At 39.0% G+C, this 144,179-nt stretch overlaps 2 protein-coding genes, 1 non-coding gene and 1 pseudogene across 3 annotated transcripts in view; 1 reads left to right on the top strand and 3 right to left on the bottom strand.

Annotated features, from left to right (window-relative positions):
• Rnf128 (ring finger protein 128) overlaps positions 1-32,358 on the bottom strand; it is an 86,417-nt gene extending 54,059 nt beyond the window's left edge. Inside the window, exon 1 of the mRNA XM_059250511.1 lies at positions 31,950-32,358. Coding sequence (XP_059106494.1) covers positions 31,950-32,358 — 409 coding nt within the window. The remainder of the gene's footprint in view (positions 1-31,949) is intronic.
• A 6,075-nt stretch (positions 32,359-38,433) lies between these two features.
• Radx (RPA1 related single stranded DNA binding protein, X-linked) lies at positions 38,434-108,513 on the bottom strand. Its single transcript, XM_059250824.1, has 14 exons — positions 107,688-108,513; positions 97,740-97,882; positions 94,512-94,704; positions 87,309-87,417; positions 87,021-87,112; positions 86,793-86,915; positions 81,194-81,298; positions 79,572-79,733; positions 78,424-78,584; positions 77,549-77,715; positions 64,495-64,562; positions 46,435-46,725; positions 44,536-44,703; positions 38,434-39,692 (listed from the first exon to the last, which is right to left on the bottom strand). The coding sequence occupies exons 1-14, from the start codon at positions 108,328-108,330 to the stop codon at positions 39,571-39,573; spliced, it is 2,547 nt and encodes an 848-aa protein (XP_059106807.1). The 5' UTR covers positions 108,331-108,513; the 3' UTR covers positions 38,434-39,570.
• On the top strand, positions 104,419-104,760 carry LOC131899387 (eukaryotic translation initiation factor 1-like; annotated as a pseudogene).
• A 16,215-nt stretch (positions 108,514-124,728) lies between the features above and the next one.
• On the bottom strand, positions 124,729-124,892 carry LOC131900326 (U1 spliceosomal RNA). Its single transcript, XR_009376223.1, has one exon. It is a non-coding gene; the product is annotated as a U1 spliceosomal RNA (small nuclear RNA).
• Positions 124,893-144,179: the final 19,287 nt, after the last annotated feature.

The raw sequence follows: 144,179 nt of genomic DNA, 5'->3' as shown, positions 1-144,179 counted from the left end.
TCGCTGTCCTATAGGTACATGCTAGAAAGTGTATCTGTGGAAAGAGAATCCAACAGTTGCCCAAAGTTAGTTCACTGCATTCATTTGTGTTCTCAGTATCTTTGCCATCATGCAATCAGAAAGGCAACCATTGTTCCTGGATTCTGCCTTCTTAGTCCTCCATAGAAACATCTTCACTGGGGTAAGAGTCAACATCTCACTGTAGAAACCCCAGTGAACAGCATTCCTTTCCTTGGTAAAGACACGTTATCTCCCGATCCGACTCAAATCCCTTATGTACTAAGAATCCATTCCTGTTTTGGATGAGTTTTCAGATTACTCTTAAACAGGTGTTTCAGCCTAGAGGATGTGCTGATATCCAATAAGCACATGGAAAACTGTCCAATATCATTAGCCATAGGAAATGCCAACTAAAACCACAGTGTGAGGGCTACAGAGATAGGCTCAGCAGTTAATAGCACTTGTTGCTCCTTCGGAGGACCTAAGTTTGGTTCCCAGTACTCACGTGGCAGCTCACAATTGCCTATAACTCCAGTTCCAGGGGATCCAACATTCCCTTCTGACCTTCATGGGGCTCCTGCACACATGTGGTGCTCATTCATACACACAGGCACCACACATACACATAAAATAAAATAAATATATTTTTAAACCCCTCAATTTGAGACAGCTGTATACATAGCAAAATGGCCAAAATGAATAATAACGACAACAAAAATATTAACAACAATTAACGGTGAGGATGTGATAAAACTGGCACACACCAACATTTGTGTTGGGAGTGTAAAGTGGCACATCTAGTATGTAAGTTAGTCTGAGTTTCTTATAAAACTCATTATGAAATGAACCTATGACTCACCAGTTTTAGTCTTGGACCTCTGTCTCAGATAAATGATTCATCTTAATAAAAACATTCATAAAATTTCATTTCTTATTAACATTTCGTTAATGTACAAAATCATATTTTCATATATGTGCAACATTGTACTTTGTTCGTATTCCTCCATTGTACTTTCTTGTCTTTCGCTCATATTTTCACAGTTTCTTATGCATAATCCCCAAATTCTGGAAACAGCTTAGTTACCTTATAATAAAATAAGTAACGGTAAGCAAATTATGGTACTATGGAGTATCACTCAGCAATGAAAAAGGAAGGGTCTGTTAATCACATACAGCATCTGGATGAATCTCCAGATAATTGTTTTAACTGCAAAAAGGCAATTCTCAAAGGTTACGTACTATGATTCTGTTTATACAACTTCATTTGTGAGGCAGGGTGACCTTTAAGAAGTGATCCTCTTACCTCAGCCTCCAGAGTGTTGAGGTTACAGATGGTGTGCCACCTTTCCCATTTTCTTTTCTTTTTCTTTTTTTCATTTGGGTTTTTGAGACAGGGTTTCTCTGTGTAGCTTTGCGCCTTTCCTGAACTCACTCTGTAGCCCAGGCTGGCCTCGAACTCACAGAGATGCCTGGCTCTGCCTCCTGAGTGTTGGGATTAAAGGCGTGCGCCACCACCGCCCGGCACCTTTCCCATTTTCTATAAACCTTTGATTTATAAGGGCATACTAATGGAAAACAGATACATTTACTCAGAAACCACAAAAAGTGGTTTTCCCCCTGTTGAAGGGGTTGTGAAGTAGAAGAACATGCGGCTAGAAAAGTATTACACAAGGAAGCCTGTGACACTAAGATTGCTCTGCATCTGGACTGTGCTGTTGATCACATGAACCTCCATATCTGATAACATTTCATGGTGCATCCAAATGAGTTCATGTAAAACTGGAGAAATTGAAGTAAGGTGCATTGATTGTATCACTGCCAATTTCCTGGTTAGATACTGTATTAGAGTTATGCAAGGGAGAAATTAGGTGAAGAGTACACAGGACCTCTCTATTTCTGAAAATTGCGCATGAACCTGCAATTTCTCAAAATAGAAAGTAAACAAGAAAAAAATGGGGGGCGGGGTAGATGCTGCCAATAAAGCATATTATTTGAACTTAATTTCAGGTACTCCTATTGCTATTTTTAGGTGAGGAACTTGAATGCTTTCCTATCATACAATGACTGGAAAGCAATGAAATCACTGTTTCTGGTTTTAACTTTGTTATTGGGAAAGTAGGACCCAAACAGGCAACTTGTACTTTTGCTATGGCAGTTTTTTTTACCCATATTGAGATCAGAATTGCCTCCGAACATTTGAGGAAACTTAGGCACAGAGTAATGGAACTCCATGTAGGCTTTTACACAGCTTCTAGTAGTTCTGTGGATCTCTTAAGCTTATTCACTGATCCTGTGCTAACAATCCCACTCCACAACTGCTGCGTTCTTGAATATGGCAGCCAATGGCCTCATTTTAGCTATATAAATAAAAATAAAATAAAAATACATCTATTTATTGATGTTAGTCACATTGCAATCACTCAATACTAGAGACAGAATTTTATATGCAACAAAATCTAATGATCAGTTTGGGTTGATAATATCTGGATAATAATTACTTAAAAAATTGACTCCATGTATTCATGATGTAAGATACTTCAGCTGTTTAATCCCAGCACTCGGGAGCAGAGGCAGGTGGATCTCTGTGAGTTCGAGACCAGCCTGGTCTACAGAGCGAGATCCAGGACAGGCTCAAAAGCTACACAGAGAAAACCCTGTCTCGAAACCGCCCCCCACCCCCCAAAAAAAGAATACTTCAATTGTACAAAGATTCCATATGGCCCATGGGTAGACCCCCAAGGATACCTGCTTATGACCTATTCTATTTTAATCTATAAATGTCTATTTTTATTACATTCATTTATGTGTGTGCATGCACATGTGCCCGTGTGTGCCCGTGTGTGCCCGTGTGTGTGTGTGTGTGTGTGTGTGTGTGTGTGTGTGTGTGTGTGTGAATGCCAGGGCACATGTGTGGAGGTCAGAAGACAATTGGTGAGAGTAGGTTCTCTTTTTAGTTACTAGAATGAGTTTAACCGATGGACTAACTTAAACCCTCTTTCACTAAAGGAGACTGTAGATCCCCCATTGTTTGTTACGCCGTGCTTAGGCTGAAACCCAGAGCCTCCTGTATGCTAGGCAAATTCTCAACCACTGAGCTACATCCTCCACCCCGAACTCCACATTTTAAAAAGTAACTAATTCTATATGACTGAAGAGCACAGGTCTGACACTTGCAAATGGAAAATATTTTTGGAGGAAGCCTAGATTCGGAAAAGTTATTGGGAAATACTCAAGCACCAGCTCTTTTACAGAACTCCGAAACAACTGGTTACCACGGAACACTAGATTTCTTGGTTCAACTAGTATGTCTTACTTTGTATGAGGTAAACATGTATGATATTAATGGTGGAAAGGGGTTATTAAAATAGAACAGGGAGGAAGGGCCAGACTGTGAAGGCTGTGACAGGAAAACAAGTAAGTTCAGAAATGGAGACAGAACAACATGGAAGAAATGGAAGCAAAGCTGTGTCTTGCCTTTAGCTCCTTTCTAATTCGCTGCAACTTATCAAGGGTTAAGACTAGAAAGTATTCGTCGTTAAAGAAGTGATCGCTTTCTAGCACGACAATTAGGGTGTTTGGCCATCCTATCACCAGAGTAGATCAGTTTGGGCTTTCTCTCAACCATTGCCAGTAGTCTGTTGTGGGGGTATCTTTGTGGATTTCTGTGGGCCTCTCTAGCACTTTGCTTCTTCCTATTCCCATGGGGGTCTTCATTTATCATGGTCTCTTTTTCCTTGTTCTCCTTCTCTGTTCTTGACTCAGCTGGGATCTTTCCCCTAAGCTCTCTTTCCCTCAACCCCTGCCCTTCATTACCCCTACCTCATGTCCAGTTTGCTCATGTAGATCTCATCCATTTCTCTGTCTTTGGGCGATCCCTGTGTCTTTCTTGAGGTCCTGTTTTCTAGGTAGCCTCCCTGGAGTTGTGAGTAGCAGTCTAGTCATCCTTTGTTTTACATCTAGTATCCTCCTATGAGTGAGTACATACCATGTTTGTCTTTCTGAGTCTGGGTTACCTCACTCAGGATGATTTTTTCTAGATCCATCCATTTGCCTGCAAACCTCATGCTGTCATTGTTTTTCTCTGCTGAGTAGTACTCCATCGTGTATATGTACCACATTTTGTTTATCCATTCTTCAGTTGAAGGGCATCTAGGTTGTTTTCAGGTTCAGGCTATTACAAACAATGCTGCACAGCCAGGCCCCGGGTGGAGCTCCAGGAATCCAATCGGTGAGAAAGAGGAGGGATTGTATGAGTGAGAATTGTTGAGACCATGATTGGAAAAAGCACAGGGACAAATAGCCAAACTAGTGGAAGTGCATGAACTATGAACCAGTAGCTGAGGAGCCCCCATGGAACTGGACCAGGCTCTCTGGATAAGTGAGACAGTTGATTAGCTTGAACTGTTTGGGAGGCCCCCAGGCAGTAGGACTGTGACCTGTCATTAGTGCATGAGCTGGCTGTTTGGAACCTGGGGCTTATGCAGGGACACTTTGCTCAGCCTGGGAGGAGGGGACTGGACCTGCCTGAACTGAGTCTACCAGGTTGAGCTGAATCACCAGGGGAGTCCTTGTCCTGGAGGAGATGGGAATGGGGGGTGGGCTGGGGTGAGTCCAGGGGGGCGGGAGGAGGGAGGACAGGGGAATCCATGGCTGATACGTAAAATTAAATCAAATTATAAAATTAAAAAATAAAAATAAAAAAATAAACATAAAAAAGAAAAAAAAAGAAGTAATCGCTTATAAAAGTTCTGATGGGTTTTCTCTTAGGAGAACAGTACTCTTAAATTATAAACAACCTTACCTTCCTGGGGTTTTCCTTTGGTTTTGAAATCAGCTTTTATTGTTTTGTGAACCTTATTTTCTACGTAAAACAAGGTATAGTTTCCTTAGAGCCACTGTTTATTTATCCCTTTAAAAAAGTGAGCAAGGGACCTGTGAGATGGCTTAGCAGATAAAGGCAGTTGCCACTAAGTCTGATGACCTGAGTTTGCTCCCTGGGACTGACTCACAACTGAAAGTTGTCCTCTGATCTGCATGACATTTGTGCTGTGACTCCAGCATGAGTATGTATGAGTGAATGCGTGCCGGCACGCACAGACACACACGCACGCACAGACACACACGCACGCACAGGCACACACGCACACAGGCACACAGGCACGCAGCACTCTAAACAAAAGGAATTGGACCAAATTTCAACTTTGAATACCAGTTTATAGGAAGCAGTCAAGTGATAATAGATTATATGAAAAAATACACAACTAAAAAGATACTTGGACCGGGCAGTAGTTGGCGCACGCCTTTAATCCCAGCACTCGGGAGGCAGAGGCAGGCGGATCTCTGTGAGTTTGAGGCAGCCTGGTCTACAGAGCGAGATCCAGGACAAGCACCAAAACTACACAGAGAAACCCTATCTCAAAAAACCAAAACCAAAAACAAAACAACAACAACAACAAGATACTTGGAATTGGCATTTAAATGATTTTTCAGTATAATTTCATATTTTATCCTACACAGGCATTGTCTTCAATCCTGTGAGAGGTAACTTTAAAGTATGGTGAGTGACTGGAGTTGGACAGAGTTTTAAAGACACAAAATAATGTCTCATTTAGCACAATTATGTTTTATATACCACCTTAGTCCCATGGGCATGTAGACACAAAAGAGATTCTATTCACTCACTGCTTTTATTCTGGCAAATTATTCATAAGCATTTAGATCGATTTTTGTTGTGTTCAAATCCATTTGGCTGACCTTGCCTAACTGAGTATCTTGGTGTTCTCTTTCCTTTTTATTTCTTCTTGGTGTTCTCTTAATTGAAAGAGTTGCCATATGGTGTCAGAAGACAGTGGAAATTTCACTTCAGATGCCAGTGTGACAAGTTACCATTTAAATATGCTTGAGATAAGGATGAAAGTGTTTGCACTGGCCAAAAATGTTTAACATGCTCTCTGCTCAGCCTGTCTTTCTAAGATCGGAACGAAACAAAATATAAGAAATCTGCTGTGTCATCCAGTTGTACAATGGCTTGAGAAAGGGAATGTCACTGGAACTACAATGTGTGATAAATAAATCTGGTTTACTTAGCTAGTTTCAAAAGCGAAATTTAAGACATTTAAAACACAACCCTTCACCTAAGGCCAAAAGATCACAGAAGAGATGGTGAAAAGATTTTTTTCCAGGTCATTTTCTTTCTTTTTTTTAATTTTATAATTTAATTTAATTTTACATATCAGCCACAGATTCCCCTGTCTTCTTTCCTCCCGCCCTCCTCCCAGCCCACCCCCCATTCCCATCTCCTCCAGGGCAAGGACTCCCCTGGGGATTCAGCTCAGCCTGGTAGATTCAGCTGAGGCAGGTCCAGTCCCCTCCTCCCAGGCTGAGCAAAGGGTCCCTGCATAAGCCCCAGGTTCCAAACAGCCAGCTCATGCACTCAGGACAGGTCCCGGTCCCACTGCCTGGGGGCCTCCCAAACAGTTCAAGTTAATCAACTGTCTCACTTATCCCTAGGGCCTGATCCAGTTGGAGGCTCCTCAGCTACTGGTTCATAGTTCATGTGTTTCCACTAGTTTGGCTATTTGTCCCTGTGCTTTTTCCATTCATGGTCTCAACAATTCTCGCTCATACAATCCCTCCTCTTTCTCGACGATTGGACTCCCGGAGCTCCACCTGGGGCCTGGTAGTGAATCTCTGCATCCATGTACTCACTCATAGGAGGATACTAGATGTAAAACAAAGGATGACTAGACTGTTACTCACAACTCCAGGGAGGCTACCTAGTAAAGAGGACCCTAAGAAAGACACAGGGATCGCCCAAAGACAGAGAAACTGAACGTCGCGGGGGGGGGGGGGGGGGGGGGGGGGAGCAAGTGTCAGGGGGAAAGAGAGCTAAGGGGAGCAGGAGATCCCAGCTGGATCAAGAACACAGAGAGAGAGAGAACAAGGAAAAAGAGACCATGATAAATGAAGACCTCATGGGAATAGGAAGAAGCAAAGGGCTAGAGAGGTCCCCAGAAACCCACAAAGATACCTCCACTATAGACTACTGGCAATGGTTGAGAGAAAGCCCGAACTGATCTACTCTGATGATCAGATGGCTGAATCTCCTAACTGTAGTGATAGAACTCTCATCCAATGACTGATTGAAGCAGATGCAGAGATCCATGGCCAGGCCCCTAACTGTCGTGGAAAAGATTTTAAGAGTTAGAGGACTAGGACATTTAGGGACCAGGACATTTGCTGTAAGATGATGTCTCCTTTAAAAAAAAAACTGAAGTGGAGGAGATAGGGAGGACAGAGTGCATCTGGGAGGAGTTGTGGGGATGAGTGAGCGGTGATCATGATCAAAATATGTTGTATGAAATTCTCAAAGAATTAATAAAAATACTATGTTATTAAAAATGATACCATCTGCGTGCCTTAGGGGAATATTCATAAGGAGAATTTGCTTCTTCTGAAGCTATAAATAGGAATGTATGATAAACTTAAATAAGATCTATTTCCACTGCCACACCCTCCTCTCCAAATGGGAGGGAATCCAAGGCCTATTCTATAAATAAACACATATTACTATGACATTAGTGGGCATTTTAAAGTCTCATTTAATTAAGTGTGTGTGTGTGTGTGTGTGTGTGTGTGTGTGTGTGTGTGTGTGTGTGTGTGACATTGCACATGGCATGTGGATGTTTCAGGACAACTTTGGAGAGTTGGCTCTTTTCTCATAGGTTATATGTGAGTCCCAGGTAATGGACTTGGGCAGTCAGGTTTGGCCTCAGGTGCCTTTTCCCATAAGCCATCTCACAGGCCCATAAGTGAGAATTTATATTATGTAGGATAGCAGGAAATTAAGCTCAGAATTTCTTTACAGAAATTATTCAAATATTTGTCATGGATTAAAATATCATATTGAGTCCTGTATGGTAAGGCAACAAATGAGTGTCTTCCCAAAAGCCTTTCTTCCCAATAAAATGGGGTTGTGTAGAGCTCACACATCATATTTAGGTTTACCATACACTCCTGCTTATATCTTCTGAAGAGGCAAATCACAAAGCCAGACTAAACTTACAGAAGCTACTATTTCTCTACTCCAACTGACACTCAGAAATCACAACTGATGAGAACACAATTGGTATTCTCTTTATGAATTCTCCCTAGGGCACCCAGACAGGCTTTCCACACCCCCAAGAGTCAAAGGCTTTTCATTTTAGCACACTGACAAATCTTCTGTACTCTCTTAAGTCAATTTCCTCAATTAGACCATAGTTCCCTGCGTTTCCAAGAAGAGCATTATCAATTGCTTAGGCCATGTTAACAGTGAATAAGAACAGATGGAGATTCAGTGCTTAGGTCTGTAGAAACTTGCTTTTTGGTTTGTGTTGATTTTCACTTCTTTCTTTTGGCTATTAATGTTAGCACTATGTTAACACTAGGGTCGAATTGATTCAAGGATGGCAGAAATTACTAGACTGAAGAACTGGGTTTATATGATAGTTTTATATTCTTTATATTCTCAAAATTCATATTACAGTTTCTGAAGTAATTAAATGCATGTAAAAGTACATTTGTGAGCGTGATTTTTTTTTTTTTTTTGGTCTTGCCATTTCGTTTGGTCAAAAGCAAGAGGCTCAAATGATCTTTGATTCTGAATAGTCACTTATCTAAAGGGCAAGTACTGTCTGTTGCAGTTTAGGTGTTCAATGTCTTCCATGGGTCATGTGTTACATAGGCTTGCTTCTCTGGCACTATTGAGAAGTAGAAAATCTTTTAAAAGGAAGGGCTTACTGGGACACCTTTCAGTCCATTTCATTCGTCCTCCTTCCTTGCACATTTGGTTCTGAGATGAGCAGCTTTGCTCGTGTGCTTACTGCTCCGATGTGCTGGCCTGCCCTAGGCCCAGAGGCAATGGAATCGAACTGCCATGAACCAGAAGCTCTGAAAACATTGATCCAAGCCAGCTGTTTCTCTGTGTAAGCTGATGATCTCAGCTGTTTGGCATAGTGATGAAAAAAATAACACGGGATATATAACCTGGTAAGGACAATTTTTCAAAAGTTCTCTAAGCTCCTTACACTATGAAAATACAAACGTTTTCACAAAAAAATTAAGAAAGGAAACGACGCAAATGAATACAAAACAAAACATAATGAGATCACCATTACATTGTGTTTTCTTCATTGGTGTTTGGTTCTGTATATATGTATGTCATGTAGTATATGTATATATATGGTCACATGAGTATGAGTGTGTGTGTGTGCTCCTTGAAGCCTGAGGAGGTTGACACTATATTCTCAATCACTCTGTACCTTCCATATTGAAATAGGGCATCTCACTGAGCCCAAAGCTCACTGTTTTGGGTAGTCTGGCCAGCCAACTTGTCCCAAGGATGTACTGCCCCCACTTCCCATCCTCTCATTCACTGGGTTAAAAGGTGAGCCACAATGCCTACTCAGCTTTCCTGTGGGTCCTGAGGAGCCTGTCCTCAGGCTTTTCCTCTGTACTTTACATATTGCACTGTCTCCCCAGCATAACTTTGTGTTGTAAAATGTAATTGCATGCCTGGCATGTAGTTCAGTGGTAAAGCAATTGCCTACAAAGTGCAAGGTCCTGTGTTCAATCCTAGTATCAATAATAATAAGTAATCATAGATCAAGGCATAGTTTGGCTAAAGTAGCAAATTTATAAGATATTATCACTAAGAGAGACATTTTTATTAATATTTGTACTTCGCTTTTTTTGAAGATTCAGAATAATGACTGATGGGCTGTGGCTTTCTTACATCTTTAGAGTCGTATTAGTGGGCTATCCAGCTAATATGTATTGTTACAAGTGAATGAGGGCGGTGTTCATGTAAATTTCACTTTTTCCAATGTACAAGAATGAAGAAAGTACAACTGTATTTTCATTAGGAAATTATTTTCAAATATAGTAAGATCTTATGAAAACAGAATTGCTTGGATAGCTCTATACTGGGGATTTTAGAATATAATAATATTTCACTATTGGGGAATAGGCTAGTATTCATTCCACGATGAGAAGAAATTTATATTATATCTAAGTAGCAAACTGGAAGAAGTAATCTTGTACAGGAAACATATTTTCCTGGCATTTCAGGAAGTATTCATGTTCAAAAGACAAACTGTATCCATAATTCAAATGATTTGCATAGCTTTTTCAGATTTCTGTATTTTATTAGCTTTGGTGATCTTACTGAGTATGTCTGTGAATATCTATCTGTCTGTATGTCTATCTCTCTATAGTTCAGACATATTCTGTCACACAGGCCTTCTTCTTAAACTCTTTTTGTTTGTTTGTTTGTTTGTTTGTTTTTGTTTGTTTGTTTTTTGTTTTTTGAGACAGGGTTTCTCTGTGTAGCTTTGCGCCTCTCCTGGAACTCACTTGGTAGCCCAGGCTGGCCTCGAACTCACAGAGATCCGCCTGGCTCTGCCTCCCGAGTGCTGGGATTAAAGGCGTGCACCACCACCGCCCGGCCTTAAACTCTTTTTAAAAGATCTATTTTTATATTTTATTCATATTTGTGTATGTGTGCCTGTGCAGGTTTGTGAATGTGCCTGGGGAGGCCACAAGAGTGCCTTGAATCCCCTTCACCTGGAATCACGGGCTGTTGTGAACTGCTTGATGTGGGTGCTGGGAAACTTGGGTCCTTTGGAAGAACAGCAAATGCTCTTAACTGCTGAGCCATCTCTCCATCCTCCTTAAATGTTTAACAAAATGCAAATGCAGCTTTACTATTTTCAATCAATACAAGAACACAAATGACTTGCCACTAAAATAAATCCAAGGAGACGCACTGCTGGATCTACAGTTTTCAGGAAAGCAGTCACTTTTATCTACTGCTCAGAATGGCTTCTATTCTCTGAAGGTTCTTAATCATCTCCTCACTACGTCTTGTTCATCTATGTGCTAATCTCCCATTTTAAGCGTGAATAGTAATAAGAATGAATGAAGTTTTGAATGCTCTACCCAATTTCCCATAGGGTGGTGCAGATCGCTACACTGACAATAGCTTATTGTGGAAGAGTAACATTAACTCCATAATAAGTGCAGTGGAACGAGAGCTGCACTGCACTCGGCTTCCCTCACTCTGTGACCCTGTGTGGGTGCAGCACTCTATGCAGCTATGTGGCTCACTGGTGGCAATCTATGCAGTTCCTCTTGCCAGAGCTTTATATAGAAGCAGCCTAACAAAGAAGTCATGTCCCTGACTGCCAGCTAAAGATGAGGCACCAAATAGTTTCAGGGGGAGCAGTCAGAGATAAAAATGAACACTGTTAGTAGCTAGTCAAGCATCAGTAAGCGGAGGAACCTAAAAATGTTGGATATTATCGCACTCACATCACTATAGATAAAATCATGAAGGAGGTAATATTTAGTTTTTGTCAAGGAGAGAACTTCACTTTCTGCCTTATTTGTCCTTTGTGGTGCTAGGGACAGAACCCAGAGCCTTACAATGCTATGTAAGTACTCTTATCATTGAATAATGTCTGTCCTTTATTTACTCATTTTCATAGTCTAATTTACTCACTTGCATTTATTCAGGGATCAGTGAGATTGTACTCAATCTGTTGGTAGCCTAAGAGCTAGATTGACTGAGATAAATGATCAGATTTCTTTCAGTGAATTAATCCCTGCTATGGTGTTAGCCAAGTTATGAAGGTGTTTTTTTTTTCTAGAAATATATGCTGTTTAAATAGAAACATAAAGATTCATTTTATTATGTGTGTCTGTGTGTTTGTGGGAAGTGGGTTGTGAATGTGAGTGCAGTGCCCGTGGAGGCCAGGAGAGGGCACTGGACTTCCTGGAACTGGTGTTACAGTTGGTTATGGGTTTCTCAACGTATGTTCTGGGAACCAAACTCCAGTAATCTGCAAGAGCAGCATGTAATCTTAGCCACTTAGCCATTTCTTCAGCCCCAAACCTATAGCTTTTAAGATCCAAAAGAATGCTACTTTAAGGATACATGACTTGTGGCTCAGCAGTTAAGAGCACTGGTTACTCTTACACAAACCAGGATTCAATTTCCAGCCCCCACTTGTTGACTCACAGCTGTCTCAACTCCAGTTCCAGAAGAACTGTCGCCCTCTTCTGGCTAGTGCAGGTACTGCATGCGCATAGTGTTCAGACATACATGTAGCCAAAACACCCATACACACAATAAAATATTTTTTTAAATGTTGTTTAAGAATAGGTGGAATTTAAATATCATTTTTAGTAGAGAGAGAAATCTTGTTGGATAGATTCCTGTCCACCTTCCCTGGCCAATCATTATTTAAGTGACTGGCCCCCAAATTCTTCTCCAATACACAAAATGTGAACGCTCTCATGGGCCGTGACTGTGTATCAGCGGTGAGCATTTGCCCAGTATTGCAAGGCTTTGTACTTGTTCTCCACCATCTTACACAAAAGCTAAAGTTATTTTTAAAAGGCAGAAGGCCTGGCTCCTATTCTATCAATAGAAGAAAATGGCCTAAACATTGAAATTCGCATTCTACTATTGATTAGAAAACAGCTATGTCAATTCTATTGATCAGAAACTGACTGGATACTAAAGTAAGGAGAAAAAAATAGAAAACAACTTCAAGTTCTTCTACTTTGTTCAAGGAAGCATAACAATAGAAAAGCATTGGAAAGTTAGCGGCAGAGTGTTTGGAAAATGACTTTGGAGAAACTTGAGCTATTCACGGAAGAAAATGAGTGCCTTGGCTCTGAAAGAGCGGAGGCAGGAAAGAACTCCCCACTAGGCAGGGCTCTCACAGAAGGGATTGCTGAAGGAGGAGGCTGAGAGCCTGGTATCCTTTGAAGTTTAGCCCATGAGCCGACGATCATTAGCAATCCAAGAATAATTAATATACTTATGAGAATACCTAAAAACTGGGCTGGAAAGACGGGCTCAGTTGTTAACAGAAATTCAGCAAAGTTAAGTAACTTGTCTGAGATCACACAGCATGGATAACAAAAACAAAAACAAAAACAAAACAACAACAACAACAAAAAACCCTAAAACAACGAGAAAGCCATAGCAGGTTTGAGATTCAAATCTAAGTCTGTGTTTCACTAGAAAACTCTTGCCCCGAGTTACACTATGTCCTATATTTGGTAGAAAGCATATTTGAGGCCTCAGAGATAGCACTGTGGAATGAGAACTTAAGATACCACTGTCTGACAAAGAGTCAGCTCTCAGAAATATTTGTTGACTAAATAAGTAAACCATTGCATTTTAGCTTTATTTATTTATTTATTTAGTTATGTTTGTTTGAAATTATGTTTTTTTATTTTTCATTATTATTTTTACATGATTTTATTTTTATTTTTTCTGTGGGTTTTGTATGTGTATGAGAGAGAGAGAGAGAGAGAGAGAGAGAGAGAGAGAGAGAGAGAGAGAGAGAGAGAGAAAAGAGAGAGAGAGAGTGAGATGGATTCCCTGGAAGTGGACATACAGACAGTTGTGAGCTGTGTGTGCCCGGAATTGAACCAGGTTCCTCTGGAAGGGCAGCCAGTACTCGTAACCTCTGACCATCTCTGCAGCTCCTCTTTATTTTGAAACAGGTTCTCATATAGCCAAGGCTGTGTAGCCAACAGTGTCTGTGAACTCCACATCCTCCTGAGTGGTAGAATTACAGGCCTGTATTTTTATTACACTCGGCACAGCATTGTCGATTTTAAAAAATGATGTATGTTTCTTCTTTTTTTTAAAAAAGCCATATTAAAAACCCTATTGTCAGCCAGCACTTGCTCTCCCCATGAGATTTCCTCCTAGCAGCTCGCTGCAGAGCTAGCCAGTGTTACCCAGTCTGTAGATAAGTAAACAAGAACATGCCTCCCCAGAGCCTCTACCCTAGGGCTTCTCTTCACCTGCTAAGCCTCCCAGGAGGCATAGGTATCTGTGGTGATACGAGTCGGGTTAGAGCCTAGGATTTCTCTTTATGTTTTCTCTACTTGGCACTTAGGGAGGCACTTTTCAAGGGACCAAAGATGAAATGGTCAAACTATAGATCTTTCTTCAGCCAAAATGCATTTGCTAGTCTCTTGTCTAGGTTCACTTTCCAAAAGTTCTCACACGTCACATGTGTCCTATTGTCCTCCCCGCTCTTGTCCTCTCATGAGTCCTTTTCTAGTTTCTTGGCCTCTACACACTTCCATATACATACATGTGCTAGGAAAGTGCAAGAAAGGGCACTGAAGTGGAAGGGTTCAAGTGGGCATGGGGAGCAGCCACTCAGAGGGGGAGAGGCGAGGGAGGGCAACCAAGTGTGCGTGAGAATGCCATAAGGAAACTTGCTCCTTGGTAAGCTAACTTTAAACACAACGACTACAGAAGACAAGAACGTCGTAGAAAGCATTTTGGTAAATGTGGCCTTTTGTCACATTCCTGGCTTTTCAGACAAGATTAATTTTCTAAGAATAATATTTGCCTGTCTGTTTGTATAAATTCATCATGGTGGCCTCTAGCTGCAGCAGATGTTTCTGTCTATAAGTTATTGAGCATTAAGTACTGGCTATTAACACCAGTTGAAAAGCCATTTCTGAAGAATAGTTAATTGACCCATGCTGACATTTTTAGGGTTGAAATAATGTCAAGCATCCTCCTTGATTGTACACTACTCCTCAGCTGAACCCACGGCTTAAGGAAAAGAACTCAATTTACATTTCCATTTAAAAGCTAAAAATACACATAAGGAAATGTAGATTGGTTTGAAAACAATAATGGAATGCAAGCATTTAATGACAGCAATTTTGACATCTGAAGGTCGTAACTAAATTTCTCCTTTTCCTAAAAATTCTAATCTTCTCCATGCAAAGATAGGTAATTACCACTAGTCACAATAAATATTATTTCTAAGAATGTGTCATTTATTAAAATGGTTCTAGAAAGCTCTATCATCAGCTCAGTCTTTATAATGATTTCCTACTGCTATGCAACATCCTTCCAGATACCCAGGTAGCACCCAAGTCAAGGACTGACTTGAACCTGGATTACAGCTTTATAGCAGCTCCATCAAATCCTCTTGTGGGTTCCTTCCATATTCAGGCCACTCCGCTGCTTCCCACTGTGCTCCCATCCATACCCACCTCTGTCCTTGCTCTGCCATCAACATGCTTCTCTTGCATCCTTGTGACATGCAATCTGCCAGCTGCATTCCAGGTAGGCACGAAGCCTTCTGGATTGTGTTCTTTTATTAATCTTAGAGATACTCAGCTCTTCTCCTTCTCAGCATCTTCAAAAGTGCCTGCTGTTTCTCATCTTTCTTTTCTTTTTAAAAATTAAAAGTGTGTGTGTGTGTGTGTGTGTGTGTGTGTGTGACTCACACACGCCACTGTGCTCCCATGGAGGTCAGAGGACAAACTGTGGGTGTCAGTTCTTTACTTCCTTCGTGTAGGTCCGAAGGATCAAACTCAGGTTGGCAGCAAGTGCCTGTTGGGGATAATCTGTTTGTACACTATGAAGATGTGTCTCTGCCAAGGTGCCTTCTAGGCAGGGAGAGGTTAGGCATGATTTCTGGGGACAGAAAGGTCTTGGAGAAGAAGAAAAGAGGAGTTGCTAGTCAGTCATAGAGGAAGCAGGACATGCAGAAGGAGAGGTAAAAGTTACCAACCATACAACAGCACGTAGATTAATAGAAATGGGTTAATTTAAGTTATAAGAGCTAGTTAGAAACAAGTCTAAGCTAAGGCCGAGCTTTCATAATTAATAATAAGTTCCTGTGTCATGATTTGGGGGCTGGTGGTCCAAAAAGCCTGCTACACATGGTGCCCAACTCAGTCGGTAGAGCATGAGACTCTTAACCCCAGGGTTGTGGGTTCGAGTCCCACATTGGACACCATGTGTAAATGGATTTTTTGTGTGTGTGGGGGCTGGCAGCCCACAAAAAAAAACCAACATGGAGACTTATTAATTATGAAACTCAGCCTATAGCTTAGTCTTGTCCCACTAGCTCTTATAACTTAAATTAATCCGTTTATATTAATCTACATTTTGCCTTGTAGCTTTTTACCTCTCTTCCATCTTGCACCTCTTGTTTTCTCTCCATGTCCTCTGGTGTCCCTCCCATGTCTAGATTCATCTCCACTTCTCTCATTCTGCCCAGAAGTCCTGTCTAGTCTCTTCCTGCCTAGCTATAGGCCATTCAGCTCTTTATTAAACCAATCAGAAGGCACCTTGGCAGAAACACATCTTCATGGTGTGCAAAAAAGATTATTCCACAAGTGCCTTTCCCCAGTGAACCTTTTTACTGGTCCAATCTCATGTAAATAATTCTTTTTTTACACATACTGGTAGCCTTTTACACCGGTAAACCAAGTCTCAAACTTGTGTGAGACAAATTTGTTCCAGAGTGTCATTTGAAATTTTTACCCTGGAGCCACCCTATCCTCACATTCATTTTGTTCTTAGTTACTGCTCCAAACTGAAACTAATTTGGCTAATTTTCTAGAATGTTCCCTTTACACACTGCTTTTTCTTTTCTACTTTTACTGTTTTCCCTCACCCTAATGAATAAGATCTCTATTTCTTGAAGACTCATTTTATTTGAGTTCATCACTCTCTCTTGCTTTCCATCCTGGTTAGCCATGGACCACTACATGCCTTCCATTTCACTTTTATTCACAACATTGTCAATGGTATCACAATGAGTCCCTCACCTTGAGTCTACCATAAGACAGCACTACAGCCTCCATTGACTCACCTTCAAGGTTTTTGTCTCTGTTCTATCTTCTTTACCTCATTGCCGTGCATACTCTCAACTTTATGATTGCCCTGTCTAGCCAACCTCTGCAATCTTTCTCATTGTCTACTAAAACTCTTTCATTTTCAAATCCCCAGCACTGATCTTGAGTTAACCATTGCCATCTTTATTTATTATTATTATTATTGTGTGTGTGTGTTTATGTATGTTATACATACTTATATGCGAGTATGGGTACACATGTGCTACAGTACTCATGTGGAGGTCAGACCACAACTTTCGGGAGTTGATTCTCTCCTTCCATCATGGGATCTGAGAATCAAACTCATGTTATCAGCCTTGCATAGCTGAGCTATCTTACCAGCTCACGCTACCATCATTTATAACCTGAACTCCCATATTTATAACCCTTCCAACACTCTCAATTCACAATCTCTTAACCTCTTCAACTTTAATAATCAATATTCAATGTTCTGCTTTCTAGCAGTTTGTATAATTATCATTTCCTCTTGCTACACTTCCCCTTTTGAAGGCCATAACGTTTCTGTACCAATTTGCAGTGCTTTGCATGGTATATGCTATATAATAATTAAGTATGGTATATGGAGTCAGGATATCAGGTTTAAACCTTGTATTTGAAACCTACTAGCTCCGTTTCCATGGGAGAAGTCTATCAGCTTGTCTGTATCTTAGTTCTGTTCTGTATAAAATGGACATGCTGATACTAGGACTTCAAATTGTTCTTGAGATTATCACACTTAGAATACTTGACACACAACTTACAGAGTACTTAATATTAACAATTGTCCTCACAAAGTGGAAAAACAGGTATTTTTCTTTTCTTATTGTTTGTGGTACGGGGAATTGCATCTTAGGGCTTTGTAAGTGCTGCACAAGCACTCTATCATTGGGCCATCTCTCCATCCTTCAGATAGATTTTTTTTTCCACAGGTGCAATACTGAAAGAACTTAAGAGCTTCAATTATTATGAGTGACAATAATGAGAAATGAAAATAAGAATTAGAATGGGCAGAAAGTGAATTTTAAAGCAAGGATTCATTTCCCTGTGCCTTGTTTTCCTCTCAAAGATGTCAATGAATTAGTTCTTTGGGCATGAAGTTTTTTATTGCATTGTGAAATTATTACATAAGTCATGTTAAGAAGACATAATATTGAATATTTGGATTAACATATGATATAAATCTAAAAAGTTACTGACCACTTTATTATTCATCATTTATGTACTTAAAGCAGGACATGAAAATAAGTGAACTACTTTATTGCTAACATGCTCTGAAAAGGGATGCTTTGAAACATGATTCCCCAATGCTCTCTTCCACAGTTATTTCAAAAGCCCTGTTGTTCTCACCTGTTACATTTGTTCCCTTTGAAGATGCATTGTTTTGAGGTGCCACAATTAAAATGGCTGCTTATAGGAAAATGAGAACTGCCAACTATTAAACAAATTAACTCAAGACTCAGAAAGACAAAAATTGCATACTCTATCCTCATATACAGATCTTAGCTTATAACATTTATATGTATGTACCTGAGTGGGAGGGCGTATAGGTATAGGCTTGCAACTGGGAGGGAGACTGTGGTAGTCTGAGTGTAATTGGCCCCCACAGGCTCATAGGGAATGGTATCATTAGGAAGTGTGGCCTTGTTGGAGTAGGTGTGGCCTTGTTGGAGGAAGTATGACACAGTCTCCTTTTGCTGTCTATGGATCCAGATATAGACCTCTCAGCCCCTTCTTCAGCACCATGTCTGTCTGCATGCTGCCATGCTTCCTGCCATGATGATAATGGACTAAACCTCTGAAACTATAAGGCAGCCCCAGTTAAATGTTTTTCTTTATAATAGTTGCAGTGGTCGTGGTGTCTCTATACAGCAATAAAACCCCAACTAAGACAGACGTTGATACCAGGGACTGGGGGATTTCTGTGACAGGCATGTCTGTATTTTTGTTTGGAGGAATGTAGATTTTGGTACTTTGGATTAGGAAAGCAGTGGAATGCTTTAATGTGCCATATCTGTAGGAGCATGGAAGACAGTGGTGCTGAGGGTGATTTGAACTGTGGGCGTCTGGCTCAAGAAGTTTCAGAGGACAAGAATTTTAATGTGTGGCCTAGAAACTGGTTTTGTGATATTTTGGAAAAGAGTGTGGCTGCTTTTTGCCTTTGTCTGAAAAGTTTGCCTGAGGCTAAATGGAAGCATTTTATATTAATTCTGTTGGTAGAGGAAATCTCAAAACAGCCTAGTATTGACTCTGTTGTGTGGTTATTAGTGTTCATTCTTATGAAGATCTATAATGAAAAGGAGCAAGATGAGAAAGGAAAGAATATAAAATGTACAATTTGAGGAGAAAAGGGGCACCAGGAAGTGGAATGGAGCTAAGTCCTGTGTTCAAGGAGATAAACAGATGAAAGATATTAAATGGAATAAAGGGAGTGGTGACCTCAGGGCAAGACTCCACTCGCTAAGCTTCCAACTTGTGAAAAGGAATTAAAGAACTTAAGTCCAGGCATGGTGGTACACACCTTTAATCCCAGCACTCAGGAAACAGAGGCAAGCAGATCTCTGAGTTTAAGGCTATTTTGATCTACAGAGCAAGTTCCAGGACAGCCAAGCTTAGGTAATGAAGGAAATCATCAAAAACATAAAGCTGAAGATGTAATTGAACATGGGGGACATGTTCTAGCTCCAACAAGCAGCAGAACTTGGCAGCTTTGGCCACATGGTTCTGGATTTAGAGTCAAGGACATAAAGAAGGCATTATGGAATCTCCCTCCATGACTAATGAAAGCCACTGAGACCAGGTGTTTGCCAGGGGTGTCCCTGCATGGAAGCCCAGATGTCATGTGTGAAGCTCAGAGGGTGAAGCCTGGATTGTCTTGGAGACACTAAGATGTTGCAGATTCCAGAACTATGGTGTACTTGTCAAGGAGAGCTGCTAACAGAAAGTGGAACTAGCTCCAAAGAGAGAAGTGTGTTGTGGTCAACAAAGATAAAACGAGTTAAAGATCTTAAGGGTGCTTTGACATCAGACATGGAGATACAGAGTTTGAAGTTTGCCCAGCTGGTTTTCAGTCTTGCTATATTCCAGTATTTCCTCACTATGCTCCCTTTCCTTCAATTTAGAATGGTAATGTATATCCTGTGCCATTACATGTTGGAAGTATGTGATCTGATTTTTTATTTGATTACAGTTAAGAGATTCCCATGAGTCTCAGAAGAGACTTTGGATTTTTATAGACTATTTTAAAGGGACTTTTGAAGTTGGACTAAATGCATTTTGCATTATGATGTTGTTGCAAGCTTATGGGGGCCACAGATGAGAATGTACTAGTTTGAATGTAATTGGCTCCCATAGACTCATAAGGAGTGGCACTATTAGGAGGTGTGGCTTTGCTGGAGTAGGTTTGGTATTGTTATAGGAAGTGTGTCACTGTGGGGGCAGGATTTGAGGTCTCATAAACTCAAGCAATGTCCAGTGTGGTACACAGTCTCTTACTGCTGCCTGTAGATCAAGATGTAGAACTCTGAGCTACTTCTCTAGCACCATGTCTGCCTGCATGCCACCATGTTTCCTGCCATGCCAATAATGGACTAAATCTGTGAAACTGTAAGCCACCCCAATTAAATGTTTCCCTTTATAAGAGTTGCCGTGATCATAATGTCTCTTCACAGCAATAAAACAGTAACTAAGACAGAGACTAAGAATGGCGGGTATTAAGGAAGAGAGGAGAGCAATAGGGCACATGAGATATAAAACTGGAAAGAAACTTTTGGAGGATGGAAGAGTACAAGGTGGAGCTGGGGATGGAGAAGTACATGGAGAAGAAGAATCAATGAAAAACTGAAAATTCCCCTGTGAGAGAACACACCCCACAAAATCAACTAAGCAGGGCTCATATGGGCTCACAGAGAATGAAACAGTAAACACAGGGCCTGCAAGGGTCTGCACCAGGTCCTCTGTGTATATATTATGGCTGTTAGCTTGGTGTTTTTGTGGGTGTGTCTCTGAGTCTGTTGGGTGCTCCTGGGACTCTTTTCCTCCTATTGTGTTGCCTAGTCCAGCCTTGATATGAGGCTTTTGCCTTGTCTTATTGTATCTTGTTTTGTTGTGTTTGGTTGTTGTTTCTTGGAGGCTTGCTCTTTTTTGATGGGAGACAGAGGGGGAGTGGATCCAGGGAAGAGGGGAACAGGGGGAGCTGGGAGGAGTAGAGGGAGTGGAAACTGTGGTCAGGATGCATTGTATGAGAGAAGAATCTATCTTCAGTAAAAAAAAAATGCCCCTGTGAAATATAATACTGTGTATGCTAATTTAAAATTAATAACTAAATAAAAAGCCTCGGGCTGCCTTATCAACATGACCTATGAATATATTAGCAATTCCCAGAATGAGTAAGTCATAGAGCTTGCAAATAGAGTTTGATGCAATACAATCTAGTCAGAGTCCTTGGTGCCTAGGATAGGAATATTTGACTCATAAAGGAAGGAAGGATGGGTGGGTGAAAGGATGTAGGAAGCAAAGGCCGCTGAAAAGAGAGTGAAGGAACACTTAAGAAGCATTAAACTAGTTAGTATAGTCTTCCTGACGCATTTACTCTGTATATGTGCACTCATATACACACTCTTCTCTAATTATCAGTAATTATGAGGAAAACTAATAGGCTAAGAGATGGCAATAATACAATAAATAAAACATTAATTTAGGTGGAATATGCCAAAAGTTAAGCAAAGACTATGTTAAAGAATAAAAATAAAACACATCTTGCTTGGTGTTGGTGGTGGTGGTGGGCAGCACACGCCTTCAGTCCCAGCACTTGGGAGGCAGAGGCAGGAGGATCTGAGTCTGAGGGCAGCCTGGTCTACAAAGTGAGTTCCAGGCAAGCCAGGACTACACAGTGAGATCATGTCTCAAAAATAACAAGAAACAAAGCAAAACAAAACACATATTTAGGCCCTGACAAAATATTCTTCATCCTTCAATTTTAAAATGAAGAAAATGTATGCTTTGAAGAACTCACAGTAGAAAGCAGGGTCCACAAACACTATATCTTTATGTCTTTATAAATAAATAATAGTTATATAGCTTTGGTCCAGCTACCTAAAAACAAAGCTATATAAACAATTATTATTTTATAAAGACATAAAGATATAGTGTTTTTGGACATAAGTATGTAGAAAAAAATGGGAAAAGTCTAAAAAGTTACATACTGAATTGATAACAGAGTTGGTAGTCACAGGAGCAATCTAATCAGATATCATTTTCATGCAGAAAAATTGCTCATTTACAGTTTATATCTGTAAAAATGACAATGATTGCAAGCACAATAGTCTGTTAAATTTACCTAATCAGCTTCCCTTAACTAGGTTCATCCTTTCTTCTATAGAGGGGAATTCCCCTCCAAGCTCTTAAACCAGTGGTTCTCAATCTTCCTAATGCTGTGACCCTTTAATTCAGTTTCTTACTCATGTTGTGGTGACCCCCAATCATAAAATTATTTACATTGCAAATTCATAACTGCAATTTTACTGTTATGAATTATAATGTAAATATATGTGTTTTCCGATGGTTTTAGGTGACCCCTGTGAAAAGGTCATTCGATGCCCAGAGGGGTTGCAACCCAGAGGTTGAGAAGCGCCGACTTAAACTTTTGTTCTTCAAGTAGTGAAGCTGATGTTGCAGCCTGAGCCCAAAGAAATGCAAAGACATTTGTGGTCTATATTGTCTTAGAACTCACAGTCTGAGTGGGTAGACAGGCAATCAGCAAGTGACAATTAATTGTACATTTTAAGACATGTAAAAAGGAGTGGGAAATGTGCACACAGTAAAGGAGAACCTCTTAGGAGAGATTTAAACTGGGATTTCACAGACAGAAAGAAAAGCAAGCAAAAGGAGCGCATGAAGCAGAGCTTCCTAATTTGGACAAATCCTTAGATGGTTATTGTGGTCAATGTGTGGTTAGAGAGGGCAGAGTGGTTTGCCGTGTCAGTGGAGTAGCTAAAGTAAACGAGGCCAATCCTTTCAGGTGTGGGAACACTTAGATTTCATTTGAAGAATAAAAAAAATCACCTGGGCATCTGGGGGAGCTGAATGGTGAAGCCGACCCATAGATGTAGACAATAACTCTGGCTATGGTGCAGAGAATAACAAGATGAGAAATAAGGAACCCAGTTTGGAAGCTCTTGCAATTGTCCTTTTGGGGGATGATAGTAACTAACATGCACTAGATTGGTAGTAATAGACATTTTGGAGTCAACATTATGGTAGAAAAACCATAAGAAATTACTCAAGCAGAGGGAAAGGTAAGTGACAAGCAGAGCTCACTGAGGAAAGTGCTTGTTGCACAATAATGAGGACCCGAGACTGGATTCCTAGCACCCATGTCATAAGCCATGTGTCATGGGCTATGTGGATAACTTCAGCACTATGGGGGAGCTAAAACAGGCAGATCCTGGGGATTGCTGGCCAGCCAGTCTATTGGAATGGGCAAGGTCCAGGTTCAATGAGCCCTTGTCTCAAAAAGTAAGAAGGAGGGGAAGGAAAGGGGAAGGAAAGGAAAAAAAACCACAACCAAGCAACAATATCAAAACAAAAGAATAAAACCAACCAAGGTGGAGAGAAACAGGAGAAGGTACCCAAGCTCAACCTCTGGCCTCCACATATGCACGCACAGGAGAGTATACCTGCAAACATGCATGCACAAAGCACACACACACACACACACACACACACACACACACTCACACACGGCAGAAAGAATACCACAGTGTCTGAAGCTCAACAATGTAGGACTTTATCTCATGCATAAAGAAATCTTGGATATTAATAAGATTGGGCTTAAGTATATTCTTTACAGGCCACTTTCCCAGACATTGTAATGAGAGTCACATGGAGACCAGCTGGGAGGCTAGCAGTGATTCCTGTGAGACATGATGCTAGCCTAGACTTGGCTAAAAGCAGCAGAGATGGGAAAAGAAAAAGGGTGGAAGGAAGGGTGTTGGAGGTAGAATGAGCAGGGTTTCATGCTGATTGAGATGTAAGAGAGAAGGTCAAGGAGTGTCAAAGGTTAACTTCCGGTTCTAAGGCAGGAAAGAGTTTAAAGGACATAGGGAAGTGAAAACAACCCACTGTGGCTAGTACTCAGAGTGTAGAAATGGAGCAGTGTGAGGAGGCGAGGTCAGAATGGCCGGCGACAGTCGGATGCTTTCTGGATGAATAATGGCTTGGAAAGATGGTTCCCACACAGCTGGGAAGGGATCTTAGGTGCTTGCATGCTTGCCTGCCATGGGTTCAATCCCCAGCACCACACAAACTGGAATAGTGGCACACAGACTTGGAATCTCAGCATTCCAGAAGGGGAAGCAGAAGGATCATGAGTTCCAAGTGCTCCTCAGCTACAAAGATTCTGAAATCAGTGTGGGTGACACGAAACCCTGCCCCCACAAAGCGACTTTGGTTGCAGGGTAGGTATGGATTGAGATGAAGGAGATCAGTTAGACTCTCTTGTGGTGGCCTGAGAATGAGGATGATGTCATAAAGTTCATGTGGGGCAGAACTGGTCAGTTCATTTGGATTACCCTCTTATTTATATACATAGTGAAGTCCAGCTCTTCTTGGGGAGTTTATTGTCCTCTCAATTCATCTGTATAGTATGGTTTTTATTTCCCACTTCATTTCTATAAAAATCATTTTCATACAGTGGGTAAGTTTGCCACTCTGATTAAACCCTCCTTTCCACACACTTTGTTGCTCTAAAATTGGTGAGTGTTGGGGATTTTGAAATTCTGTGAACCTTACCCAGCAATTCACTTCATTAGACACAGTCAAAAAGATAAGAAGGACTAGTTTATCCTTCCCAAATTATTAACTTTGCTGACATAAACTACATTCAAATGTAAGCATTTCTTAAGGCATTTTATCCATACATAGCTTATTTACCTTAAAAAAAACTTGTCTGTTCAGCAAGTGAGTACTTACATGTCCTAAAATTTCAGTTTAAATAGCTCAAGAGTCGTGACTTTTCCTGTATATCTAGGATAGAATTTGGTGTCTGTCTGTGGAGTGTTTAGAACGCATTGTTAGACGTCATGGGCTGGTAAGGTGGCTCAGTGGGTAAAGGTATCTGCTGCCAAGCATAATAACCCGAATTCAATCCCTGGAACCTACATGGGGGGAAGGAGGGAACCAACTCCCACAAGTGTCCTTTGACTTCCACACACATGATGATCAGGAGTTCAAGGTCATCCTTGGCTACATAGTAAGTTCGAGGGCAGCCTGTAATATGTGTGACTCTGTCTCAAAAACAGGGGGATGAGGTATGGTGAGAGCTTGTTTGGTATGAAGAACAGAATAAAACATTTGAAAGTTATAACTTGAACCAAGGGCTAATATTCAAAATATGAAAAGAATTCAACAAGAAAATAAATTACTCTGTTAAAATTGATAATAGAAGTGAACAGATATTTCTAAAAGGAAGACCTATAAATTGCAAATAGATATATAAGAAATTCTTAAAATCTCTAATTGTCATAGAAATGCAAATCAAAACTCTGAGGAACTACGTTCCATACCTGTTAGATTGTAGTATATACACATAATAAATGCAAGCAATTTTTAAAAGGAAGTTGTGCCCTCCAATTGCTTATCAAATACAAAATGGCTAGCCCTGAAAACATACATACAAATAACATTATACAAACTGAGCAGGTTAGTTAGGAATATACACACATGTACATACACATATATGCACACAATAAAAACTAGTGAGAGAAAAAAGGAGGCAAAGAATTTGAAAATGAACAAGGAGGTACCCCTCCTTGGGAGGTTTTAGAGGGAGGAAAGGGAAGAGAAATTTTGTTAATTATATTTGTGATAGATTGTGTCCTCCAATATACTGTGTCTCCCAGTAAAACTTGCCTGGAGATCACAGGAAAAAGTCAGCCACTATATAGAAGTCAGGCAATGGTAGCACACGCCTTTAATCCTATCACTTGGCAGGCACCGATCTGTCTGGATCTCTGTGAGTCCAAGGTCACACTGGGAACAGAGCCAGGCGTGGTGGAACACGCCTTAAATTCTAACACTAGTTAACCATGGAGGTCCAGAGGTCTGTACAGACAGACAGGAAGTGACAGAGCTGGGCAGGAAGAGGAAGTGATGTAGCTGGACAGAGAGAGCAAATCAGATGGCAGAACAGCAAGGCATATAGGCGTGGGTAGACGGGAAGTATCTTGCCTTTTGGAAGCTGCAGAGTTGGTGAGGTGAGCATAGCATGTGGCTGTTCCTATTTCTCTGATCTCTCTCAGGTTTTCACCCCTATATCTGGCTCTGTGTTTAAGATCATTTAGAAATTCGTCCACATATATTATAATCTCAAAAAAAAAGTTGAAACAAAATTTGGGCCCTTACTCTATGGCTAGGTAAGCTTATTTCTAATGTCATGAAAATGTGTTCCATCAATGACAAGAAGTTGCACCTATGAAGACAGTATAGTTTCCTAAATAAGACCTGCACAATAACAACACCAACTGATGTGCCAACATGGATGACAAAAATCTTACAAGGCTCAACCCCTAGATGAAGAGTTATATGCAATTAATGGCTACCAAGAAAGGGAGAATCAGTCTTTTCTAGGGACGAGCTCCCTGATAGGTTATCCAACTCCAAGTAGTCGTCCCTAGGAGCTAATACATGTGAGCACACTAAATGGACTCAGCAGATTGTTTTTTATATGCATGTGTATATAGATATGTAAAAATTATAATTGAAGGGGAGACCTTAAAGTTGAGGGGGAATAGAGGGAGGATTGGGAGGAGTTATGGGACAGTGTGGGGTGAAAATGATATGAGTACAGTGCTCATGTATGACATTCTCAAAATGTTTAAAATAAAAGAAAAAATGCCAAGTCAAATACACAGTGACTTGAGGGAATGCATTAGATGTTTATCTCCAAGAATGAGGACATACATTATTTATTATTATTATTGTTGTTATTATTAGTATTAGTATTAGTATTATTTATCTCTCTCCTCTAGCTGTAGTTATCACTTATAGAAAAATACCAAATGAAGAACATAAATAGCCAGGGCAAAGGAGTAAGGATATTTGGTTCCTGTGTCACAAAACTATGATGAGCAAAGAGTGCAGAAAAATCCTGTAGGTTTATTGCATCCATGGAGGCAGCCTCTATGGGTCATGGAGGCACAGAAATGTACAAGGACACTGGGGGGATAGAACACATTTATACAACTGTATGGGCATGCACAAAGTGGATTGTCACTGGGAAGAAATAAGTGCCCCCTGTTGTCCACAGTTTAGCATGGCACTAGCAGTTTGGCCTTGCTTTTTCTTGTTGCTGATAAATTATTTTATAGAGTATCAGCAACAGAGAAGGTCATTCTTTGACCATGATGCATTAAGGCAGTAGCAATAAATTGTGATCATGTATGAATATGGACTAAATATGAACGATGTCAAAGCCACAAAAAAATGACTAAGTAGTCCCCTATCTAGCTAATGTGAATGGCTATTGCTTTTTCATGAATGATGGTTTTAGCCTCTGACTGGTCTTTGCCATTTATAAAAGAACTTATTTAGAAACCATCAACAACTTTTCCTGACTTTCTGATAGCATACAACTCCAAAATAAACCTAGATATCATGGTCAATGTGTCCTGCTTTGCTCTGGAGCTTACTGGTTTTAGAACTGAAAGCCCAACATTCTGGGAATTGCCATAATTTCAAACCAAATAAGATGGTTGGCCAATGTCCTGCTTCTTTAAATTCCCTAAAGCATGCCTAGTCTTACTGAGATGCTCTATGGTTTCTAAAAGTGCACATTTGGTTTTTGCTGTACAAAAAAGAGTGATAAGCCCTACATCTTATCTAAACTACAAGGCTTCTTAAATTTTATTTCTAAGATTATAATATAATTACATCATTTCCCCATTTATTTTCCTCCCTCTAAACCCTCCCATATACTATTCAAGATGTAGGACTTGGCAGTCCTAGTGGGAAACGAGCTGAAGGAAAGGGAGGAGGAACCAAAGAGGAGTGAGTGGTCAGGTGCATGGGTTGCAGGGACTAGATTGGTTTTCTAAAATGGTAGTCTCCAGCTTTGATGAAGCACGAGGTGGTGGAAGGTCAATCTATATGCTTTTGTGGTAGGGTGAATTGTTCCTCCATCCTTTGTGGCAAAGCAAATAGAACAAAACACTAAGGAAAAATGGCAAGTACAAACTCACTTTTCCTTATGTTGTGAAATAACCACTCTGTGTTATATTTATCAACAGCATCACAAGCAGTGTCTGTATGAGGGCCATTTCTAGGAAGGGAGAAATCCAAGGCTAGACCAGTTAACAGTGACAACACTAGTAAAGGCAAAGCTGAAGTTACAGGTTTAATCATTCACAGCTGACACGGTTCATTGTTAAAAGTACAATATTCGTTGAATGAAGTACAGGTGTATTGTTATAGGCCAATAAATGTTAATTACTACAGTTAAGATTTTGCTACCTTTTCTTGTTTAGGTTGTTATTTAAATTGACATATAAAAGCATAAAAGTTGTACATATGAATGTGGTGATTTATGATGTTTCGATGTACATACATACATACATACATAAGTATGGGTAAATCTCTAACTCCTTAAACACTGATCATGTCTTTATGGTGAAACCATAAACATATCCTTCTTTTGCTTTTAATACAGCTTACAGCATCTTGCTATCTAAAGTCCCCACTGTGCAATAAACAGAAATGCAGAGCTTCTTACATCTAGCTGCAGTAGTGTTTCTCTGTCCTGCCTCACTTCACTCATTGTTTTTTTTTTCTATTTTATCATTCTCAATTTCTTTCTCCTCCTCCCCTTCATTCCTTCTTCCTTTCTTTTCTCTTTTTCCTCTCCTCTTTCCCTCATTTTTGAGACAGGATCTCACTGTGTAGTTCAGGCTGGCTCTGAACTTATGATCCTCCTGCCTCAGCCTTGCAAGTGTTGGAAGTATAGCCATGTATCACTGCCACCTGGGTTCTATGCTATCTTTATAAAGTGTGCTTATTTTATTTTATATGTGTTTTGAGATGGGGATCTCACTTTATTTCCTATATTGCCCTCAAATTTTCCATTCTTGAGCCTCAGCTTCCTGAGCAGTTCTGATATCAGGGGTGTATCATAGTACTTGGCTTGCTGTGCTTAATTTCCAAACAGGGCTAATGGTGGACCTTTAAGAAATTATTGTCGCTCATATATGTATCATATAAGTATGGCTGCTTCCTGTTAAAAAGTCTGTTCAGCAAAGATGACTGGACTGCTACTCACATCACCAGGGAGGCTCTGGACTGCTACTCACATCACCAGGGAGGCTACCTGGAAAACAGGACCCCAAGAAAGACATGGGGATCGCCCAATGATGGAGAAATGGAAGAGATCTACATGAACAGCCTGGACATGAGTTGGGGTAATGAAGGGCGAGGGTCCAGGGAAAGAGAGCTTGGAGGAGCGAGAGATCCCAGCTGGATCAACAACAGAGAGGGAGAACAAGGAATAGGAGACCATGGTAAATGAAGACCACATGAGAATAGGAAGAAGCAAAGTGCTAGAGAGGCCCACAGAAATCCACAAAGATACACCCACAACAGACTGCTGGCAATGGTCGAGAGACAGCCCGAACTGACCTACTCTGGTGACGGGATGGCCAAACACCCTAATTGTTGTGCTAGAAACCCCATCCAACGACTGAGGGATCTGGATGCAGAGATCCATGGCTAGGCCCCAGGTGGAGCTCTGGGAGTCCAACTAGCGAGAAAGAGGAGGGTTTATATGAGTGAGAATTGTTGAGACCAAGGTTGGATAAAGCACAGGGACAAATAGCCAAACGAATGGAAACATATGAACTATGAACCAATGGCTGAGGGGTCCCCAACTGGATCAGGCCCTCTGAATGGGTGAGACAGTTGATTGGCTTGATCTGTTTGGGAGGCATCCAGGCTGTGGGACCGGGTCCTGTGGTCATTGCATGAGTTGGCTGTTTGAAACCTGGGGCCTATGCAGGGTCGCTTGGCTCGGCCTGGGAGGAGGGGACTGGACCTGCCTGGACTGAGTCCACCAGGTTGATCTCAGTCCGTGGGAGAGGCTTTGCCTTGGAGGAAGTGGGAATAGGGGGTGGGCTGGGGGGAAGTTGAGGGGGGCCGGAGGGGAGAGAACAAGGGAATCCGTGGCTGATATGTAGAACTGAATTGTGTTGCAAAATAAAAATAATAATAAAAAAAGTCTGTTCAGAGCCACATATTGACATGATGGTCCACGGGCCTTTTGAAGAGACTTACCATGAGTAACCCTTGGTAAATATTTTAAATTCAACAATGGGGTACTCACATTTCACCCAATGTTAGTCCCTACTGTACACTTGCAAAGAAAGTTTTGAGAATAGGACTACTGTTTTTTTTTTTTTTTTTTGGTTTTTCGAGACAGGGTTTCTCTGTGTAGCTTTGCGCCTTTCCTGGAACTCACTTGGTAGCCCAGGCTGGCCTCGAACTCACAGAGATCCGCCTGGCTCTGCCTCCCGAGTGCTGGGATTAAAGGCGTGCGCCACCGCCGCCCGGCCGAGAATAGGACTACTGTTTAACTAGATACTGTTTGTATTTTAAAAATAGGAGGAGAGTCAATAGTAGAATATGGTTGTGCACAGCCGAAGAAACCCAGAGTGCCCTGATCTTGAAGCTTGAATAAAAAGGAAGTAATTTTTTGTTTGTTTGTTTGTTTCAGACTATGTTTAATCTCCAATCTTTACCAGAAAGCTGCATTAATTTATTTCTATAAGATCAAAGGATTTATAAAAGTATAAGAACATTCAGGGGAGGCTAATGAGATTGTTTTAGCTTGAAAAAGAAATGTGCTCAGCTGAACCCCTAGCAATGCCTAGGGCATGTTACACAAGACAGCAAATAGAGTCCTGGTGTAATTTTAAACATTTTGTACTGCTGAAATGCTTCTTCACCTGAGTTTCCTATAGTCAGAGGAAGAAGCAGCTCAATTTCCTAATAGTGTTAGTAAACTACCATGTTTTAAGCCAGGTTTTATTGTTTTCTTTTTATGGTTCTGAAGTCTGCTTAAATCGGATTGCATTAATTTTCTTACAGACAATTCTTGCCCATGATAAACAACAAAATACTGTATTCATTTGCTTACAGCTCTTTCTCTGAAATAATAATCCTCTCTCACAGGCCCTCTGGCTAAGTCTGGGGTAAATAAATACATATACCCACCCACAGTATAGATGACTGGGTTCTGAAGTCTACTTCTTCATAGCTTTAGAAAATCATTGACTTTTTTGTTATGTTTTAAGTTTTTTAATTAATTTATTTTTATTTTATGTTCATTGGTGATTTGCCTGCAGGTATGTCTGTGTGAGGGCAACAGATCCTCTGTAACTGGAATTATAGACAGTTGTGAGCTGTCATGTTCTGGGAATTGAACCTGGGTACTCTTAACCACTGAGCCATCTCTCCAGGCCCTGAAAACCATTTACTTTTAAAGTGTCATTCTTTTTTTCAAAATGAAAATATGAAGTCCCAGAAGTACCTTCCCTTACATAGTTGATAAAATAGATGATTTGGTTTACTGAGGAACTCATGAGGACACCTTTCCAAGGGAAATCTTTAGTTTTGGTAAGAACTCTTCTGCTGTGGACTTTTTCATGGGAAACATTTCTTAGGGAGTCATTTGCATGTATTCATCCCTTAGATAGATTCAGATCTCCGTGCACACATCAGGGTCAGAGACTCCTGTCAGTTTTACCAGCTTACAATTTGTTAGTCTCTAATAGTACAAATGGATCAGTTTTACAGTTTTATGGAAACACATACAACCAATTGTCCAGAGATAATGAATCCAATGGAAACATTTTAAATAACCCCGAAATGAAAATGTTATTTTAATGTCGACAGAGGTAAAGGCACAGCATATTAAAAAGCAGTTACACAATGCATGCTGAAGAAACTAATTAAAGCTATGCAAACCTGAAAATAGGAATCCTTTCATTAGTTGTTCCTGGCATTGGAACAAATTAAAAAATATTGATTAAGAATAAAATAATTTCAGGTTGTGTTGGGCCAGGAAACTTAATGTAAAATTGTAAGACTTAATTTCTTTGCCAGATCATACATGAATTCTAGATGGGGAATACAGTTTTAAAGCCAACGGAAACATTAATTCTCTTAGGGAATCAGTCGTTACTTACCAAAATTTGCCATCTCTATTGTCTGGTTGCCAGCCTCTGGAGCATTGTAAATCACAACGGCATCAGCATTCTTTCTACCCGCTGTTCGAATTTTTTCAGAAAATGTGCAATTACCTCTTTCTATCAGCGCGATCCAGGGCTTATCAGTGTTAGTAAATTCGGTGTGGTAGTCGCAAGCTTGGTAGTTATTGTTGTTCTTAGGGATGCCCACCACTCCCATAGCATTAGCCACTGGTGAGGCTAATCCGTAGACACCACACTCACATGTTTCTGTCTTGGTATAGTTGTTGGTTTCATTGAAGTAAGTCACAGTCACATAGGCATTCATTGAATACGATGCTGTACTTTGAAGTAAAAAGGTAAAAACTGCCAGGCAATGAAAAAAACTGTTCTTAGTCTTCCAATTCATTTCTTGTTCATTTGGTCATAAAAACTTAAGATGTCTGCAGATATTTCCAACTATCAGTCACCATTGTCCACTAATGTCCCTTCTAAACAGAAGTTTGAAATTTCAGTTGCAGGCAGGTAACTGATCTCACCTCTAGCAACATAAGCTCTGAATACATCAGCTCTTTTTCACTTTATCTACGTCCCCTTCTGCTTGTCCCTCCTCCAACTGTACACACACACACACACACAACCTTTAACCAGACTATCTTAGTAATTAACACTATCAATTTTATTCTACATATCGTCAGGATAGGATGACTTCTTGCAGTGAATTTTTCCCTTCTTACTGTTCCAGCTAATGCACTTTGATAAACACGGAGTGGATTGGAATGAGGAACTGGACTCTCGGGAATCCCACGTGACAAGTCTGAAAGTCACCTCTCCTGGAATATTTAAAACACAAAACTGGTTTTCCAAGCCCTGCTGAAATATGCTATCAACAGTTGAGCTGGGAATAAGTTAAAATCCCTAATTTTAATTGCTATGGCTCTAGTAGAAAGGATTTTATTACCTTTTCCTCTCCAATTTTGTGAATTATTTTCTAAGGAGGTTCCCCAAGGAATAGCCTCTGTTACCTCGTTTACTCGTTAGAAGTAAACATACTTTAGTAGTTCACAATCTCTTTGAGTACAGTGCCTTGCCCATGGTAGACAATCAAATATTTGTTCATTGTTATCTGAAGGCTGCTGGGTTCCATTATTTCTCCTCAGGTTTTACACTCTGTAAAGGAGTGTTCAAGCCTTCATTTTAAACACTGAGAGCTTTTACATTTTCCCCCAAATGTATAGAAAGCTTTATTTCACTGCCTTCGTTTCAAGCAAGGTTTTAAATTGGGATTACAATAGACACTGGCAGCAGTTGCACACATATTGCCAGAACATCACAGGGTCTGGGCAATTTTCTGGGATGGGGAGATTACAATGTGTGCTAAGGGCTGCTGAAGGAATAGATGAACAGGCAAGACAAACAAATATCTGGAGTCTCATTGGGCCAAGAGTTAGCAATCTATACAAACAGGTATCAGGCTGTTGGAGGAAGCAGAAAGCTACCAGGTCAAAAGGAAACTAGTTACACTGGCGGTCCAAAGTCCAAGGTAAGTAGTCAGGAGGACAGGGGAAATCCAGCAAACAGCCCAACAGAAAATAGGAAATACTGTTGACAGACAGGAGTAATGGAAGTGCTTCTTTTTGTCTTTTCTTGTATGTCTAAGATACTAATGTTGTAAACATATTCATACTATAATTAATAACTACAATTGAATTGAAAAATGTCAAGGTCTCAGGTCTTATGTTCTATTCAAAAGTAAACACAAGCTGTTCACAGTTTTTCTTTGAACACTACCATTTTGGTGTGTTAAATACAACAGAAATGATAAGACTGAAAAGCTATTACTATTAATGTCATTATCCCAAGTGAATTTTCTGATGGCCAATTATTAGTGGTAAATTTCACATCAGCATTCAATATGCAACATAATGAATTTCCAGAAAGTTAATTCTAACTTTTCTATCAGGAAAACTCATGAAATCATTTAAACATAGATTCATGACAAGCTAGTGAAATATGATAGGTTCCAATGATCCTAAAACACTCCTTTCAACCCGCATTTTGCTTCTGGACAAGTCACATTATTATGTGCCTTCCAAACAACCACTCTCCCATAACATTTTGTGGCAGTGCTGCTGTACTGAGGACAATGTCACTAAACTCTTAGGCTAAATCAATCTGGAGGTTGAAATGCATGACTTTATATATTATCAGAACTGTATAACTTGTATATGAGAGCTTTTATGCTTTCCTTTTTATGGTTTTTACAGTCACAAATTTGATAATTTTAAATTTCTCTTAAAGCTTTTTAGTTGAGTAAGATTCATGGCATAAAAACACTTAATTTTCACTTTAACTTTTAAAGTAATTTGTGGGGGAGGCATCAGTAGTTTCAACACTTGTTTAGTGTTTTTATAGTTTTGTTTGTGGAACACCTGGAATAGAAACTTTTAGAAAGTTACTAGAATGATGATTCATAGCCCCCTCACTCCAGCATCCTGCATCAGGACCTGGGGGGATGGAGGAAGAAAAAAATATTGATTTTATGTTACTTTGCTTTGTGGTGCTGGGAATTAAGCCTACAGTACGTGTCAGACAGACACTGACTGGGCTATACTTCTAGTGCAGATTTCTCTGTTGAATTAACACTTCCAGGTAATTCCTATGCACAGAGCCTTGTGTTTCATCTCCAGCACCACACAGAATCCAGTACGGTGGTCCATTTCCTGTAATCCAGCACTTGGGAGGTAGAGGCTGGAAGATCAAAGTTCAAGGTCATCCTTGACTATGTGTTGAATTTGAGGCCAACCTAACATACATGAGACCTTGCTTTGCACAACACTTTGATGCTTATTTGTATTAAGCATGATATTCTAAGTATTTATGAAGTATCCAACACACTACACTTTTCACAAATGCCAATTCTTCAACTAATATCACATTTTTGTGCAAATACAAATCTGGGACCCTTTGTCTTCATTTGTACACAAAAGCAGGTCGAACTAAGATCTACCTATAATACTTTGAAAATATTTAACAAGATAAACCTATGATAATGAAAGTTACATGAAGTTGAGAGGGAAACATGTTGTGGAGAAGGTCAAGAAGAAGCTGTAATGATCAAAATACATTGTATATGTGTATGAAACTTTCAAAGAATACAAAAATATTATTTAAAAATAGCAAAAATAGTGTTGTTTGTGTCATTACCTGCACAAGACTGGGCCTTTCAATATTTCATGTGTTGGGGCATTAGGTTCTATCCTTTCCCAGTAGTTGGGCACTGAAAAGTAGCCCATGTTCCAGTAAAAAACCTCCCATCCATGCTCATAGGAGCAACTTTAATTCAGTGTGTCACATCCAAAATAAGATGTGGAAGTTGAAGGGGGACTTCTTAGAAAGGAGGGCTTCAGTAGAAGAGGTAGAAAGGGTGAGAGTCAATCATAGGGTTGGGAATTACTAAAAAGTACTATATATGTCTGAAACTAGAAAAAAAAGTATTTGCTTGATATTTTTACCAAAATTATGTATGTATATATGTATGTATGTATATACTACTGCAATAAAAACAAGTTATATTAAGCGATTTTAATGCTTATTTTTGGTTATAGTGAGCTATTACAGCTGGTATTTTAATACTTGTAAGATGTTCTTAACAGAAAACCACATTTTTAGAAACATATAGCTATAATTAAAAAACCTTTTCAGTGTTCTAATAATCATACTAACAAGCCAAAGGACTCATAGAACTTGATGAGTCCATTAGTTTGCAACTTGTTTAAGTAGATTTCCTCAAGCTCCCACAAAGGATTTAGGAACAGAGTGGTGGCTGGATTTAAAGATGCTTACACACACACACACACACACACACACACACACACACACACACACACAGAGTGGTGGCTGGATTTAAAGATGCTTACACACACACACACACACACACACACACACACACACGAGAGAGAGAGAGAGAGAGAGAGAGAGAGAGACAGACAGACAGAGAGACAGACAGAGAGACAGACAGAGAGACAGACAGACAGAGAGACAGACAGAGAGAGAGACAGAGAGAGAATATAAAGGCAAGTAAAAAGTTCAGGCAGTATTAATATAAGAATAAATGGCACAGGTTTTTTATCAAGTGGTTTTTTTTGTGTATGTGTAGACTTGACACAAACTCAAATATAATCTTAAGTCAATAAAACCATCACATAATCCCCAAATCTCATTTTTACCTATTTTCAAACATTTTCTCCTAAATGTGTTGTACTAAAAACAGCTGATCACTGAAACAAGACAGTCTAGTTGATATGCATTTCACCTCTCATTGATTTACCTACATAATCTTTGGTACTCATGCTTATGAGAGAAAGAAGAAGATACTCAATGCACCTGAAAAGACAACCAGTGAAACAGCAAACTACAAATCACAAAATGACCTCAGTAAAATAAACATTAAAGAAAGAGACAATCTAATGATGGGAGAATGTCTTTGCCAACTATACAGCTAACAAAAGATTAATATTCAAGATAAATAAAGAATTTCAAATTAAACACCAAAAAAATAACCCCCGCCAAATCAACCAACCCATGCATGATCAAATGACCTGAATAGATAGTTCTCAAAATAAGAAACAGAAATGGCAAATGAATACTTAAAATTGCTGGCTGACCATAGCCATCAAGAAAACGTAAATTAAAACTACTGTGAGATTCCATTTTTCCCAGCCACACTGGCTACCATCAAGAAGAGAGATGGCAATGAACATGAAATTTATTTACTTATTTACTATTGGTAAGAATATAAAACTTGTGCAGCCCATATGGAAATCTGTATAGAGCCTTCCCAAAGCAATAAAAATAGAACAATCATGACCAAGATATAGACCACTCTAGGGCATATACCCCAAAGTATTTTAAGTCCACAAACCAAGATATTTTGTACTGTGACTATGACTCCAGTCTAGGGAATCTGGTATTCTCTTCTGGACTCTACAGATACAGGTTCCCTTACTAACATGTGCCCATACCTATCCCCATCCCCACACAATTAATAAACATAATGAATTAAATATATATTTGTCAGAGAACATGTTTTCAAGTTACCTCTTCACTATCTTACCCAAATTATTATTATTATTATTATTATTATTATTATTATTATTATGTTGAGAAATATGGATTTTATTTTATTTTTTTATTAAGAGATTTTTCTATTCATTTTACAAACCAACCACAGATTCCCCTGTCCTCCCTCCTCCTGCTCCCCAGCCTTCCCCCCGAACTCAACCCCCATTCCCACCTCCTCCAAGGCAAGGTCTTCCATGGGGAGTCGGCAGAGTCTGGTACATTGTTGAGGCAGGTCCAAGCCCCTCCTCCTTGCACCAAAGCTGTGCAAAGTGTCTCACCATAGGCACTAGGCTCCAAAAAGCCGGCTCATGCACTAGGGACAGGTCCCGATCCCACTGCCTAGGGGCCCCCTAAACAGTTTAAGCTAAACAACTGTCTTGCTTATCCAGAGGGGCTAGTCCAGTACCATGCTGGCTCCTCAGCTATTGGTCCACAGTTCATGTGTTTCCACTAGTTTGGCTAGTTGTCTCTTTACTTTTTCCAATCATGGTTACCCAAATATTTTAATGTCTATCTCTCACGTGTTATTCAAAATTAGAAATTCTAGTGAAAGACTATGGTCCTTAAGTACACAGCATTTTGTCATTTACCAACTGACTTGTTTCTTGGAAGATGGCCTCACACTAGTGTATTTGAAATTAATATTCTTCTGATGGTAGTTTGCTACTTTCCTTTGGAAATGCCATAGTAAATATGTACCTTCTGCAACAACCAAAAGTATGGACACAGATGTTTAATTCTGAATTTGGATAGATACATTAGTAGAATATAAATTTCAAAAACATTTATGCTATGTGTACGAGTGTTTGCCTACATATATTTATATGTACCGCATGCATGCCTAGTACCTAAAGAGGTCAGAAGAATGGGGGGTCAGTTGCTCTGGAACTGGATTTATATATGGTTGTGAATCAACATATAGGTCCTGGGAACCAAACCCAGGTCATCTTGCAAAAGCAACAAGTGCTTTTAACCCTAGAGCCAACTCTCCAGCCCTAGCCCCTGGCATATAAATTTTTAGGAGGAGTTGTTTTTAAAACTCCAAAAACTTAAGAATATTTATTTTCCATTCAATATAAGAACAGAAATCATGTCTCTTTAGCATTTTTATATCTTTGTCTGTTGCTTTCAATGAACAGCTATTTCAATTCCCCCTTATGGATGTGGTTCTAAAATCAAATTGCCCTTTAAAAATTGTAATAGGTTAATCCCAATTCCCTAATTCAACTTGAAAAACAACAGTCTTCAAACCTGCATGGGAAAATCACCTTGGATCACTTACAAGCAAATATATACCCGTTCAGTATGGAAAACACACATGAACTATGTTCAAAATGAGACAAGAGACCAAAAAAGTTACTGCATTTTAACTTATTTAATACCACTCTGAAACTAGTAACACAAGGATTCACAGTTTTAATTAACCATTCAATACAGTTATAAAGAAGACTGAACACCTTTATGAACAAAATACAGTATGCCTTTAAGTTTGTAGGCTGCCTACCACATTAAAACTGTATAGCACACGACATCACAAAATTACAGGGCTCTAAGGAAATCTTGTGAGTTTATATCTCAACTACAATCAGATTCATCTTGATATAGAAATATTTAATCTCATTTGACAGTTGTTTAGGCTCATTTATTTAGCCACATGGGTGTCAGACACAGGTCTTTACAAAGGTAGAGTGACCATTTACCTTTAAAACACAGTATAGTAGAGAATCAGACTGAAAAAAATTCCCTTAGCTACTGTCCTTTTACTTTCAATACAAGCACTTCAGATATTAATGTGAGATGAAATTTCACTGTCTAAAATCACATCACATATACTGAAATTACAAATGAACACAGTAGGAATGTATACATACTGTAGCCTCTGGCTTTAACATTATATACTGGTCAAAATACTTAAAACTTCAAGGCATTGGAAATCACAATAAAAGGTTGAAAATTTTTATGACAACTTAATTCAACATACTCATTTTATAGCAAATATAGAGATGGGGGCCAAGTGGATCATTACAATCTCTGTGTGGGTTTCTGGACACGGTAAAAACTACCTTGCTTATAATAAATTTGGTGATCACTTTAGGAGAATTGATCATTCAGTCCTTGAATTTGTAAAGCAAGATTTATCACCATATGTGAATAAAATCAGGAAGATGTTAAATTGTGTTAGCCAAGATGCACTGTACTGAGATGTTGGAATAAAAATACACTTTGCAAAAGGAACAGTAAAACATAAATTGTTACAAATTAAGATAATAGTCACATACAAGTGAAGTAATTCTGACATAAAACTGTCTTGATGTTTTTTTTTCAATAATGAATCTAATATGAAGTGAGAGTACCAAATACAAGATGAACTGAAAACCACTTAACTTTAGAGGTCATGTAATATTCTGATGAAAATACCAAGAAAATAATAGATTCTCTTTAAAGCAGTATTCTATATATACCCTGTAATTATTTCGTCTGCTAATCTTTAAGGAGCCTATTCTGGAGTATAAATTCTCTGCAAACAGACTTCCACTTTATTGTTACCCAAATTACAGATATCCAAGATACAGATGATGTGGACTCTATCCAGTTCAGCTGCTGCTTTTACAATATCATCTAGAAGTGAAAAACAGATGGTAAGTATTGTAAAATAGTTAAATATTTACTTGGATTTATAATCACACAAACTGATGATCTACTTGGATTTATAATCACACAAACTGATGATCTTTTTCTTACAATATTAATGATGTCGGGTTGGGGATTTAGCTCAGTGGTAGAGCACTTGCCTAGCAAGTGCAAAGCCCTGAGTTCGGTCCTCAGCTCCAGGGGGGAAAATATTAATGATGTCTCTAATCTTCTTTGTAATTCATCATATGCATTTACCAAACTTCTCCAGACAGAAAGCACATCTATCAATAGATGCAGTCAATAAGGTTCTTACATGCATTTCCTAGAATATTTGGTTTTCTTTCTTTTTCCTTTTCTTTTTTATTGAGTAAAACAAATCTACATATTTTCAAGATCACAAACAAATATCTTAGATTTTAAAGAAGTACAGTGATTAGTTATTTTATTTTTATATGTAATTAATTACTATTAATTATTCAATCTATCTTTTTATCCTATCATCTTTAGGGAATATGAGTTGGAGTGATACATTATTTCTTGTCCAATGTAAATAAAAACAAACTTGTCTTCCATCTCTACCTTAACAACTCTAGAAGTTACTTTCTCCTGTTGGATTAGCAACAAGAAAGAAACAAGCTAGGTTCAGGAGAAGGGAGTTGCTGACTGATTACATTACACTTGAGCAAGAAAGAAACTGTAATTGTGTTCAGCCACGGTGACTTTAGGGCTGCTTTATAACTATAGCACAGTTCAACCTACTGTATAATACAGTACAGTAATTCTTGTCTCTAAAATCAATATGGGAAACCCTCATTACATAGAGAATAAAGTGTTTTCCAAATATGTGAAAATTCTTCTGTATTATACTACAGTTATGAACTGCTGTTCAATGCTGCTGTCCAATGGAAACATTAACATAATACTTTCATGTATATATACACATATATATGTACATATGTATATCCTTCTACTTCATGATTAAAATGATACCAAGAAGGCTTTCATATTAGTGAGATTTGTTAAATGGTTTTTGATAAATGGCTAATCATTTGTAAAATATAAAGCTAGATCCCCATCTCACCCTCCACATGAATTAATTCTAAATGGATTAAAAATTTAAACTGTAAAAATGAAGCCACATTGATGATCGTTCATAGCTGAATTATTTACAATATCCAAAGTTATATAAGCTAAATTTCTAGAAATTTAACAGATGAATGGATAAACAAAATGTGATATATAATACAATGAGCAATCATTCAGCCATGAAAAGAAATGAAATTCTGATACGTATTCTAACATGGATGAACCCTGACAATGTTATGCTAAGTTAAACCAGCCAAAAACAATAGGGCAAATATTGTATGAATTCATTTGAATGAAATTAACAGGAAAATTCATAGAGAAAGTGGAATGGTTACCAAGGAGTTGGGAGAAGAGGAAATGAGAATTACTGCTTAACTTAAGTTTCTGGCATTTGATCACAATAAAAATATATGTGTGAGGAAAAAGAAAACTATAAAAATACCTCCCAAACAATGATTTGGGTATAAGTAAATACACATGCATGTATGTGCATGTGTGTGTGGAGGCTAGAGGTCAACCTTAGGTGGCATTCATCTAGAGACAAAGTGTCTTGTGAGGGTCTCTCACTGGGGCCAGGTACTTGCTAAACATTTCCCCTGGCTGGCCTCCAAGCACCCAGGGATCTGCCTGCCTGTCTCTGCCTCTGTCACCAAACTTAGATTTTACCTGGATTCTAGGGATCTGAACTCAGGTCCTCGTGCTTGTATAGCCAGCACTTTACTGACTGGGCCATCTCCCTGGGACAAGAGTGCATTTTTATAGTTTTAAACTAGTGATGCCTTTGAATATGACATAAGATGAGGAGCCAGAAAGGAATCATGATATAGTTGAGCACTTAAGAATAAAATTACTAAAATACCAAGGCATGCCTCCCTCTCGATCAATGTCAAACTGGGTTAAAGTATTTTTAATATACAATGAAGGGTAATTTTTCAATGTGAAAAGACAACCCACAAGTTAATAATAAGATAAATAATATTTGTAGGAAACTGTAAAAAATGCTAGCAGTAAAAGCTTCTAGAAAAGACAAAAATAAACAAATGACTTCTATACACATATGAAGCTCTTAGAATCGTGGCTAATATAAAGAAAACACTAATACATTAGTATTATTTTCTATTTAAGAAAACCCTTCTATTATAAAATTAAATTAATAATTATGTCACAGAAATCTTGGAAAAGGAACCAGTCTTAAACACTCTTCAATAGGGGACCATTAAAACAAATTTTGTTACAGTTACACAGTAGAATATTTTGTTGTTTCTGAAAAGAATGAGGTAGCTCTAAGGCTCACAAGGAATTTCAAGCTCTAAGATACTAGAGAAATATTGGTCTAGAGAGATGGCTCAGTGGACAAATGCGCTTGCTGTCAAATCTGATGACTTGTGTTTCATCCCTGGAATCCACAAGGTGGAAGGAGAGAGAACTAACTAGCCTCCACCTACATGCCATACAAATAAATAAACGTAACAAAAATAATTAAGAAACATAAAACAAAATAATATTACTTTTGGCCTAAGGGTTGGCAAAATATCAACAAAACCATACCTAGATGTCACAAGGGTGTAAGTGAAATATCACCCTTGTTTGGGAGCCAGTATTAAATTAATATAGCCATATGGAAGAAAATTTTACAATATTCACTATGATTTTCAAAGGATATATCTTTTGAGTCACTGACTTCTAGAAATTGATGTTATAGATGCATTTGTATAAGTATATAAAAATTTCATTTCTACACACATATACACATGCATATATAATACATGCATACTAAGTGCAGTATTAATTGGTAAAGGAAAAATCATTTGAAAACTTTGTTTAGACAAGGTTGTTAGCACTGGATGGCCTAAAATTTGCTATGTAGACATGCTTGCCTCAAACCCACAGAATTCCTCTGGCCTTAGCTTTCTGAGTTTTGGTGTAAAATGCATTAGCCAACATGCCTGGCCTGGAACTAGTCTTAAACAACCTTCAATAGGGGAATCATTAAAGCAATTTTGGTACAGTCACACAGTAGAATATTTTGTTGTTTCTGAAAAGAATGAGGTAGCTCTTGCTATGCAGGTATGAATGTTGTCCAAGGTGTACTTGGGGCAGGAGGTGGTGCTGGTTATAAAACTATGTCTATAGATTTCAACTTATATGCATTTATTTGATAGAAAATTATAATTAGTAAACATATCGTAAATAATGAGAGAGGCTGGACCTGAGAAGACAAGAAGGGGAATTTTCACTTTTACATAGGATTTTTCTGCAACTGTTAGGAATTTTAAATTACTTATGTGAATAGATTTTGTGATTAAAAAGAGAGTAGCTTACGGTGTTTAAAAGATGACCCATGAGCTTTACCCCACGAGCCACTGTTTTATATCTCCAAGCCTATTTTGATCTTGTGTTCTAGAATTGTGAAAGGAATAGAAAAGTTTGGAATCAGGCAAACTTTCAGAATCCTAGCTCTGGTGAGACACTGAATTTCAGTGTAGTTACCTATAAATAGAGTGTAGCAGTGTTCACTTTGACAGGCTCTCTATGATGCTTAGCTGAAAGGCCAGGCACACTGATCAGCACAGAATTACATCAACACTAACATTAATACTGCTGTATCATAAAAAAATGTGATATTCCACTCACAATGAATCACTTTGCTTTTAGTTACTGCTTCACTTTTCTCCTCTAGTGATCTGTGTCCTTCATGTCCAAATATTAACTACTTAGCAGACTGGTACCAGGTATTTTTCATGTGACCATGCTAATGATGACTGGAAGAATACTGGCACTAGCAATGAGCAGATAAGTGGGAACTCTGACCTACAATTGTACATCAGTAACTGTATATGTATATACCAGCAAGCATATGACAGAGTAGATATGATATGAAAGAAGAATATGAATACAGTGAGTAAGGAGATTTAGAACCACTGAAAGCCAAAGAGGTTGTGATATAGGAAATGATATTGCAAGCTAAAATAGGAAAAAATCTTGAATCTCATAAATTTAGATACTCAAACTCAGTTTGCACAACCAGGAGTGTCAAGTAACATCATCATCAGGTAAAGTTCATAAGACATGCTCCAAATCAACAGAGATTCTAGAGTTTCATCAGCTTGGAGAGACCCACCAGAACCTTGTAATAAATGGCTTTCTTAAATGCTCTTTCAAATACATTATCTTGTTGAGCTCAATGAAAATGACTAGAAGCTTTACCATGTGCTCAAGAAATAGAAACAACACCAGAATGAACAAGACAACTTCAATTGCAGAGTTAAGTTTATAAGTATAGAATGGAAAACTTGGTATTGTATGAAGCAACATAAATAGCTGAAGAGTTTCACTATTGGGATCACATATAGTCTTAGCAGCTTGAAGGAGTAGAATGGGTAGCACTTGAATAACCAAACATTTATGGGAAAACAATTATACTGTAGTGCATTACTAACATATTATAATTTGAGGCAATTATACAGCAAAAGTATAAAGGACAAAAGGGAAGATTTACACTACCTCATGTACATACCCTGTCAGTCTGATTAAGTAATTATAAGCATAAAATGTTCTTTATGGCTCACTGGAATGAAAACAAGCTATATAATTTATTTAAAAGACTCACTCACATTTAATTTTTATGGGGTACACTTAGCAAATGAGTTAAGACTACAGTAGTTTAAATAATAAAAATTCTACCATTGAGAAAAGGTTAGGATCATTTATAGTATTTTTTTCTGAACAAAGGAACAGTCACCTGCAATTGCCTTGGGATCTGGCACTCTTTCATTGCCAGGTGCTTCTGGTGGGTACACACAACTGTAATTCATGCAGGTCAAAAATGTGTCTATTTGAGATGTCTGGACATCTTCCGGAGAATACATAGGTAGGAATGCAACATCAATTGCAATCTCATGGTTCAAACCTGTGAGTGAAAGATCACACATTATTAAATGTTCAGTAGCTTAGCATAGTTTGCTACTTTCAGTTTCCTTGTTTGATCCTAATGTGTGCCTAATACTTTGAGACCTGTAAAAACCAGTTTACACACTGGGAACTAAACTCAAATTGATTTTGATAGGCTGCACCTTCTCACCAAGGTTGTCTAACAATCAAAAGACCCATTACCATATCTTAGCTCTATACATTTTATCTCTGTATTAAGTTAACCATTAAAGAGCAGCATTTATGGGTTATAAAATAACATGTTAAAATATACTCATTTGTGAGATTTGTTTAGATAAAGCCTCATTGTTATAGGTTATTATGTATATTATAAGGTTAAGGTAGGAATCAAGTATCTCAGACATACTTTCATACCTTTGCAAATCAAAACTAGTTGAAGGTAAAGCTCATTTGTAACTGTGTTAATAGTATAATAACTTTACATAGTATATTTAGACTTCAATTTTGTTTGAATTAAAAAATATTCTAATATTGAATATTTGTTTTCTCCAAAATAAAAGTGGTCAAGAGTCAGAAAATCTGATTTTTAATCATGGCCTGCTTTCTGCCCAGCCGGAGTGTGAGACTTGAAGCCATATAAGTTCTCTTTAGCTCTAAAATTGAATATGCAATCAAATAAATAAAAGAATGTCCTTTCTCCACGCCGGAAAGCTCAGAGAAAATTACTGCCAAATTTTGTAAATTGGTTATCTTTACGGACCTACTGACACCTACATTCTATCTTTCCTTTAAAATTCATAAATGCCTCATCTTTCAACTCTAAACCATCCTTGAAAACAGGTAAGATAACATTTATATAAAAATAGCACACTTCTAACATCGATTCAATCTGGTGAGCAGAATGACAAATTTGTGTTCCTCATACCCTATTCTTGCTTTTATCTGACTCATAGCCAAAGCTAGTAAAAAGTGACAATTACATATGAGTCAGCTGAGACGTACAGTCAATCTGTTCCAATCAATCTGGAGCATGCTAAAGGAAGAAAAACATTTAGTCTCTGTGTTTCTTTATGACTCTTTGTTTCTATGGTTACTTTATGTGACGTATGGGAAATCTTAGCTTGAGTTTTGTTTCCTAGATATGAAAACTAAGTTATGAAACTAAGTTTGATAAAATACCTGACAAGATCAAGCACCATGGTCTACTGAAGACCATCTGAAAGTTAGATCTCTCATTATCCACGGATATTTATACCTTGTACTGCAAGTATGCATATTTACATGTGAGGAAACAGGAAAGAAGGGGCAGAAGGTAATAATGGTGGAAAATAGCACTGGTAAAAGTTAGGGCCATTAGCACTAATACTCTATATGGAAAGATCAACAAACAATAGTTGTATAGTTGACTATTGTCAACAAACAATAGTCGTCGATAAAGGAAAGCTCCATTAGTTCCCATTCTCATCTCCCCCAAATTTTCCAAGGACTTTCTGGTTTTGAGAAGCCAACAATCTTGAGCTTTATTTCAGAATTAGTGCTCTCCTCATTTTAGTTTGAGTCAAACAGAAATTCCCCCTTTGGACTTACGTATAGGAGAGGGTGCTTATATTTTTTAAGTCTAACTTCTAACTCTATTTAATAAATATATTAAATTACAAATAGATAAACAGATAAATAAATAAATAAATAAATACAAGTAAATACATTAAACTAATAGTATTCAAGAATAATAGAAGAGCAGTTCACCTACCTAGGATGGTTACTTCAAAATGTCCAAGGCTTTGTGCACTCTGAAATTCATCAAGTCTGGGGGGCCTTCCTTCTGGGGGTATGTATTTTGCAGGTTGAGAATTATACTGCTGGGCAAGAAACTTTCCATGCTCCAAAACAAATTTCCGTGGAATACTTTCAGGATAAACATGACTGTAATGTAGGTGGTCTCTTAAGCTAAACTTCTTATTTTTCCACAGCTGACTCTCCCATCTAATACTTCCTAGTCTTCTGGAATTCCCTGTGGTACTACCACTTGAACTTTCTTGACCTGTTCAAAATACAATGAGATAGGCACAATGGACCCATAAACTAGCTAAATCAAGGCATTCACTACATTAAAGAATTACAGATTAATGAGGAAGAGTTAAGCAGCTTTAAAATGTAAATTGAATATCTAAAAGTTAATTCTTATTAAAGTTAGGGAAGAGGAGTCTGGAGTGATGGCTCAGTGGCTAAGAGCACTTGTTCTTACAGAGGACCTGGGTTCAATTTCCAGCACTCACACAGTGGCTCATAACTGTCCACAACTCCAGTTCCATGGGATCCAGTACCCTCTTCTGATCTATGCAAGCACCAGGCACATATGTGGTGCAATGACATACATGCAGGCAAAACACCCATATACATAAAATTAATAAATCTTTTAAAAATGTGCAAAAGTTTTGAAAAAAGTTCATAAAGAATTAAATTTGCTTTATAAAAAATTTTCCTCCAAAATAATGAGTGATGCAGTTTTCTCATTTGTTGGAATTACAGAGATTTATAATTATCTTCTTTTTTTCGAGACAGGGTTTCTCTGTGTAGCTTGGGAGCCTGTCCTAGAACTCACTCTGTAGACCAGGCTGGCCTCGAACTCACAGAGATCCACCTGGCTCTGCTTCCTGAGTGCTGGGTTTAAAGGCATGTACCACCACCGCCCAGCCCTCCACCTTACTTTTTGAGACAGGTTCTTTAATTGAACCTGAAAGTTACTGATTGTCTAGACTGGTGGGCCAGCAACCTACTTAGCAGTGAAATTGCAGGTATGTGCTCATTTGCTTGTCTTTTTAAGTGGGTGCTAGGGATCTGAGCTCAGCTTGTCAGACTTGCAGGGCAAGTGCTTGTTGAATGAGCCATTTCCCTTGGCCATTATTTGTTTGCTCTTAAGAAATCAATTTATTATCTGTGTACAATGCAACTGGTATGTTTAGTTTCTAAAGCAGAATATAAGTTATCCCTTACATAGTATGACATTTGTTACACAGTATGACATTTGTTCAACAATGATTGTGTACCTATTATACATCAGACATTGTGCTAAGGAATTTGGCACAACAAATATTTTGATTGAATAACACACCTTTGGGAGAAAAGACACATTCATGCTAAAATCAGAACAAAAATAGATTTAAAAATAAGACTCTCATGTTGTCAGTTCTACTGGCTAAGACAAGCTATGAGCAACTGCACTTTGAAGTTAACCAAGTTTGTCAAGTAGCTTATTTGTAATTGTTTGTGTCCTGCTCTTGATTCCTGTCCTAGCATGAAAAACCTTGATGAGACAGAGCAACAAGGCTTCACCATGGTTCATATACCACCCTTGGTATTTCAGATTTTATTTTATATCCATATCCATAAACCAACCACAGTACTTGGTTTCTTAAGAGTGGCTGGAGATTTATCAAATAATGTTGCATGTTAAAAGATAGCATCATAAGGGAAAATATAGAAATTGAGCACATAATTCTATTCATCAGGCATCTAAAACACTGTAGTGCCATACGAGTTATTTTAAATTCAAAATCAAGCTGATGAATGTTCCTATGATGATGATTGATAATAAAAGAGATAAACAAATAACCCACACATGAAAAGAAAGGAATATACTCCAATGCAAGAAAGCAGGCTTAAACAGAAGACTGAGAACTGATTTTATTTTTTTTTTAATTTTCTATAAATAAATCTCTTTTTATATAGCTAATAAAAGTACTTGGGACAGCAGAAAGTAGCTAAGCATAGTGGCACAAGCCTATGAGCTTAGCATTTCAAAAACTGAAAGGCAGAGGCATGAGAATTGTGATGTAGAGACAGAGGTGAGCTGTTAGTGAGACATTGTATAAAAGAAAAAGACAAACAGCAGCTAGCAACAAGTAACCCAACTCAATGACCCAATCCATACTGAACATTCCCACACCACAAACAAGTCATATAGTATTTTAATCTTTTAAAAATAAACATTTATCTTACCTTATGGAAAAAATTACATTATTGAGTTTGTCAGGACTAAGTCATGAACACACACACACACACACACACACACACACACACACACATACACGATATATTATTAGAGACTATAATGGTATATACATGTTTTATGAAAATTTCCCCTAAAATTATGCTTTATAGTTTTATCTTAGTAACTTCAGATTATAATTTTCTACTTTAATTATATATTCCTAACAAATGAATATGAACTAAGTACAGCAACATTGGCATTTACAGGTTGTGAATAACTACATGTCCAAGAAAATTGGGAAAGAGACAAAATATATTCAGACTTCAGGTTTTTCTAAAAATGTGGCGAGGAATCATAAGCTAGAATTCTTTTGTGTTTAGCTTAAACACTACTAGACTTACCAAATAAAATATACATTTGTTTATTTTGTGAAAAATGGAAAGACATGCCACTAAATAAATTAATCATCTGTAATTACAGTCCTGGGGATCTGATGCAGACATACATGCAGGCAAAACACCCATATACACAAAATAAAAATAATTAAAAAATAATCATCCATGGTGAGATTAATGGAATAGGAGATAAGGAACATGTATGAAATTAAAGTTCTTTAAATATGTATTCTTTGGTATAGTTTGTAGCCAGAAGTTTTCCTGGTCCCATCCAGCTTGCAGCCACTCGGACCCAAATAATCACACAGACACTTATATTAATTAAAGCTGTTTGGCCTAATGGCTCAGGCTTCTTGCTAGCTAGATCTTACACTTAAATTAACCCTTAATTCTTATTTATGTTTAGCCACGTGGCTTGGTACCTTTTCCCAGTTCTGCCTTCACATCTTGCTTCTCATGGCGGTGGTGGCTGGCAGCATCTCCTGACTCCACCTTTCACTTCCCAGAATTCTCCTCTATGCTTATCCCACCTATACTATACTTCTTGCCTGGCTACTGGCCAATCAGTGTTTTATTTATCAATCAATCAGAGCAACACATTCACAGCATACAGAAAGACATCCCCAGCAATAGTCGACTTTGGAACTATGTTGATAATTAACCAAATTATAAAATAAGTATTATTTAAATATATTTAAAGCAATCAATCCCTAGCATGAAAATACGTGAATTTATATATCTACCCAGTTTATAATAGAACCACACAGAAAAGAATATTACAAGCTATCAAGCTATAATAGTGGGGTATACCATAAAAAACAAAAGGAATTGCAAAGAAACAGAACATTTTTCTGAGTCTCTTAAATTTGAGGTCAGTATTATGGTTTTGATATGGCCCCAAAAGGCTCAAGTTTTGAAGGCTTGCTTTGCCACTGGTGGTTCTATTTACTGAGAGATGATTAAATAATGCGGACTCAGAACCAATGGATCTATCCCTTGATGGCTTTTCAGATATGCATACCCCTGATGGCCTAGGAAGTTTCACAGGTGTTCTTAAAGTAAACACAAAGATTTGCGGTTCTTGATTTGAGTGATTTTATAGGGGTTTCTGGGTCTAGAGAGCAGGGAACCATTTTCACAGGTCACCTGAGGCTGCTTACAGAAAGAGGAAGAGAAGAGTCCAGATTCTTGCAGTGGAATAAGTTTCCTTTCTTTTAATCTTGTATGTGAAAATTATTTGATTCAAACTGGAAGTATAAATGTGAAATAATATTTTGTCTTGACATTACCTAAATAAATACCTAATAACCAATAAGGTAAGCTGTATCTAGAGTTTTCCTGCCTTGCCCACAGTCAGGACAAATCTCTCTCAACTGCCAGTCCCACAGCCACTCAGACCCAACCAAGTAAACACAGAGAGTTATATTGCTTACAAACTGTATGGCCGTGGCAGGCTTCTTGCTAACTGTTCTTACAGCTTAAATTAATCCATTTCTATTAATCTATACCTTGCCACATGGCTCGTGGCTTACCGGCATCTTCACATGCTGTTTCTCATTGTGGCAGCTGGCAGTGTCTCTCTCTCTCTGCCTTCCACTTCCCAGCTTTATTCTCCTCCTTGTCCCGTCTATCCTTCCTGCCTAGCCACTGGCCAATCAGTGATTTATTTATTGACCAATCAGCAACACACTTGACATACAGACCATCCCACAGCAGTAAGCAAGCATCTTTTCTAGTTCTGCCTTCTGCAAATGCTTAGAAATAACAACTAGATAAGTATATATTCAAATCTATAATGCCTTGTCTGTAATTGCTAACTACTACAGCTCTGTGGGGAAATGGCTGATTGCTTGTCTGGGGAACGAATATTCAAAAGATGAGTCTGTAAACATGCTGTAAAGACCAACAGCAAAATTTTGAAAGCCCCCACTACTATCAAACATCATTACAGTCATATGAACAGCATAAGCATAAATGAAGCATTCTGACCCACCAAATTAGGCAGACTGTTACTAGTAATGATAGTGATAACTTAAAGAACACCAAAGGAAGCAAAACTGAACCAAAGCAACAGCAACAAATCTACCTCACAACTGATCACTTCTGGAGGATACTTGGGATCTGACTCATTATTTTGAAAACTGACAAAGAAAAACAGAAAGTACATTTTTCTTCTTAAGGAAATGAAGTACATGTCTACATAATCAAGTAAGCAAGGAACTTTCTCCTCATGGAGCTGTTTTTCTTCTCAGGCAATGAATAAAGAAACACATATAAAATTTTATGAACATTTGGAACTATGCATTTATCAGTAGCAGCTGACAACATCAAGAAACAAGGAAACTTTATAACCCTCTAGAAAAGTGTAGAGAAGTGTGTTAAAGCTATGCTCCTGCCCCCCCCCACTGGTAACAAGGAACAAGGGAAAAAAAAACAGACTGCTTCTCCCTTTCATGGTCAGCCCTAATCACATATACATATGAGCAGCACCAAAGAACTCGGCAGGTTTTGTGTGTGTGTGTGTGTGTGTGTGTGTGTGTGTGTGTGTGTGTGTACATAATTAAATAGTACGAGTTTGTGGGTAGGGCACTTGAGAAGTTGGAGTGGAGAGAAAAGGGTAGAAATGGTATAAATACAGTACTCATGTATGAAACTCCAAAAATCTTAATTAAAGAAACATTTGATTATAAATATTAAGCAGAAATTGTCAGAAGTGACTGGGTGAGAAACCTGGACAACAAGGGTTCAGAACAATCCAGCGAACACTTGGTCCGGATACAGACAACTTGAAAACAGCAGGAAGCTTTCTGGGAGTTAACTTGGCTTTGCTCTGCCCCTCCCTAGGTATAGCAGGATTCTTGAAGAAGGAAGCCAGGGTTCATTCTGTGGGGTCCTGGTCCTGGACACCTTCCTCACAAATTATGTAGCTTTCTTCTTTTGCTTTTCCTTAGGTTGTGCATGGGGAATGAGGTCTGTGAGCCTATAAGTGTGTGCAGAGGCCGAAGGTCAACTTCAGCTAGCTTCCTCTTTTCTGCTCCACTTTAGTTTTCTTTTATTTTATTAACTTTTTTCACGCAGGCTATTTTAATACTATTCTTCACCTTCCCCAACTCCTCCCAGAACACCTTTACCTTCCTATCTACCTAACTTCAGGTTTCTCTCTCAAAAACAAACAATAAAAAACATCAAAACCATGAAAAGCAAGAAAAAAAAGCCCTGAAAAATCAATGTTTTGATTTCCACCTTACTTTTTGAGACAAGATCTCTCACCAAACCTGGTCTATTTATAGCTAGTCTGGTTGGCCAGTGAGCTCAGTGTACCTACCCATCTCGTTCTGCCCTGTCCCACCACTGGGTTTATTGTTGTGCACCGCCAGGTCTTGCTTTTACTCCTCCACACCCACCCCCGAGATCAAAACTCAGGTCGCCATGCTTGAACAAGCACTTTACTCATTGGGCCATTTCCCAGACCAATTTAGATTTCTTCTAACCTGCCAGGGCATACCTGAAGTACAATACGAGGTCCTGACCTCTGGCTCGTGTAACTTACTTAAGGCTGAAAAAGCAGTTGGTAGACCTGGAAAACACTATGAAGTAGACAAAGCACCTGCAGAAATCTGGAGCAAGAGACTGAACCTGACATAAAAAGTCAGTTGTCTAAGGTCACAGAGGAAAAGCCAGTCTGAAAATTTGGTTTTGAAACTGGTGCATTCAAACTGCACATGTATCCTAGGTAATTTGGAACAGGCACCCTCTAAGTTGCAAACTCAGAAAAGCCCTAAGACCTTAACTTTCACTTGAGGTTGCTCCAAAGGCTCAGTGGAAATCTAGCTAAGTATTGAAGGAGGGCCATAGCAAAGGGCCAATCTTCTAAGTTTGCAGGAAGTGGTATTTCATTTTAGCTTCTGTTGTTCTGAGAAATGTCTGTGAGGACAACAGATGGACATAGTTAAGGAAAAGAGAATTCTGTAGTTACATACAATGAGTTTCTACCAAGAATTGGAGGAAGTCACTAGACAAAGGGACATTTATAAGTTTCAGAAACAGAAAAGCAGCAAACCTTATGAGGAAGAAAAAGCTGATTTCCATAGTCACTGCATCACAATATTCTAATGTTTAGTTTTCAATAAGAAGCCAAAGCTTTACAAAAAAGAAGGTGAATATAATACATTCAAAAGACGAAAACAAATGAATAGTCACTGACAAGGCTCAGACACTGGAATACCAGTAAAAGTATTTTTAAACAAATGGCTTAAATATGCTTTAAAAATGGAAAATTGAAAATTGTCCCAAAGCTAAATATAAAAATAATAGCAGTATAGGTAAAAATCGAAACTAAGCCAGAGAAACAATACTTGAATTAAAGTCAAAATATCAAGAAGAAAAAACCCACAATAATAAAAATTAAATAAATAATAAATCCATGGGAAAAAAACAATAACAGAAAAAGAGAATTCACTCTGGGGCTTCAATGGTATTTCTGAGAAGGCAGAAATAATCAGCAAAATGCAAGGCTGATTAAGGAGCAGAAAGGAAAGGAAAAGGAGTTAAGAAAAGCAGAGCCTAGGGACCTGGTGTGACAACATTAAGCTGATATTATCAGAGTTATAAAGGAAGAGAAGGAAAGAGTATTTGAAGAAATAAGGGCCCTAGAATTCACAATGAGACAGATCATAACAAAATAGGTGAAAGGCATGACAGAAGAAAGACACAATAAAGCAAGGGAGAAGCAGCTTGGCAAGGACAAAAATGTGTTTTACAGCAAAATCCTCATAGAAAACCCATAGGGCCAAAAGGCAAAGTGGTGATTTAGAACACTGGGGAAAATGTTAAATAAGGATTCTATATGGCACAAAACTCTCCTTCCAAGAATGAGTGGGAGATCAAGAAGAGGAATAGAAAATGAGGGACTTGGTTAGGACTACATTTACCTGCAAGAAGTGCTAAAGGCCATGTTTCAGGTGGACATGAAAGGAGACAGAGCTATATAGCAGTACCTTGATGTTCTATCAAGAAGGAAGACCTTGGGTAAAATTACCTTCATTGACAAATATCGAAGTTCACATTGTTGTATATTTAGTTTTTAACTCTAGTTTTTAATTTTCTATATGAAATCAATCACAGTTGATATGGATAACACATAATTAAATGTTATAGGACACAAAATGCACATAGACATAACCTGTGATGACAACATATAAATAGTGGGGGATAGGGAAGCATGTATAGGGACACAGTCTTTTTATACTATTGAAAGTAAGTTGCTATCTATTCAAACTATGTTGCTATAAATTTAGAATGTTAAATTTAATCTTCACGGTAACCATAAGTGAAATGGTTAGCCTTCTGTATTTGACTTCTACAATTATAGACTCCAATCAACTTTGGATTAAAAGCATTTAAAAACAATTGTTTACACTGTACATGAACATACTCTTCTTGCTGCCATTGGTCTGTTAAAAATACAGGGTAATAACTATATACTGAGCATTTATAGTGTACTAGATATTACAAATAATCCAGAGAAGATTGAAGCATACAGGAAGATATGCTTATGTTATAGTCAAATACTATAACTTTTTATATAAGGGACTTAAACATATGAACATTTTCTTATCTGCAGGAAGTACTGGCATCAAAAGCTTGCATGTCCCAAGGTGCAAATCTATCTTCAAATACACACATACATGTACAGACAAGGAAATGAGATAATAATCCAGATTGGTTTATATTAAAAAAACCCACTTAAACACAGAGTATGGCAGTAACACAGGAAATGAGGGACAATCAAAGCATGATACATAGAAAACAAAAATGTCAAAACTGTGTCCATCCTTCTCAATTTTAAAATTCAGTATAAATCAAATGCTGTACTCAAAGGGAATAGCTTAGTAAATGGAAAAAATGACACAAGTATTTGCTCCTCTAGATATAAAGACAATGTAAGTTGAAAGCAAAAGGATAGGATTCATTGCAAATACTAACCAGACAAGAACTAGAGTAGCTGTTACTATCAGACAAAATAGACTGTAAGCCAATAACTCTTGTAAAAGATAAAATAAATTACCTACTGAGAAGAGTCAATTCATCAAATTATGTAATAATTATAAATTTACATGAAATAAAAAAACAGATCATCCAAGCTCACAAGGAAAGCATTACTGGAATTGAAGGGAGAACGTTTTACACTGCTAGCTGCAGATTTCAGTACATCATCTTGAATAATGGCTAGAGTATCTAGCTAGGAAATGAATAAGGAAAATGATATTAAACAACAATGTAAACCAAATAGAATAGACATCTATAGAACATAACAAACCTAAAAAGTCAAGTACACATTCTTTTCAAGAATACATGAGACATTTCCCAGAAAAAAACATATGCTAGGCCTCAAAAAAAGTCTCAGTAAACTAAAAAAAATCCAAAATCTTCAAAGTAACTTTTCTAACTGCAACAGAATGAAGTCAGAAACCAATAATGGAGAAAAACAAAAGAATTCACAGATCTGTGAAAGTGAAACAACAAAGTCATAAGCAACAAGTCAAAGACAAAATCATAAAGGAAATCAGACAATATCTTGAGGTGGATGAAAATGAAAATACAGTGTGAAACCTAGGAGATGTGATGAGGTGGTGGTCGACCACTGACTGTTGTAGATGCTGATATTAAGAATTTCCAAATCAAGAACAAAACTTTATACTGTGAGGAATTAGAAAATAGTGTTTAGAGCAGATATGCAATAGAGAATATAAAAAACTAAACTGTTCTTGAAAATATCGAAATTATATTGTATATATGTGTGCATATGTGGTCATGTGTATTATGTGTATTATGTGCATATGCATGTGTGGAAGCCAAAGGTCAATGCTGGGTGTTCTCAATCACTGCCTTTTACTCCCTAATTTTAATTCTATTTTTATTAATTGACTGATTTTGTACGTACGTGTGTGTGTGTGTGTGTGTGTGTGTGTGTGTGTGTGTGTGTGTGTTTTCATACTCATGAGGAAGTCCAAGGACAATTTAGGGGAGCTGATTCTCTCCTTTTACCATGTGAGTTAAGGAATTCAAAGTCAAGTCTTTAGGTCTGGTGGCAAGCACCTTTACCTGCTGAGCCATCTCACTTGCCTTCTACCTTATTATTATAATTATTTGAACATTTATTTTATTATTCTGAGAATTTCATACGAGTGCTGAATTTACATCATTTCTACCTTACCCTCTTCTCTTCCAACTTCTACACTGTTCCCCTCCCACTCAAAATTCATGACCTCTTTGATCAATATTGTTACATATAAGTACATACATGTAAAAACATACACATATGTATATGTAAATACAACCAGCTGAGCTCATTTAGTGGTGTGTGTGTGTGTGTGTGTGTGTGTGTGTGTGTGTGTGTGTGTTTAGGGCTGAATAGTAGCTATTGGATAACCTATTGGTGGCTCTTCCCTTCAGAACCCTGACTCTCTCTTTCTCTTAGCAGCCATTGCATGTAGTTCTTCATCTAGGGGCAGAACCTGGTGTACCTTCCCCAACCCATGTTGGAATGTCAACTGTCATTCTCTCACTGGCCTAGAATTTAACAAATAGGCTAGGCTGGCATGTCAGCAAGCCCCAGGGATCTTCCTGTCTTTGCCTCCCAGGGCTGGGTTTAAGAGTGCCTAGGGCACACCTATCTTTGTGTGTGCTAAGAATTAAAACCTCTGTCCACATGCTTGCATAACAAGCATTTTACCAATTAAACTATCTCTTCAGCTAGAAAATTATCTTTAGATAGACTGGCCAAGCAAAAAGAGAAGACATAAATGACTAAACTTGGAGATTAAAGTGTGATTCTTTAGAGAAATAATATTGCAGAGGAATACTAGAAGTGATTATGTGTCAATAATCCAGATAATAGAACAGACGCTGCCTAGGAACAAATAAATGGCTTGAGTTTACCCAGAAGATGTAGACATTCTCAGCAGACCTGTAACAAGTAGATTGAACTAATAACCAAAACCTCATCAACAAGACAAGTACAGAAACAGACGACTTCACTGGTGAATTCTATAAAACATTTAAAGCAGAACCGGGCTGGGGTATTGCTCAGTAGACTCCTTGGCTAGTATGAAAGAGAGGCCTTAGGCTTAGTCCCCAGTGTGGAAAAAAATAAGCAAAAATTCTCCAAATGATTATAAAACAGAAGATGAAGGAACACTTCCTTCCCCATTCTATAAGGCCAGTATTACCAATACCAAAGTCCGAGAAAGGCACCTAAAAAGAAATTCACTGACAAATATCCTTTAGTAATGTCTTAATATAGATGCAGACTTATGAAAATTATCAGCAAATCAGTTTCAACAGATTAACAAGATTTTATGCCACAACCAAGAAGGATTTATCTGAGAAATGTTCGAGTTGTTCAATGTAAGAAAAGAAATATATCACATTAATTCAATGATGACAATACCACATAATTATCTCAAGTGGTGTCAAACAGTATTTAACAAAATCTAACACCCACTCATGATAAAAGCACTTAGCAAACTAGGACTAGATGGGAATTTGCTTGAGATGAAATTGGTAATTTATTTAAAAAAAGAAAAAGTCAATATAAAATCCTTATGTAATGGAGAAATAAGAAAGCCTTCTCCCTTATTTATGGCTGTACCATCTTGAAGGTGTTTGGTCTCACATGAAAAAACATTTCTCTGTGATGAACACACACAAAAAAACTTGTCTTGGGGATTCATATCCAGAACCCATGAAGACTTCAAAAAATTAGTAACTCCAAATTAATTAACCAGAATCAATTATTGGGCAAATGAAGTGCACATTAATTCCCAAAACCAGTAAAAATAGGCAATAAATATATGAAAATATATTCAACATCTTTACCTATCAGAGAATACAAATAAATTACACACTGAGATTCCATTTCACCCCACTCAAAATAGCTATCATTAGGAAAACAGACAACAAATGTTTATGGAAATGGGAGGCAGGAACCCTTATTTGGTGGACTATAATACAGCCAGTGTGGAACTCACTGAGGATGTTCCTAAAATAGAACTATTTTATGATCCAGCTATAAAAATTCTGGGCATATATCTAAAGGAATCTAACTCAGCATTCAAGAGATACCTGTACACCCATGTTTATGTACAGAACTGTATCATCTACAAATTCATATATTTAGGTTCTGTCAGTATATCACATCGTGATCATACATAAGAAATGAGGTCTTTAAAGAGGTGATTGACTGACTATTAGTTTGGGTCCTAATTCAGATTGGTGTCCTTACATGAAGAGGAATCTTGAACACACAGGTATGGATGTACACACATAGTGGAAACAGTATAAACACAATGAGAAGACCATCTATAAGCCAAGGAGGGAGGCCTCAGAAAAACCTAACCTGTCCCACAGCTTTTAGTCTCCAGACTGTGTGGAAACAAATGTCTGCTGATCTAGCCACAGAGTGTATGGTATTTCATTATTTCAAACCTTGCAAAGTAACACTATTGCTTACTTCTGATAGGAGTTCTCAGTTCCTTCAATTGAGACAAAATGTGGGTACCTGAGACTTTAACAGTGACTCATCTCTTTTCTACTTTCAATTTACATCACCATCTAGATTAAATCAGTTATATTTTCAAAATTATGTCTCATTTATTTTATTGTTCTTATTTTTATTACTACTACTATATGTTCCTGGCCTTCAACATCACTTTCTGGCTTCTTTACCTCCAGAATGGTTTTCTTTACATCTGTTTTCCATATAGACACCACAGTAGAGTCTGAAAATGAAAACAAAACCATGCCGTTCTTTCTGTTTATTATATTCAAACTTTGTCTTGATGTCTAAAGTCCAAGATTCTCATATAATATGTCCTTCATTGATTTAGTCTTTTGACATTTCTTTAGTCATTAGATTACTTCCTGCCTCTTGCTTTATGCTGCAATACACCCAAACTATAACAGGGCCCCAGATCTTAGTAGGCTCCCAGACCTTACTTAGCACAACTGACTGCATGGTGAAAGTACCATTCAGGCCATAAAACTTAGCATGTAGACAGCACCACTTGCCAAAATGAAAACAAAGACCTAATCCATCAAAGTCTATAGTTCTGGGAAAGTCTCTAAATGTACTAAATCTTGCCTTTTAGTTTCTGTAGTTCTGCTTCTGGTTAACTGATCTTGTTAACTGAAGTATGTCAACGCAGGATATGTTAGTGCTTAAAAGCTCACCCTGAGAAAGGCTCAGGGCTACACTGGGATCCTAAACACCCAGTGTAGTTGCCAGCTGGCTAATAAAGTCTTTCTATTGGCTTAAACCTGTGCCCAAGTAGTATTTTTGGTGGCTACCCCACAACAAAATACTTTGTTGTATTTTGAACATTATATGAAATTTCTTCTTTTTGAACTTGTGCTAAAACTGATCTTTGCCTATATATCTGTTAATTTGTCAAAACTCCACTTATTTAGGTATTACATGGACACAAGTCTCTCAGGCCTATTTTCACTTTTCTTTTTTTTTTCTTCAAGACAGTGTTTCTCTGTGTAGTTTTGGTGCCTGTCCTGGATCTCGATCTGTAGACCAGGCTTGCCTTGAACTCACAGAGATTTGCCTGGCTCTGCCTCCCTAGTGCTGGGATTAAAGGCATGCTCCACCACTGCCCAGCTATTTTTACTTTTCTTAAAGAAATAGAAAAACTGGGAAAACAGAAACTAATGCAATATCAATATACTTATCAACCAGAATTACGTATTTTTAGACTTGTGTTTGTCATAGTTGCAAAAGTATTTTAATGTTTTAAATTTACTTTTGCTGTGGAAAATTTTCAAACATACTGGCCTACAGGACATCTTGATCACCAGTTGATTTAGGAAGGCTCAGGTAGGTAGGCATGGCCGTATAAGAAAGGTAATGAATGATTGATAGCAAGGAAATGAGCTAGTAAGCAGCATTCCTTCCTCGTCTTTGCTTCAATTCCTGCCTCCAGGTGCCTATCCTGAGCTACTTCTCTGGCTTACTTCCATGATGGATTGTAACCTGTAAGCTGAAATAAACCTATTCCTCCCCATATTTCTTTTGGTTATGGTGTTTATCAGAGCAACAGACAGCAAACTAGAGCAATTACTGAGCTATGCTCACAGACTCTGGAAAGAAGCATTTTTAAAAGGATTGATTATTTTCATGAGTTCCCACTAGCTTGGTTTGGTTGTATCTGTAAGTTTCCCCATTATGGTCTTGATGCCCCTTGCTCATAGAATCCCTCTTCCCTCTCTTTGACTGGACTCTAGAGTTTGGCCCGGTGCTTGGCCGTGGCTCTCTGCATCTGTTTCCATGAGTTACTGGATGAAGGCTGCAGCTTCTCTGGAGCTGTGCATTGTAGTCTTGATTATCCTTTGCTTTACTTCTAGTATTCACTTATGAGTGAGTACATACCATGTTTGTCTTTCTGAGTCTGGGTTACCTCCCTCAGGATGATATTTTCTAGTTCCATCCATATGCCTGCAAATTTCATGATGTCACTGTTTTTGTACTGCTGAGTAGTACTCCATTGTGTATATGTACCACATTTTCTTTATCCATTCTTCAGTTGACGGGCATCTAGGTTGTTTCCAGTTTCTGGCTATTACGAATAATGCTTCTATGAACTTAGTTGAGCAATCATACCTTGTGGTATGATTGAACATTCCTTGGGTATATGTCCAGGAGTGGTATCATTGGGTCTTGAGTTAGACTGATTCCCAATTTTCTGAGAAACCACCATACTGATTTCTAAAGTGGCTGTACCAGTTTGCACTCCCACCAACAGTGGAGGAGTGTTCCTCTTGCTCCACATTCTCTCCAACATAAGCTGTCTGAAGTGCTTTTGATCTTAGCCATTCTGACAGGTGTAAGATGGTATCTCAAAGTCGTTTTGATTTGCATTTCCCTGATGATTAAGGATGATGAGCAATTCCTTAAATGTCTTTTGGCCATTTGAGATTCTTCTGTTAAGAATTCTGTTTAGCTCTGTAGGCCATTTTTTAATTGGATTGTTTGTTATTTTGACATCTAGTTTCTTGAATTCTTTATATATTTTGAAGATCAGACCTCTGTCTGATGTGGGTTGATGAAGATCTTTTCCCATTTTGTAGGCTGTCGTTTTGTCTTACATACCATGTCCTTTGCCTTACAGAAGCTTCTCAGTTTCAGGAGGTCCCATTTATTGATTGCTGCTCTCAGTGTTTGTGCTACTGGTGTTATATTTAGGAAGTGGTCTCCTGTGCCAATGTGTTCAAGACTACTTCCTACTTTTTCTTCTATTAGGTTCAATGTAACTGGATTTATAATGAGGTCTTTGATCCACTTGAACTCGAGTTTTGTGCATGTCAATAGATATAGATCTATTTGCAATCTTCTACATGTTGACATTCAGTTATGCCAGCACCATTTGTTGAAGATGCTTTCTAAGTATAGAGATACTTAAAATACCCCAAAATGCAGCTAGAGAGCTGCTTCAGTGTGTGTGCTGGCTAGTTTGTTGTTTTGGTCAACTGGACAAAAGCTAGGGTCATCTTGGAAGAAGGCATCTTACTTGAGAATATGCTTCCATAGGATTGGCCTGTAAGAAAGTCTGTAGGGCATTTTCTTTTTGTTCTGTTTTTTTTTTTTTTTTTTTTTTTTTTCGAGACAGGGTTTCTCCATGTAGTTTTGGTGCCTGTCCTGGATCTCGCTCTGTAGACTAGGCTGGCCTTGAACTCACAGAGATCCTCCTGGCTCTGCCTCCCAAGTGCTGGGATTAAAGGCGTGCACCACCGCTGCCCAGCTGGGCATTTTCTTGATTGATCCTTACATCTTGCTTCTCATCGAGGCAGCAGCTGGCAGCATCTCCTGACTCAGCCTTCTCCTTCCCAGAATTCTCCTCTCTACTTATCCCACCTATACTATACTTCTTGCCTAGCTACTGGCCAATCAGCATTTTATTTATCAATCAATCAGAGCAACACATTCACAGCATACAGCAGGAGGGCCTTGATCACTTTAGGCAGTGCCATCCCTGAGCACCTGGTGGTCCTGGGTGGTTTAAGAAGCCAGGCTGACCAAGTCAGTAAGTAGAATTTCTCTATGGCTCCTGTACCAGTTCTTGTCCCAACTACTCCAGATGCCAGACTACAAATTATAAAATGAAATAAACCCTTTTCTACCCAACTTGCTTTTGGTCATGGTATTTTATTAAAGCAATATAATCCCTAATACAGTGAATAAAGTATTTCCCATACAAGTGTGAAGATCCAATTTCAAATTCTGTGAACCAAGTAAAGCAGGTATCTGTAATCCCAGTGCTCTTATGGTGATATGGGAGGCAGAAACAGGAGACTCTTGGGTGTACATAGTGACAAACAATGAAGAGATTCTGTCTCAAGGTGGAAGATGAGGACTGACATTCAAAGTTCTGCTCTGAGTTCCACATGCCATAGCACATAAGCATTTGTACACATACCCATAAGTGCACGCATGTACACACACACCCACACCCCCCCCCACACACACGCACACAGGGGGAGAGAGAGATCATACATATACACAAAATGCCAACATTTCATATCATGTAACAATCAATAAAAACCATACCAAAAAACTGTAGAACAGTTTACTGACACATCATATTTAAGAAGATAATATGGAACAAAATGACAGTCTCACTTTTGTCTGGGTGGAGGACTACTAAAATAAAATTCACACCAAAAAAACAAGATGGAGATAAAGGGCTAAAATGTTAGACCCACAGAGATGATCCCTTGGTTTAAGATTCCACTTGAAGCAAATAATTCTAATGACATTCTACTAGTACTAAATTATATTATGAAATCATGCCAGAAACCAACCCTAAGCTCAAACCAGTTGACCTAATAGCAAAGAAAGGAAATATGACTTGCTTAGAATACTGTATTTGATCTCTTCTCCCCAAAAGCACCCTCCATGGTAAAATAAAGCAAAACAAAACAAACAAGAAAACAAACAAAAACCAAAGACTTGCTTAGATTTATCTATTCTGTCCATTTAAAGTAAACCTACTTAACCACTCTCAAGCTAACTAAAAAACTCATATTTGCTGCTACCAAAGGAACAAACTTATAAATAATTTTCTGGTTACTTTTATTCTTAAAGATCATCATTACCTAATTTATTGATACAAATGATCTTTACCTAGTAGTGCTATTGGATAGTAGGAAAAATTAAAAGGGAAAGACAAAAATTTATTAAGACAAAAGTGCTGATGAAAGTCACTCTTAAGGTAGAGAAAAACTAGTTTTGTTTTGTAGTGACACTGGTTACAAACCAGAGTGTATACAAGAGCATCTTCAAATGGATGGGAGGATGCATTCTGCTAAGTGTGCTAAATGAGAGACGGGTTCTTTTGTTAATAAGGAACATATTTTGTAGGCTTTTCTAGAACTGTAGTTTATAACAGATATTCAGCAAATATTGTTGGGTAGTAATAAAATAATGTGACATTTGGATTTTTCTAGTGAGATGAATAATACTATATAGATTCATGTGGCAAAACTGCCCCATTTGAATACATTTTTTTTCCTTTCAGGAGTTACTGTTTCTTGGAACATCACTCATAAAATGAGTTTAAAACATACTAGGTATATAGGTGTATAAATATTTCTTTTAGTTGAAAAAGCAGTTAGTTCGCTGTTAGCAGCAGATAGGATCACAAGCATACACTCATCACATGGCTATGGTCATAAGACTCTGATGAGATTGTGACCACTTCCCTTGCACCCACACTTGTCTTCCTTCCTGAAGGTATCAACCTTAACCTTCCTTTCTGCTTGTCAGTGTTTTCTGCTTTGTGTCTGGAGTTAATCTTTTCCTTCTAGGCAACAGCATCTCTATATTAATGGTGGATTTCCCTTTAAAGCATATCTTACCATTTTAATATTTGGTAGCTGTTCAGGTAAGATAAATTTCAAGAAAAATGGATTAAATATACAATTATATACATTTGTGGGGTGCAATGAAATGCTTAAATATATGTATACAGTGTATAATGACGAGATCAGGGTAACTGGAAGATCTATCACCTCATAAACTTAGCATTTGTGTTTGGATCCATTTGTAATCTTGTCTAGGTATTATAAAATACACAATTAAATGTCAACTATGGTTAACCTAATGTATTATAGAGCACTACAAGTAATTCCTGTTAATTGTACGCTGATACCTTATAAGCATTTCATCTGGCAGCCATTATTATAGTTGCATGCACTTCAGATATTACCAAACTGTAAATTTCACAATAACTTAAACAAATATGAAACACTTTTGCTAGTAGGAGCTATAACAGAGTGCTGGAGAATAAAATCAAATACTAGTATGTATGCAACAGAGTTACCCAAACTCTTGTAAGGAATAATAACTAAAACAGCAACTTACGGTGGAAAATACTTGGTGTGTGCTTGCTTCCATTAATTTGTGAAGAATGTGGCTGAGGCACAGGAACCCTGCAAATGATAAAAAATAAGAGAACCACAAATTGTAAAAGAGATTTAGATGGGAAAAAACCTAATTGCGTTTATTCATAATTTATTTTAATTCAATACATTTATTAAAATAATCCATTAAATATACATATAATTACCAAAGAATCCATATATAATTTAGTTTAAAACACTGCAATGGAGTTAAATTTTATTATAAAAGAGAACATTTAACTTCATAATATAGCAACTAAAGATGGATACACTTCTATTCTCTTATCATGGGAATTTCAAAATGAGTTGTCATATTTTCAACAGTTCTGTAAAACAACCTTTTGCATTCTACAACTTCACTTTAGTTACTTCCATACGACTTGAGAGCTGCATTTATTTTCTTCAGCAATGAACAATTCTATGCCTCTTTTCTTCTGCTCAATTAACTCTTATTTGTCCTTCAAATTTTAACTCAGTTATTATTTCCTATAGAATCCTACCCTGATTTTTAGTCAGAGCTAATTGCTCCTTTTATATGCTGAAATAGTACCAGAACAAACAGAATAAAACAGTGTTGCCAGATGCTGTCCTCTGTGCATGACATGGCCATTGCCCTCTTAAACTATCAGCAGCTGGGATTACTGAAGATAGCACAAGATTGGGCTCACTGATGTTTCTTCATGGAGGGAGGGGGCTGAAGAGGTCCTACCCCTCCCTCAAATTCTATAAGCAGTTAACAGTTCCTAGGAAAAGAAACCCTAAGAGGGTTTCTTCAGTGGTATAGCTGCTTATAAATTCCCCATGTTCCAGTAAATGACCCCTTATCTATGATCCTGTAAATAATCCTAATTAAACTCATTGATGCAACAAGATAGGCCTGGGAGGAATCATGACTTTGGGATAGATGTTTATCTTCCAAGAAAAAGTTCACCCAACACTTGGCACCTTAATCCAGGACACAACAGAATTAAAAATGAGGAGGAGAAGTACCATTGCCCCTGTTGTGGGCTATGAGACATGCATCTGAAGCTAAGCCATCTGAGGGTGGAGTGTCTATGGAGAATCCTGGTACGGTTGTCCTTCCCAGCGTGGTACAGAAGGTGTGCCTTCTGCTTTAGTAGCTCTTGCATTGTCCCTGCTATGGGTGAAATGACATGCAACTATTTGAAGGTGGGGTGCCCCTGGAGAATTCCAGAGTGACTGTTTTCCTGTATGTGGTATGGAATGCAAGACTCCTTGATGGATGGCATCTATCATGTGAGTATGGAGAGGTCCTTCAAATGGTTGAGGAAGGCTATATTATAATCCACAAAAGTAACGTGTATGGGACAGAGTTTTAAGTAAGCTGTGGTATCAGTTGTGTGGCCTTGCTCTGGACAATAAGACAAAGACTGAGTTCGAGTTTTCTTCCTAGAATGACTACCAATGAAATGGAGGAAATACAACAAGAAAACCATGTGGATGCTATCCTCTGTAGCAGCCACTGAATTAGCAGGAAAAAGAAAAGACAGAGGGAGAAAGGGGAGAGTTGAATAGGATAGAGGAATTGGCTTGCCATTTCGTATTGGGGCATAAAGAAAAGAATACAAATCACACCTGTGCTAAATAGCCTCTTTTGGGATACCCAAACTTGGATTCCATGAGAAGAACTGGACAATGAGGGACAAAATGAGACAGAAGTGATGCAAGATACCTCTCAGGTCTGACTTTTAATGCAGAGGAAGGGAAAACATGCAGAATACAGAGGAGGCCTTAATAATGACCCATAAAGTGAACTATCATCAGGTAATAGCCTGACTTTGAACTATGCGTCTTTCTATAGATCAAAGGCTACATAATGAGGGAAATAATTCCCTGATTGACTAACTTATAAGAGCCCTTAGAGACACTTGATTATTTCTGGCTGAGGTTCCCATGAGCATCAGGGACAGGAAGACAATAGAAGGACCAGCATTAATGACAAAAATGAGCATACACAGTAGTATTTGATGCTAACTTCACTGGGACTGATAGGATCATGCTCACAGAACAGCTAAGGAAGGGGTTGATTCAACAGGCACCTCAGGACTAGTATGGTGGCTTTGTTAAACCCCATGGTGGCATATCATTTTTGAGGTAAGAGACTGAACAACTTAGATTGGCATGTACATCAGGTTTGTAAAGTGCTAAAGCATTTAAGAGGACTTAAGAAAAGAAGCAGACTAAAGTGCTTGCCTGGGTCACTCAAAAGTAAATGTGGTAAGATGTGTGCCAAGCCAGAGTTTCTAAGGAAAAAACATGACAGAAAGCCAAACTCAATTCTTGTGAGCCCTGAAGTTTTTAAGCCTGAATAACGTTAACAAAGGTATAGTGATAGAGAAGTGCAGGTGAGCAAGACCATGCTTGTCTCAGGAGTGCAGTTAGCCCCAGAATAACACATTTCTCTTCTATAAGAAAGGATACTGGGAGTGAAAATTGTTTGTCCAGCTCAAGGACCTCCCAGGAGCCAGGTGTGGCCAACAGAAAAGGCATCAGCCAGCTGTAGCTTGGCCCTAGAGATTGCCAGATGCAAGGAGCCTGTGAGGGAACAGCAGGTGAGAGCACAGTCTTGACCCTGGGCCAGTCAGAGCAAAGAAAGCCAGCCCTGGACTACTGCTAGAGGTGAGGATATGCAAAGCATCCCTGTGGCAGCACCCCAAGATAAGGTAGTGGGATGGCTCACTGAGAATGACCATGGATTACGGAGGACTGATGAAGGTAGTATGTGGTATTGTATTCACCCAAATATTGTGCATGCTAATAAACTTATCTGGGGTCAGAGACAGAGCAGCCACAATATTAAACATAAAGGATAGGCAGTGGTAGCACACGCCTTTAATCCTAGCATTCCAGAGGCAGAAATCCATGTGTTCAAGGATACAGACAAGCATGGTGACTCATCACGCCTTTAATCCCAGAAAGTAAGCCTTTAATCCCAGGGAGTGTTGGTAGAAAGCAGAAAGGTATATAAGGCGTGAGGACCAGAAACTAGAAGCATTTGGCTGGTTAAGCATTCAGGCTTTTGAGCAGCAATTCAGCTGAGACCCATTCTGGATGAGGACTCAGAGGCCTCCAGTCTGAGGAGACAAGACCAGCTGAGGATCCGTCGAGGTGAGGTAGCTGTAGCTTGTTCTGTCTCTCTGATCTACCAGCATTGACCCCAATAACTGGCCTCAGGTTTGATTTTATTAATAAGACTCTCTAAGATTCATGCTACAGTAGTACCTCCCATCAATGCCATAGTACTCAACACTGATCTTTTAGGGAACAATTGATGTATGTTATGGGATCTTTTCCTGCTAGACTGACCTTGCTAATACTTTCTTTAGTTTTGCCTTAACTTCTCACTTTTGAGATCAACTGGTCCTTGCTTGGAATGGTGGGTGGTGGGCCTTTAGAGACCTGCTCACACTTTGCAGGACAATTTTGTGTCTTAGATGATATAATGATAACTACTGAGAGTTTTGTAGGTTTAGAAAAGCATTCTGGAAGACATTAAAGCACACCCGAAGGAGGAAGGATACAAGACCAGTTCACAAAGGGCAAAGATTGCATGACCACGGAAGTCATGGGATTTTTGTGGTTTGATAAGGTTCAGATGACACACAACAAGGTGAATGGAAAAAAATTCTCTAATAACAATGCCTATAAAAGTTAAAATGGGGGTGGTGGTGGCGGCGGCGGCGGCGGCGGCGGCGGCGCACGCCTTTAATGTCAGCACTCGGGAGGCAGAAGCAGGTGGATCTCTGTGAGTTCAAGGCCAGCCTGGTCTACAAAGAGAGTTCCAGGAAAGGCGCAAAGCTACACAGAGAAACTCTGTCTCGAAAAAAAAGTTAAAATGACAGTTTTAGAGTGTGAACAGAGGTGCCCTGAATGGGTAGGAAAAGATGCTCCCAGAGGCCATATAGTTATTAGAGTAAAATTCTATTGCCTGGGATGGATTATTTCCCTTTGAGTTGTTATCCAGGGGAGATTCTGAGGCTTCTCAAACAATATAGGCTACTAACATTACTGTTGACTGTCCATCAGAGCTGGGTTTTAACACGTCATGGCTGAGGACACCACATGTTTTGGTTGTAGGACATGAAGAAATGAAGCTGGAAGTGAGCTGGAAGCTTTCCATCTGTTGGCTAGTTTTCATAGTGTTAGGAGGTACTATCCAGGCTGTTGGGGAGGAAATGTCATCAACATTCCTACATAGCTGTAGGCTCTGCATATTATATCACCAACATGTCAGGCAAGATATGCCCACTGCTGCAATAATGGCATGACTATTATGGGAGCAACCAACAATTTTCTGAATAGATTTAAGGCCTACTCCAAACATGAGAATTTGAATCTGGTATTATAAATGCAGTCAAAAACCTATGGCTGAGGAGATCATAGGCCCTAATAGGGAAGCTGCAGTTATTGTTTTGCTCAATAGGTATGCTGTATCTGTTAAGCTGCCTTCTAAACATTTATGTTTATGCCCATAGATTATTGCTGCTATAATCCTTGGCCAGGGAAACTTATTTTTGAAGTAGCTAGCAGTTACTGCATACTTATACTGGTAAAGCACTGAAAATAAGTGACTATTAAATGTTTAGCTCTAAATGGACATCTATATTATTCCCTTCATGGTTCTGAGACCAGTGAAGAAGGGGTGAAAAGAATGTAAGATAGTTAAGATAGCTTTCTCCAACCTGCTGCCATATGCAAACCTGCAAGCCTAGTTCCAGTCTCAAAGCCCTAGAATCCTCTTGGTTTGCCAGCAACTTTTACTGGGTAAGTCACTTCTTCCTTTTCCTTTCCCTAACCCACAGCCATCTGTAAACTTACATGTCCACTTCCAGACCTGTAGCCCTGAAACTTCTTCATTTATGAACCACCTTTGCCTAGTAAGTCACCATCCCTTCCCCCACCTGCCACTTTCAACAAATACAAAAGCCTAGTTCCAGACCATGGTCCTTTAGCACTCTTTGTTCCTGATAAATCTTTGCTGGGTAAGCAGCTTCACCCTTTCTAATCATTACCTTGCCTTGTCCCCTCCCATTTTTCTTGCCTATAGCCATCTCTAAACCAACAGGCCTAGCTCCAGATAAGCGACCTTTGAACCTGCTTTCTTTGAGAACCATCTGTCTTAGGGTTTCTATTGCTGTGAAGAGACACCATGACCACAGTAACTCTTAGAAAAGAAAAATTTAATTGGGATTGCTTATAGTTCAGAGGTTTAGTCCATTATCATCATCGCAGGAAGCAAGGCAGCATGCAAGCAGATGTGGTGGTAGAGAAGAAGCTGAGAGTTCTTACATCTTGGCTTATAGGCAATAAGAAATGCTCTGAGACACTGGGCACGGCCTGAGCATATATGAGACTTCAAAGCCTGCCCCCAAACTTCCTCCAACAAGGCCATACCTACTCTAACAAAGCCACACCTCCTAATAGTGCCATTCCCTTTGGGGGCCATTTTATTTCAAACCACCAGACCATCTTTGACTGGTGGGATGCTTCTTCTCCCATCCTTCCCTCTGCCTGCTGCCATTTCTGCCATCTACAGACCTAGTTCCAAACAAGTGGTTCTTGTTTAATTCTCTAGTTGAATTAAAGTTCATCCACCAACTTAACTGGCTTGATCTAAGGAAGGCCAAATTATCACATCAAATACAACCGAAGAGAGAAGTTCCCATGTCCAGGTCAAAATGCAAAAACAAAAACAATATGAATGACCAAGACAATATGTCTCCCATCAAACCCACTATTCCTATAGAAGTGTTCACTAACAAGAATAACCTAGATGAACTCAGGACATCAGCTATAAAAGAACAATCTTAAGTTTTATCATAGAATTCAAGGAATTTAAAGAAGATATGAACAAACAGTTCAATGAATTCTAAGAGGATAGCAACAAATACTTGAATGAGGTCCAAGAAAATGATAATACATGGCTGAATGAAATGGACAAACATAAATGAGGATTTGAAAACCGAATTCAATAAAGAGATAGAAACATCAAAGAAAACATAAGCCGAAGTGAAGATGGAATTGAAAAACTGAATATTTCAATTTAAAAAACTCAAGGGGAAAGCCTTACAAGTAGAATTAATCAAGCAGAAGATGGAAATCAGGATTTGAAGATAAAGTAGACCATCTAGACAAAATAAGCAAAAAATATGAAAAACTTTAAAAGCACAGGAAAGGAATATGCAGGAAATGTAAGATACCACCACATGACCAAACCTTTGAATTATCATCCCAGTTGAGGGAAAAGAATCCCAGGTCAATGACATAGAATGGATCTTTAACAAGGTAATAGAAGGAAATCTCCTCAAACTAAGGAAGGACATACTCATACAGATGCAAAAAGGACACAGACCACCAACTATATAAGAGCTAAAACAGAAATACCCCATGGCATATCATAGTAAAAACACTAAATATACAGGACAAAGAAAAAGATATCGAAAGCCACAAGAGAAAAAGAGGCTATCAATTTGAGAGTACCAGAGTATGGGAAGAATTGGAAGGAGAGTTACCTGGGAGAAGCTAGAGAAAGGAAGGGAGTGGGGAAAGAGATGAATTCTATTTTAATTTAAAATGTATTAAAAAAAGAATGTAAGATACAGAGGAATAGGTAGAGGATTGTGGAATGCTGTCCTTCAGATATGACTGACCATTGCTCTCTCTTGAACTCTCAATAAATGTAATTACTACAGAATTGCTGCACAATATTGGTTCTATTAATGTGCAGTACTGGGTGGCAGGAGGTTGAAAGGGTGGCATTCATGAGGTCACAATTCTACCTGATGATGTGTAGGAACTTATCAGTTGGCTGGGAGGAGAGGGTTTTTTCTTCAGTGTTTTAGAGACTTAAAAGTAACCCCTTATTCATGTTCCTGTAAGTAGTCCTTCATTCATGTTCCTTCCTATAAGAAGCCCTAACTAAACTCATTGGTTCACATAAAAATACATAATTGATAATTTGTTTGATCTACTGTTGGTAGATCTGGGGTGAACAGATGTTTGTTCATCTGCCTGAAAATATCCATCTAACAAATGTCTGTCATAACAAACACAATACTGTACTGAAATTACAGGTTTATAAATGACTAAAATCTTTAAGATTAAGTTTTCTATGAGAACACTGACTATGTTTAGTTTTGTAACCCCATATAGTATTTGCCAAACAGCTGTTTATTGAACTGAAATGAATGGATAAAGGGAGAAACATCTTATATTGAAGGTGAGGAAATCATGATTTTATAAAGAAATATTTCCATTTGATTGGCTTCTTGCAACCATTCTGTGATGAGGAAATATTGTTTAATTTCCAAAATTAAAGGCAACAATACAGACTATTGTTGTTTCTCTTGGGTGCCCCTCTCCAGAAGTGGAATGTAAGCCCCTCTTGCTGAAGACACCATGTACTTCAGACATAGGGCCCAGAGGTTCCTGAACTGAATCTGACCTGAAAGCCTCCTCCATGAGGACTGGCTTTCATGGTACCAGAAGGCCCCATGCAATCTTCCAAAGGAAGGACGCAACCAACATTTCTATCCAGCTATGATGCCTATGAAACACAACAATGCCCAGCATGGCAGGATAACTCTAAAGGTTTAGTAATGGCTCTCTAATTGGACTTAAGACCTGCTTGCCAAATGGAAAATCATGACTGGTACTGGAAACCTAACCAATTACCCAGGGTATTATGGAATATTAGTTGAAGATGTGTTACATTTGTTTATGCTGTGGAACATTTCTTTAATGATGCAAAGATGTGTTGCATTTATTTATTTATTCATTTATTTATTTTGGTTTTTCAAGACAGGGTTTCTCTGTGTAGCTTTGCGCCTTTCCTGGAACTCACTTGGTAGCCCAGGCCGGCCTCGAACTCACAGAGATCCGCCTGGCTCTGCCTCCCGAGTGCTGGGATTAAAGGCGTGTGCCACCACCGCCCGGCGTGTTGCATTTTTTATGTTCCATTTATTTAACTCTGTGAAGCTGTGTTACTTTGCCTGTCTAAAATACCTAATTGGTCTAATAAAGAGCTGAACAGCCAATATCTAGGCAGGAGAAAGGACAGGCAGGGCTGGCAGGCAGGGAGAATAAGTAGGAGGAGAAATCTGGTAGGAGAAGATCTAGGAGGGAGAAAAGGAGGAGGATTCCAGGGGCCAGCCACCCAGCTACACAACTGGGTGTGTAAGTTCTTACCATGGAGGAAGAAGTAAAGAAAGATATATATGATAGAGAATGGGAAAACCTCAGAGGCAAAAGGGAACGGGATAATTTACGTTAAGAAAAGCTGACTAGAAACAAACCAAGCTAAGACTGGGCATTCATAAGTAAGGATAAACTTCTGTGTGTTTATTTGGAAGCTTGGTGGTGGGCCCTGAAAGAGCAATGAGTATGAAAAAACCAACTACACCAGGGCCACTGAAGTCATTGGTCTTGGAGGAGAACCTACAATCACCATTTTGCTAAACCAACATAATCCCTAATTGAAGTCTAAATATTTGTGCTTATACCCACATATCATCAAGGAAACTTCTCTTTGGAACAGATGGAAACCATTATAGAAAACCACAACCAATAAAAATGTACAGTTGTGGAGCCCAGTCCTAATGAATAGATCTAAAACACACTCCTGTACCCAAGTCTCATGAATCATTGAAGAAGGAGGGTTGGAAAGATTATCAGAGCCAGGGGATCAAAGAGTTTGCTGTGAGAATATATCTCCTAGTAATGTCAGGAGCTACACTCATAAAGGCTTATCATCATAATTGCTTAAATATGAGAAGAACAAGGACAACAATAAACATGCTAAAGTGGACAAGGGAAAGCCCATAAGACCTTAACCCTACACAAAGAACTATAGGCAACTAAAAAATGCTGAGAGTGGAAGAAATAGTCCCCCCAGGGAAAAGCATACGAATGGGTTATCCAATACCAAAAGTTCAGCCTTGAAAACAAACATATATGTAAACATTATATAAACTGAGAAGGTTGTATTTATGTATTTAGGAATATATGTGTATATACACATACATATATGTATGTAACAACAATTAATGAAAAGAGGCCTTGAATTTGAAAGAGAGCAAAAAGAAGTATATGGAAGGATTTGAAGAAAAGAAAGAAAAGGGGGAAATGATGTAATTATATCATAACTTCAAAAAGTAAAATAATTAAAAACTAAAAATAATTAAAAAAATACAGAAATGTTATAAATGCTACATTATATTGCTCAATTTATTTTATTAATATATTTCCTTTATCTCATTATGTACTTAATTCTTATAACTAGTTATTAAGGAACTACAAAGGATCATCCATGAATGATGAAAGCAACATTTGTTTATAAAATTTTACTAAGAGACCCAGGCCTTGGGACAAAGCCAGTCCCTGGGAACCCTTACCCCTCTCTACCCCAGTTGCTGGCCAGCAGGGAAAACTCCTGCGACCAGTCTCCCCCACCAAAACGCCCCATGGGACCCCACATTCTACAAGACTCATGCCCTACCCCAATACCCATCTGCCTGCAACCCCAGTCACTTCCTGAGACAAGGAATCCACCAGCTCTCATTGGGCCAAGAGGTGAGTGACTCCTTTCCCACCCAGACAGTCCTGTCTCTAGGACCCAGGCCCTGGGACACAGCCAGTCCCTGGGAACCCCCACCTAACTCTGCCCCAGTTGCTGGCCAGCAGGGAAAACTCCTATGGCCAGGATCTGCCACCAAAACCCCCCATCGGACCCACACCCTACCCCAATACCCATCTGCCGTGACCCCAGTAACTTCTTGAGACAAGGAATCCACCAGATCCCATTGGACCAAGAGTAACTTCTTGAGATAAGGAATCTGCCAGCTCTCATTGGACCAAGAGTAGCTTCCTGAGACACAGAATCCACCAGCTCTGACTGGACCAGGAGCCCTGATAATACCAAGAGTAGCTTCCTGAGACACAGAATCCACCAGCTCTGACTGGACCAGGAGCCCTGATAATACCAAGAGTGGCTCCCTGAGTCACAGAATCAACTAGCTTGAATTAGGCCAAGAGCAGCTCCCTGAGATACAGAATCTGCCAGCTCCAATTAGACCAAGAGATAAGACTGGACCCAGAGGAGCCCCCTAAGACACAGACACAACAAGCACAGAGTGGATCAATAGCAGCTCACTCAGACACAGGCACCTCTTGCACCTACTAGAGGAAGAGATGAGCAGACGTCAGTGCAAAAATACATACAACAACATAAAGAGCAATATGGCATCACCAGAACCTAGCGATCCTACAACAGCAAGACCTGAACATCACAATGTACAAGGAGCAGAAGAAAGAGACCTTAAAAATAGCTTCATGAAGATGTTAGAGGCCTTTAAAGGAAAAATGAAAAAATTCCCTTAAAGAAATTGAGGAAAAGACAAAGAAAAAAATTGGAAGAAAATCAATAAATCACTTTAAAAAAGCCAAGAACAATCTTACCAAAAGCAATCTACAGATTCAATGCAATCCCCATCAAAATACCAACACAATTCTTCACAGACCTGGAAAGAATAATACTCAACTTCATATGGAAAAACAAAAAACCCAGGATAGCCAAAAGAATCCTGTACAATAACACAACCTCTGGAGGCATCATGATCCCTGACTTCAAGCTCTACTATAGAGCTACAGTAATAAAAACAGCTTGGTACTGGCATAAAAACCAACATGTGGACCAATGGAATCGAATTGAAGACCCTGACATTAATCCGCACACCTATGAACATATAATTTTTGACAAAGAAGCCAAAAGTGCACAATGGAAAAAAGAAAGCATCTTCAACAAATGGTGTGTGTTACAGGTTATGGAACTATAAAGGTGTCAGTGAGAAGGGGGAAAGGTCTTAAGGGAGAGGCAAAAAAACAAAAGAGGTGAAAGAATACATGTGACATGGGGGCAGGACAGCAACCAACAGAAGAGGGTCACAAGGATGGAGGAAGGGAGAGGAAGCCAGGTAAGGCATGCCCACTGGTACAACAGTGGAATTAAAATCATGGGAATAGCCAACCTGTTTCTTTTTGGTATTGTTATTGGTATTTTGAGACAGGGTCACTCTGTGTAGCCCTGGCTAGCCTGGAACTTGTGATGTAGACCAGGCTAGATTTCAACTCACAGAAATATATCTGCCTCCCCCTCCTGACTGCTAGGATTAAACATGCCCACCATCATGCCCAGCCCTTCTCCATAAAATGATACCCATTAGCTTATGAACACATTGATAGACAGGCATAGGCCCTCCCTAGGGGAACGCCAACTACTATTATACTGATAAATGAAATGTCCAAATACCCATAGATCAATGTATCTCTCAACTCTTATCATAGAAGCTTCTATTTGCTAACACAGAGTTGTATAACTGGTCACATTGCAGAGAAAAAGAAACTACAGAATATTCAATCCTAAATGGAACATATATAACACAGTCTCTCCCAAGGCTCAGGGATAACTACAGAAGAAGGATGGAAAGTTGTAGGAGCCACAGGCAGTAGATGGCTAAAAGAAAGCAATATCTTCTGGACATAGCAAGGCACCTAAAAATATGAACTCATACTGGTTGCAACAGCATGTACAAAATGTGTGCAGTCCCAAATCATATCAAATCCCAGTATTGAGAGAGGAGTTGGACACACAATCCCATTCCTAACTATGGAGCTACTGACAATTGTTAGATGCTGGGAGGAGAGACAGTCTCTAAGTGTGGAGCCTGGTATGTTGATCAATCTTGAGAGGAAGACCACACATCCAAGAATATTTGGGCAGCACAAAATTGTCTCGAAGGATTTTTTTTTAAAGGATACAAGATTGGATGGATATAGATGTTGGGAGTAGACCTGGGAAGAGTTGGAGGAGGGGTGTGAATATGATCAAAATATGTATCAAACTTAAGAACTAATTTTAAATAGAACATAGTATGTATAAAAATACCATAGTAAAATCCATTACTTTGTATTATAATTAGCATTTAAAAGCAATAAAATAAGTAAGTAGATTCACATGAAAAGAAGGAAAGGCAAGAATGATCCTGATGAGGAGTGAAGCTACCTTAGTAGGCCTGGAAGACACAGCATTGATCCAGACAATATATCTGAATACCTTGAAAATCATATCGAATTTTCTATACTAAGTTTTGAACTCCCCTTTTCATTCTAGTTTCTCTTTTTTAGAATGGGAAGGTTTATGCTAGTCCTGTCTCACCACTGTACTCTGGATGTACAACATGTCTCATTTAGCAGTTAATAGTTGAATAATTTTCACCAGGATGACTCACCTGGATTTTCTTTACGTTGAGATTGTGAACTAGAGTTGAAGACTTTTATGGATTATTGTGATAAAGTAAATGTTTTCATGTGCCAAGAACATGGATTTAGAGAGAGATGGGCAGCAGGAAAATGTGAGTTATGAACTGTAAATCTGCTCTATTCATATGATGGAAGTTCTGAGTACATCAGAGCAAGACCTACCTTGGAAATAGAGTAATTACAGAAGTGATTAGTTAAGGTGAGTTCATAGCCTTACACAGTACTTCATGTCTGTAATTCCAGCACACGAGGCTAAATAAAGCAAGAGGTCACAGGCCAGCCTGACCTACATAATGAGATATTATCTAAAGAAAAGATGAATTTGTACTGGAATAAATTGTTTCCCCAATCCAATATGAATGGTGTCCTTATGAAGAAGGAAAATTGGGGGGGCTGGAGAGGTAGCTCAGCGGTTTAGAGCATTTGCTCTTACAGAGGACCTGGGTTTGGTTCTCAGCTCCCATATGGTACCTCACAACTATCTGTAACTCCAGTTCCAAGGGATCTGGCCTCCATGAGCACCAAGTAAGCAAGTGGTACACATACATACAGGTAAAAGATTCATACATAGAAAATAAAGTAAATCTAATTTTTTAAAGGTGGAAAATTGGACAGTCAGGCACAGTAGAGAACTCCTTGTGAAAATGAAGGTATATATGTATACAATGCAAATGACTTACGGATTACCACATGGGCCTTGAATAACTTTTCTTTTGGCAAAGATACTGAAAACCACAGTTGTAGATTGAGATTCCACTGGCCTGTCATCTTGAGGTCTTTTACTACCTCTTTCATGATGATGACATTCTCTTCTAGCTGCTTCAGACGTTGAGGGCTGGCTATCATCCTAAAACCAATAGTTAGACAAAATGTTTTAAAACAAACTCACAAAATAATTTCTCTTCTAAAAAACTATACTGACTTGCATACATTGAAGAGTTAAGCAGAATGTTGTAATCATATTGCTTTTATACAGATGATTAAATTTAATCTACTTAGTATTCAGTTTAAAGAAGATAAAAGTTCTCTTATTCTATTATAATTGATTAAATGATTATTTCCACATATATAATAATACTCCTAGACATAGCTTTAAAAAAGGTGAACTAACAGGAAAAATGAACTCTTGATGATATGAACATTCCGTATCAGTCTCTTCTAGTAGACCATTTCTCTTATGAATTATTGCTATGTCTTAAAGAACATGGGTAAAGCTACCTCTACAGATAGGGAAGTGAACTATTCCTCATGGAGTTTTCCTGTTACTCTAGCCTAAAATAAGTTAACATAACAATTATTCACATATTCCACCTAGCCATTAAAGACATACACACTAGACTTGAATCGTCTAGAAAAGAGATAGTATCTGATCCCTTAAGAAATGCAAAGGCTTGTTGTCCCTTGTCCCAAAATGACAGAAAAAGGAAACAAAATAGGAACAAAAACTCAAATATTTTTCTCTCAGATTACAACTAAGAGTTAATACATAAGGTACCAATGGTCATTATGATCATTGTGCTGTCAGAGATGTACTAGGAGTCCTCTGGCACCATACCGGAAGTGTTTCTGATGCCGGGGCACTTTCAGCTGAATGGTTATGGGGGATGTACTTTATAGCAGTAATTATCCCCTGAATTGCAATGCGCTTTTGTTCCCTATACTGCAAGTCTTCAATCACCTTCCTCACTTCACTTATAGCTGTCAAGAGCGACTCAGCTGCAAAAGAACAAGTCCCAAGAAATTGTAAGTTTGAAAGAGATGTGATTAAAAATAAAAATTAGATTTTGACATAGTTTTACAATGTAAACCTGCCATATTAACTTAATTTTGTGAAACTTTGTGTTTATATTTGGTATCCTCTTAGGTATTTTTGATAAAAAATAGGCAAAATACATGTATTAGTCCAATTGTGATATAGGTTTCTAGTCTGGTCTTTGTTTGTAATAGAAATTTTACATACTGATTATAATTTATAGATCATATTTCAAACTATAAATTATTGGTTAGTCACTGATCAGAAAAACACATTTTCACTATTTCAATCATATTCAAAATATTGCTAACATAGGACACCAAGAGGATAGCAACATATAGATGATAACTCAGCATTTCAATGTTTATTTTCTCCCAAACATGCAATTATCTCCAGCTTTAAAAAAGAACATACACATTTTAAATTCTTTAACTGCCCTATACTAATTCTACCTAAAAGGAAATGAATGTTAATCTTCTCACCACTAATTCAATTCCAAATTCAGTACCCCCATTTACTTTAGTATCACTTTTTATTTAAAATCAATACTAAATCATGTTATATATAAGAGAAACATCACATAGCCATCAACATCTGGATATCAGATTGTGTAGTACTTCATTTAGATTAACATTGTTCTTCCTACGTAATTTAATACAAGTTGAGATTTCCATTGTCAGAGCTCATCTTAATGACATTAAATCTAGATATTATCCCCATGTTAGTCTTCCATCTTCTACACTCTCTCTTTGCTTTTTAGTCTAATAAAATAAAGACATTAGCCTTTCAGAGACGTAACTATATTTTATATCCACATTTGGACAGAATTATTCACTATGGTTTGATACGCATAGGCTCACTCCTGTAAGAGATGGGAATATACATGACTAACTGAAATAACATACTAAACTTGTAGCGTTAAATAGAGGAACTGGCAATTATAACCGTACCTTTACTTAAGCGACTATACTTGGAAAATGTCTCTGGCACTGGTGGATAAGGGTAATATCCACCAATAACAGTGCTCTTTACTTCCGAATCAGTCTTTGTTTTAATCCATCGAATAAAATTTTTTACCTTGGTGTCAGATGTATATGGCTGGCCTCTATGACCTACTCGTAAGAAGGGAGAAATGCAAATAAAGCAAACAATAAAAAAGAAAAAGAAAAAGGTCACTGATACATTGAGTGGACTTTTTGTGAAAAAATTAACATTAAAACAGTCTCTCATTTTATATAAAAAAGCAATTTTACTGTGTAGCACATAGCAATTTTATTTATCTACTATGTAGCATATAATTACCCAATGACAGTAAACACATCCTAAGAAAATCAGGCATATCAGAGCTCAACCGGATTTAAAATTAAAACTGTCTATATGATAATAAAAATCACAGGGGAAAACCTCCAAACTCTATTCTAAATGGTTGGTATCCTCTGAAAAGCTGTTTTATTTTTTAATAACTTATTAACTTGATAGTATGGTGTAATCTAAGAACTAAAATACACATGGACATAGTTTGGGGTTTAAATTCATGTTCTTAAGGCAGACTTAAAAGTGGCACATTTATATCAGACATTGTGAATATTTACAAAATATTGATAAAGACATGCTATATATTTCATAAAACTCTTGACAAATTTCTTAATTATCAGCATGGTAGTATTCTGGTAAGTACTTCATTCTATACTATTCTTTCATCTGGAAATTTTGATCTTATTGGTTTTAAGGAGAAAATAATGTGCTTCTGTTCCTTAGCATTTATGAGTGATTGATTCTACCCATGACCCTTACATATACAAAAATCTATAGATGTTCAAGTTCCTCATATAATATGGCATACTATATGGATATAACTAATGCACATCCTCCTGGATAATTTTCATAAGCTCTGGACTACTTCTATTGCTCAGAACATTACAAAAGCACACAAATTATTGTTATATTGCTCAAGGAATAATGACAAGAATGAAATTTGTACATTTTTGGCATATATATATATATGTATATATTTCTCCAAATACTTGTGACATGATGTTGTATCAGTTTAAAGTTGTGTAACCCACATATATAGAGGGCCCAATTTATTTGTAGACAAATAATGAGTCTTTGTCATATAAATTAAATGTGAGATTTAGGACCAAATTTTGACCCACATATTTATTTGGTACAGTGTAAAAATAATGTTAACTGCACACTTCTTTGGTTTTTTGGCTAAGACCAAGTGTGAAAATCATGTTGACTCTACATTGTGGTACTAAGCCTAACAGTCTTCAATATAGCAAGCAATTTTTCTATTTCCTATATAAAGTAGTAATCAAAGTTAATAAAATGACAGAAATGCAATTTTTCAATGAGCCATGAAACCATTTCTTACCAGCAGTAATATAGAGGTAATCTATTTCATAAGCCCAATACTGTTTATTAAAATATTTTTACAGTCATAATGATGTCAAAATAAGCTACCCTGAAATTGAATGTTATACACTAGAAGTTAATATATGCTAAATGGTTCTAGTGAAAAGACAGTATACTACATTTCCAATAAAAGAGATATAAAGAAGGTACTCACCAGTAATAAACACTCGGCTCTCATTTGTAGTGGTGAGGTAAAGCAGTTTAGGTACTTGACTGTTATTTCTAACAACTCTCAACTGGGTACAAATAAAATTTTTCACTGTAGAAAATGAAAAACACGTGTGAAATTGCATTTGCATTTCAAAGAGGAGGATCTATTGGGAATTCTTCCCAAGTCGTAACAAAGGCAGACATAAGAAAGAACTTTTCTTAAGATGCCAATTCAGATTTACTAGGTAAATTTACTAGTGTCAACTCCATCTGAGAAGCTGCCTTTCTAATAAGTTACCAGGTATTCTCTTGCTGCCTGTCTTTTGATCAAACAGGGATCTGACACTACCTAGTATGTTTTTTTATTTTTTTGTCTTTTTTTAACCAGAGGTCTTTCCTTTGGAAAGTACAAGGACTGCATGTAAATAAAGCAAGTTGCTTATTATGTAAGAGTCATTCTAGTTGGAAACATCAGTGTGAGTAGTTATTTTCTACTGGGAAAGAAAACTTAGTTTCCTCATAATACTTCCATTGATTTACTCAATACAACACTGAACCCTGGTTACTTGAAATCCTTCCACCAGAGAGGGATATACAGTATTTGTATTTGTTTATATGGATGATTTCTCAGTCACCTTAATTAAATATCAAGACTCAGTGATGGGGTTTATATGACTTGTTTAGTTTCTGCTCATCTTGCTAAACTACTTGATAGGTTACAAATGTTATTATAATGAGATTACAACGTCTTCAGACCTTAACTACTTTTAAAACTATCATTTTTTTAAACTACCTATTACATTATTCTGTCCCTGTGAACCTGCAGTCCACACCAGCTAGGGAATCAGGTAAGCAATCTTCATTCTTCCTTCTCCAAGACAAAGTAGGATAGCCCTTCAGAAAATCCTGCTTCACAGATAAGTCTATCAGATATTCTAGGCCTGTAGGCCAAAGATGGATGCCCCAACATTGTAGAAAAACTTTGGGTGACTGTCCAGGCAGCCAGCTGTTTCTGTCATTTCTCACATTTTTTTGAAGTCACTTGCTTGCACCTCCTCCTTACTCAGGTAATATTATTTCCTTCTTGGGTCTCTGATGGAGTTAAAGACCAGATAGTTATAGTTTTCCTTGTTAACAAATTCAGAAAAGAAATTCACTAAAGAGATATAAAGTATATACGGTTGAAAGATATTAAAAGATAGTTTTGGTAATGCAAATTAGAATAGAAAGTGAATTAGGTACAACCTTTTGGATTCACCAAGCTAGGATAGATATGGAGTATTTTCTATGAATTTGTCAATTGTTAATGGACTAGATATTGTTGATATATTTATTGCCTGTATATATTGTATATAGTTATTATACTTATTATATATCATTTCTCTTATATTAGTTATAAACTACTTTTTATTTTAGACAAAAATGAGATGTGATACTTTGTTTTTGATATAACAAATAAAGCTTGCCTGAAGATCAGAGTGTGGAGCTAAGCCACTAGTTAGTCATAGAGGCCAGGCAGTGGTGGCACACACCTTTGATCCCAGCACTTGTGATCTCACACACTAGGGAGGTAGAGACAAGAAGTGATATGGCTGGGCAGAAAGAGGAATATAAGGCATGAGGAGATAGGAGTTCAGCCTCCTTTTAGGCTGAGGATTCCTAGAGGTAAGAAATCTTTCTAGTGGCTGGCTGCTCTGTTACTCTGATCTTTCAGCTGTCACCCTGATATCTGACTCTGGGATTTTATTAAGACCAATTAGGATTTGTGCTATATAGAGTTGTTAGCTAGTGTGGTAATTTGAATGTAATTGGCCCCCATAAGCTGATAGGGAATGGCACTACTTGGAGGTGTGGCTTTGCTGGAGTAGGTGTGGCCTTGTTGGAGGAAGTGTGTCACTGTGGAAACTTGCTTTGAGGTCTCATATATGCTCAAGATACTGTCCAGTGTCTCAGATCACTTTCTGTTGCCTACAAGTCAAGATGTATTAACTCTCAGCTCCTTCACCAGCAACATGTCTACCTGCATATTTTGCCATGATGATAATGGACTAAACCTCTGAAACTGTAAGCCAGCCCCAATTAAATGTTTTCCTTTATAAGAGTTGCTGTTAGCCGGGTGGTGGTGGTGTGCTGTGGGATGGTCTGTATGTCAAGTGTGTTGCTGATTGGTCAATAAATAAATCACTGATTGGCCAGTGGCCAGGCAGGAAGTATAGGCGGGACAAGGAGGAGAATAAAGCTGGGAAGTGGAAGGCTGAGTCAGAGACACTGCCAGCCGCCACCAGGACAAGCAGCATGTGAAGATGCCGGTAAGCCACGAGCCATGTGGCAGGGTATAGATTTGTGGAAATGGATTAATTTAAGCTATAAGAACAGTTAGCAAGAAGCCTGCCACGGCCATACAGTTTGTAAGCAATACAAGTCTCTGTGTTTACTTGTTTGGGTCTCAGCAGCTGTGGGACTGGCAGGTGAGAGAGATTTGTCCTGACTGTGGGCTAGGCAGGAAAACTCTGGCTACAGTGGTGCATGCCTTTAATCCCAACACTTGGGAGGCAGAGGCAGGTAGATCTCTGAGTTTGAGGCCAGCCTGGACTACAGAGCGAGTTCCAGGATAGGCTCCAAACCTACACAGAGAAATCCTGTCTCAAAAACAACAACAACAACAACAACAAAAACCCAACCAAGCCAAAAAAAAAAAAAAGAGTTGCTGTGTTCATGGTGTCTCTTCACAGCAATAAAAACCCTAACTAAGACAGCAGGTATTTTTCTCTTTTTGAAACAAAGTTTCATGTAATATGTAGCTTAGGTTGGCCTTAAAGTCCAATATATAACCAAGTTTAACCTTGAACTTTTGATCCTCCCACCTCCACCTAGGCATGTACGCTCAGAGGTTTGCCATTTCTTACAGTGGGCAAGATGCATGGGGAAGAGAATAAACTTAGATCTATGCTAAAAAACCTATACTGGGAGCCAAAGAACAGGTGCCCATTGGAAGAATTAAATAGTGGAGAGGAAGAGAGTGTCTAACCTCTAAAACAAAGGAAGAAAAAGTCCACAATTCAGTATGCAGATGGGGCCTAAATAATGGCCCAGTAATGAAACTATGACAATCAAGGAATGTTCTCTCTTTGTTTAAATGGGAAATACTTCTACACAAGAAATGAGAGTTTCTCAGTGCCTGATTATGAAGCTGTAAGACAAGGGGGAAATAGGATCAGTCTGAGTGCTGTGGAAGCAGAGACCAAGCAATGTAGTTAGTTATTCCTCCCCAGTTGGGACAAAGACCACATAATGTGAGAGAAATCATTATCCTTTCCTGATGGACCTGTTCATAAGAATCATTAGGGATACCTGGTTACCATTGGATAAGGTGCTGTCTAACTTTGGGTTTACTGCTGTGAAGAGACATCATGACCACAGCAACTCTTATAAATAAAAACATTTAATTGAGGTGGCTCGCTTACAGTTTTACAGAGGTTCAGTCCATTATTATCATGGTGGGGAGCATGGTGGCATGTAGGCAGAGGTGGTGCTGGAGCTGAGAGTCCTACATCTTGACTCAGAGGCAACAGGAAGTTGACTGACTGTCACACTGAGGGAAGCTTGAGACCTCAAAGCCTGCCCTCACAGTGACACACTTCCTCCAACAAGGTCACACCTCCTAATAGTGCCACTCCCTTTGGGGGCCATTCTCTTTCGAACCACCACAGGTGCCTATGGATACAACACATAGAAAAAATAGAACTGGAGAAAGTCGGGCATGTGAAGGGCAGTGTTTTGGTGCTCAGTTTACCAGGCCGTATAGCACTATGTTCAGAGCAGGGTTCAGAAGTTACTCCATCAGGGAACTTAGGAAAGTAAAAGGCTTTGTAGTGGCTCACTGAGCTCCTTTGTATCAGGTGATCTGCTGAACCTGAATGATTTAGACCAGCATGCAAACTGGGGTTATAAATGTGACAGCAATCAAGATGGAATGAGGAAAAGAAACAACAGACAATAGGGCCTGTCTGAGTCACTCAACACCCTTTAAAACAAATTCAGAATGGATCAAAGCCCTTAATGCAAGTCCTGAAACTCTGAAACTACTAAGGGAGAATACTTTAAGATGTAGGTACATGCAATTACTTTCTGAATGGGAGCCCAACAGCTTTGCAAATAATAGCCAGAATTGGCAAAGGGGACTGAATCCAATTTAAAAGCTTCTGCACAGCTAAGAAAACATCAGAATGGAGACAGTTTAAAATTCAAAGAAAATACTTGCCAGCTATTTTTCTGACAGACAAGTAGTATCTAGCATATATGAAAAACTAAAAAAATTACATGTCAAAGGAACAAGTAATCTGATCAATAAAGGGGGAAATTAATTGAGCATACACTTCTAAAAAGAAGTACAAACAGGGACCTGGGATGCAACTCAGTTGCTAGAGTGCTTGTCCAGTATTCAGGAATCCCTGGTTTTGAGTTCCTGAACCACATAAACTGGGATACACAAGACTCTTTTTAAAAAGAAAAAAACCCTACAAATGGTTAATAAATGCACAAGAAAGTATTCAACATTCTTAGCCATTAAGAAAATGCCATTAAAAAAACTACATTGAGATTTCATCTCAGCCCAGTCAGAGTGACTACAATCAAGAAATCAAAAACCATCGAATGCTGGCAAAGATGTAGAGCAAAAGTAAATTGTAAACACTGCCAGTCAGAACATAATTAGTCCAGAAACTATGGAAGTCAGTATAAAGGTTCCTTAAAATCCTGAAACAGAGCTACCTATGCTTCAGTCATAAAACTACTGGGTTGCCATCTGAAGGAATCAAAGGCAACATACAAGAGATGCCTGAATATTCATGCTTACTACTGTATCATTCATGATAGCCAAGATATATAGGATCAGCCTAGTTACCCATCAATGGGTTAAGTACAAGAAACTAATACATATATTTTTTTAGTCAGTCATGAAAAATGAAATCATGTTATTTTCAGGAAAATGGATAGAATTAGAGATTACCATGTTAATCTACATAAGCCAGACGAAGAAAGACATGAATCAGGTTTTCTGTCACTGGCAGAACCTACATTTTTAAAAACAGTAAGAAAGTAGGAAGCTCAGTATTTGGGAAAAGTAAGAGGACCAGTGAGATGTGGGAGGTGTGACGGGGAAAAGGGAGTAGTGCACTGTGATTTAAATCCTAAGATAAAGTTCCTGGATAGTTAAAAAAGTGATTCATATAGACTACTAAATATATCAACATGGGAAAGGTTTGAAATGGTTTTCGATCATTTGTGTTTTTATCTCATTGTCATGCCACTTCTCCAAGTCAGATCACTCTCCCTTAAATGTCATTTTATATTTTCCTTTAGGTATATGAGTGTTTGGCTTGCATGTATTTATATGCATGTTTCGTGCTCACAGGAATCAGAAGAGAGCATCAAGTAACCTAGAACTGGAGCAATAGATGATTAGCAGCCACCATGGGTGCACTGAGGTCCTCTCAAGAGCAGGAAGTGCTCTTAACCACTGAGCCATCACTCCAGCCCCTATTTGACTACTTTTAAGTTCATACTGCTATTTCCAAAAATCAAACAATAAAAAGATTGAGTACTTGGGTAAATATTTTCAAAGACTTCTGGCTGAGATGTAGAAAACAGCTGCACTATAAATGGCTGCTCTGAAGTCCCGTCAACAATGTGAATCCAGCGATATGACCAAAAATCTTCACTGTTTTCTATGTGGATAGAACAGTAAAATAAATGAAGGTCATTGTATGTGTATGAACACAAGCCTCTTCACATTGCAACACTCATTAGCACTTTCAAATTTAAAAGCTCACCTCTCTTTTTTGACCGTTGCACCCTTCCCACAAAGGATAACACACCAACTACATCACAGATGCCTTTTTCTGGCATATCATCTAGTTCTGATCTGAGAAAACAAAATTGTTAAATTGATGTTATATCTTTAAACAGAGACAAAACATTCTTCAGTAATAACTCTGAAGATACCTATCTGAATAATTGATATAGCTTAATTTGGGGTAGATTTTGAATCTGATATAACTAATTACTTTCTGGTTACTAACATTTAAAGATTAAGATATTTTTATGAGGAACTATTTTACCTTGTAATAAAACGGTTAATTAGTTTTGGCAATTTCCATTCTGATTTCAAGTGCTTCTCTGAAATGATAACTATGTTAGTTGGAGGATCTCGAAGATACAGGCAGATCTCTGAAAAGAAATATATTACTTTAATATATTATTTTTATATCAAGAAATATGCATATACATAAATTACAAAGCAAAACCATCAACTGAATACTTTTAAAAGTTGTGTTTGAGACAGGGTTTCTCTGTGTAGCCCCGGCTGTCCTGGAACTCATTCTATAGACCAGGCTGGCCTCAAACTCACAGAGATCCACTTGCCTCTGCCTCCCAAATGCTTGGATTAAAGGTGTGTGCCACCACCATGTCCAGTTTAGACTGAACACTTTTGTCCCCACCATTAAACCCAAGATATAGACCAGTATCAGTGATCTGCCACCTACTTATAATATTGATTTTCTTCCCCAAAGTGCAACCATATCTTTTGCTTTGTGTATTAATGATTTCTTTCTTTTTTCTTTTTCTTTTTCTTTTCTTTTTTTCAAGACAGGGTTTCTCTGTGTAGTTTTGGAGCCTGTCTTGGAACTTGCTCTGTAGACCAGGCTGACCTCGAACTCACAGAGATCCACTTGCCTCTACCTCCTGAGTGCTGGGACTAAAGGCATGCGCCACCATCGCCCAGTATATTAATGTTTTCTTAATGTTAAAATATTTTATTATATATGTGGTCTTATCCACATGAAATTTGGTTTTACTTCTGAATAATTCCATGCATACACTTCTGGGACTAACTTTTCCATGCTATATAACATTGCTAAAATTTTTCCATCATTGGTTGAGTAGAGCACTTTAAATTTTTCTTTTTAGAGATATTATTATTTATTTATTTATTTTCATTTTTTGAAAAAATATTTGAGAATTTCATGGACTATATTTCCATTCCATTCTCCTCCTCCAACTCCTCTCATGTTCCCCTTTCAAATTCATGATCTCTTCTTTTTAATTATGTATGTATGTATAACTTGCTGAATCCAATTTGATACTGCACATATGTATATGTGTTTAAGGCTGACCATTTAGCTTTGGAAACCTACTGTGGGTCTTCTCCCTTTCTCAGCAGCCATTATTTGCCCATAACTAAGAGATTTTTCCCATGCATCCTGGCATGTCAACTAGTGTTATTATTATGCAGGTCTTATTTAGGTGAGCATATTACCTAATAATATCCAGATATGATAAACTACTACAATTTAGATGCCTATTATTGTATTGCTGTATTATCTCCATATTTTTAAACTTATAAAAGTTGTTATAAATATTTTTGTATGTATTCCTATGCACACAGATAAGGGTTTTTCTATGGTACTATAGGAAACCCTAAATTATACTATATATAAACATTTGACTTCATGGAACAGATTTCTCACAGCTCTAAAATTCTATGATTCCTAATCAAGTACACTTCTTCCAACCGAAAATACTTAGTACAATCATTTTACTATAGACTATGCAATGTGGTCTAGAAATCTCAAAATCTCAAAAGTGTTTATTATTTGGCTATTTCATGGAATATTACTTTTGGAAAAGAGGGCAGAAAGAGAATGGCAATATAGAAAGCTATATATACCAGTGGGGAATATATCCTTAGTTTTACAAGATTTGTTTCATTGTTATAAATTTACTTAGTCTTTTACAACAACTATACAGTTTTTCTCTAACTTGGGCCTTATACACAAGTACAAAAAAAAACAAGATAAATAATAAATAATCACAATATTTTGTCTAACAATATAAAACACACAAATAGCAGTGATGGTAGCAGAAGTCTCTAATCCCTTTACTAACCACCTCTCCCTGGCTGCATAACCCTCTCTATTTATTCTGCTCATAATACTTAGCTGTCCTATTTCTCATAATCCTTTTTATACTTTCTCCTCTCCACCCAATTATCCACTGTCTTGCCCTTTCTTTCAACAACTACATTTCTATTCATAACCTCTCCTTTTGCCTATCACATTTTTGCTATAGCCACTAAATTTTTCATTTTACTGTAATTTGTTATCTTACCTATCTGTCACCCACTGGGCTAATGTTTTAATGGTAGACTATTAATATATCATTTACAATTGTTTCTCATGTCTGTTCCCCTCATTAAATAGCATAAGATAGGTTCTCATAAAGATCATAGGTATACAGTCCTCAACTCTGTTGCAGATTAAAATGGACAGATAGATGCCTTGGTCTCAGAAAATTGAAACAGTATCTCTAGGGTAGGGGGATGGTTCCAGTGGTTTTTAAAAAAACTCTTTGACTTTAATATACAGCCAGAGCTGAGATATATGAAACATAAAGCCTAGACAAACTGTAATTTGCAGTTAGCCGCTCATTTTTATAAATTAAAAATTTACAGCTACACAATAATACTCGTTCATTTACATATTAACTATGGCTGCCTCCACTTACCACAGGCAAAGTTGAGTGGCTAAAGTGTAAACCCTATGGCTAGCTGAGACTAAATTATTTATTTTCTGGAATTTTACCTCAAGAATGTATTGATCTCTGATAAAGAATGAAAAAATAAATAGTCTACTACTAATCATAATTATGTGGGAAACAGGGACAGCTACTACATTAATACGAAGTAAAATATATTTTAAAGACTAAAAGGGCATATTTAAAATATATTATCATCAAGGGTTGCTATCACTTTAAAATAATTAAGTATTTGCATTTACATATTTGAAGGCACAAATATCTTTTTGTATTTTCAAGAACAGTTTTCCATCATGAAATGTGGGCTTGTGGTTGTGTTCTGCTTCAGCGTTAATTTTTTACAGTGGCTGCTTATTTACTGACTATGGGCTGTCTTACTGTCCTAGTTTTCATGTGATTTTTTTTAAGGCTCAGAAGTAACTACTAGATATACTTGTAGAGGTATCCACAGACATGTAAAAAGTATAATTTAAATTAAGTCTCCAGGTCTAGGTTACCTCATTCAGTATATTTTCTTTTTTATTCACAATTTTATTTTTTTTAATTCATTATTCTGTCATACAATACATCCAAATCACAGTTTCCCCTCCCTCCAATTCTCCCAGCCTCCCTCCACCTCCCCTCTCCTCTAGATCCACTCCTCCTCCTCCTCCTCCTCCTCCTCCTCCTCCATTTCCTTTCAGAAAAGAGCAGGCCTCCCAGGGATATCCATCCAACATGGCCTAACAAATTACAGTAAGACTAGGCTCAAACCTTAATATGAGGTCTAGGTTACCTCATTCAGTATATTTTCTTTTTTATTCACAATTTTATTTTTTTTAATTCATTATTCTGTCATACAATACATCCAAATCACAGTTTCCCCTCCCTCCAATTCTCCCAGCCTCCCTCCACCTCCCCTCTCCTCTAGATCCACTCCTCCTCCTCCTCCTCCTCCTCCTCCTCCTCCTCCTCCTCCTCTTCCTCCTCCTCCTCCATTTCCTTTCAGAAAAGAGCAGGCCTCCCAGGGATATCCATCCAACATGGCCTAACAAATTACAGTAAGACTAGGCTCAAACCTTAATATGAGGTCTGAGCTCTCTTATTTGTGGTTCATAGCTCTCAAACTTTAAATCTGAGCAAATAAACAGAAGTTACCACAGAATAAGAAGGGAATATGGTGGGGGCTGTGGATGAGAAGGAGCTCTAGAGACAGGGATAGTAGGGCACAGGTGCTATGAAAGGGGAAGAATGGGAAAACAGGGAGGGGACTTAAACTGTTAAGCTAGAGGAGAAACGGAGGGTAATATTGAGGGTGAGGGAGGAAGGAGAGATAAATAACACTAAAGATATTTGGAAAAGTCATAGGGAAACATATAATTTTATGAGCTTACTTAAAAAATGTATACTATATTAATGTATACACACACACACACAAGAGTTTAAATGGAGCCACAAGGGGTGATAATGCTTTCTTCAATAGCCACACACACACCACCACCACCACCACTAGCAGCAGCAACAACAACAATCAACAAAGTAAAAACAACAACAAACTAAAAACAACAAAGAACCAAGTAAAAACAACAAAAACAACAAATAACAAAATAAAAACAAAACAAAATGGTGCCAGGCACAGGAAACCTCCATCTGAGTTTTGGCCAGGAAAGTCCAACATAATTTCAAATTGTATTCTAAATACTTACCCATATACCTATAGATGATTGTAGCATTCACTCTTTCTTTTAGAACAGATAGAAACTATTACAGACAGACACAACTGGTCAAAATAATAAGTAATTGTAGGTGCCTAGTTCCAGTAGATTGTATCCACAACACAACTCATGCATCTAAGGCTCAGGGAACGATGAGGAAGAGGGGGCAGGCAGATTGTAAGAGCCAGAGAACCAAGAGGACTACTGCTCAATAATATCTTGTAGACATGACAGAGAAGATCCAAATATGAGCTCTCAACAATATGGTTGTCCAAAGAAGACATGCATGACAACTGACATGCCAACATAGATGGGTATGTTTCATAATACCCCACCTTTAATTAAAGAGCTAAAGGCAATAAATGACTGCTGAGAGAGAGAAGCAGTTTTCTGCAGCTGTTATAGGTTATCTCATCTAAACTAGTCAGCCCTAAACACATATAGATACAAGCAACAGTAAATGGAAATACACACACACACACACACACACACACACACACGCACATACATGTTCTATAATTGTTAAATAAATGTGTATTCATTATTATTTATATGTGTACATATGTATATAACAATAATAACTGGATAAGGGTCGTGAAGTTGAGAAAGAGAACACAGGAGGAGTTAGAGGAAGGAAAGGGAGAGGTACGTACAGTAATCAAGTATGAAATTCTCAAAAAAATTCTAATTTAAAAATAACTCTAGTCTATAAAAACTGTAATCTAGTGCAAGGAACTCTGGGCTGGATATCAAGAGCATTTGGTAATTCACTACTGTCATAAAGACATTTACCATATCTGCTATTGACTAAGAGTGCCCCATTCCACTAAAGCAATTTTGTCACTTGGATATGTCAGATTAAGGAATATAATTTATAATTTCCTAGGTGTAATAGTGTATCCTGTCAATTATTAACAGCTTCTTCTGGCAAACTTTTGTTGTATTTCCACAAATAATCTCCAATGTATCTAAAAATTTATTTTTCATCTTTTCTATGGTAACTGTTTAGTGATATAAAGGACTAAGTGTGCAAACTATTTAGGTAATAATCTCTTCCTAGCAAGAGTTAAACAATTTCTGCAAAATAGTTAAGATTTTACACTTGATCTTAGCCAAAAGGCTGAGAAGTGATAAGATTCTAATAAAGAAACATGGAGTTATTCCCAAATAGACACATACTTTATAAAGCAATTAACATCTGCTCCTGCTACCTTTCTCTGAATAAGTTTAATTAGTTGAGAAATTAAGAATACACGGAAATACAAGTTCAGAATAAATTATAATAAGCCATCAATAATATTTAAAATTTGATTGAGGTTAGGCAAAATTCTAAAAAAAGACTAAATCTCCAAAAATACGTGCATATCTAATAATTATAAAATTTGCTAAATGAATGCCTCTAAAATATTTGGGAAAACTGGTTACCAAAGCTTTGACTACAATACTAATTAGAAAAATATCTGTTCTGGGTGTCAGAGCACTCGGGAAGCTGAAGCAGTGGGACTGCCATAGGTTTCATGCAAGGATGGCCTGCACAGTGATTTCCATGAGAGCTTGGGTTTCAGAGTCAGACCTTGTTTTAAACAATAGCAAAATCCTTTCAATATTAGAGCAATTGGCAACATTTGAATATTAATGAAAGGTTACATAATAATGTGCTAAAGTTGTTTCCTGATTTTTATAATTGCACTGTGATTGTGCGTGCAATGGAATGGATTTTTTTGTTTGTTTGTTTGTTTTTTTTTTCTGAAACAAGGGCTTTCCACAGAGCAAGGCTGGCCTTGAACATGAAGTCCTCCTGCCTTATCCTCTCAAGAGATGGGATTATAAGGGTGCAGTAGCACAGATGGCTAGAATATTCTTGATCTTCAGAAAGACTTATTATTAGTAAATGGTTAAGGATGAAAAGCTATGCAATGATGTATGTTGGCTGTTACTGTCTCCCAAATGAAAGCGTGTGTGTATGTGTAGAGAAAGAATTAGAAAGCAAAAATAAAACTAAAAAAATATTTGATGAATAAAGTAATGTGGGAATTCTTTATAATATTCATTCAACTATAATGTAATTTTGAAATTATTTCAAAGTGAAAAGTTAACTTTACATGTGTAGGAACTACATGTTATTTTCTCTTTCCTTCAGTTTTGTTTCAAGTAATACAGTTACAAAAATGTAATTTAAAGATTATAAATGTTATCTCAATCCATTTGCCTTTTCCATGCTTCCGTGAGATAAATACTGCCTCAGTGTTTGCTATTAGCTTGAAATGTTTATTCATTGCACATATGTATCTATATCTATAAAGACTATGTAGTTACATTTATATATTACTACATTTTGTAATATCTTATAACATCTTTATAACATTTCACAGTATCATTCATACTTTCTAGGTTTATACATGTTTATCTATTATATAAAAAGTAAAGGCATTAAATGATAAAATAAAGTAAACAAGGGCCAGAAACATGGCTCAGTGGGTTGAGAGCACTTGCTGGATAAACCTAATCATTTGAGTTTGATCCTCAGATCACAAGGTGGATGGAAAGCACAGACTCCCAAAGTGTTGTCCTCTGACTGCTATAAGTACATACAAACACACACACACATACACACACACACACACACACACACACACACACAGGCTCATATATACACACACAATAAAAATATTTTTAATTTAATAAAAATTCTTTCAGCATAAATATTCCGTACTTAATAACAACTATAAAATGTACTCAAGTGATTAACTTTAAATATTAAACACCCAAAATAAATAAGACCAAATTTAAGTATATCCTAAATGGAACTCATTCTTTGGTCAACAATAAAAGTCTCAGATAATCTTTCTTAATAAATGCACTAATAAATTAATCCATTTATTACTTTACTAATTGCTTGAATTTTATAAAGGGATTTAAGTTTTTCAGTTCCTAATAGCTTCAGTAATTTTTACAGACTTTTGCCTGAAATGACACTCTGCAAATTCATATAAGCAAGATAGCCATGATAGAACGATTAACTGAATACTTAACCCATTGTAGAAATTAGTTTCATCTGTGGATCCACAGGGTCAGGCTGTATTCTGAATGGGTAGCTCTTCTTCACAGAATAATCTTGAAGCAGAAGAACCAAGCCCACTCTCAAACTTTTATACCACTCTGGACACATAGCATTCCACATAATCACTGACACTATGCCGGAATTGTCAGCAACTTCCAAATAGGTCTAGAAAGAGAGTGAAAGCATATACACATTTGCTCTTTTTATCTATATGGGTGTGACACAAGGTATTATCTGTGAAAATTTATAGTGACAGAAAAATAACACTTTACTTTTTATTCATAACGACTCAGTTATTAACGCTGTTAAGATTGCTAAGTGAAAAGAGAGACTGCTAAGTGAAAAGAGATACTGGAAATTGGCGATATAGTACTGACTTACTGTGTGATGATAAACTTTTTAGTTACGTTTACTTTTCCCATAATGCTTAACCTAGTACCATTCACCAAGAGAATTAGATAAGTCTCAAATTGTGAAGATCTTCATAGCATGGCTGAAGGACCTTGGTATTTATTCATTTATCCTATAACACTTTAGATAGACATTGAGTAGACATAATCCAATCAATGCTCTTATGACATTAATTTACTTATACTGGTATCTTAGAATTTGGTATAAATGGCATGGGGATTATTTCTGTTATACTATTTGGCAGAAGGCAATACTAATGCCAACATCGTTATTGTTTAATCTGGGTATAGTTGAATAAATATTTTGCAATGTAAAGTATGTTCTCCGTTTTAAAATATAAAGATGGAAAACATTGGTTATATCTAAAGAACAATACCTCAAGTTTTCTCTAGCTTTTAAAATTGATTTTCAAATGATGTTACATACTAAGATTCCTTTTCTTACCATTAACAATAAATTTTGGCAATTCATTCCTTCAGTGATTAAATATGGATCAAATCTATATTATCCTCCAGATATTCTGTTAGGCACTGAGTAGGATAAATGGCTGAATCAGACACTATCCCTAATAATAGCTAAAATGGAGGACTTGGTATGTGCCTAAAACAGTTAAGTCATTTACTCATATTAAGAAATACCAGCTCTGTAAGATATTTATAATCAGCACCTCCATTTTGCTGATTAGAAAACTGAGGCTTTAAGAAGACAAATAACTAATGCTATAAAATCCTGAGAGAGCTGAGACTAGAAACCAGTTTATCTGAATATGAAGCTATATGACATACACAGTTGCATGCAATATAACACATATACATATACATATGTGTGTAATACATGATAGCTATGTGTATATGGGATTTAAATATAAAATTTTAAGCATGACATACACACAACCAAGAGAGGGGATAACACCATTTTAACAGTAGATATTCTCAGTGGTAAAATCTTGGATAATATTATTCTCTTAATATATCTTCCTATGTTTTCTCTTAATTCCCATCAATAAGTATACACGACTTTTACAAACCAGTTAATAAAATACCTAAACTAGCTCTTGATACATGAGGAACTGTGGTGTAACTTTTTTTTAAAGCAGAACATAAATATCAAGAAAATAGATATATGAACATAAAAAGCAGTATATGGCACAGAGTCAAGTTAGTAGAAAAGTATAGGGGTAGACTGACAATTAGAAAGTTCCTAGTAAATGACGAGCTGAAGAAAAGGCCAACTAATTATGTTGAGAAGCAAATGGAAGGCAAGAAAGAGAAAACATCTTCAAGATGTTCACCCAAAGAGGATAGAAATGGTCCAGGGATATTTTTTCCTTTACTAAATTGTTTTCCTTTAAAAATATTTAACTAGAGACTAGTTACATGCTAGTGCAGAGAAGAAAAGATTAAAGACAAAGAAAAAAAAGTGTGAAAGAGACCAGCTGGATGAGGAATCTAAAGTGCATATCTACCTCTGCTTCATACTTAACAGAATTTTTTTCCCTTTGAAAATACATTTTGGTTAGGCAGTGGTGGCTCATGCCTTTAATCCTAGCACTTGGGAGGCAGAGGCAAGCAGATCTCAGTGAGTTCAAGGCCAGCCTGGTCTACAAAGTGAGTTAGTTCTAGGACAGCCAGGACTGTTACACAGAGAAACCCTGTCTCAAAAAAACAAAAAACAAAAATGAAATACATTTTGAGGTGCTGGGAACTGAAATGCTAGGCAAGTGCTCTAACATTGAGCTATATGCCAAATCCCAAAGAATTTTTAGTAGAAAAATCACAGAAAAATATTTTGGTTTTCCACCTTCTGGTTCCTAAAAGAATTTCAATGAAATGATTCCTAATGATATTCTGCTATACTCATAGACAGGTGCCTAGCCCAATTGACATCAGAACGGCATTGTCCAGCAACTGATTGGAGCAGATGCAGACACAGCCAAACACTAGACAGATCCAGCAGGAATCCTGCAGACAGTAGGGGAGGAAGGACTGTAGGAGCCAGAGGGGTCCAGGACACCATGAGAACGTGGTCCACATAATCAACTAACCAGGGCTCATGGGGTCTCAGAGAGACTGAAGCAGTAACCACAGAGCCTTCATGTGTCTCAGCTAGGTATTCTACATATACGTCATGGTTATGTAGCTGGATGTTCTTGTGGGGACTCCTAACAGTGGGAGTGGGGGTTGTCTGTGACTCTTTTGCCTGCTCTTAAGACCCTTTTCTTCCTACTGTATTGCCTTGTCCACCCTTGATATGAGGGTTTGTGCCTACTCTTACTGTAACTTGTTAGGCCATGTTGGATGGATATCCCTGGGAGGCTGGCTCCTTTTTTTTAAAATGGGAAACAGAGGAGGAGTGGAACTGGGGGAAAGGGGAAGTTGAGGGTGGCTGAGAAGAGTGGAGTAAGGTGAAACTGTGGTCAACGTGTAATGTGTGAAAGAAGAAAAAGAAAAAATACTTTGAAGTAAAAAATCTGTGTGCATTTAAAATTATTAAATTGGCTGGGCGGTGGTGGCGCACGCCTTTAATCCCAGCACTCAGGAGGCAGAGGCAGGTGGATCTCTGAGTTCGAGGCCAGCCTGGTCTCCAAAGCGAGTTCCAGGAAAGGCACAAAGCTACACAGAGAAACCCTGTCTCGAAAAAAACAAACAAACAAAAAAAACAAAAAAAATTATTAAATTGAATCAGTGGAATGTAATTTAAACAAATGTATTTTGCCAATGGAGACTTAAGTATGCATGTTATAATCTATAAATTTAAATTAACATATATTATTTAAGCATTACTTGTACCTGATATGGCTCAATCAGCCTTTTATTAGGTTTCCCACAGTATCGCAGTTTTGATTTATGCAGGATCCTCACAAGCAAGGCAGGAAAATTCTTTCTATTATTCCAGGTCATTTCAAGATGAGAGAGAGAGATTATTTTGGTGTCTAGAATATAAAAAGATAAAAATTGTATTTATTGTGTCATCATAGTTTCAAAGATCCATTTTAATGTTAAAAATGGTAGCCAGACCATATCTAATGCAACTCCTTCTTGCAAGTCAGGTCTTTTTAAAAATTTTAAATTAGAGCCTGTCTACATAGTTCTCCCATATAAATTACATACAAAGAACAACTAAAGTGTTAGAGGATTTACCATATAGAACTAGATAAACACATAAAGTAAAACAGTGTTTCCTCTAATTTGCCTTCTACCACACCAAACAATTCATTACACTATGCAAATCTTGGATCTAAATTCATCTCTTGATATTTTCTTCCACTCAATTTTTCCTTTAATCAATACATTTAATTATCTTTAAAAAATTAAAAGTTGGGGCACTGGGAATGGTTCCATTGTTGAAACTCTTGCCTTACAAGTGCAAGGAACTGAGCTCAGTCACTGAAAGCCATGTTAAAATGGCAGCCTTTTGTAATCCCAGCACAGGGAAGGCAGAGGAAAGAGGTTTCTTGAGGCTCACCAGCCAGCCAATCTAGCCTAATTAGTGAGCTGAAAGTCAACAAGAGGCACCATCTCAAAGGAGGTGGACAGTCTTTCTGAGGATGACAAAATGGAAGGCAAGGACTCCACACACATGCCATGGTACATGCAAGCCTATGAGCCTACATTTTCAAACAAAGCATGTGCAGGCATGGGCACACAAACATGCACATGTGCAGAGGTATTTTTTATTTACTCAGTCTGTACTGAACTGGAACTCATGATACTCCTGCCTCATCAAAACAGGTGCTGAGATTACAGGCATGCACCAACTCTCACAGCAGATTAGAGAATTGTTTCTGACACATTTCTGTATGGCCCTCACTTCTGCCTCATGTGTACAGATTCCACCTTCTCCAAACATACCCTATATGGCACTGTTTTCTCACTTGCTCCTCCATTTCTGTAATGTCTTCATCTTAGATATATAGTGACTTCCTTCCTCCCCTCTCCAAATTTGGCTCAAAGGGCACTTCTCAGTGATATCCCTAACTACCCTACTGAAATCAACCCTTTATGTATTGGCCACTCACTCTGTTTTCCCATATAGCACTTACTATTTTCATATACACCATATAATTCATTTGAAACATTTTAATCTCCAGGTATGATTGAGATCAAAAACTGTTTAAAGGCTGTTCATCATCTTTAAGGATTAAATTGTAAATCTGATTTTAGTTTTCTACCATTAAAGGGGTTTTCATCTCCAATTCTCTCTACATTTTGTTTTCATAGCCCACAATATAAATTTTAAAACCTAAATTTGTACCACAACCTCTAGGTACTATACATATATCATAATATATTTGTTGAAATATACTCCATTTCCATTTATAGAATGTATTTGCTAGTCATTATTTTAGTAAGACAGTCACACTTATAATTTATTTTTAATAAGTTTAAGTATTATGTTTTAATCATTCCTGTAATGCATAAAAACAAACTTGGCAGTATATTAAGACACTATGGATACCAAATTCTCAAAATATATTACTAGCACAGACTCAGAGGCCCTAATAGTTAATATGATGTAATTAAGCAATTTCCTTTTCAATATAGTCAAATCACAGAAAAGTTTTGAATTATATGCAATGAACATGGAGTATTTGAGTAAGGCAGATGCATCTCCTCTATTTATAAGCTGAAATGAATTCAAGAGATACACGGTTTTCATTTAGCTGTGTTTAGACACCACTTGGCCAGTTGACAGCTTTCCAAGATTATATTTTTAACTTACAAAACTTTACAGAATATAGATAATTCTCAAACCTAACACATAATTATAGGCCAATTATAGATAATGAGTTATCTGTGTAAATTCATTGTAATACATATGCTTCATTATCAAAAAAGAATGAAAAGAACTTGGATACTGAATGCAAAATTTAGACAAACAATGGAACAGTTATTCTCAAAATTTTAAGTCTCAAGACCTGTTAACATTCTTAAAAATTAGTAAATACCTTTCATTGCAGGGGGAGGTTATTGGAGACAGGGTCTCTCTATGTAGCCCTGGATGGCCTGGATCTCACTAAGTAGTCCGGGCTGGCATCAAACTCGGAGATTCATTTGCCTCTGCTTCCCAAAGGTTCGGATAAAAGTCATGAGTTCCCATGCCTGGCCCAAAAGATATTAAATACCACCAGGCCATGGTGGTACATGCTTTTAATCCCAGCACTTGGGAGGCAGGCAGATCTCTGTGAGTTCAAGGCCAGTCTGGGCTACAGAGTGAGTTCCAGGAAAGGCTCCAAAGCTACACAAAGAAACCCTGTCTCAAAAAACCAAAAACCAAAAAAAAAAAAAGATATTAAATACTTTAAAGAAGTAGTAACTTTCTTTGAAGAATATTGTGATATAAGATGAATAGATTGGAATCAGCACAAGACACACCAAGACCAAGTTCTCAGCAAAAAGATTTATTTGCCCCAGAGGAAAAGGGGAATAAGAGACAAAGACACAGCTGGAGAGTGGTGTTGCACACCTTTAATTCTAGCACTAAGGAGGGAGAGGCAGGTGGCTCTCTAGACCAGCCTTGTCTACAGTAGACATAGTTCCAGGACAGCTAAGGCTATACAAAGAAACCCTGTCTTGAAAAACAAAAAAAACAAAATGAGAGAGAGAGAGAGAGAGAGAGAGAGAGAGAGAGAGAGGAGGGAGGGAGGAGAGAGAAAGAGAGAGGTGGGGGGAGGAAGAAATGCAGTGAGAAAGTGAGACTATTTTACATTAGTATGAATCACTTTAGCTTAATAGAAAATAGCTTCTTGAGGCTGGAGAGATGGCTCATCAGTTAAAAGCACTGGTTGCTTTTTCAGAGGACCGAGGTTCAATTCCCATCGTTGGCAGGCAGCTCCCAACCATTTGTAACTTCAGTTCCTGGGGATCTACCACCTTCTTCTGGCCTCTGTGGGCACCAGACAATCATGTGTTACACAGATAAGCAATTAAAATACTCATATTTCTGTGTAATAATATCTGAGTTTGACTTCCGGACACCACACTTACGTGCACACACACACATGTTCAGAACGCCCCCCCTCCCCCATGCTCATGTGCCCTCATACATGAATCTTAACAGTATCCTCCTTAGAAAAGACAAAACTGCCGGGCGGTGGTGACGCACGCCTTTAATCCCAGCACTCAGGACGCAGAGGCAGGTGGATCTCTGTGAGTTCGAGGCCAGCCTGGACTACCAAGTGAGTTCCAGGAAAGGCGCAAAGCTACACAGAGAAACCCTGTCTTGAAAAACCAAAAAAAAAAAAAAAAGACAAAACTGAAATTAAACAAAACTGAAATTAAATTAAAGACTGGAAAAAAGATACATTGGTTCAGTGATGTTGAAAGTGTAGTTTCCTTTCTTTGTGGAGAGGAGGAGGAGTGGGAGGGGGAACAGGAGGAGAGGAGGGAGGGGAAACAGGTCAGTATGTAAAATAAATGAAAAAAAATGTTATTTAAAAAATAAAATAAAGTGTGGTTTCTGCTGGGTCTGCATCACCACCAGGGAACTTGATAGAAATGCAAACGTGTAGGACTCTGTTCTGGTGGAAGATCCACCTCAACTCCCCTCCCCTATCTTCTTCCCTAAACCCGCTCCTTCAAAGCCCTTCAAACACAGCTCCTCCCCAAACCTGCCCCTTCAAAGCCTGCCAAACACAGCTCCTCCCCAAACCTGCCCCTTCAAAGCCTGCCAAACACAGCTCCTCCCCAAACCTGCCCCTTCAAAGCCTGCCAAACACAGCTCCTCCCCTGGAGAGGAGCAAGACCACTCCCACAGGGTATATAAGCTGCATCCCAGAAAAGAGACATGTGGTTCTTCCAGTCCCTCTTCCTGGTCTCCTCTCTGAGGGGCTGGGACTGGGAATCACCAGGGAGCGCTTTACCCATTAAACCTGGGCTTTTCCTGATTAGGTCTGATTTGGATTTGCTGCATCGGAGGAGAGGCCTTCAGGGTGAAAAGACTTATCAGACTCTACTGCAACTCTAATGAATCAAAAACTTATGGTAGGACTCAGAAATCTGGATTCTAAAATATCTCTGGAGAGATAGCTCACTCAGGAAGTTGCTTGCCTTACAAACACAAGGACTTGTGTTTGACTCCTCATTAAAAACCCAAAAACCTATCTATGGAAGTACAGCTTTGTACTCTCAGCACAGTAGAAGACAGAAGCAGAGAGGTCCCTCAGTCTTGCTGGGTGGCTATGCTACTCATCAAGTCACAAGCCAGTGACTCAAAGTAAAATGGTGGATGGCACTTCAAGACTGAAATCCCAGGTTGTCCTCTGGCCTCCAAACAAACATGTGCAACTATGCACACACATATACACACACCAAAAAAAGCACATCTGAGGTGTGAGTAGACTACTCACATTTGTAAGTATTACTCTGAATGCCACCAAAATGGTAAGTATCATTATCAGAAAGAATAGAATTTGAGGCAACAAGAAATATATCATACTGATATGGAAAACTATCATACTGATATGGTAACATTCACCAGTAAGATATTAACCAGTTAATACTATTAATAATACAGTTAATAATGTGTGAGCATGTGTTGTGGGCAGAGGAGGACATTAGGGATCCAGCTCTATCACTCTGCCTTACTCCTTTAAGACAGGGAAGGTCTCTCACTCCTGTCTCAAACACTACAGTACCAAGCTTTTTATTTAGTGTGGAAGCTGGGATCCAAAGTCAGGTCTCATCCTTGCAAAGTATGAGACCTCACTGCACTTCTGCTCCTACCCACTAAGCCAACTCTCCAGCCTCAAAGTAAAGTGTACTTTTTTAAAAACCACCAGTACCTACAGAGCAAGATCCAGGACAGGCACCAAAACTACACAGAGAAACCTATCTTGAATGCTCCCCACCTCGCAAAAAACAAAACAAAACAAAACAAACAAACAAACAAAAAAAAAACCTACCAGTACAAGCTGGGCGGTGGTGACACTTGCCTTTAATCCCAGCACTTGGTAGGAAGAGCCAGGTGGATCTCTTCGAGTTCAAGGCCAGCCTGGTCTACAGAGCAAGTTCCAGGACAGCCAAGGCTACACAGAGAAACTGTCTCGAAAAACCAACCAACCAAACAAACCACACAAAAACAAACAACAGCAACAAACAAAAAACTACCAGTACAGCCAGGGCTGGGGATGTCTAGGGCAGGAAGACGGCCTGCTTGGGTAACAGAGTGAATTGAAGATCAATCTAAGCAACTCAATCAGAGCCTGTCTCAAAATAAAAAATAAGAGTTAAAGCTATATCTCAGTAGTATAGTTCTTGCAGAGCATGGGCAAGGTTCAAGTTCAATCTCTAGCCAAACACACATAAATAAGTAAATAAATAAACAAAGCCAGATTTGGTAGCATATACTCTTAACCCCAGGACTAAGGAGGCTTGGGAAAGAAGAACAGAGGTTCCACACCAGCATGTACTGTAGTCTATCTCAAAAATAAAATAAAATAAAATAAAATAAAATAAAATAAAATAAAATAAAATAATAAAATAAAATAAAATAATAAAATAAAATAAAATAAATAAAATAAAATAAAGTATAAAATAAAATAAAATAAAATAAAATATAAAATAAAATAAATAAAATAAAATAAAATAAAATAAAAAAATAAAATAAAATAAAATAATAAAATAAAATAATAAAATAAAATAAAATAATAAAATAAAATAAAATAAAATAATAAAATAATCCCTGCTTTGCATGAAGTCCTGTGTTAATACAACCAGACCTAGTATTGACATATTGTCTAGTGCTGTTTCATGATACATTAGCAGAACTCAGTAGTTTTCTCCAGGAGCTGGAGAGATGGCTCAGCAGCTAAAAGTACTTGTTGCTCTTGCAGAGGATAGGCATTCAGTGTTCAGCAACCACATGGCTCACAATCATCTGTAACTCCAGTTTCAGGGCATCTAACACCTGGACTCCTTGGGCACCAGGCTCACACATTGTGCATATACATGCATGAAGGCAAAGCACTCAAACACCCAAAATAAAAATAAATAATAACAAACAAACAAGGTAAACAACAAAAAGCAGCGCATAGCAGTACACATGCTTGTGATCTCAGAGACTGCAGAACGGAATTCTAGGCCAGCCTGGACTGTAAGGTAAGACTCTGTCTCCAAAAGCTAGAAAAAAGGCATGCAAGATGACTCAGTGGGTAAAGGTGTTTTCCACCCTGGCCCCATATGGTGCAAGGAGAGAACCTACACCTCGAAGTTGTTCTATGACCTATACACACTCACAGTGACATCAAGGTACTCCTGTGTTCTCTGCCCTGCCACCCCCATACCCACAAATAAATAAATAAGTGTAAAAAATTAAAACTAGAGCCCCAGTCACTGAGCTGCCATTGAGGACTCAGTTGCCTCTCCTTCGAGCGTCCCGTGCTTCCCGCCGCCCCTGCCTCCTCCCTCCTGCAACGGCCTTGGCCTTCCGGAAGGCCGCAGGCCTATTCCACCTTGGAAAAGGAATCGTATGTCTGCTATCCAAAACCTGAACTCTTTCGACCCCTTTGCTGATGCAAGTAAGGGTGATGACCTGCTTCCTGCTGGCACTGAGGATTATATCCATATAAGAATTCAACAGAGAAACGGCAGGAACACCTTTACTACTGTCCAAGGGATCGCTGATGATTACAATAAAAAGAAACTAGTCAAAGCGTTTAAGAAGAAATTTGCCTGCAATGGTACTGTAATTGAGCATCCAGAATATGGAGAAGTAATTGAGCTATAGGGTGACCAGCACAACAACATATGCTAGTTCCTGATAGAGATTGGACGGGCTTAGGATGACCAGCTGAAGGTCCATGGGTTTTGAGTGCTTGTGACTCTCTGAAGCTTAAGTGAGGAATTCCTAGCAATGAGTAGAATTTCCCTTCTGTCCCTTGTCACGAGTTTAAAAACCTCACAGCTTGTATAATATAATTGCTTTTAACTTGGACTAGTGTAACTCTTTCATGCAATAAACTGCAAAGAGCCAAAAAAATTAAAACTAGAAAAACAAACAAACCCTGGTGTGTCCCAGCACTTGGAAGCTAGAGTCAGGGGATAAGTTCAAGGCCAGTCTAAGGTATGAAACCTTGCCTCAAAATAATAATTTTTTAAAAAAATGATGTTTGTAAGTAAGGTTGCAATGTGAGCTGCCACTTTCCAAGTAGGGTATAATCAAGGAACAGGCAAAACAGAATCTTTTAGGGTACCTGAAGTTTTCTAGATCTTGATGGGAAGGTGACCATATAACCATGTCGAAGAGTACAATTGATAGGGTTGTATAAACCCTTTTCATATTACTGTGTAAAGTTAAAAGTTAATAAAAAGATTCAAAGGCACAGATCTTAAGCAAAGTTTACAGAAAAGGGACAGGGCACTGCAAAAATAACCTACAGTATATAGCATACACTAATACCTATTGAGCAAAGAAATCCAGTAAATGAATAATAAAAAGCCAAGCTTGGAGTGTGGCTCAGCTATAAAGCCCTTCCTCTGTGGCACATTGGAAACCTCAGGGTCAGTTCCTAACTCTAGAAGAAAAATAGGACAAAGCCAAAGGACACTATTTTAGAAGAGCGAGATATGGGAACATGGACACTCATACATATGCAGTTCAATTTAAATTAGTACAGATTTTCAGACAACAATTTATCAATGCCCAATGAATTAAAAAAAAAAAAAAACCTCAGATATTCTTTAACCCAGCAATTCCACTTCTAGGAATCCATCCTTTCAATAGAAATACTCAAATACAACCAATTCTCACACATCTTACTTATATTTGGCACTGTTTACAATACTGAGAAAGCTTAAAATAATAAATTACTAACCTACATGGGTACAATTATAGAAGTTATCATATTTCAAAAATAAGAAAAATTTAAAAAATTTTTAAAAAACTAAAAAGAAGTTATCATATTTCTATACTGTAGAATATTATGTTTATAGAAATACCCCAGAGGTGCCTGAAATGCATAATTATTTTTATTAAATTAGTATTTTGTAATTAATTTTATGTTTTAAAAAATGAAAACCAAACTCTCAAATTTATAATTTTGATAGGAATGTTGAAGACATACAAAGGTTAAAGATGCATTTTACTAATTCCAAATTTTATTATTTACAATTTCAAACACACAGCAAACCTGAAGTCTTGATTTTACTCACTTCCTAGATCTTACGGTTTCAATATACTTGGACCTCTCAATTTTAACACAATATACTTTAAAATACACAGTTTGAATTTTTTAGCACATGGACATTGCTTTTTGTAATAAAATATCACTTTGATATCTACTGGATATGACTTAAGAACAGAAACCAAACATACTTTTATATATGTATATATATTATTAACCCCCTTTAAATTCTGAGTCAATTGTTCTTTTATAAATTAAATTCTAAAAATATAGATGAACAACATTTACACCACAGCTACTTTGCTTTTATGTCTTAAGTTATCTAAGCCATCATTGACTACAAATTTCTATTAACATTTTCTTTTCTCATTTTGAGTGGATATTACCATAAATGCATATTTTTGAACAAGTTATCTTTTAATGTTCAAATTTGTTACTCCTGTTTGTCATAGTAAGATGCCCCCGACTTAGCATTGTGATAACAATATAAAGGGAAAAAGGGGTGGGGCTGGGCAAATTGGCTCCTCTGGCACAGTGCTTACTTAGCATGCCGGAAATCCTGGGTTAAATCCTCAGGTATAGTCAAGTACCCCTGTAATCCCAGCACTTGGGAGACAGAGGCAGGAGGAGCGGGAATTGGGGGCTAGCCTGGGATATATGAGACTCTGCCTCCAAAAACAAAAACAAAAAAGACCTAAAACCAGTAAATATAGAAGATTATAGTCTTTTTAGTTGTTTTCTGTGGTACTTTTTTCCCCTACCCATTTCTTATGTGTTTAGCCTGTAGTGTTATCATCTGCCTTAATTTTATGTGTTAATACAAAAAGATTTTAAAAGAGCATTTATTGATGACAAACTGCCATTTTCAGGCTAACTTCCTACTTCTGATACAGGAAATATGAACTTCCTGTTATCAAGAAAAAATGATCATTTGAAGCCTTTCTACAATCATCACACCTTCTAAAAGTAATACTTGCATGACTTTTACATTCAATGACACAAACATGGTGTTTTAGTTAATGTAAAGCATCACATCACTGAACATCTCCTTTGAACAAATGTTAAATGTTAAAACATACAATGCTGCATGGTTTTTATGTGAAATCCAAATCAATACACTCTTCAACCTATGTATTTTTCACAACTGAAACAGGGTTGCAACTGAGATTAATTAAAACCAAACCTATATATTGAACACAGAAGGAGTACTGAAAACCAAGTCCTCAATCTTTCTGCCAAACTAAATTTAAACCACAGTCAGGTATTTCAAGAATAGCACTTTGCAATCAAACTGAGAGGAACAGGCTGCATGAAGTTAAGACTGTTTACCACTCCTGGTTTCTAAGGAAAAATACAAAAAACAAAAACAACAAAAAAAACAAACAAAAAAAAATTTTTCTTTTCCTGTTAACATGGGTTCCAAACACTTAACTGTTTTTGTTGTTGTTACTCTCTGTTTTTGAGACACCGTGTCTCTCTGGGTCTGAGACTACCCCAGAATTTGCCCTCAATTCTCTTGCCTCTGCCTCCCCAACTGCTGGCGTTCTGGGTGTGTGCCACCACGCCAGGCTCTGAACATTCTTAAAACCTGCCTCCGTTCCCTCCAATTACTTACTGTTAAAGTTGAAGTCCTCAGGTTGCTTGTTGACCTTCCAGATATCTCCATATGGATCTTCGTTGTTCCATAGAGCCAGGTAGTGGCTCCTGCCGCCTCTCAGAGGCCTCTCTGGCTTTTCCTCATGCGCTCTGTTTCTAAATGGAGTTTCTACAGAAACATAATCTAGGGGCTCCCCACAGTGGACCTTATCTATGCACAGGATTCCTTGGCCCAATCTTTTCTCGTTGTAAAGACACGAGACTCTGGAAATTCTCATTTCTATGCCAACTTTAAGAATATTCTGATAAACGAGAAAGTTTAAGCTGGGGTCTAAGTAGCACTTCTCTTGGTACACCCCGTCGGAGATGGTCACATCATAGCAGTAAAGGGGAAGCCTGGGCACTGTGTCCCGTGGCTCATCCTCTAAAAGGTATCTTTGGACGGCCAGTACAGTGACAGGCACCACTTCCGTTAGGGAGACACACTGTTTAGGGGAGCCGGTTATCTGCTCAATAACCTTTTCGATCCAGGACCTGTGCCTCTGGTCACCAGCCCTTCGGATCACTCCTCCTGGGACCCCAGCCCTATCTCTTTCGGGGTGAGGCCAGTAAAGGCCAGCGTGGGAGGGTCCAGCCTCAGGCTGACCCGACTCACCAGACATTGTGAGATAACCTCAACTCTTCGCACTCTTAAAAGCTTTTTTTTTTTTTTTGCCCTGTCCCAAAGCCGGGAGAAAAATAAGCCGCTCCCTGGGGACAGAAGCGCGACGCTACCGGCAAGAACAGAGGCACGAGGCTGTCAGAGCGAAGAGACGCGCGACGCTGAGGGAGCCAACCGACACGCGACACTGACAGAGCGAAGAGACGCGCGCGACGCTGTCGGGGCCAACAGGCGCGCGCGACGCCCGCCGAGCGACGAGGTGCGCGCGACGCTGTCGGGGCCAACAGGCGCGCGCGACGCCCGCCGAGCGACGAGGTGCGCGCGACGCTGTCGGGGCCAACAGGCGCGCGCGACGCCCGCCAAGCGACGAGGTGCGCGCGACGCTGTCGGGGCCAACAGGCGCGCGCGACGCCCGCCGAGCGACGAGGTGCGCGCGACGCCGTCGGGGCCAACAGGCGCGCGCGACGCTGTCGGAGCCCGCTGCTCTGGTCCCGCCCCACAGCGAGGTGCGAGCTTCTGCGCATGCGCATCAGCCTTCCCGCCGGCTCTCTGAGCCGCTAATCTGAGACTCTGAAACCGTGTTTCTAGGGAGAGCACCAGAGAAGTACGCGGCGGCGTACATTCCGTCCTTGGGTCCCCCCCCCCCCCAGCCCGAGTTCGGTTTGGGGAGGGGAGGAGAGGCACTAGACTGGGAGGAGAGAAGTGTGGTTGTCCAGGTTTCCAAAGTACAGCAGCAGCGAGAAGGAGGAGCAAGGAGCGCGGCGGGCTCCCCCAAGAAAGGAGAGCATCGAGATGTAGCGGAAAATAGGAAGCAGCAAAAGGGAGGCTCTATTAGTCCTAAAGCAGAGACTTGGGCTGGCAAAAGAACGGCATTCAGTGTTATCACGTTCATGTATAATTACTAACAGTGCTTAGTAGCCAAGAAATAGTTTCTTAAATCCAAACACATTAAATTAGTAAATATACACGAACGTGATAATTCTGATCTCCTGTAGTATGATCAAAATCAGATAATGTATGCACAGCCTTCGGGGGAGTCACAAGCACAAAAGTCTGCTAAAAAAAATTAGCTGCTGTTGTTATTAGTATTAACATAATTATCTGCAGTAGCTCCAGATACTAGTAGTGGCCCGGTAAACTAGTAGTAGTAAGTGCAAATGAAAATTTAAAAATGTAGAGTTTGGGTGGTGGTGGCACATGCCTTTAATCCCAGCACCCAAGAGGCAGAGGCAGGAGGATCTCTGTGAGTTCAAGGCCAGCCTGGGTACAGAGTGAGTTCCAGGACAGCCAGCACTGTTACACAGAGAAACCCTGTCTCTGAAAACAAAACAAAACAAACAACAACAACAACAAAAAACCGTAGAAATGGCTTGCTAAACATCATTCTTGAGATTACACTTTTTAAAATGCATTTTATTTTTTAATATAATACCTAGGTGACATACTGAAAGGATACACAGTTCAAAAACTGTATTTCTTAAATATAAAGCATATTTCAAAGATAATTGTAAAGTGAATATACTGAGCAGAATAGTTAGAATTAAACATACAATATTTATTAAGTGTATCCAATCTGCTATCATACACAAAATGTATTAATTTTAAAGAACACTTCTTAAAGGTGGTTATGACCTGCTTTCTATTATCTTTTGAACTCTATCATTCTTTATTCATTATTTATGAAATCCCCACTCCAAGGCAGGCAATATTGTAGGCCACTAGGGATGACTATAATCACTCTTCGTTCAAGCTCCCCATTGCTTGGGCTGAACGACTCTACCTTTGTTAAATTTTTGAATAATAGTAATTCTACAAATAATTCATTTCCCCCACCCCCTCTTCTTTTTAAAATGGGGTTTCATGTATTTCAGACTGGCTTGAAATTCGTTTGCAGCTGAGGATGAACTTGTTGCCCTCCAGCCTGTAGCCTTCCCCCGCTTTCTGTCATCACTGGTGTGTACCACCAACCCCAGTTTTATGTGGGTCTGGGGATAGAATGCAGGACTTCATTCATGCTTGGCAAGTACCAACTGAGATACATCCACATCCACCCACATGTTTCTTATGTGTTCTTGGCAAGGGACAGCCTTGCTATGGAGACTCAAAAGGCTAACAAGGGTAAAAGGAATAGAGGGGGCAGGTATGAGTAGAGACAGTCTCTCTGATAAGTTAGTGAACAGACGGGACCTGCAGAAAGTGAAGGAGGAAACTGAATGGATAACTGTGGTAAGTGTGTGCTGGCTAGTTTTATGTCAACTTGACACACAAACTGGAGTTATCTGAAAGGAGGGAACCTCAGTTGAGAAAATGCCTCCATAAGATCCAGCTGTATTTTCTTAATTAGTGATTGATGGGGGAGGGTGGTCCCTTGTGGCCACATGGTGCCATCCCTGGGCTGGTGGTCCTGAGTTCCATAATAAAGCAGGCTGAGCAAGCCATGGGAAGGAAACCAGTAAGCATCATTCTTCTGTGGCCTCTTCATCAGCTCCTGCCTCCAGGTTCCTGCCCTGTTAGAGTTCCTGTCCTGATTTCATTCAAGGGTAAGCCAAATGAACTGTTTCCTCCCCAGCTTGTTTTTTTTTTTTTGGTCATGGGGTTTTGTCACAGCAATAGAAACCCTAACAAAGACAGGGTGTTTGAATCCCAAGTAGCAGCAATAGCAGATTCCACAAGACAGAGCATGCTTGATCATTTTGAGAAAATGCAAAAACAAGTGAGCAGCAGGAGAGGGGGAAAGGAAGAATGACAAAGTCAAAGAAGTTGTCGGGGGGGGGGGGGGGGTAGGGGGGGTTGAATTTTGAAGAGAGTGGTAAGATACTTCCACTTGAGCCCCCTTCTTTCATGGCATCTCCTTCAATCATTTTTTAATCACATCACTCATTATTTATATCACTAATTCAGCACTTATTACCTAATAATTTTCAATTGAAAAAATTAAATCTTTTCCCCATCTGGGCAGGAGAGAGGAGAGAGGAGAGAGGAGAGAAAATTAATTGAAAAAATTAAATCTTTTCCCCATCTGGGCACTCTTGGTATTTGAAGCTAGAAAAAAACGAGTTGTCACTGGGCATGTTGTTGTGGTTTGTGAAATGGTTGAAAGTATTCGTGGTCTCCTCTACCACCTATACTGTAACAACCAATCAAGTGTATCTGCAGACATTGCTGACTATCTCCTGGGATGAAAAGGAACTAAATTATAAGCCTTTTGAGAGCAGGAAGTGATTTGTTCTCAGTTTTCCCTGTGCTTCCTTCACAATTCATAAAAGGCATTCAATGGTTTTTTGGGGGGAGGGTTGTTTGTTTTTCGTTTTGTTTTGTTTTTAGTTTTTACTGCAAAGTTTCTAGATTCTTTTCTTTTTTAAAAACTTTTTGTTGGTTCTTTGTGGATTTCACATCAGGCATCCTGATACCATTTATCTCCCCATCCCTTTGTTATCCACTCTCTTTCCTTGCAAACTGACCCCTAAAATAAAATAAAACTTAAAAGAAAAAACAAAAACAAAAACAAACAAACAAAGCAACACAAAACAAAAATTTCGGCATGGAAGCTGTAGTTGTGGCCCACTGTAGTATACGCTATAGTCCACACATCTTTACTTGCAAGTGTTCATTGCTATGAGTCATTGGTCTGGTCTGAGGCCTCTGGCTTCTGCTACCCTATCAATACTGGGCTCTCACTGGGACTCCTCTTAAATATCCTGTTATCCTGTGTCATGGAGATCCTGCAGCTTTGGATCTGCAGGTCCAGCCCCTTCACCTGCTCCTGCAGTTCATAGATGAGGTGGATGTAGGGTGGGCTAACTCATAGCCCTGGTTCTGGGCCTGAGTGGTAGCTGAGTTGGTCTCCCTGCCAGCTTTCCCTCATAGTCATTGCCTGGATGAGCTCTCCAGCACTGCCCTGGCTAGCTCACCCAATGCAACAGAAAGCAAGGAGCACAGCTAGTTCTCTTGCTCCATACCTTTGGGTCCAGCTCACTGGTACCTACACCACCAGGGCCAGCTCTACTCTTTTGCCCAGGTGAGGTGCAGGGCCTGCTCTCTCGAGTGCTGCAGTTGGTGAGGGGCAAGGCTAGCTCTCCCACTCTCATGCCCCCAAGCCAAGCTCTCCTGCCTGGCGCAGGTGGAAAGGGGCAGGGGGAGGGGAGGGCATCTTTCCCTCACCCTTGCCACACATGGCATACAAGGGGCGATGGGGTCATCTTTCCAGCTCTCACACCCTCAGGGCTGGCTCACCTGCACCCCAGCCAACAGGGTCAGCTCTAGTGTGCTGCCCAGGCAAGGTGTAAAGCCCACTCTCCAGAGTGCTGCAGCTGGCAAGGGGCAGGGCCAGTTTTCCCACTCTCACGACCCTAGGGGACAGCTCTCTGGCCTACTACAGTTGGGAATGGGCAAGGGGTGGAGGGCATCTTTTTCCTTGCCTGTGCCACCACATAGCAGACAAAGGGGAGGTGGCAGGGTCAACTCTCCTACTTTCATACCCTCAGGGCCGGCTCACCTGTGCCCCTCTATTGTTTTATTATTATTATTATTATTATTATTATTATTATTATTATTTTATTATTTTATTTTGAGTTTTTGAGACAGGGTTTCTCTGTGTAGCTTTGGTCTACCTCTGTAGACCAGACTGGCCTCAATACACCTGTCTCTGCCTCCCGAGTGCTGGGATTAAAGGCATGTGCCACCACCACCAGGCTTAAAATATTCAGGTTTTTTGTTGTTGTTGTTTTGTTTTGTTGTGAGACAGGGTTTCTCTGTGAAACAGTCCTGGCTGTGCTGGAACTCTCTATGTAGACCAGACTGGCCTCGAACTCACAGAGACCCACCTGCATCTGCCTCCCAGTGCTGGGATTAAAGGCGTGTGCCACCACCGTTCGGCTCTATTGTTTTAAATAAATGAAAACCACAAATCTTACTGTCTCTCTTCCAAAGAGAGTACACAAGTGTGGCTTTTTTAAATAAAGAATACACAGAACTCCAAAAAAATTCAGTGAAGAAAATTGTTCTCTGAAAGCTGGAGTTGGTAAACTGCTACTCTTGCAAGCGGGGGTGGGGCTACATTTGATCCCCAGAACTATACACAATGCGAAATCAATTGGGAAGTATGTGGGCAGCACATATTGAAGTCAACAGGTTATTGAATAAAAAAGAAAGCACAAAGTCGGGATAGGGAGGTGAGGAGAATCTGGGAGGAGTTAAAGGGACAAGTAGAGATGAATGAATATGATCAAAGCATATTGTATGAAATTCTCAAAGAATGAAAATAAATTTAAACTGAGTGTGATGGAAATAGAGCTGAGAAAGTGGAGACAAGTACATTCCTAGGGCTCCCTGTCCAGCTAGCATAACCTACTTGGTGAGTTTCAGGCCAATGACACATACCTGTCTCAAAAACAAAAGGTAGACAGTACCTGAGGAATGATAGCCAAGAATGTCCTCTAGCCTCCAGAGGTATAAACATACATATGCCCACTCATTTACACATACATACACACACACACACACACACACACACACACACACACACACACACACTTTCCCAAATGTATATGCTTTGTCAAGTCCATTGCTAAGTCTCAAGTTAAAACCAGTATGTATCATAGTACTCTACGTAAGTCCTCAATAGTAATTAACAAATGAATAAAATTGTGGAACTTTACTGGATTTACTGCAGGTACCATTAAGCCTCATCCTTCTCTATTATTTATTTAGGAGAGCTTAATTTAGCCTGGTGTGGTGCACACCTTCAATTCCAGGACTCAGGAGGCAGAGGGAGATCTCTGTGAATTGGAGGCCAGCCTGGTCTATATAGCAAGTTCCAGGCCAGTCAGGGCTACATAGTAAGATCGTGTTTCAAAATAAAACAACTTAATAAATATTTCAAATCTGTTTCATCCATAGACTAAACTATACACACAATGTAATTTATGGATAAAAGCATTGTATCATCAAATACTGGGTCCATCCAGTGAATTCATGAAAGATGGCTTTTTGACAGTGATGCTTGGTAGCTGGATACTGTTTCAATAGGAAGAATGTTTGCTTTTACACTATGGATAATAAAGATGAATGTAACTAAGGAATATACATGCAATTATAGCCAAAAGTATGCATCACTCTGTGTTAAGAGGACAACTTGTGTAATGTTGCAAGTATGACTGCTCTCTTGTGTGTTGTTACTAAGCACATGCTTGATCCAACACACAATAACACAATCAGGAAGGTAAATGACTTTGAGTGTCTGTAATGGGTATCCCTCTCAGCTGGTAGATTTGTTATAATGCCTCTATAGGTTAAAATGGTAAAAATAGGGAAGAAAATGCTGTTTTGTTTGTTTGCCTGGTTTCATTGTTTATGATTTGTAAAAATTTGTAAGAAAAAGATTTGTCTATTTTAGTTTTATGTACATGCGAGTTTTGTCTACATGTATGTCTATGCACCATGTGTGCGCAGTGCCCACAGAGGCCAGAAGAGAGAGTAGGGTCCCCTGGAACTAGAATTGCACTGGATGTGAGCCACCATTTGGGTCCTGAACCCAGATCCTCAGGAATAGCAAGCAATGCTTATAACCACTGAGGCACCGCTCTAGTCCTGAGACAATGTTTTATAAAATGGGCATGTTGTGCCGGGCGGTGGTGGCGCACGCCTTTAATCCCAGCACTCAGGAGGCAGAGCCAGGCGGATCTCTGTGAGTTCGAGGCCAGCATGGGCTACCAAGTGAGTCCCAGGAAAGGCGCAAAGCTACACAGAGAAACCCTGTCTCGAAAAACCAAATAAATAAATAAATAAATAAATAAATAAATAAATAAATAAATAAATAAATAAATAAAATAAAATGGGCATGTTGTAAAAGATTCAAAACCGTTTGATATAATGTTAAATGGCTTTGTTAGTCCACTAAATTTGGTGCACATATTAATCACATTGATTTTCTTCACCTTTAAAATTGCACTAATGAAAGTCGTCATGGTTGTTGAAATTTTGCTCAAGATAGTGTTTGGCACTGTGGGAAAGTTTTTTTTTTTTTTTTTTTTTTCCGAGACAGGGTTTCTCTGTGTAGCTTTGTGCCTTTCCTGGATCTCACTTGGTAGCCCAGGCTGGCCTCGAACTCACAGAGATCCGCCTGGCTCTGCCTCCCGAATGCTGGGATTAAAGGCGTGCGCCACCACCGCCTGGCTGGGAAAGTTTTTTAAATGCTACTCACTATTATTGTTTTTCTCTAAAAGATATAGGCACAACATAAAACAATAGGGTTCTAGAACTACAGAAAACCATTAGATCAAACTGTGCATTGTGAAGCATTAATGAGTTATAAAAACCAATTTATTGGTCATAAACTGGACATAAAATCAAGACAAAAGGAAAAATCATAGCGAGTATCTCCAAACATAATAATAACTTCATAATAGTTTTGTCATATTAGGGCTAGAGAGAAGGTTAAGTGGGTAAGAGCACTGTCTGATCTTCCAAAGGACTTGGGTTCAATTCCAGGACAAACATGGCAGCCCATAGCCACCTGTAACTTCAATTTCAGGGGGTCTAATATTCTCCTTTGGCCTCTGAGAGCACTGCATACATGTGGTGCACAGACATATATACAAGAAAACACCCACACACATCAAGTACAAAGAAATCTTTAAAAATTTTGTCTCAGATTTTTTGGTATGTAAATGAGTAGAGTATGCTGTAAAATGAAACTCTTGCTATAGATTGTACCCAGAAATTTTTATGACTCTATTGTACTTTAATCCCTTTTGGTTACAAATGAATAAATTTGGCACAGAAAAGGTTACTAATATGAACAAAATCATACAGTGATAAGTGGCAGGGCACCAAAACTTGTAGCCAGCCTTCCAGATTAACAAGCCAAATAAAGATTTCCATGCCAGTTGGACAGACCTTGGATTATTCCCTCCAAAAATTTTTTTTAGTTTTTTATCATGAATTTCTGTTTATTAATAATTTATTTTTTAATGTGCATTAGTGTTTTGCTTGCATGTATATCTGTGTGAGGGGGTCAGATCCCCTGGAACTATAGTTGCGGACAGTTATGAGCTGCCATGTGGGTGCTGGGAATTGAACCTGGTTCCTCTGGAAGAGCAGACAGTTCTCTTAAACACTGAGCTATCTCTCCAGCCCATTTCTGTTTTATTAAAAATGTTTGTTTCTATTTCTGAGACAACTTGTGTATGTTTCTTATGTGGGACAGATTGGTCTGGATATGTTATGTAACCCAGGATGGAACTCCTGATCCTCCTATTAGGATTGTAAGTGAGCACCCTGCATCTGGCTGATTTTCTTTTCTTTCTTAATTATTTGTTTAGATTATAATATAATTACATCATTTTCTCCTTCCCTTCCACCCCCCCCCCCCGCAAACTCTCCCATATAACCCCCTTGCTCTCTTTCAAATTCCTGGCCTCTTTTTTTCTTTAATTGATTTTATATATATAATATATATATATATATATATAAAATCAATATATTATATATATATTCCTAAATAGGTAAGTATAATCTGCTCAGTCTGTATGATACTATTTGTATACATATTTTCAGAGTTAACCATTTGGTACTGGAACCATTTGGTGTGTTCTGCCCTGGGAAAGACTGCTTTACCCAATCTCAGCATTCCTTAGTTGCCCGTAGTTCTTTGTCTAGGGTTGAGGCCTTGCTCCATCCCCATCTATGTTAACATGTATATTGGTGTCATCCTTGTTCAGTTCATGTTTATGTTGGTGTGACTTTATAGGTGTAGCTTCTGGCATGCCTAGGAAACACAATCTCACAGCAAACCCCCATTACTCTGGTTCATTCTGCTCCATCTTCTGCAAAGATCCCTGAGCCTTAAGTACAGGAGCTGTGTTGTAAACATATCAGTTGGGACGGGGCTTCATAACTCCATTTTGATTCGTTGTAGTTTTCCATATTTTGCAAAGAGAAGTTTCCTTGATAAATGGTGAGGATGGGATTATGCTGTTTTAGTAAAGTGGTAGTTATAGGTTCCCCTCCAAGATACATGACTCACTAGCCAGTTTCCAGGACCAGGCATGATTTCCCTCCTGTTTAGTGGGCCTTAAGTTACTGCTAGAGTATGCATGTCACTACTGCATCCTTAGGGATATTGTGCCACGTTGGTCATTGTTATGGTTCATAGACATCATAGCTGGGCAGGACTACTGGTTGCTTCTTTCCCCTTGGAAGCTTGAATGGTATCTTCAATGATACCATGACAGTTAGTCATCATAAAGGTAATATATAGGTCAGAAACTCTAGGTCTTGTATTCAAAATACATGGTGTCTTCAGAAACGGAATTACCTTCAACCTCTGGGAGCAATCAAGAGCAACGGCAACAGTCTATAATGTTTTAGGATTTTATTGGGCAGCACTTACCAATGACACAAAAGGAGGCTTTTCATGTCTGGTGTTGAGTGTTTTGTTAGCTATTCTATGGCTCTTAAGAGGAACATTGTCTTTCCAAATGGGAAAATTTCATTTAATCTATATATGTATATTCATATATTGATTTATGTGCATCATAGGTATTTTTAGGAAGATAATTAATAGTTTTATTCCTTATGTCTTTTTCAAACATCCTTACTATTATTTTACCCTTCTCCTTCCTTCTTCTGTATTTATTTGAATGACTTTATTTTGGTCTACCCTGTATTCATTTAATTGTTTTCCATTCATTTTTTGGATAGGCAAATTAGCACCATTTCCTAACCTTGGACATTGTAGGTATTCTTACAGGTTTGTCAAATCCGTAAGATTTTGAAAGTGCAGGTGGAGTTGTGGAGGAGAAATGAAAATAAATGGTGCTAAACGAATGTGGAGAGTTCAGATGCTGTCTCAAAGAGTGGTTAGGTAGCTCTCCCCACATCACTAGGTAACAAGTGATGGCCTGAGGGTGGCTGCCTGGCAACCAGAGCACTACAACTTCCAGCTCAGTTCTGCCTTGTCCCAAGATCTTTCCCGCTCATCACTGCCTTTGATGTTGTTATTAACTAAATTGCTTCCATGTATGAGGATCAAGGATGTTCCTACCAGATTATATCCTATCAGACATGGAACATGATTTGATTTATTCATAGAAAGTGCACGAATAAGAAATTGTTAGCACAGACTCATCATTTGGTAGTACTTGACTTCTTTTGCCCCTTTGTGCCTCAGAAAAATGCTTGTGTTTATTCTCATATCCTTGTTTATATTAGGCATATATTAAATATACCATAATTTATGGATGCTGTTCCTCCTTCCATTATGTACATTCAAATTTGAATTTTAGTTTTCATAAAAATGTTTTATGCATGTACGCACACACACACACACATACACACACACTCTACATGTGTGTGGAGGTCAGAGTTCAACTTCCAGGAGTCAGTTCTCACTTCCTAAATATAACACCAGTAGCACAGACACTAGGATCAACAATTAATAATTAGGACCTCATGAAACTGAAAAGCGTCTGTAAGGCAAAGGACACTGTCACTATGACAAAATGGCATCCTAACAGAATGGGAAAAGATCTTCAACCCCACATCTGACACAGGGCTGATTTCCAAAATATATAAAGAACTCAAGAAACTAGACATAAAAAATAATAATCTAATTTAAAAATGGGGTAGAAACCTAAACAGAAGAATCTCAAAAAGCAGAGAAAAACTTAAAATAATGTTCAAAATCCTTAGCCACCAGGGAAATGCAAATTAAAATGACTCTGAGAGTCCATCTTACACCTGTCAGAATGGCTAATATCAAAAACTCAAATGACAGCTTAAGCTGGAGAGGATGTAGAGCAAGGGGAACACTACTCCATTGCTGGTTGGAGTACAAACCTATACAGCCACTTTGGAAATCAATATGGCAGTTTCTCAGAAAATTGGGAATCAATCTACCTCAAGACCCAGAAATACCACTCTTGGGCATATACCCAAGGAATGTTCAATCATACCACAAAGACACTTGCTCAACTATGTTCATAGCAGCTTTATTTGTAATAGCCAGAACCTGGAACAACCTAGATGTCCCACAACCAAGGAATTGATAAAGAAGATGTGGTACATTTACACAAAGTATTTCTCAGCCGTTAAGAACAATGACATTAGAAAATTGGCAGTCAAATGGATGGAACTAGAAAAAACCATCCTGAGTGAGATAATCTAGACTCAGAAAGACAAACGTGGCATGTACTCGATCATAAGTGGATAGTAACTGCAAAGTAAAAGATAACCAAGTAAAAGATAATCCACAGAGTCACAGAGGCTAAGTAACAAGGAGGACTCAAGGGGAGAAACATGGATCTCCCTGGGAAGGGGAAATAGAAGAAATCTCCTGGGTGGACTGGGGTGGGTGGGGATAGGAACATGAGGGATCAGGCTGGGGTGGGTAAAGGGGGAGAGTGCAGAGAGAGAGAGAGATGACTGGAAAGGGGGGCTTTTCGAGGATAGGTAGATACCTGATACAAGGGAAACTCCTACAAATCTACAAGGGTGGTCTCAGCTAAGACTCCTAGCAATAGTGAATATGTAGCCTGAGCTTGCCATCTCCTGTGATCAGATTTGTGACTACCCCAATTGTCATCAGAGAGTCTTCAACCAGTAACTGATGGAAACGGATATAGAGCCCCACTGCCAACCATTAGGCTGAGCCAAGGGAATCCTGCTGAAGAGAGGGAGGAAGGATCATTGAAGCCAGATGGGTCAAGGACACCACAAGAAAACCCACAGAAACAACTAACCTGGCTCATAGGAAGTCACAGAGTCTGAACCAACTACCAGGGAGCCTGTATGGGACCGACCTAGGCCCTCTACTTATATATGACAGCTCTGTAGCTTCGACTATTTGTGGGACTCCTAACAGTGGGAGCAAGGGCTGTCCCCAATGCTTTGGCTGGCTCTTGAGAACCTATTCCTCATACTGGATTGCCTTGCCCAGTATTAATATAAGGGGAGGTGCTTATCTTACTGCAACTTGATATGCCATGCTTTTTGTTGATACCCATGGGAGGCCTGCCTCTTTCTGAATAAAAACAGGAGGAATGGATTGAGGGCAGAGCAGAAGAAGAGGGGAGGGGGGGAATACTGCAGTCTGGATATAAAATTAAATTTTAAAAAAAGAAAGAAAACGTGGTACATCTACACTATGGAGTATTACTCAGCTGTTAAAAACAACAAATGACATCATGAAATTTGCAGGCAAATGGATGGAACTAGAAAAGAACATCCCGAGTGAGGTAACCCAGACCCAGAAAGACAAACATGGTATGTACTCACTCATAAATATTAGCTGTAAAGTAAAGGACAATCATGCTACAATCCACAGACCCAGAGAGGCTAAGTAACAAAGAGGGCTCAAGAGGGGATACATGGATCTCTCTGGGAAGGGGAAATAGAAGAGATTTTGCAGGTGAACTGGAGGGCAGGTAGGGATGGGAGCAGGAGGGATCAGCTGGGGGGTGAGAGGGGTGGAGGGAGAGAGTACAATGAGGGGAGACAACTGGAACTGGGGAATATTTAGAGGGTGATGTGGAAACCTGGTGCGATGGAAACTTCCTGGAACCTATGAGGGTGACTCTAGTGAGGATGCCTAGTAATTGGGGATACAGAACCTGAACCGGCCATCCTCTATAATCAGGCAAGTCTTCCAGTGGTGGGACTAGGACACCAACCCAGCCACAAAACCTCCTACCTACAACCTGTCTTGCCTGCAAGATGTGCTGGGGCAAGGGTGGCTCAGAGCTTGTGGGAGTAGCCAATCAGTGACTGGTCTAACCTGAGAACCATACTAGGAGAGGGAGCCCATGCCCAGTACTGCCAGGATGGCCAGAAACCAGAGGCTGGATAGCCCAGAAACCTAGGATAGAAAGAAAAAATCCATAAATCAATTCCTAATGATATTCTGCTGTATTCCTAGATCAATGTCATACCAGTTGTCATCAAATGCAGCTGATGGGAGCAGATGCAGAGACCCACAGCCAAACACTAGGCAGAGGGAGAGTCTGTATTGGAGATCTCCATTGGGTCCCTCCACTTGGAGCTCACGGAACTCTGCAGAAAAGGGAGAGGAAGAATTGTAGAAAATAGAGGGGTCAAGGACACCAGGAGAACATGGCCCACAGAATCAACTAAGCAGGGCTGATAGGGGCTCACAGAGACTGAAGTGGCACTCATGAAGCCTGCATGGGTCTGCACTGGGTCCTCTGCAAATATGTTATAGTTGTGTAGCTGGATGTTCTTGTGGAACTCTCAACAATGCAAATAGGAGTTGTCTCTGACTCTTTTTGTCTGCTTTGGGACCCATTCCTTCTACTGGGTTGCCTTGCTAAGCCTTGGTGTGAGAGTTTGTGCCTAGTCTTATTGCATCTTGTTATGTTGTGTTCAGTTGCTATCTCTGAGTTCTGAAGGGAAATGGAGGAGATGTGGATCTGGGGGAGAGCACAGGTGTTGGGGGGTGTTGGGAGGAGTGGAGAGAGGGGAACTGTGGTTGGGATATATTGCATGAGAGAAAAATAAATATATAAATAAATAAAGTACATAGAATAAATGACTGTGAATATGATACTAAACAGGACATCTATATCACCCCATCCAAAGATCAGGGAGCATTATGGAAGTGGGGGCAAAAAAATAAAGGCAGAAGATGAAGTGCTGTTAAGTGATGTCTTATGGGCATTACATGGTTGTTGCAATCATGAACTCACAGCAGCTCTATGTCCCTTCAAATGGTGTACACAAGACTGAGCCCATCAGCGTCTTGTCATGACAGGGAAGGAACTCATGAGGCCTCACCCCTCCCAGGAGCTGTCCAACAGTAAATGGTTGTTAGAGTAGGACAGCAGGAGAGGTCATTTTCTTAGTGGTATAGAAATTTTTTAAGTGGTTTCATACCCCAGAATTGGACTAACAGCTGGGGAACCTGCATGGGACCGAACTAGGCCCTCTGAATGTGGGTGACACTTGTGTGGCTTGGGTAGTTTGTTGGACCACTGGCAGTAGGACCAGGATTTATCCCTAGTGCATGAACTAGCTTTTTGGAGCCCATTCTCTATGGAGGGATGCCTTGCTCAGCCTGATACAGGGGGTAGGGGCTTGGTCCTGCCTTAATTTGATATGCCAGACTTTGTTGACTCCCTATGGGAGGCCTTACCCTCTCTGAGGAGTGGGTGGAGGTGGGGTTGGGGGGAAGTTTGGGGGTGAATGGGAGGAGGGGAGGGAGAGAGAACTGTGGTTGATATGTAAAATGGAAAAAAAACCTTTTAAATTAAAAAAATAGCAACACACACATACACAAAAAGAAAGTAACTCTCCACCCAAGCAATCCTAATTGAAATCAGTGGGTCATCAAAAAATGAAAAGGCACCAAAGTACGAATAAGACATGTTGGGAAGGGTTTTAATAAGAGGGAGAAAGAGATAAGAGAGGATGACAGGGTCGGGGAGGGTGAAAATGACTGAAATTCAAATGTTCCATTGCATTTATATGTCATATTTTCTCATGGGATGAATATGACCAATTATATTATATATAAATATGACAATGTCACAAGGATACCTAATATTTATACAATTAATATATGCTAGTCAAATATATATATATATATATTTTTATATATATAAACAAAACCAAGATTTGATTGTCTTGACATGCTACAAGTAGGCCCTCTTCCAAGAAACGTGTGTGTGTGTGTGTGTGTGTGTGTGTGTGTGTGTGTGTATTACTCTGGATATTTTTATCTCATACTTGATAGCCAGAGATGTCTTCCTCTGTATCAATAAGGGATTCATATATCTTATTGATAAATTTTTTTAGCATTAGAATGCTTATTGGGGCATTATCTATAATATCAAGATAATGGAAACATTGTATGTTGTGGGAGGGTCCCTGAAGGCTTTACAGCAGGGAGGGAAAAACAATCAGGGTGAGGTAAGAATGAAACTCAGATCAGATCAATTTTGGTAACCAGTGCTAGGCCAGGACTTCTAGAGTCTAACCCAGATCATTTTACTTTGGCCATATTTAAGCATAACATAATTTTGAAATAAGTATTAACATAACAATTAACTCAGTTCCATTTGCACAACAATCTTAGACATGTTTACATTGAGAGTCTTTACAAAGTATATCTGGCTTCTTTCACAAAAATGGGGTCTGGGGAGAATGGCTGAGGTGAACATAATGGGAGTCAGGATTTGGCCTGGCCCTAAGACAACACAGAAGTCACTTAGGGTGTTGTATAAATGACCTTCTCACAAGGATGAGTTGTATGGCCTAGAAGGTTATGGCTCAAGGTTTTAAGAGGAAAGTGTTGGTTTTTCTGAGGTGGTGCAATGTTATTCATTAAGCGGCGCTGTTATTGTGCGAGAAAAGCAATGAGGCACAACAAAACCCACTGTAAGAGTTTTATTAGGAGAAGGGAGGGACAGAAGAGAATGGGCTTAGGCCTATGGAAGACATGTGCAGGGAGCAGGGGCGGGGGAGGGAGGAAGAAGGGAGAGGAGTCTGTGTCCTGCTTATAATGGATTTCCCTGCACATGCACATATGGGCTTATGGAGCTACACCACGCATGCACATAGATTGCATGATCACGCTGCATGAAAATTATGCGATCACACAACACACAGATTACATAGGAGATAAAGCCCTGGAATGACTAAACATCTGAACAATGCATGTGCAGTCATGTAGCTGGGGGAGTGGTCAGGAATTCCAACATTCCAGACTCTTTGCTTATTATAAAAAAAGGCAGGTGAACAAGAGTGGGGGCACCGTGTCTCCCAAAAACTGCTTCCAGTTGACTTGGTGGGTGTCAGTTAACTCTTAGGGAGTAGGAAAGGGCGCTTCTGAGGTAGCCAGGCATCCTGGGGTAGTGGATTGTTGTCTGTTGCTTTGGGAATTGTCTGACAAGGTGCTGTCCAGATGGATTCAAGCTGGCTCTGGAACTCACTGACCTTTTCAGGTGGGTTCAAGCTGGCTCTGGAGCTCAGAAGAATGTTTAAACATATTAAGAAGCAGCCATGCAGCCGGGCGGTGGTGGCGCATGCCTTTAATCTCAGCACTTGGGAGGCAGAGGTAAGTGGATCTCTGTGAGTTCAAGGCCAGCCTGGGCTACAGAGTGAGTTCTCAGGAAAGGCGCAAAGCTACATAGAGAAAAACCAAAACTCTGTCTCAAAAAACCAAAAAAAAAAAAAAAACCAAACCAAAACAACAACAACAAAAAACAGAAGCAGCTATGAGAAATTTAAAATCTTAAGCCGGTGACCATGATACTGTAATGTTTAGTACTGTGCAGTATTGGTTAGTGTTAGTGAGAGAGAAAAAGAGAGGGGGGATATTTGGAGCATGCTTTTAATTTTTATGTAAGACAAGCCTTATCTGAGGCAGATTTTTTTTCTTTTACAGGAGAGAGCGAGAACACAGTCCCGCACTACCACAAATTATGCAGTCAAGCTTCCTGCATTTGGGGAAATCGCAGGGTTCAGCACATCTGGAGTGCAATGGATAAGCCTCACCCCAGGAAAACCACCTTCGTGATCATGGTATCTCCCCTGCCAGGTAAGTATGAGACAGATTATTTTAAGGCACATGTTTTCTTTATTAGTTTAGCATCCAGAAGACACAGGTGATCAACTGCTGAGGGCATTTAACAGTAATAGATTGCTATATTAAAAGTCTGTTTGTTAGTTTTCATCAGACCAGATTTCTTTTCTTTTCTTTTTTTTTTTTTTTTGTTTTTTTGTTTTTCGAGACAGGGTTTCTCTGTGTAGCTTTGCGCCTTTTCCTGGAACTCACTTGGTAGCCCAGGCTGGCCTCGAACTCACAGAGAACCGCCTGGCTCTGCCTCCCGAGTGCTGGGATTAAAGGCGTGCGCCACATGGGATGGCCAAACACCCTAATTGTTGTGCTAGAAACCCCATCCAACTACTGAGGGATCTGGATGCAGAGATCCACGGCCAGGCCCCGGGTGGAGTTCTGGGAGTCCAATTAGCGAGAATGAGGAGGGTTTATATGAGCGAGAATTGTTGAGACCAAGGTTGGATAAAGCACAGGGACAAATAGCCAAACTAATGGAAACACATGAACTATGAACCAATGGCTGAGGGGTCACCAACTGGATCAGGCCCTCTGAATGGGTGAGACAGTTGATTGGCTTGATCTGTTTGGGAGGCATCCAGGCAGTGGGACCGGGTCCTGTGCTCATTGCATGAGTCAGCTGTTTGAAACCTGGGGCCTATGCAGGATCGCTTGGCTCGGCCTGGGAGGAGGGGACTGGACCTACCTGGACTGAGTCTACCAGGTTGATCTCAGTCCACAGGGGAGGCTTTGCCCTGGAGGAGGTGGGAATGGGGGGTGGGATGGGGGGGAAGGTGAGGAGGGCTGGAGGGGAGATAACAAGGGAATCCGTGGCTGATATGTAGAACTGAATTGTATTGCAAAATAAAAATAAAAATTTTTTTAAAAAAGTGTTTGTTTGCAGAGTCTAGACCCTTTTGGGTCTGGGGGTATAAATACCTTTGGACTGTTACTGTTCCTTACTGTCTGGGTATACTTGATGGTACTTGGCCTCCAGCTCTGTGATGGTCCTGTAACTATTAGCTAAGTAGTTAATTAGAAGAGGGAACCAAGAAGAAAGAGCTTGTGGGGTGAGACCTCATTCTTCTGGAATTGGTGACAAGGCAGTGGAACCTGGTGTCTTCTGGAACTTGAGAGAGAGCAGGGCCCTGTCTATGTCACTGTGCATGAGGAGGAGAAGAGGCACTGATGACGGGTCTGGAGTGAGGCACATGGAGGGAGCAAATGAAATAAAAGCTCCTACCTTACCTGGAAAATCTCTTTCCATTAGGTACCCCTGAAAGTACAATTAAGTGGTGGGGTCTGTTGAGGTGGGTAAGACTGTCCCCCTACCCCAACAATGGGGAAGTGAGGAGAGGTGGGACCCCAAAACTCCCTCAGGATTGATTAAGTGGCTCGATGTCCAAAAGGAAGGAAATGGATTGCCCTATGCTGCAATGGCTATCCTGGGTTCCCTGTGAGCCCGTGACCAAGCCTAGGAGGCCTGTTGGAGGTCTTTGTTTGATGTCTCCATGCCACAAGGTGCACAGGGGCAGTCAGCTGACCAATGTCCCTCTTGGTGGCACTTTGGAAAAGTCTCAATTGATGGCCCGTGTGGAGCAGGGCACGCACAAGCCCAGTGGCCTCTTCTACCACACTTAAAACAGGGACCTGGAAGCCTTCAGGCAGCCGCTCAGACAGGGTGTGCCAGCACTTGGCAATTCTGTTTATGGGCTTTCTCATCTCTCCCATGGTACACCTTAAATGCCACCGCTAACACTTCTGTCTATGGAGTCAGGAGACTCTCTCCAGACACTTAAGTTCAGCCCTGATGTTAGGGATGCTCTGTGAGACAAAGTGGGTCATAAGGAGCTGTCTGCCCTCTGAGCTCTCAGGATCTAAGAGAGCCTTTGTAAAAGCCATTCTAAAAGATGAGACAAACTTTATTCCTTATCTTGAATTATGTTTTTTAGCTTTTCATAGTTCACTGGTTTGAGGGAAGTCTCTGGAAGACTTGCCAGGAGGCAAGTTATAAAGTGGTCTCTGGCTAGAGAGCCATCCGGGTTATTGTAATCTCAATGTGGGTCCTGATTGGAAACTCATTTGCATGCATCCTGGCCTGCTTCCAGACCCGTCCGTGCTTCTCAGGACAGCTCGAAAATGGGTGAGAGCCAGAGTCGGGCAGTTGGAACAGCCCGCCCAATACTGGAGAGCAGAGCGGAGGTCAGCTAAGCAGAGGTTCTTTGGAGTCAGAGATTCCTCAGGTTCAGGAATGCATGTGGGCAGGAGAGAAAGAATCAGAAAGGGAGGGCTCAGAGCTTCGGTAGAAAGCTTGGGGATAAGGTAACTTTTCGTTTGCTTGTTCGCTGGCAGAAGTTAGATAATTCCCATGAAATATTGGGATCCAAGCAGCTATTATGTGGCCAATTTATTGGTATCCCAGGGATATGTAAGGTATTTTCAGAGGAGGAGTGGGGCTAAGAGGAAGAAGCTTATGTCCCATGACTGTAGCTGAGAGAAGAAAATAAAAAACTGAAATAACAAACAGGATCCAAGACTCCAATCTCAGGCATCTCCAAGATCAGGGAGGATTGGCAATTGGCACAAATCATTCAATGCTTCATCAAGCCAGTGAATGAGGGCCAGGGTGTGTAGACGAGGAGGAGGACCCCCAGGGAGTCCAACTACATTCAATGCTTTGTCAAGAGAGAATGAGTCATGGCTTACACAGCCCGAGGATCCCCCCGGGGAATTTGACAAGAAATATATCTCAGGCTGCAGTTGTGGGAAATGGCGAGGGATTGGAAAGGGAAAACTCACCAATCTGAGCAGTGGATATGGTGCAAATGAAAAAAGTGGGCAGTCGTAGACAGAGTAAAACCTCGGCACAGGTTTCCAGGCACAGAGCGCTAGGAGGCCCTGCTTGGTCTCAGCACCAATGTTGGTTTATTCCAACAGAAAGAGTCTGGGATAAGATAAATAAAATACAAATTCTAGAAGATATGGGTAGGGCCTGGCTCAATAGGTAGCAAAGGATTACTGGGTTGTAAACTACATTTTTCCCCAACATTCTGGAAAAACAGCTAAGCACCTCATTCTATTGAAGAGATAAGCTGTGTACTTAACTTTCCTGGCTTCTCCAGTACTTAACTGTGTGCACAAGGCCTTTTTTGCCCTCTAGAGTACGTAACATTGTATGTTCACAAATAAGTGGATGTTTTAATAAGTTGTGCTATGTTCCAAAGCAACTATATTCTTCAGCTATTATACACTAAATTAATTACATTCATATTCATGACTAGAAAGAATATTTGTGGTGCATTGAGTTAATTACACACATGTACACATAAAACAACTACTGAGAAAAGTGTGGACTAATTAATGCAAAGTAGATTTTCTGAATTTGAGGGAGGGAGAAAAGGTGTATTTATGAAAGTTTAGTTTTCATGAGATCATAATATTTCATCCCATTGCTTCCAGCAAGTATATGCTAGTTTTTTAATTCTGGAAGAACGTTTCATCACAGATCAAACTGTACAAAGCTGAAGTTTTTATTTAAAGGGGAAGTACCAATTGAATGGTGTGCTTTATATCAATATCACCAATAATTTGCACTTACAAAAAATCTTGCCGGGCAGTGGTGGCACATGCCTTTAATCCCAGCACTCAGGAGGCAGAGGCAGGTGGATCTCTGTGAGTTCGAGGCCAGCCTGATCTGCAGAGTGAGATCCAGGAAAGGCGCAAAGCTACACATAGGAACGCTGTCTCAAAAAAAAAAAATCTTACCACCCCCAAAGAAAAAACTAGTGTTATAAGCATAAAATATATTTAAATTATTAGATCCCTCATGGGACTTTTTTTATTTATAATACATACCTATTTCTTTAAAAAGGAGAAATCATTTAATAAGAGTTAGGAAATTTATCTATTCTAAAACCTTCATGACAGATTAAAGTTGGGTAAAATTACTTATCAGAAGGTGAAATTTGTATCAACCAAATAAAAGAGTAACATAAATAGCTATTTTGAGTAGCTCTCCTGGGTCATTTACTTGTTCTTGCTATGTATTTATTTTTCAAATTTCTATTTTGGAATAGCCCCTAATTCTAATAAATGGCCATTGTCTCACAAAATATATGATACTTCAGAAAAATGACATAGCTGTCATGTCAGTAATTTTCTTCTTATTATCACATTGCTATCATCATAGTCTTCATTTTAATTTATTGTGGGGAGTAAAACAGTGTCAATATATTCCCACTCCTTTAAGGACTGGTAAATGGCTTAGAACTGTCATAATGTCTATGTCACAAAAGCCAATATCTTGATGTCCCTGAAATTGTCTGCAGCAGTTTACACTGGTTCTCATCACAGCTTAGTGAATGACAATGGCTTTCTATAGCATGCATCATAAAAAGGGTTAGCTGAGTGATTTCTACGTGCCTGGACCTGTGTTAAGTCTTGCAGAAGAATAATATAATTTAAAATCAGTAATTATTCAATTAGTCAGTTATCATTACTTACATAATAGACCCAAGCTTAGAATTTCAGCTACTTATCACGCAATAAGTGACTAAGCTAAGGCTTGGATTTAATGTTTGTGATTCTACTCTATACCTATAAACTATCTTATTCCAATAGTGGCTGAGATTTCCTTTCAGAAGTTCAACAGTATTTGGTTCTCCTCCATTTTATGGGCACTAGGAAGTTGTAATTCTTACATTTTGTGATTAGATGAGGTCATTTAAGTGGTTGTGGGCAAAGTTTAGTGAAGAGAAAAGATATGCCGTGTGTTTATATTTTTTGTTTGTTTATTTGTTTGTTTTCATTTTACTGAGAGTTACTGTTCAGCCCAAGAGCCTGGAGCTCACCATAAAGTCCAGGCTGACATGGAACTCTTGATCTTCTTGCTTTCACCTCCAAATGTGACTGCATGTGTGTGTGTGCCATCATGCCTCCACATTGAAACATTTAATTGCTAACGTGAAACTTTCTTGACACCTCTCTTTCTTAGTTGAAGCGACTGAGGAGGTTTCATGTTGGGATGTTGTAGCTTTTAAGTGTGAAGAATCCTGACTTAGTCATCATACAGAGGCTAGACCTGGAGGTAATTTTCTAAATCTAAGCTTAGTAATGTGTGTAAATTAGAAACATGGTGTGTGTGTGTGTGTGTGTGTGTGTGTGTGTGTGTGTGTGTGTGTGTGTGTTTTAAATGACTAAGATTATAGGACTGTTTTTTAACTAGCTGATTATTTTTTTAAGGTATTGAAATTAAAGGATTGCCATATAAAAAGCTAAAATGTGACACTGCTATATAATTTTGTGGTAGTATTCTGAAATTTCCAATTTTGGTAAATTTGTCAACTGTAATAGGCTAGGAACATACATGTAATTAAAAATATGTAACTACAGTGGAAATTGTGGGGGAAATTTTCATAGGGAACTCCTGTAGGGGAAGTACCCAATAATATTGATAGTGATAGTAGCATTTATTTCTGCTGTGTTTGCTTGACAAAATAGTACAAGCAAGAGGTGACTTTGGTGAGAATTAGCTAGTTTGCAAACAGAAATAAGGATAATAGAAAGTACAAGTATTCCTGACATAGTATTTTTGAAAAAAATACTGATTTCATCTCTCAACTGTGACCCATAAGGGTTCAAGAGTTTTGAGGAACAATTAAACTCACTAAAGATCAGTCACCACTTTGGTGTCAAGTTTATTACTTCAGACCTGTCTAGAGGAAACACCCATATATGTTTAACAAAATCAACACCTCCTACAGATGTGGATTTAGTTTTAAACCCTCATCCTCAGTGTTCCTGTATCATAATTTGAAGCTTTTAAAATGCCTGATTTGTGACAGGGGATACTGCATAATAACATGGTCTCAAATGAAGGTACCTATTTTATACTGATTGAGGTGTAACATTAACAGATTCAATAAATTTATTGAATGGCCTGATAATGACTTAGCTAAGTCACCAAATGGAAGGAGAGACCCTGAAAAGTTGTAATATGTTCTGCAGGCTGTGGTATGTGAAGTCACATATTAATAACTGATTTACAATACTGTATTCCTAAAAACTGCTGTACAATAATGTATTCCTAAAAAGGTAGTACATGGGGACTGGAGAGATGGTTCAGAGGTTAAGGACACATACTGCTCTTGCAGATGACTGGAGTTTATTTCCCAGCATCCCTGTCAGGTGGATTATAAATGCCTGGAACTCCAGCTCCAGGAGATACAATGTCTTCTTCTTACCCCTTTGGGTACCCCCACATATACATATATACATACATACATATAAGCAAAATTAAATTTAAAAAGATAGAATGTAGTACTTAATAATCCCTTTTCCATAGTTTCTATACTCATTCTATTAAGTCTTGGTTACCTGCCTCCTAATTATTCCTATATATTTGTAAAATGCAAAAATCATATATGTAAATACACATTAGGACTTAACTGTAGGGCTTCACGATGGCTCACTAGGTAAAGGTGCTTTCCACACATGTCTGCCAACCTGAGTTTGATCTCTAGAACCCACATAAGGGCAGAAGAGAACCACAAAGTTGTCCTCTGACCTCCACCCATGCACTATTGCCCATACCCAAACCCATTATGTACACTCACACACATACATAGTAGTAATAATAAGAACTAAGATTTCACTGGAATGCTGAGGCATCATAGCTGGGTAGGATTTCTGGTTGTCTCCCTCCTCTGGAAGCTTGCATGGTGCCTTTTGGTACTAGAAATCCAGCTAATAACTACTCAGGGCTAGTAAAATCATGGCTATTGGAAGAGACTACAACCAGTAGTTTACTAAAACAGCATTGTCCCTAACAACAATCTATAAACATTTAAAAGTATGCCCACAGGTAAGAATTTGTGTCATTAGATGCCAGTAACAGTACAATTAGCATAGATTAGCATCTGAGATCTCTTTTTAGACCCAACATAGGCTAAGGATATTTTGTAAAGCATGCCACTGGGACTACAAAGGAAAGTTGAAATTGTCAATGCATCTTTCTACATTAATTTATTAAACCATAAAAAATATTTTCCTCTAATCTTTATGTTGTGGCAAATTGTGGGTACCTCCTCTCATACATTTTCATTTAGTTACTGAATTGGGGTTCTGCTTCAAGTTTCTGAGGCAATGATTAAAATACAGTCTCTGAGAATGAGTTTGCACTATCCAGTTGCTATAGAAAACTTGCACCAACCATCACATGATAAACTTTTGGTTTCGAAGACAACTAACTATGCCATCCTATTCTGGGAGGAGAAATATTTAAAGTGAATATTTACAGACAAAAAAGTGTGTGACACTTGCACTAAAATAATATCATTTAGGTGTTTACCTTCAGCGCAATGTGTTTGTATATGGAGATTGAGATGAAGACTGAATACATGAAGACAAACATAGGTGCTTCATTAGTAGGTTTCATAATTGTGTGAATATCAGAGTGTACACATGCAAACCTGGGTAGTCTAGCCTACTACATGCCTAGGCTTATAAGACATATGTGTTTGTATATATCTGTTATAGTGTTCAACTAAAATAAGAGGAGATTAAATCAAGCACAAGAGAAAATATTAGAATCAAGAGTGGAGGTAAGCATGAGGATGTATGAGGTAGAGACTACCATAGTATGACGGACTGTTTTATGCTTAAATTCTTTTTTGGGCCGGGCAGTGGTGGTGCATGCCTTTAATCCCAGCACTCGGGAGGCAGAGCCAGGCGGATCTCTGTGAGTTCGAGGCCAGCCTGGGCTACAGAGTGAGTTTCAGGAAAGGCGCAAAGCTACACGGAGAAACCCTGTCTCGAAAAACCAAAAAATAAATAAATAAATAAATAAATAAATAAATAAATAAATAAATAAATAAATAACAAAAAATTCTTTTTTGGTTCATAGAATGAATATAGCATAATGGTTAAAAGTATATAAAAATAAATTCATCAACTCATAACTATAATTATTATCACTATCAGGCTGTACTTAATGCACATAAGTATATATGCTTTAAATGTAGGTAGCTATAATGCAGAAAGTTTATTTGTATTAGAATCACTGTTGTGGCCACATCACGAGACCCCTCCCCAGCAAGACCACCACAGCGTCAATATCCGATGCAAAACACACAGAGGTTTATTGATAACAAGCAAGCCCGGACTTGGTCTGAGTCTAACACTCAACACAGCGGGTGGAGGAGGATGGCCCTGAGCTCTTAGAGAGGTTTGTAAAGGGAAAAACCGCAAGCAGGGTGGTACAAGCCTTGGCATCATATTATTGGGTGAGGGTGTGTAACCTTTGAATTTACTGGTTGGGGGTTACAGTTATCATTTTTGGGAAGGACTGGACAAGTCCCAGGCTCCGTCTTTGAGCTGCCATGGGGGCTGGCTGGCCTAGTACGTTCACAGTGACCCATGCACGTAGCTCTAAGTTGGTGAGGGATCCCAGACAGTAAATAACTGGCTGAACTTTGAGCAGTCAGAGTACATGCAGAAATGGAGCTATTGCAAGGACTATGTCTTAGCCCTCCCAGAAACTGCTTGCTTAAGTCTCAAGAAACTGAAATTCAGGCCTGATCTCTGAGAGAAGACTGAGCAGTCTGTTATGGCATCTGCTTGGTCCTTTCATCACCAGTAACATGTGAATAATGCATTGTGCTACATAGAATTACAATAGGTATGCTAGAACTAATAGGAGTTTTTCAGCTATCATGATCACATGGGACCAGTATCATACATATGGCCATCTGTTCACTGAAATGTATGATATGGCTCATGATTATGTTTACTATTTATTTTCAGGAAATATATTTTAGTGAACAGTACTGCACGCGCACACACACACACACACACACACACACACACACACACACACGCTCATTTTCTCATTCCTTACTATGCTTTGTAACATTAAAACTTGGTCCCTGTACAGGGAATAATCTAATCAGTTTTGGTTGGTATACTTATAAATATGCATATTAAATTACAAAAGTAATATCTAAGTGAAACTACTTCCAAGTAACAGATGAATTTCAAAACCATTTTAAAATATGTATAGAAATACAGAAGTATACAGTTCAGCAAGAAAAAGGCAAAACACTTCAGGATTGGGGCTTTTGAATTTGAAAACATTTAAATTATTTTATGTTGGGTATATGTGTATGTGTGTGTTAGTACACTCACATAGTGGTCAGAGGACAACTTGAGGGGCTTGGTTCTCTTTTTCCAGAATGTGGTTTAAAGGGGTCTAACTCAGGTCATCAGACTTGATGACAGGCTCCTTTTACTAACTAGGGCATCCTGCCAGTCCCTATTCAGTTTTTAAAGTGAAAAAAAAATAATAAATGGATTCTTCACAAAGCAAGCTATTTTATTGACCAAGAAGCAAATTAAAAAAAGAAGACTGCTAGTTAGTTTTTGTTTTCCTGCTGTGGCAAATATTGACATCTTAAAGGTGGGAGGATTTATTGAGTTGTGGTTTCAGAAGTTTTAGTCTATGATCAGTTGGCTCTGTTGTTTCTGGCCTGTGTAGAGGCAGAACACCACAGTAGAGGGAAAGAGGAAAACAAAGATGCTCACTTTATGGCACCAGGAAGCAGGAAGAGAGAGGACAATGAGGGGTTGCAGGACCAAATTCACTATTCTAAACATACCCCCAGTTATCTCCATCCTTCCAACTTGACTCACATCCTACCACCTCCCACTAATGTTAGCAAATTATTATGGATTCATCAACTGACGAAGTCAGTGCCTATATAACGTCAATTCTCCCCAGTTGGGGACCAAGCCTTCAAAGCTGAGGCTTTTCCAGGGACACTGTATTCAAACCATGACATTATCTTCAGCGACCATTATCTTTAGTCCTCAGGGACCAAGCTGCGACTACATATGCCCTGGGAGAGCTGGGAAAAACAGGACCCCCAGTGCTAACAGGAATACAGAGCAGCAGGAGATTGCTGTTGAGATGGTTCCAAGCTGCAAATCTCCCAGGAAAACTGGCAATTTCTCAGGGAGTTGAGCATGTGACTCAGCCATTCCACTTTGAGGAATTTAACAGCAGCAACAACACAACAAAAAGTATCCAACCATATGTGCAAAGACTCAGTCCTATCAGAAGACTCATACTAGTCTGCCTCATTATAGCCTTAATCTGAAAACAAATGTGACAGGCAGAATAACGCACCACTGACCGTTAATATGGTGTATCATACATTAATCGATTTATATATGTTAACTCATCTTTGTATCACTGAAATGAATCTCATTTGATCATAACATGATTTTTGAGGCATTATTAAATTCTGTATGATAATAGCTAAAATTTGATTGAAACAGGTTTGTTTGTTTGTTTGTTTTTAAGTATTTATTGGGGAGGTTGGCCTGTAGTATTTTTTTTTCCAGTATGTACTTCTCTGGTTTGGGGATCAGTGAAATGCTGTTTATAAATTAAGTTTGAAAATATTCCTTCCTCTTCATTTGGAAAAATGTGAGAAGAATTAGACTTAAATAGTCCTTCAAAGTTCAGTGGAATTCAATAATGGCCAGTGGCTTTTCTTTAAATCACCGATTTAGTGTCCTTACTTGACACTGATCTGTTCAGATTTTCTTTTCCTCCATAATTCCATCTTGTTAGATAGATGTGTCAAGGAATTTATTCACTTAGTCCAGGCTATCCAATGTGTTGACTTCAATTCTTCATATCAGTCTCCTAGTGTTCTAGTGTCTCCTTTGTCACCTCTGAATTTACTCATCCAATTTTTCTCTCTTTTTGAGTCAAGATAAAAAATAATCAAATTTATATTTTTAAAGAATTAAATCTGAGTTTTGTTGACATTTCCCAGTGTTATTATAGTCTCTAATCTATTTTTGCTCTGCTCTTTATTGTTTCCACCTTTCTTCTAACCTTGGTCTCACTTGGTTTATTTCTAGGCCATTGAGGTATAAATTAGGTCACATACTGATATTGTTTTTTTATTAGTGTAGACATTTAAAGCTATGTTTTGGAGACATCTCATGTATTTTGATATGTTGTTTTTATTTTTGTCTTTTTTCAATTTCTCAGGCTGGAGAGATAACTAAATGGTAAGAGGACTAGCTGCTCTTCCAGAAGACCCAGCTTTGATTCCTACATCCATAGGGAGGCTTTCTATTTCTCCACCAGGGGATCCAACTCCTTCTAGTCTCCTCTGGAGACTACATACAGACAAAACACTCATACACATAAAAAAATTTAAATTTCTCTTTTGAGTTCTTCATTGTTCAATCAAGTATGTTTAATTTTTCATGTATTTGTGAATTTTCTTCTCCTCTTCAATTATCACCTTATGCCATTTTTTCAGAGAACATACTTGCTATGACTTCAGTGTTCTTGAATTTGAGACATTTTACGGGTTAATATACTGGAATATGTTCTGGGTGTATTGAGAAGAAAGCATGATCTGCTATCATTGGGTAAAATGCCATGCATATCTTTGGTAGGACTATTTGTCCATAATGATTTTATTACTAGCTATCTACTATTGATTTTTTTAAAAGCTTTACTATTTTAATTATGTGTGTGTGTGTTTTTGTGTGTGTGTGTGCCCATTGGTGTGGGTATGTGCATATGAGTGCAGGTGGCCACCAGATGTGTCAGATCCCTGGGGGCTAGAGTTACAGAGGATTGACAGATACCTGGCATGGGTGCTAGGAATTGAACTCAGGTCCTCTTGGAAGAGCAGCAAGTCCTCTTAATTTCTGAGCCAACTTTGCATCCCCAAATCTACATATTCTTTCCATTGTTGACAGAAGAGTGTCAAAGTTCCTTTCTATTATACTGCTGTTGATTTCCCCTTTCAGGTTTTTTTTTATATTTAGGTTTCCTATGTTAGATACATAAATATTTACAGCTGCTATATGTTTCAGTGGATGGGTTTGTTTATTGTTATATAACACTACTTTCTTTGTGTTACCCTGTTTTCCTTTGGTTACCAATGGCATCCCTCACTTGAAACCTACTTTTGCCCTTCAATCAAAGTCTTTTATAGCAGTCGAATTAGCTGTGTCTTATTTTTCATCCATTCAGCCATTATTTCTTAACTGATGCATAAAACGTAAACATTATACATATTAATGGGGTAGCACTTATGTCTTGAGAGATGTGTAGTCGCATAATGGGGCTAAATATTATCTATGTTCTCAAATATTTATCATTTCTTTATAAGTGAAAATTTTCAAAAAATTTTATTTGAACTTTTAAACACAAATTGCTATTATCTACAGTACCCTACTATACAACAGCACTTTAGAAATTCTTGTTCCTATCTAACTATAACTTTGTACCCACTGATTAATCTGACGGAATCCTTCCTCTACTTCTATTCCCCCTACATTTGATAACCACCATTGAACTATAAGTGTGGGTGGCCATCCCACTCCCACTTTTCTCCTGGGTACTCTTGAGCAGGATCAGTAGGAAATATTAGATAGAAATATAGTTATAAAGAGACAGACAGAAACACAGGATAGACTCAGGAGGGACTGGATCATTATTCATTGGGCCCTGACTGTATCTGCCAAAGGGCTTTTAAAGGAATGCCCAGTGATGGAGCAAAGGACCTCACCCAGCACAGCCAAGTGCAGACCATCTCAGACCCCTGGTAACCACACAGGTGGTCGAGCCATCCCCTAATGCAACCCTGCTATGTAAAGCAAGCTCAGAGCTAACTAAAAAACTTTTCTTGGCTCCCAATATAAGTTCCTATGAGATCACAACTTTTGAATCCCACATTAGTGAGGTAATTTCGTTCTTGTGTCTGTGCCTGGTTTTCTTTAATAGTAATCTCCAGTTCCACTTGTGTTATAAAAAACGACTTCATTTACATGGCTGAATAATATTCTATGGTATATGTGCCACTTTTTCTTTATTCATTTGTCAGTTGATGGACACTTAAGCTATGTCTTTCTTTCATTTATTTATTTACCTGCTGCCATTTATTTATTTACTTGTTTGTATGTATATGTATATGCATATGTGTATGCAGGCATACACTCCTTTGTGAACATAGAGGGTAGAAGTGTGCACTGGATCCTTGGGGCTGCATATATAGGCATTTTGTAAGATGCTGTGATCTGTTAATTTGTGTAACAAGCACTTTTAACCACTGAACCATCTCTCCAGACCAATTCTTTTATCTTTTATGTATCTGCTACATATCTGTTTTTGAGTACCATGTCAGATACATGAAATGACATGTAATATTAAATTGATAACTGCACTCATACCCCCAAACTCTAAAGTTTTATTTTTCCTCTCATTCATGTTTTAGGACCTTGTGTTGATTAGTTTTATCAACTTAACACAAATTATAGTCGTCTGGGAATAGGGAAACTGGATTGTAGAATTGCCCCATCAGATTGGCCCATCAGCATGACTGTGAGGGCATTTTTTTTTTAATGGAATGGTGTAAGAAGGACCTGGCCACTATGGGTGGTGCCATCCCCAGACCAGTGGTCCCAAACTATATAAGAAATCAAGACATGGGGAACAAGCCAGTAAGCAGCATTTCTCCCTCGTCACTGCTTCTGTTCCTGCCTTGAGCTCCTGCCTTGGTTTCCCTTGTTGGTGGACTATAACCTATAAGCCAAATTAAGCACCCTTTTCTCCCATTTGTTTTTGGTGATGTTTTTATCACAGTCACAGGGTAGTGAACTAGGAAAGGGAAGCAATTCTTAGATTCTTTGATCAGGTGGGAATATTGGCTGTACTCCACATTTGGGTAAGGAGGATTCTGGCCAAGATTTGTAGTCAGTTGACCATGACAGACCTATCCTGAAGTTGGATGAAGTTGAGAGCTGAAATCTAAAATCAGGTGGGGCTACAGACTGGGCTCTGTCATTGCGTGGGTTTTCAGACTTTGATCCGCAATTAACTGGGGTCACTGACTGCACTCTTGCTGGGGCATAGGTAAGGATCATTAATCAGATGAGGTTATAGGATGGGTTTGATGGCAAGATTGGACTTTAAACTTGGTTATCTGGCCAGGCAGTGATATACATTAGGCTATCACAGATGGATGAGTTTGCTGATCTGGTCCCTTAGTTGGATGAGGCCAAAGGTTACACTCCTCAGCTGGTAGGAGATACTGGTTTGGCCGCATGATGGTGCATGGCTGTAAACTAATCTCCACAGCTGGACAAGGTTACAATTCAGTCTCTATGATCAGCTGGGGCTATAGGACATATTCCCTGTCAGTTTTATCTCTGGCTCAACTGTCTATTCCTACAGGGATTGAACTCTGAGACTGGCAGAGTTACTGTATACTCTTCGGTCAGGTAGGTTGGAGCTCCTTGGCTTGATTCCTTTTCAAGCAAAGGCATATAATAGGGTTTGTAACCTGGCAAGAATATTGGCTAGGGACTCAAGAAGGGCAAAACTGTCAACTGTGCTTCCTAGACTACTGGAATGACTGGTTCAACTCTCAGTGAAGTAGAGCTATTGGATAGGTTATCCACCAGCAGGAGAGTGGTACCGCTACCCAGATCTGTGAATCTGGTTGTTGTGAGCCCCAACTTTCCTCTTTGTTTGTAGTTGTGCCCGCCCAGTGACTTAACTCTACAGGGTCCACAGTGCACTCCAATAGGCAATATATCCTTTTGTGTTTGCTTCCTTTCACCCAGCATGTTTCTGAAATTACATGTTGTTGGATGTGTCAGTATTTCCTTTTTATTCTTAAACCTTAGGCTAGATATTATCCAATGTGGATGTAACACAATATATTTATTCACTCACTAATTGATTAATGTTTTGGCCATTTCCATCTGGGGCTATGAGAATTTGTTGTATATGTGTTTTATGCATTTCTTTTTTATTTATATATCTAAGAGTACAATTTGTGTGAATCATAAAATAAATCCACTTTTTATATTTTATAATGTAGCTATCAAACATGTAACAACTATCCTATTATAATGCATTTTGAAATCAGTGGGATAACTAGACTGGACATTTGAGTTTATGCTGCTGCTTCTCTGAATCCTTTTTCACTGTAGGTATAAGTTTAGGCATGAGATATGCAATAACTCCTTCTTCCTGTATATTTTGTGATTCCATATAACTTATCTATTCCTATTGTCTCATGAATTAGTAGAAGTTCTTATCTGGAGATTAACTATATTTATATCACCAATTCATTTTGATTTTTCCCATTTCTTTGCATTGATTGATGAGATTTTCGTGGTAGTGGCACAAATCAGAGGCATTAAAAAGTACTTTGGTATTTTAGTTTAAATTGCTATAATTTATCACCCATATAATATGCCAAGACTAATGCTATAAAAAATGAGGGAACCATAGCTAAGTCACTCTAGGCATCTGTGCATATCTAGATAAGTCAAGTGTCCAACTGTCAAACAACATGCATATATCCATGTGAACCCAGCCACAATCAGGAAACCTCTTCAATTAAATTTAACAAAACTGCACACGTGCAGGTTCATATTTTAAAGGCCTTGGATATATATTTCCTTATGTTATTTCTAAATTTTTACTTATGCACCATTTTATGGTAATATTAACAGATATCAAATGCAATGCTAACTTGATACATCTTTAGAAAGGGTGCTAGAAGTGAGTTCCTTTGGATAATATAAAGCTAAGGTTAAGAAAATACATGTTAAATAAGTGTAAAGAAGACCTCACAAGCATAGCACCACATTGTACACATGAATTAATAGAGAGTAGAAATGCAGCATCAGATAGTTCAAGGGATCAACAAGTAGACTATATTACTTTGTGGCCTGACTGGATGCCTCTGGAACAAACTAGAATCATTTCAGTTCTCATGGAATCCACAGATCAAGTGATATGAATTCACAACATGCCCCCACAGTTGGGCATGGTCGCACTTGCCTGGCGGAACCTAGTCACTTCCACCTAGTCATTTCCGGGTCAAACGTCTCACGTGACCCAGGACTGTGGCTTTATGTCGTTGTGTAAAGAGCATAACACAACCACGTGATCTATGCGCATGCGTAGAATAGACACATGGGCCTGTTTGCACAGGCACAGCCCAGCCTTTATAAGCCAGCGCCATGACTCCCAGGCCCCCTTCACACACATGTCTTTCCTCAGGCCTGTGCACATCTGTCCCTCTCCCTTATCTTAATAAAACTCTTGTTAGTGGATTCTGTTGTGTTTCCTGACTTTTCCTCACAGGGTAAGAGCACTGTAAAAACCAACATCTGGTGATGTGACCCAATGGGCACTTCCGGCCCCTCTGTGCCTGGGAACCTGTAAACCAGGGAGTCTGCTCTGTCTGCGGCAGACCACTGTCCATTTGCCTGGCCGCAGGACTCTGCATGCAATACCACTGCTTCGATTGGTGAGTCCCCCAGTTTTCAGCCAGCGTAAACGGTTTCCTGAATCTGTGGGAATGACCACTGAGCGTCTGGCATCCCACTGAGATTTCTTGAAACTGGGGGAACCCCCAGCCATGATCTTTATTGGCTATGGTGGGTCCCTATCACAGGCTTGAATTTCTAACCATCTCCCACGTCTGCAGTTTGAGATATTCCTTGTGGTCGGACCACCGCCTTTGGGTGCATCCTCAGGCTGTGTGAGGCTGACACATTTTTCTGGCTTGACGAAGCAGTAAATGCTGTTCTGGATTCCCAAGGAATCCTTGCCTCACATGCTGTAGGCCCTTGCTTTTCAGCTGGCGAGCCATCTGGCAGCCTGTGCCTGGTACAGATCCATCCTTGGCCTTGGGGACACCTGGGGCCTTGGCTCATGATCACGTTTGTTTTTATTTGTTTTTATTATTTTTTATTGTCTGCCTCTCTGCTGCAGACATGGGAAATAAGGCTCCCAACCCTATCAGTCCTACCTCTCCCCTAGGATGTCTTCTTGAAGCTTTAAAACTTCTCAGCTTAATGCCTTGCTTAAAGATTCCTAAGCTTATCTGTCTCTTTACTAAGAGATGGCCCAAATATGCCTTAGAAAATAACAAAAAATGGCTGCCAAGCGGCTCCTTAGATCCCGATATTTTACGGGAATCATCTAATTTCTGCCAGCAAACAGGCAAATGGAAAGAGTTGCCCTATGTCATAGCTTTCTTCTATCTCAGTGCTAAACCATCTCTTCTGGATTCCTTCTCTCCTGCTCATATGCTCCTAGCTATGCCTGAACCAGACAATTCTCTGACTTTGGAATCTCTGGCTCTAGATCCTGCAAACAAACCTACACCTATCCGACTTTCCACTCCCACCCCTACTCCCAGGGTGTCTGTTCCTTCAGCTCCTTCTCTGGATTCCTCTTCTTTAGCAGCTTCTTCTTCGGCAACAGCCGTTTCCAAAGGCCCTGCCCTGGCTCCAACCTTCACTCCTCCTGCTACTCACTCTCAGACTGCTGAAGGGCCTGACCCCAGCCATTCAAACCCACCACCATTACCCCTTTGCGAGAGGTGGCCAGTGTGGATGGACTGATTAAGGTCCATGTTCCATTCTCTCTTGCAGAACTCTCTCAGATAGAAAAGAAACTAGGTTCTTATACCTCTAATTCTGCTTCCTTTATTAAACAGTTTCAATATATAACTCAATCTTATAGCTCACCTTTCATGACCTATACATGATACTTGCTAATAATATACTTCCTGAGGCAGGTGTGGGAGCAGGCTAGGATGCATGCAGATGAGGTTCACCAGACTAATCCTGCATACCCTCCAAGGGCTAAGTTCTGATCAAGAACCACATTGGGACTATAACACCCAGGGCAGGTCTCTAGCCAGAGATAGGTTTATTACCTGTCTCCTGACAGGCCTCTGTAAGGCTGCCCTAAAACCAATAAACTATGAAAAACTAAAAATGATAATTCAAGATAAGGATGAAAATCCGTCTCACTTCTTAGAGCAGCTCACCAAGGCTCTACTTCAGTTCACTAGATTAGACCCTGAGAGCTCCTAATGACCCACTTTGTTTCACAGAGCTTCCCTGACATAAGGGCGAAACTTAAACGCTTAGAGAACGGACCTCTGACCCCACAGGCAGATGTGCTAGTGATAGCATTTAAGGTGTACCATGGGAGAGATGAGAAGGCCCTGAAAAGGAACTGCTAGATGCTGGCACACACTATTCAACTGGCTCCCCAAAAGCCATCTGGTCCCTGTTTCAAATGTGGGAAAGATGGCCATTGGGCCTGGGCTTGCACCACCACCCCACGAAGGGCACTGATAGGGCCTTGTCCAAAATGTTGCCAAAAGGGTCACTGGTCAGCTGACTGTCCTAATGCACCTAGCAGCATAGGAACACCAGACAAAGACCACCCTCCAGCTGACTTTCTAGGCTTGGCCTACAGCAACGACTGACGCTTCCCAGTTTCCGCCCCGGCCACCCCTATCTCTCACAGGGAACCTAGGGTAGTGATAATAATAGCTGGGCACCCCATCTCATTCCTTTTGGACACCAGAGCTACCTATTCTGTCCTGACAGAGTTTTGGGGGCCTACTTCTCCTTCTCGTCTCCCTATTGTTAGGGTTGGGGAACAGCCTTATCTACCTCATCAGACACCACTACTTAATTGCATTTTCAGAGGCATCCCTCTCACACACACATTCTTAGTGGTACCAGCCTGCCCTGTGCCTCTAATGGGAAGGGATCTTCTAGCTAAGGTAGGAGTATCCATTTCTTTCACTCCCCACATTCGCCTCACACCCCAGACTTGCCAGCAGCTCCTCTTCTTCTTCTCCTAGCCACCCACTCTACTGACTCTAACAGTTCCTTTCCCTTGCCAGCCTCTCAGGTAGACCCAAAAGTCTGGGATACCCAGAACCCTTCTATCGCTAGGCACCATCTGCCTATTACTATCCAGCTACAGGACCCTACCAGATACATCACCAAAGCTCAGTACCCTCTCTCACTCCAGAGCCTAAGAGGACTTAAGCCTATCATTTCTGACCTCCTCAGGAAAAAGCTGCTCCACCCAACCTCTTCACCTTTTAACACCCCCATGCTTGCAGTTAAAAAGTCTAATGGAACCTACCGCCTGGTTCAAGACCTCAGGCTCATTAATTCTGCAGTGGTCCCCCTCCATCCTGTAGTGTCTAACCCTTATACTCTCCTGTCCACTATCCCTTCAGGAACCTCTCACTTCTCAGTTCTAGATCTCAAGGATGCCTTCTTTTATATTCCACTCAGTCCTCAGTCTCAAAATATCTTTGCTTTCACCTGGACTGACCCTGACACTCACCTGTCTACACAGCTGACCTGGACTGTTCTGCCACAAGGATTCAGGGACAGTCCAC

The sequence above is a fragment of the Peromyscus eremicus genome, chromosome X, assembly GCF_949786415.1.
Source record: "Peromyscus eremicus chromosome X, PerEre_H2_v1, whole genome shotgun sequence".
NCBI lineage: Eukaryota > Metazoa > Chordata > Mammalia > Rodentia > Cricetidae > Peromyscus > Peromyscus eremicus.
This window is presented reverse-complemented; position numbering and strand designations above follow the sequence as displayed.

Coding starts and splice junctions, on each gene's coding strand:
- Radx (XM_059250824.1), bottom strand. CDS start 108,330: ATGTCTGGTGAGTCGGGTCAGCCTGAGGCTGGACCCTCCCACGCTGGC. Junction 87,418..94,511: donor GAAACTAATTTCTACAATGG/GTTAAGTATTCA, acceptor ATTTCTTTTCAG/AGATCTGCCTGTATCTTCGA. Junction 46,726..64,494: donor CACACCAAGTATTTTCCACC/GTAAGTTGCTGT, acceptor TATTTTGAACAG/GTCAAGAAAGTTCAAGTGGT.